Source organism: Numenius arquata, chromosome 8 (assembly GCF_964106895.1).
Source record: "Numenius arquata chromosome 8, bNumArq3.hap1.1, whole genome shotgun sequence".
NCBI lineage: Eukaryota > Metazoa > Chordata > Aves > Charadriiformes > Scolopacidae > Numenius > Numenius arquata.
Genome location: NC_133583.1, coordinates 28,726,721 through 28,870,899, shown reverse-complemented (window position 1 = coordinate 28,870,899; position 144,179 = coordinate 28,726,721). Strand labels below are relative to the sequence as shown.

Below are 144,179 nucleotides of genomic sequence, written 5' to 3'. Positions count from 1 at the left end.
AGCTCAGAGGTGTAACATGCAGTGCATGTATCTACCACAGCTGCTCCAAAGGAAACCTGGTGTTTGTGATACATGCACAGAAACATGAGTGAAATATTTATAGATACTCTATAAAACAGAATGAAAGAAACCACATTTTTTTCCCCTATGCATTGTTTGCATTTAGAGGTTTCTATTAAAACAGAAAAATCACCCAGCCAGTAGATTGTATGTGTTACATGAAAAGAACACTGGTAAAGCAAAGAATCTTATCAGCTAGTTCAAAGCAGTACATATTACTGAAATCACTGGGGTTGCTTGCACTTAAACTAGCAGTGAATTTATCTTCGAGCCTTTTCAGTGTATTTCCAATGCTTTCCCTTCCTTTGTGATTGTGGGAATCTCATTGTCATGTTTAATAGTGCAGTAATTTCCTGGAAAGTGAGCCAGTTTTATTTCTTCAGTCTGTACTTTTCTGCTCTTTTGTTGCAAAATGTGCTCAATCTGAAGTTTGCTATCACAGAAAGTTTTAATATGTTGCATCCGAAGCAAAACCACACTCCGAGGCTGATGGGTACAAAGATATGATAAAAATTCTGGATGTTCTGAAAATGTTCTTGAAAATCTAAGGACCTTAGGAGGAAGTTGATGTCTTTTTTCTGCCGTCTGCTAATGAGAAATGTGTTAACAGAAGTGTTCAGTTATTGGTTTAAACTTTCAGGTAATCACCCCCTGGTTTGTGTGGCCAGGCAACCGGGCTGTCAGTTCTCTGTCTCTTTATTCTGTGTCCTCATGGAGCGCTCCGGTCACTTGGGTCCCTGTTTCATTGGCACCCCTAGGTTCTGCTGGAAAACAGAAGTACTCTATTACCTGGATTTAAAACAAGGGAGTTTTTACTTTTCCAGGAAAATCACAGTAAAAAGGTGCCTCATTTGTGGAGTTTCTAAGACTGCAGCAATTTTGCTATTATCGTCTGGAACACAAAATAATTTTGTTCTAGTCAAAAATATGTATGAAGGTAGAGTAAGTGAGATGTGGGGACCGGACTGCCTTGCACTGGACAAAAATATCATGGACGACATGCTTGTGTACGGGCTCTGGCTGCTTGCACAGACCTGCTTCATGGAGACAAGGACCATGATGTTGAGGTGGGAGGTTAGTCAAATGGGGTAACTATGGGCACTTGCCATTGCTTAGGAAGGTGGGAGCATACCTGATTATTCAAATCAATTCGTTGTTGTTTTCTTTTTTTTTCTCCTGGAATTAACAAAAAAAAAAAGCGTACAAAAAATAGGCAGATGGCACGAAAAGCTACAGCTGATTTAGGTAGGACCTGAGCAAGTGTGGGCACCATTTTTTTTTCTTCCCCTTTTCAAAGAAGGATTTAGCACTCCAGCTAAAGACATGAAGAAGACACGTAAATCCTCTGCTTGTGTTTTATTTGGAAGCCAACAAGAGTTTTAGGGGATGCTTTCCAAGATGGAAGATTGTAATTTCTATCATTAACATCTGCTTGGACTAAACCCCGTTCAAGTAACCGTTTCCATGCTTCTGTTTTTATTAATGTCTCTGAGTTCTTGTTTTAAACCTCCAAAATTCTTGATAGATTCAGTTAAGAGTCAAAAACTGGAGTGAAACTATGGTGAAAAGAGTGACTTTATGTCAAATTTAACTAGTGAGACAAGGTGTGAGATGAGACACCTGTACACCTGAAGATTTCATCTTGGTTGTTCTGCATCATGGCCAGGTTTGTCCCAGGTAGGCCTGTCTGCTTTGCAAATATATGTGGCTCTAGGGCATCTGCACACTTCTTGGTATGGGTTAAACATCAATTTGTCACAAAACTAGAGAGAAAAAGACCACAATATTTGCTCATTAATAACAGCTAAAATGCGAATCTCTGCCTTACCCAAAGTGAGGTTGAGCTCTTTGCTTTGGGAAATGACTAGACATTGAATGCACGTTATTTTAAATGAAAGTTAATGAACGAAGCCTCAGCAGAATGGCTTCCAAAACCATGTGTTTTGTTTATCAGATGAAATGAATTAGACAATGTTATTCTTTTCCTCATTTGCAAATTTGGTAGTCACGAATTCAGTCCTGCCTGACTAGTTCCTGAAAAACAAGCCCTAAATGACTTAAACTCAGCTCGAAGCGCTCTAGGACAAACTTTTTCTGAGGAGCATGGACAAACAGAGTATGAAACAACACTTTTATCCCATATAATAATTTGAGTTTGAGGCAGATGCTGACTCTGAAAACTATCTGTCCCATTTTTTTAGGCAGCAAGACTTTTAAAGTTTCTTTTTCTGATGAATTTAAAGGAAAAGGCCATAAATATAACCTACTAGTTTTTGGCAGCCATGCTCTGGGTCAGATCTATTGTTTGTTGGTTGTTTTTTTTTTTTTTAATTTCAAATAATTTTTCATAGACCTTGTTTGGATACACTGATCTGTGGGATTTTCTTCCTATTTGAACTGTACCTATTAGGATGGAAAATATTTTTTATTGTTGTTTGAATGAAGAAAACCAATTTCTCTTTATCGGCAGTCAGCTACTGAACTTAAACTGGGAACTTCTTTGCTGTTGTGATTCAGTTCTCTGGGTTGATTTTTTTAAGCAAAGCCCCTGTTTTTTCCTCTGTGCAGCCTCAATATGCTTTGTATTTCCTATGTAGGCATTTGATCACAGTTAGCCCTGAAAAATATGTCATCAGATTTTGTAACTCCCTTACATAAAGAAGCATCAACTGACATTTTATCTGCTTTTTGTCATCTCACGAAACGGCTGTAACTCATATTAGGGTAATTACTTCTGTTATGCCATTTATAGCAAGCATCGTATATCAAAACAATCAAAAGGCTACTGTTCTGTGGAAAACCTCCACGGAAAATCCATCCATAGAGAGGAGATTTGCAAATGTATTATGTTCCTCATTGCAGATGCTGGAATTTTCTTTTAACTACTTCCTGCTTAACTTTTTAGTAAATTCTTTCATCTAGTCTCACGCTCTTTTGTTGTGCAGCTGGTCTGTTATTATGCAGTGGATAACATACTCGGTAATTTTCCATTCCTTTCCAGTGCACTGACATTAAACTGGATAAAGGAAACTAGTCGGTTTGACTGAGTAGAAAATGGTTTCAGCGTAATGCTTTTTTACATAAAACATATCTTTGGGTAATAAAGTTTATTCAGTTTTATTTGTTAGTCCCTTTTCTCCTTCACTTTACAGAAAGCAAACATTATTTCTGAAAAGAAGAGTTGTTTTTTTTTCCCTACGAGAGCATTTACTAGATCAATTTACAAGTGTAAAAACTGCTGTTCTGTCTAGTAACCTCTGCTCTGCAGGGTTTTGTAAGGTTTTTGGAGAATTCGTAGTTTCATAAGGTGAGCTGCCTTTAGTCAGTAAAAGAAGTCCACAGATCCCATAGATAGAATATTCATAGATGTATTCATCAAATGCTTAAATATAAGAGCTGAACCCAGGACGTGATACAAATGTTCCTTTGTGATGTAGCTCAAACCCAGCCTTTTGCTGTGGAGATGTATATTATAACTATCTCAGATATAATCACTTGCCAAAGGAGAAAAAAGGAAAAAAGCAGCATTTTTTTTTATGCATAAACTGCATAAAACAAACCATGATAGGGTTTACTGAATAGAAGATTGAATCTAACTCTACTTAAAATATTTATCCGCATATATAACTATAAGCACTATATGTAGTCCACATATATAACTATAGAGGTAACTATAAATCATCTGTATTCACAGAATATTATCATCAAGCACCCCCCCAAAAAATAAAGAATTCTCACTGAGTGCAGTTCACGTGCTTCTTCTAATGTAGACATTTCTCTGATGGGATGCCGATTTTTTTCCTGGAAGGCTTTGGGGTGCGAGCCTATGCAGAGCAATACAGTTCTGCGGGCACTTACAGTCTATAAAGGTACATGATGGCCAGTTACTGTGCAGAGATGGATTTATTAACACAAGACAGTTCATTGTAAACTTCTGTCCTTAAACCAATGCTTAATAGAAGTATTAGGATATTTTTACAGTCTTAGTACACGAGTGTAATATCTCATCAGGATTTTCCACTCTCTTAGCTATGGATAAATTTTCACCAAGGTCTAATACATTGAAATACATTTTCTATACGTGAAGCTCATAGGTGAATAACAGTTCTTAAAGCTTGTGTGTACAGTGCAGTAAGACTTTTTGTTAGAGCTTTTACATTTTCAAGACGTGATGGGACTTCGGTGATCAACAGCAGAATATCACGAGGTGGATACACCCAGAGTGCGTGTTCACCCACACCCACATTCAGTGGAGATTTATTTCGGTGCAAGTCTGTGGAAGCATGAACCGTCCTCAACTTGTCTTCTGGTTTTCAAGCGCTGCTTTGCAGGGATTGCAAAGGTTGTTGTGTTGGTTGCTGGGAGGCTGCTGTATTTACTGTGATCAGCAAATTAATTTTAAAGTAACTCCATTGGGTGTTGTAGTCTGATCAAACACAGCTTGTTAAGTAATGATATTCAGTGCTTTGGGAAGGGGGCAGCTCCACTCTGCAACTTCTTGTTGTGAGCCTTCACTTAGTGCCCATAGAAGAAGATGCCATCAAGGTGTATTTTTCACTGAGGACTAGTTGTGGATTAAAATGTTGGTATTACAAGGTTGAGTTCATTAAAACTGACTCTAGGTCTTCACAACTGGGAGGCGGGAGGAGTCATCTGATGTCAGACAAACAAAAATGTTCCATGACACAAATCCCTTTGGGATGGACAGTAGACCGTGCCCGCACAAATTATAGTAATAGCTTGCACTGGGGTGGGGAGGTTCCTGGAGCAGGTTGTGCCCAGTGCAGGCTACCCAAACTCCCAAGTCTCCTTTCTAGTTATCTCCATTTCCAGAGTTAAATCAGCAGTGTTCTCCAATACGCTTGTAATGGCTTGTCACTTTGCCTCACGGCCAACATACTCTTACAATTAAAAAAAAATAGGAAGAAATTAAGAAATAAAAGGGCTGAAATGATATTAAATGAGCCGGTTAGTTGTGAGGGAAGAGGACTCAGAGACCAGATAAAAACTGTTCCCCGTGATCCTTTTCCTTAAAAACACTTTTAGAAACTCAGGCAAGCCAGTAACTTGCTGTAATTATTCACAGTTGCCAGTGGGAATTGAAGGCACTTTAGGAAATATTGCAAGTTAAACTACTTAGGTCGGAACAAGAGTTTTAATCCAGGGCAATTCTGCCAAGAGAATGTACGGCTCAGGACAGAAAATCTGGAGAAACTCCTGCTTTTTTCAAAGTGAAATTAGATGATTGTGAAGGAGACATCACATCATGTTATGTCTTGCCAAGACATATGACTCTGAGCAAAGGCAAGTAATTTAGAAATTGTTCAAATGCTTTTTGAGACGGCCAATTATGTAATGGCATAAAAAACTGGCTGGCTCGCTGGGCTTAAAAGCAAGCCTCTGAGGGAAGTAATGCAATTGCGATACTCATCAGGAAATAAAGTCTTGCTGTTTTTAATTTCTTTTCCCTAGAATTTTCAATTAGAGAAAATGAATAATGATCAAAAATATAAAAATAGAAAGTAATTAAGGAGCTACAAACACCACGGTGGCTGTACGAGATTAGACCCAGGGCCTATCTAGTTTAGTATCCGCCAGGGAAAACACTGAACATTTCCTTTCGGTGCTTGAGCTGTGTTACAGGTTTCAGCTTATGTGCTCTGAAAGGAACATCACCCGCTTATCGTTTCTATTTGTGTATGTCAGTGAACCAGAACCCAGGGAACTCCACCGCAGAGGCAGAGCACCTTTTGCTTGTAGGAATGCCCCTTTACAGAAAGCAAAGAGAGGGAATACCTCCTGAAAGGATGTTTTTTATGTGTTTATTTGTTCCAGATACTAAATTGCCAGCATACAGCTTAAAGGACTAACTCGTGCCTAGCTGAACATCTCATTACTGTTTGTAAGAGTAATGCATATGACCTTGTGACCAGTTTTCATTATTGCACTCCACACAATTCATCCTATATCATGAATTTTGATGGTGTTTCTTTGTGGAGCAATTGTAAATTTGGTTTAATATTGACATGACTCTCTTCCGCTATTTTCCTTCTTATCCAGAGGTGGTCTCAGAAATATTTTTGGATTTATTTCTCATCCTAACCCTCAGTGAAGAGAAGATAAATCATACAAAACCAACTGAAAACATTTTAGCTTCTCTTGTTCAGTTGTTTCCACCAGCTGTGGAAATTCTGTGCTGGTGCTGCTCTGTGCCTTGCTGTGTGCTCCTTATAGGTAGTTCATTAAGTAAATGAGGGCTTTGCAACATGTTTTGGCAATGCATGTTATTTTGGGTTTTCATTTCAGATGGCAGCTTTCCTGGGATTGTTTTGGAGAGAGTTGCCAGCGGCCTCAGGCCAGTCAGTTCTCAGCTTTGGCTTCAGGCCAGGTTTGGATGGAAATAGCAGGGTATATTTAGAATCATAGAATCATAGAATGGTTTGGGTTGGAAGGGGCCTTAAAGATCATCGAGTTCCAACCCCCCTGCCCTGGGCAGGGACACCTCCACTAGAGCAGGTTGCTCAAAGCCCCATCCAGCCTGGCCTTGAACATTTCCAGGGAAGGGGCATTCACAACTTCCCTGGGCAACCTGTTTCACCATTATAGAGTTCTGTCTGTAATGAGGAGCTAATTTTATGCTGGTGCCCCCAAGTAGTCATTGCTTCTTTGAGCCACCACCAGTTCCTTTGAAGTGACTGGTTCCAGGCCATTGCAAAGGCTGTCACAATCTTGTGAACAGGCCTTCAGTGGTTTCTAGGTCAGCAGATGGTGGCAGGGCCGGTGGGGATTACCATTCCCTGCTGGCTTCTGGTGAGCTTTTCTTCTTTGCCTACAGCTCCGTAAGAGTTTCAGCTCTTGCTGGGAAAAAAACGCCTTGACACTCTGCGGTGTGTGTCCTTCCTCTTGACTTGTAGGGAGGGACCATAGCTCCTATGCATATAGCTTCCCCGTGGCTCGCTATAACCATGACAAACGTGACTCCCCAAAAACTCCTCCACCCTCTCTCCTGGACTCACTGAACTCAGATGATTCTGGGTCAGGCCTGTGGGCATCTCGGGCTAGCTGTTAATGGAAGCGTGGGTGTGGCGAGCAAGACCTTGTGAACTTCCTCTCGGTGAACTCATTTGAAATAGCTGGTGCCCCTGCCTGTATCAATTAAATATGGAGTGTTTCATGCAAAGTGGTTCTTAGGTGTTGTAACTTAGCTCAGGGGGATTTTGAAAGGTTTATAGACTTTCCAGAGGGTAGGAAAAAAGAGAAATATTTATGTGTAGAACATTTTGTCGTTTCACTTCACTGGTAAGAATGATTAGCCCCCACCCCTTATCCCCCGCTCTTTAACACTAATGAATGTAAATGACATAAAGGTAGTACTGTGAGAAGTCATATATTATTGTCACACTATGGGCAATACTCAATGGGGAAGAAAAAGCCCTAACAAATGCAAAGCACTTTGCAGAGCAGGAATTACTAGGCAATCTGCATAACATCCTTTTCCTATTTGCTGCACTTCACTGCGCCTACAGTCTTATGGCATCCGTTGATTTGTTACCTGGTCCCAAACAAGTCTCTGCAGCTCCATGGAGATTTACATTGCAATGTTTCAGATACTCTATGGGTCTTATCTTGGGGATGGAATATTTTAGTGTTTGCCAATTACCTCCTCAGGAGGAAGTCCTCCTCAGCACAAGGTAGTGTAAGATTAATGTGAAATAAAGAACTTGTGCACAACATCAAAATTTGGACATTTAAATTCTTTGGGGCGACCAGGAGTGAAACAAGCCTGTGTGCAGAACTCTGTCTTCAAAGGTTTCTTACACTTATCTAATCATGTAACTGGGGAACCAGTTCCTGTGTAAAACCTATGACTTTAGCCTTGCAGTCATCAAAAATAGCGTTAATTGGGATAACGTGTTTCCTTTTATACCCTAAGCCTGTTTGGATTTCATCCAGGTGAAAATCTCAAGACCTCCCCTTCCCAGGGTGTTCTGATTCTAACTTAATTAGGAGGGTTATTTTAATTTTTCCTCTTGCTAAACTGTTCCTTTTTGCTCAGATGCTTAGCTAAAATATTAATAAATCATTAACCTGTGGATTAAAAAGGCTTTTCCACCTGGCATAGCTATGTCCTTGTCTTAAGGTGAACCTTTTTCTCTCGTTTTGAATTTCACATTTCATATAACCATTTTTAACCATCTTTTTAAATTACCAGTGTCTGGGGTCAATAGCAGTATCAGTCCTGATTTTGAGATGGAGTGCTCAGCCCTGGGCTCTGATCCTGGTTGTGTCCAAGGTCAGGCATTCACAAACAGGACCACTGCCAGGAAAGCTACAGAACATGTCTTTAAATATAGTGATCCCTGCCATATCCATATTCATGTCCAGGACTGAAAGGGTATATTTGAAGCTTGCGGCAAAACAATGTATTCCACATTTGCATAATTTTTGTTAAAAATATAGCACGATGCTTTTTCCTGAGTATACAAAAAGTGCTTTGTTTTGACAAAGAGCTGAAAGTGTTTTAGTCCAGTCTGGTTTAGAGACTTGCCCCTCTGCCTCATTCCACACATCTGTCGTAGATCAAAAGTGTGGCTCCCTACAGAAGTTTTTTATGAGGTTGGCTTATGCTTTTTCATTTGTTTGGACCGATGCTGGATGACAACAGGCAGTTTGGAAAACAAGATAAACAGAAGCTGGACAGACAGTATTAGAAGAAAACTTGCTTTTATTTTATGTTCAAGAGCAGATCTAGAGCAGGAGAACTATCATGATACGGTAGTGCTGCATGGTTTTTCAGATACATGATGAACTGTGGCTGAAGAGCTTCCAAACTGACTTTCATGGATTTGTTTAAGGACCCACATAAAGCATTTTGCCTTGCACTTGAGGGAGTACGTGAATGATTCCTCTTTTCCTCTGCTCACAAAGTTATGGAACAGAAGCTGCCAGCATATTTGATGCTAATTTGTGCCGATTTATTTGATGGATTTTATTGGCCAAGAGCTGATTTATTTGCTGAATTTTGCTGAATTTATTTTGCTGAATGTATTTGCTCTTCACAAGTAACTCTCTGTTCCTGCTAATTTGGGAATGAGTCATCATTTTGTTGATTTCTGTACAAAAAGGATTAGGTGACCAAAATCTCTTGTTCTCCCAGCCTTCTAGCTTGTACCCTCATCTTTTTTCCAGCGAGAACAAAACTGAAAATGCCTATTTTGAGCTGCTGGGTATTGCAACTAAGGGGGAAGATACATATAAAAACCTCTTGGGAGAAAAATTAAAAAAGGCAACAAACTTTATTTTGCTAACTTCAAAAATAAAAGATAATAATTAAGGTAAACAACACTAACAGAAATAAATGTTTTGCCTAGTTACTGAATAAAGTACCATTAGGCAAATTAGATTACAAATTTGAATTGACGTGCAAGTTGTACAGGGAATTAATCCTAAAATAATCCATACAAATTTTGCGGTAGTGATAGCCACCCTTCTTGTTCTTTGAATTCACACCACCTCCTTTTGTCCATCTGACGTGACATGGTATGGGAGTTGTGTGAGAGAGGATTGTTTGCTTTCTCTAGTTACAAGAACTGTTCAGTTTACAGAGGTCGTCAAAAACCCCACCTCTTGAAAAGCCTGGGGATTACGGTGAGCTGAAGGCTCTGCAAGACCAGGTTATTCCTGTGTAGCTGGGATAGTGTCTTCAGTTCAGGGACTGGGCTTAATAAATAATGGGCATGGCTAGTTGATAATTTTTTGTCTTGCTGTTCTTTTGTCTGTCTGACAGCCCAGAGAATAAGGGTGAAAACTTAGCAAGACTGAAAATGATCATCCGTTTGTTATGTCTCCTCCTGCGCCTTCCCATTTCCTCTTCAAATAGGAAAAAAGTTGGTTTTCAAAATATTTGCCAACTGCAAATGCACGGCAAGTTGCTCTCAGCTGGGTGTGTACATGTGCGTGATTCAGGTCCCTTTTTGCTGAAGTTCGTGAGAATGTACAAGTCATGAATAGCAATGTGCATATGTGCCCTCTTCCATCTCCTCTCTCTGGTTCTGACCTCAACATTCTCTTTGCCAGGTTTCCAGTCTTTCATGTTTTATGAACTCTGCTGGATAAATATGCCTGAGGGATAATAAAGTATATTGAAACATAGGAAATTATAAGTAATTGTGAAAGAAAAAAAGAAAAAGTAACAAAGAGAAATAATATCAAACAAATTATCATTTTTGAGAGAGGACAAAAAGTTTATCCACACAGCTGATAGCTCCCAAAGCGATTACTGATTGGCTTGCCAGGGAATATAGTTAAAGAGGGCTAATTTGAGTAGGGTCTAACTACATGCAGGTCATCGCAATCCACTCAAATATCCCTGCATGAACTCGTGCAGTGTAATTTAAAATGAGATAGACTTTTACATTTTTTTATACTTATTTTAGATGTAAGTAAAAATATGAAGGTTTTTCTTTGGCATACTTGCTTTTTTAGTCAATGATGACATTTGATAAAGGTCATGTGTGGATAGTTGGGGATCCGCTATACAGGTATGATTTGTAAACACACTTTTTTGGGTATAGCTAGCGTATTTCTGCATACTTTTCTATAAATACGTGCTTGAGTTTAAAAATGTTAGCACCTAGTCTAACAAGGCATAAAGACCCCAACACATCTGTGTATGTGTTGGGCAACCACATGGAGAGGAAAATGTCTGAGCACATCATAAAGGCTCAGGTATTTGACAGGATAGGGACTAATTACCATCAGTTCCTGAAGGTACAGAAGACACCGCCAAAAACCAGCATGCCCTTGTCAACATCAGATGAACAGAGGAGCTACAATTAAGACCTGATAGCCATCGACTCTTTTCCTTTGTGTCTGTTGTGGTTTGGGCCGGACTGGCCACTGAGATAACGACAGAAAAATGGTTCTGTTTTACCTCAGACCAGGACAGTGTCATTGAAGGAAACCTGACCACACAACCTTGAAACACATTCTTGGTTCGTGAATGCTGATCAGACTACTCACACACACACATCCTAGTGCTTGCTGTCCTGTGGGTATGAGAGCGTGAATACGAGTAAATGAAATCAGCTTTGATTGAAAACAAAGTCACCTTCCCCTTCTATAAGCTCTTACACTGAGCTTTGATCCATTGTTACTGTGATTTTATTTCCTCCACACTTTGTTTTTTCAAAGGCACCAGCAGTTTTTCATACCTATTTGGATGACTTGGGCTTTATTAGGCTTTAACTTTGTCAGAAAAAAAAATGTTTTATGTACCAATTTTTCAGTGACAAATTTATTATTCATTTTACTTCTCCAAGCCTTTAAATGCCTTTCAAAAAGCTTCTGTGAACTAATGGTTCTCTTTGTGCTGTCTCATTACAACTTAAAAATGGGAAAGGTGGAGGTAAAATAAGGTTGGTCTTATGAAGGACTTTGATTTAAACACATCCTGTGAATATCTACATTGCAAGTGGCACAACCTTGTCCCCAAGCATTAATACATAGAATTATGATGAGGAAAAGTGGTTGGTCATGAATTTGCTATTGTGACAGCGTGTACAGTATGTAAGGTCCAGTACATGAATTTAACACTCTTGCTGAATCTGATTAATTAATGCTGACTTAAACTGACATACTTAGCTCTAAAAAGTTATGTATCTCTTTAAGGGTAACAAAAATACAAGTGGGATCCTACTGGAAAAGCTTTATAAATAGCTAAGCCTGGAGAAAATTGAATGAGAGGTTGTTTTAAGTTACTAACACAAAACCCAGAACAAAGATAATGTAGGTGTATGTATTGTTACAGATTTTTGTGTGATGCTTCTGCTCTTGTTCCAACTTGTAACCCATTCAGTTTAGAGGAGGGTGATGTTCCATCTGTGTATTTCCATACACCAATCATAGATATTTTATGTTCTGTGTTTAGGATTACAGATAATTACTTAAGGAGATGTGTATTCATAAGAGTAAAAGCATTGCTCTCTTCTATATTAATAACATGCGAACGTATGAATCATATGAATGTGCTCAAGTCTTAACCTAATCACAGTCTCAAAGCTTCTGTCGTTTGTGACCAAGTGTCTCATTCTAACAGAACATGGGAAGAAAAATAGGGTTTTATTTAAAAGAAAGCATAATACTAGGAAGTGAGTAATTATTTTGTGTGTTTCTAGTTTGTCACAAATTTGCATGCTTGCCTTTTTATGTGAGACACTGTGTTATCATGTTAAGCTTTATCAAAGATATCCCTGAAGAAATGAACCAGTTCTTCCAGAACGGGAAGAAAAAGGGTGACTTTGAGATTAAAATTAGGGTTTTGCCATTAACTTCATGTGTAACCTGGTGAGAATTGTTCAGGCTCCTGTGCCGGATTCCTAAATGCAACAGCAGAAGAACAGGACTTTGCCTTGCTTTCTGAGCAGAGGCACTCGAGTTCCTACAGAATTTAACATACCTGGATTGCAGTGTCAGTGGGAGTCTCTGGTGTTATAAATTGCAAATAGTCTCCCTAACAAGATGGACTGAAGGCTTATGATTGTAAACTCTGGGCATTAGGTGTGATTTATGCTCATTGGATTGGTCCTCTTGATACGTTTTCAATTAAGATAAATTTTCACGTCCCTCAATGCATGCTGAGAAGGGATCTGCAAACGTAAGTGTACTTGGAGAAAATTTTTTGGGAAGTGCTCAAATAGTTTAAATTTAAAATGTAGATGAATACTGTACCTGATCCATGGCTGTTGTATCTCTACCTTTGGCAGGTGTAGGTGTGATTTAGTGACTGGGCTTTCTGTCTAATTCGGGGTATTTGTTTTCTAATAGCAGCACTAGGTGGCACACAAGGTCGGGACAGAGTACCTCGCTTCAGGAGCTGGGGTTTACCTGCTACCTTGGATCACCAGTTGAAATGATTGCACTTACTCTGTGGCTCACACTCCAAGGCCTCTTGCCGTCTATTTCAGCTTACTGCAAAATCCAAGAGATGCTGAAGTGGCTCTTGACGACGGCAGCGTTTATGTGGAATAGCCATTTGCCACATGCGGGTGTACTGCACGCATAGTTCATTCTACTCGGACTTCAAAATGAAGAGTCACCTGAGAGTAAAGCACGCGTAACCGACCGAAAACAGCCCCAATGAGGAAGTTCATCCATTATTACTTGTTGTAACTTGCAAGGAAGATGGAGGCTTGGTGGCCTGTGGGCTTGCTTGGATGCTGGATGGTTCTTGCTAAGAAGAGAGAGCTTTGCGCCGAGTCTGTGGAGTGAATTCCTGCTGTAGCTAAGTCTGGTCAAGGTGAGATCCTGGTGGGGAAGAACATCGGTGGGGGAACCACAGGTTAACATCTCCACTCTGACAGACACTGTTTTCTGGTTCTGTTACCTGTCATTCATGTTGTCTTCTTGCACCTTAGCTTACTAGTGCCAATTTTGTAGCGTACTTGAAAATAAATGGATTTTGGCATTTCTATCAAGTAGCTGGTTTAGCTATAAAGACTTTTGGTTTTGCCTCACTTGCAAAGGACGTCCCACCCTCACCCTACCGCAGTGCAAAAGGGTGATCGGTGTGTATCCAACAACTGCCAGCCAAATTTACGGAGAGCTCCGCGTGCTTCAATACTCCTGAACAACAGAATGGACCTAAAGGGGTGAAGAGCCAAAGTTTGCAGTTGTCTTGGTTAGTCAGGTCAGCTGAATCTAAAGCTGAAGGTAAAGTTGCAAATGGGTTTCTGATTACTTACAGTCTTGAGAAATTCTGGTGTATGAAATTCAAAGTTAAGTGTCTAAGGAGAAACTGTCTTAACTGTACTTACTCGGTGGATACTAAAGCAGCTCCCTCTGGGGAAGACGCTGTGGAGCTCCTATACTCTGAATATTTGAAGCCACAGGAAAAATTTGAGAATGTTTTAAAAACTAATCTAAGTGCCTGTACAGGAATAGTGTGGCCAGCAGGAGTAGGAAAGTGATCGTCCCCCACTGGTGAGGCCCCACCTCGAGTGCCGTGTCCAGTTTTGGGCCCCTCACTACAGGAAAGACATTGAGGTGCTGGAGCGGGTCCAGAGAAGGGCAATGAAGCTGGTGAGGGATCTGGAGAGCAAGTCTTATGAGGAGAGGCTGAGGGAGCTGGGGTTGTTCAGCCTGAAGAAAAGGAGGCTGAGGGGAGACCTTATTGCTCTCTACAACTGCCTGAAAGGAGGCTGTAGTGAAAGGGAGGTCGATCTCTTCTCCTAAGTAACAGGCGATAGGACAAGAGAAAATGGCCTCAAGTTGTGTCAGGGGAGGTTTAGGTTGCGTATTAGGAAATATTTCTTCACTGAAGGGGTTGTGCACATCGGCACAGACTGTCCAGGAAAGTGATGGAATCATCATCCCTGGAGGTATTTAAAAGACGGGTAGACGTGGTGCTTAGTGACATGGTTTAGTGGTGGTTTTGGCAGTGTTAGGTTAATGGTTGGACTCGGTGGTCCCTTCCAACCTAGATGATTCTATGATTTCTATGATATGAAAGTATTATACTAACATTTGTTTAGATACATCTGTGCTCAGCCCCGGCTTGATGTTTTTTCAGACATAAATCCACATGACATCCCTCCTTCCAGGAGGACTCTGCTTACCAGTATGCTCTCTGCTGATTAAGAAGTTGTTGACTGAGTATGACCCCTGGTTTTTTCGGTTCTGGCTCATAGCCAGCGTATTTTCATTTGAAGTTTCATGGTCCTGATATTGATACCTAACTATCTGCATATGTATGTCTCACTTCCAGCATTTCTTTTAGCTGTATCTTGTATCTCTTAGCAAAAAACACAGTGCAGTGCCATTTATGTCTTAGGTACGTTTCTGTCACTATCCAAAAGATCAGATTTCCCCAGTCTTTCAGGCGAACAAAGACAAAGAAATGGCTGAGCAGGATCACAGCTAGGAAGCTGTAAAGGCATCAAGACAAGTCAGCAGATAAATCATCTGAGAGAAGAGAAAAAAATTAAAGCTGATAACCTAGTCAAGCCATCTTTCCACATGGTTAAGAGCTGGATGGGACTGTGTCTTGGGGAAATGCTCAAAAATTGCAGTCTTTGGTGAACCTTAGCAAGGTGAAAATTAAATCCAGAATCAACAGACACTCAGAGAATGATGAGTCAGCTGACGCGGGAACATCTTTATTACACAGAAGAGCGGCTGGCTGCCAAAGAGTGGTAAGTGTCCCTATGGAAACCATCATTCTTAATATTCCAGCTTCATCAACAACAATTTGTGAAACCTGAGCAGGTCCAGTTGTATAGAGAAAAACCTCAGCTGGTAAGTGTTTCTCTTTTGGTTTCTTTTCTCTTTCTTAGTTGTGAGTAATTGATATTATACACAACGGTCCAGATCATGTTTGCTTTGCTTTTTGTGTGTGTTACTGGCTCATACCATACTGGACAGATGTACTTAAGTAGGTAAAGAGAGAGAGTGTGTGTGTGTACATATGTGGTACACCCAGCCACATAAACATGTACTTCAGGATTTTCTGACAGTGTGAAAAAATAATTTGGTGTGTCTGAAACTCTAGAAATAATTCCAATCTGGATAACAAATCTATAGTATGTAACTTCTGAAAGGTCCGGCTGTAGATAAAGTTTTAGATAAAATGTAGATAAAATCTTTAACCAGTTTTGGAACTTGTGGTCATCTCAATGTAGATGTAGATTATTTCTAGCTAATTAAGTGATTGACACGGATGCAGAGGTTTTGTGTGGTGCTGAAGGTTTCAGAGTGTCACCATGTTCTCTGGATCCCATTTGTACCAGGGGTTTGTTGCACTCAAAGAGGGTAAAATTAGTGACGGCAGATCTATTTCCTGGCCTTCCTTTCCTTTCCTCCTGCATTTCCATTCAATAAATTCAGTCTGTGGATGAGAAAATGGAACAGATATTTCTCTAATTTGGGAAGGAAGTTCAAGACCATATGAAGGTGCACTGGGCAACATAACCTGAAACATTGCATAACGCCAATAAAGACATACAGAGCTGTTCTGGCATTGTCAAAGTTGGCATCAAAGAGAAACAGGGTACTTTGCTAGAACAAACAATTCCCTATTAAGACACAGTGAGAACACAGGGATGTCCTCCTTGAGATTCTTTTAATTCTGTAGAGGTTTTACCATAGTGCTAAATTTAAATTGGAGATATCTTTTCCACTTATTTATTAGGGAAGGAGCAGTTAGGTTTTTCTACCTAATCTTTCCTTGCTAATGACCCTCTGTGTCTTCTGGACTACTTGGTATTTTCTCTCTGAGTCATTACACTTTTCTGACAGATGAATAAAATGTACTGTATATATAAAAAACTTAAAAATCTACCTATAATGAGTATTCCTAGTGTGAAGTAAGGGTGATGTGTGGGGAGTAGGAGTTAGCAATTTCTACACAAGATTCTCCTAAGCTTCAGTAAGCATGTCAGGAAGAATGGGGTCGCTTTGGCTACCAGTTTTTCTGAGAAGAAAAGCAAGGGCTATTAACCTGGATTTATAAACTGTACTGAGTTTTAACTGTAACAGTTATGAGCTTCAAATTTTTGCTTGGTTCTTAGAAACAGTTAAACATCTTGATGGTTTTACACTGAAGAATAGAAATTGCAAAAGAAAAATGGGTAGGGCAAAAGGTTTTGGATCTGAGATATATTTTCAGGACTTAAAAAGTGAATCAAACTTTCAAAACTTCAGCTGCTGTTTGGGAGCTTGGGTTAAAAATGTCAGTTTAGACCCAAGAATAGTAATCCGTCCCTCCAAAACTCTAACATTCCTTCCTAAGGCAGTTTTATGAAACTAGTGGCTAAAAAAATAACAACATATTATAAAACAAAGTGCAAGAAAAACATTGTCAAAAGAAATAAAAAATAAATCCTGCCATCCCAAATGCAACACTGCTTGAGATTTCCAGTAGACTCATGAACAGTAAATCAAAGATAATCAGCAATAGTCATTTACTTGAAGAAGTAAATGCCCAGTCTGTTGTTATCAGTAAATTAGTTGATGAACTCTATGTGAATACTAATCAAACTTTGGACATTTGCAAGAAAAATTGTAACGCTTAAACTGCTTTGATGAAGATTATGATTATTTTCAAACTAAGAAACTGATTACTACTGGTGGCTTCGGAAGACAATATCATATTCTTTTGATTCAAAAAAAGGGCATAAACTTGAAAGGTAGAGTAATACCACATTTTGGTTTTGTTCTACTGCTGTTTTAAGCTTTAAATGGATCAAGTGGAAAAGACTGAAATGACACTAAATGACAGGAAGTTGCCAGGACAGGAAGGCAGGTAAGTGAACATGCAATAACAAATAGCTGAAGAAATCAGGACAAAAATACACCAATTGAAATTCAGGATGGAAACCGCAAGAATTTGCAACCAAAAGAAAATAATCTGAAAATTACAGGGAGTAAAAGAGAGAAATAGGGAAAGAATTATGCTATTGAAATTCTGGTATAGCAATTCACAGCAAGTTTGTCACAAATCCCCAAAACAGCCCAGTATGATTTTGAGGCTGGTCCCATCACATACCAGAGTAGGATGTAGTAATTTTTAGTGCACTTAGACCTAGTTCATGGCATTCTCTTCTGAGCAGAAGACAGCTGGAAGAAGTTCAGAGCAGCTCCAGGAATAAAAAAGGTAATTGGCTGAAAGGTTTGGGCTATGAGAGGATATGAAAGTAGGTAAATATACCACATAACTTGGCTAAATGACAACTCTCTGGAGAGCTAACTATCTATGGACATTGGAAGGGTATATACAGGAGGATGAAAGAAGAGTTTCAGGTGTCTTTAAAAATAGCAGGCAAAGTAATGGAGGAAACATTCATCTGGATAGAAGGGAGGAGGTCCTTCAAGCATGATGTCTCGCAGGCTGTCACGTTCTCTTGCTGGGAAGTGATGGAAAACGTGTGAAGGTGCTGAACAGCACAGAAAGAATGGGGAGGAGGTGGCCTGCTAGCGAGAAGCAAAGCAAGCACAAACAAGAGGCAGGAGAGGGGGAGGAAAAGAAATGTCCTGTTCTCTCCTCTTCCCAACCATGCCTGGCCGACCCTCCCATTACTGCGCTGGAACTGACTACTGGAGGACAACTGTTCTGCCGAGCAACAGTGGTTTAATCTACTAGAGCCTTTCCAGGTCCAGCTTATTTGAACATTTTATCTCAGCGACTGAGAACTCATTCAGTCCTGCTTAGAATATACATTCCGTATGAATGAGACCGGATTTTTAATTAGCAGCACGCACATTAATTGCCTTTTTTCAAGTGATTGGTAGCAAGGAGCTCTGATTTTTTAAGAGAGCCTGAATTCAAGGATGGCCTGGGACCAGACAGGATGAATGCACATCCAGAGTAGTCAGAGAAGGAAATGCCTCTTGCCTACAGTGACACCAACTAACTGGGTAGTCATTTCAGAAATGATACTGTTCTGTGGCTGTTCTTTAGTGATGTGTTATATTCCTAATGGACCAACAGAAATCAGAAGGCTTGAGAACATAACTGGGACAATGGAATATGAGTGGAAAAGGCTTATGGCAGAAGGATTTGTTTGCTGACCTTTACCCATTGGTAGTGTTATAATAAATTCTAAGGAAATACACCTAGGAAATTAGTTGTTTGAAATAAATAATGGCCTGAAAGAGCAGTTTGTGGCCTCAGGCAAAGCTTAAAACCAAAGACGTAGCAAATTAATCATTAACCACAGTAATGATTTGTTTTCTACAGTTTATTATAAGAAAAGCAGTGCTTTAATGTTATGCCTGAGAATTATTACTCAAGCATTAGAAATTTCTCCTGCTTAGGCTTAGCATGGTTTACACATAGAGAATGGAGAAAGGATTTTGTCTTGAAAAAATGAATGTGTGAACACAAGAATTAATCCCCCCGAGGGAAATGCAAGATCCCGTAGGATTTTGAATGAATGTAGAAGGTGGCCATCTATGACCCATTTCAGACCAGCCTTTAAGCATACAATTAAAATAAAGCATATGCTTAAATTTCTTTGACGTCAATGGGACTTCAACAGGCCTTAAGTGATGTCTTGATTAGAGAAGCTTCCATCACCTCATACTTCTGCTGATTTAAAACTAGACTGAAACAGAAGTCCTTAGAGCCTGTGTGCCCTTTTATGTGGTACTAAAGTCCCCCTGGCAAATATGTGCACAGTAGAATAAAAATGCAGTGACAAGTCATATTCTGAACCAGAGATAGCTGAATTATTTATTGCAAATTTTTATATAGCTTTTGCACAATTTTCTACACAGGAACCTTCATCTGGGGACATACAGAAAGGTGTTTCATTAGGGAAGAGGCAGCAGGGAAGATTTTTACATTCATTGAATTACATGCTGTCCTGCCACGTGAGAAAGGAGAGAAGAGGTAGCCAGCAAGGAAATGAGAGTTTTATTCTGATAAGCATAATGCTGGAATAAGCTCGGTGTTCTTGGCGTCAAATTAGAGGGACTGCTAATGTAAACTGTGCTGAACTTGCTGTCAAGTCCAGTTTGCTGTTTATCAAGAAGAGTTCTGCTTGCTGAGATTTGGGTATTGGTAACGCTTGCTGAAGGCTGGTCGTGATTTATATTACCTCAGAGTTTGAAAAAAAAAAGCAGCAAGCAGAACAAAAGAAGAAAGGTCTGTAAAGCCAGAGATTAAGAATGCAACTGCATTCAAGGTACCTGATCTATATTGAGTGCATTTTGCAGAAGTGTAGCTATGCAAAACTCCACCAAATAAGAAGTGGAACAAAGAAAAGATAAACTCTGAAAACACCACAAGCATAAGAACTGCTTGTTTCTCTTTTCTTTTATGCATCTTTACTATTGCTAATAACTTGCATGCTTGAGTTCCTTGTTACCATAACAATTCTTCACTGGGGTCTGTATGAAAGTACCAATATAGTCTGTACTGTTTTTCTCATGTGTTTCATTTACTTGACTGTTCCTCCAAGTATCCTAACACAAGAATATATCCTTCTGCCAGTAATGGGCAGGTTTGTCTTACTGAAACATTCCACTGTCACATATTAACACAAATACAGTTTATACTTCAATCTGTAATTATTTTTCCTTCAACTGCTTTACTTGGCAGCTTTGCAGGAGTAAGCCCTGTTATACTGATGGTAAATGTGGAGTTATGTCCCATAAGAGAATTTAATTTGGGCATATCCAGGAATATAAAGAAGCATAATCATTGAGAACTAAGCTGTTGCCCCCATTTAGTCATTAATAAAATGGATTATGCTTTATCAAATACAAATAACGTCCCCTACAGATTCATGTATAAGGTTTGTTTTATTTGGCAAATTACTGTATTATTTCCCAGTAGATAGCGAGATTTGTAAGGGGCAAGTAGATTAAGCATGAAGCTAGAGGATATTTCAAAAATTGCAACACTATCCTCTGATATGTTTAGGTCATATTTACTGAAATGGGGGTTTGCATCCTGCTCTTTTCCAGGCAAGAGAGCTTTTTTTTTTTTTTTTTGGTTTTCTGCAATCTGATTTTTGGTTCTCCGCCGAGGCAGTGGCTAAGTGAGACTTGCAGTTTAAAGGAAAGATTATGCAAGGAGGCCCTCCTAGAAGAGTGGGAGGCACTGCCTGGTTGGGAGGAGGCTGCCCCTCATACTTGATGAGATGGTCGCGCCTTCGTTCACTGCTGCCTCATTGGTGTTGGTCAGTAGTGTACATCGGAGAAAAGAAAATAAGAAAAAGTCAAATATCCTGTCCAACTTTTGGCAAGCAAGGATTTAAGAACTTACTGAGGCTGAGGTAATGCCCGTAACATTGCATTTAACGGCTACACACGGACACATCTTTCATCTATTTCTCTAATCTCTGAGTTCACTTAGTATTTGGACCTTTGCAGTATCTTCTGGTAGGGATCGCCACAATTTTCTTATGTGACAAAAAGCTACCTGATTCTAGGAGGGTACAGTTCGTTATGGTGAGATGTAAGGAATGAAAAGCCTAAGGCACAACCCGTGTTTGTTTAGGAATCCTCCATCACAGAGATTCTAATTCTTTATTAATTTAGCTACAATAGATCCCCCCAGCTCACTGTGTCCCAGTGCAGAGCCTGCATCTTCAGAGCAGCAGAACAGGGTTCGTAGGGCTGAAAGGCTTTTCTTGCCTCATACAGGCTTGGGACCTCAGGCTTAGCGGAAGCCTAACAACTCAAATAACAAAAAGATAGCTAGTAATAGAAATGACAACACTTTGGAGGAAAAAAAAAACATAAATGAACCTGACCTAACTTTCAGTCTGCTGTAGTATTGAATTGATGGAACAAAGCACATGGCGTGTTAGTCTGCCGGCAAGCTGAAATAGCCTCCGCTGCGTAGGTTCCTGATTTAGGGATTATCTCTAGAATTAAAAAAAAAGTAACTGAAAGTTTAAGAGAATGAGGGGAGGTATGGGAAAATAACCCGGAGTATATTTGTAACTTAAAGTTGTGCAAAAAGGCAAATCAAGATATTCCCAAGCCCCAGGTTCCGAGACATGAAATGCAGGGTTTTTTCTGCTGTATTGCGTTGCCCAGGTTTGTCTGTAGAATTGTAAAAAAATATTTCCAAATGCATCACATGTTTATCACCTCTTCTGTGTTGTTCTCTGTGTTGGTTGCTTTGGATATTTCCAGGTTTTACTTCTATTTCTTAACTTCTACTTGCAAAGTTGACCGTCAGTTTGTTATTTTGAGGAGAGTGACAGATTGCCACTGAGTGGGGTGATGTTTGTTTGATCTTAATGTTTTCTAGCCATTTCTGGGAGCAGATGTCTTTAGTCATTAGAATGCTCTACTTCAGAAATAAATAACGGAAGGATCAATTTGATAAGTAACGGCAACTCAAAAATTCTATTTCCAAATAGTGAGAAATCTTCAGGTTTACTCTTATTCTGGAATGCCTTTCTCCATTTATGAGATAAAGAAAGGATTTGGTAGTTTCTCCATAAGAGATGTGTAAGTCTGTATAGTCTCCGAGAAACAGCTGGCTCCTGATTTTCTTGTTTTTATTTGTGTATTAAGGCAAACATTTGAGATGTTTAACTTCCAGATGATCTATTCCTTATAGTGCAAAACAAAAACAAAGCCAGAAAAAGATACAATTTTCTCATTCTGCAAATGTAAAAAATGTTCACTTCTGTGTGTATTCTGCAGATTTGGACTCAAATCTTCCCAAGCTTTAAAAATCGCACAGAGATTGTTCTATACAAGACACTAGTTTTGATTGTTAGATGCTTAGTACCAGGTAGCATTTGTACATTGAGGTTCAACTCTTCTAGAAGTATACAGAAGATTCAAATTCAGCCTCAGTACACTAAAATGTCTTAATTTCCTTGAAACAGAAAAGGACTGCAGGTCCGTAACTCTTACTAGTAGGACAGTTTCCGATTTGGGTTTAACTTGTTTTACAGACTGTTTCTTTGTGACTAGGGAATATTTTTATGTGCTTTGCTTTTGTCATAATGATATAGTAGGTTTAGGGCATTAGGGAATAAGGTTTCCTGATGGTCAAAGACTCTTTAATGGTATCTTGGAACATTACTGAACATTAGAACATATTAAAAAATAAAGCTAACCCTCTGCCTACTGTAGTTTCTCATATTTGTCTTTGATGTAGGTTTTTTGTGTCTAACAGTTTATGGACATGAGACAAACAAAGTAACATTCCGAAGAATGAAGACAAAATAACCCGGACACATTAAAGCAGAATTTATCAGCAGAAGATGCAATACCCAGCAAACATATTTCTCAAGAGCTTTGTCATGTCGGTCTGTCACACCTGGATTCCTGGGTGGTGGTGAGCACTCCCTGGAGAATTCTCTGCTCTTTAGCAGCAGGCGGCACTCTTTGGAAATAGCACCTGAGATTTTCACTACTTGTAGGTTTCCATTGTAATTTCTGATATGGTTGTTGAGTCTGTTCTTGTGGTCATAGCAAAGCTCAGATTGATTTTAGTCAAGAGAGAAGCAGAAAAGTAATGGGCATTGTGAAAAAAAAATATTCCCTTTAGCATACAGGATAAATTGGAAATCTGGTAAATTAAGTAACAAATACAGCAGAGGAGACTGGAGTTGAAATGTTCGTTAAAGGGGATGCAGCTGAAAAAACGCTTAACCTTCTTATTGTCACACATTTTCACTGTCTTAACTGCCTGAGCAATTAGTTCCACTACAAACAGAATTGTACTAATCTGAATAAGAAAAAAAATTCTGGAGCATTTTAAATGTTTAATTGAAACAGACTACCGCAAAAGAAGAAAGAATTAAAAAACCATACTTCAAGAGAAAAGTAAAAGCCAAAATGAGACACAGGAAATTTGCTTACAGTGGTATGTAGGTTTTGTTGTAAGTAATGCAATGAGAATCTTTGCCATCACGCACATACACACAAAAAGGAACATTATGACATAAATGCACTCACTTAAGAGTGGAAATGTGCAAGTTGCCCTTTAACTGTAGTGTTGCCTTTTGTTACCTGAATGAAGTATGCAGAAAACCAGTCACCCGTGATATTAATAATAGCATGTCAAAAGAATGTTTATTATGCAATAATTCTCAAAAGGGCAAACAAGGTTGTCCAAACACTACCTTCAGCTTTTTAACAGAAATATTTTATCTCTTGAAAAGTGTCTCTCAAATATAAACTATGGGTTCCTTTCAGTTTTCTTGTGATACTTGCGTGAGCTTTTTGCAGAAAACATAATTTGCGTGATTGAAACCTTAGTCCTCTCCAGGAGTATACACTCAAGCACAACAAGTGTTCGAGCTGCTCCGTAACGTCAATGATAGAAACTTATTTCTAAAAATTCCTTTTTTTTTTTAATCATGCAGTTTTCCCTAAGTCTCTTTGCTCACAAAACACTTGCAAAAACTTAGAATAAGCAGTGAGTCCTGCAAATACTTATTTCCAAAAGTAGTAGCATTTTCTGTATTTGGACCACTTCTGTGAAGAAAGGTTTGTCAGAAAGAAGATGACTATAAAGGATGGGACATGATGAAGTCCCTGAATGCCCTATATTCATATTCTTGTTATTGCCACGATGAACAGAGTACAGTCCCAATGTGTACTTCTCTACTTTTCACTGACGTGGCCTTCCAAGCTCCTGGATATTTTGCTTTGTATATTTTGAATAACTCTACTGCTTAGTAGTGGGGTCGACTTAACTTCTTCTGATTTCTCTGTTGATGCAGTTTTTTCAGATGACAGTCTTCATTAGGTATGGATTTTTAGTTTGAATTTCAAGCTGAAATGTATTTCATATAGTTTTCTATTTACACTGTCTTTTTCTATTTATTTATCTCAAGGATGACAGCAAATTGTAGGAAATCTAAATAAATTTAATGCCTGTATCCTCCATAGAGCAGAAGTCAATGAGATTCCCAGAGGGAATGGGATGGGGTTAGAAGGAAAGTCTTAGTAAAAGAATTTTGGGACAGATTGATGACACAAATGTAAGTGTAGCTCACGTTGCAAAATTTTGAACTGCTAATTTTGATGTTGTGCACCCTATCACTTGATTCAGTTTCACTGCGCAGCCAGTATCTAGTGTACTACTGATTTTTTAATGACGGTTGAAGGGCAGAGCTGAGACTTCTAGGACAGTCAGTTCCTACTCCTTCCCAGACAATATGAAATTATATCTATAAATATGTGATAACAACATAATTTTTTCAAGGGGAAATCATGCCTCACAAATCCACTTTGAAGATGTCAAGCACCCTTTAGGTGAAGGTGATCCAATCTGATAAACTGGGATTATTGAAAAAGAAGGTAAAATATCCAGTCCTCTCATGGATTAATAACTGGTCACAAGAGGGGGAAAAGGATGGGAAGGAGTGTTCAGTTTTTGTAACTGAGAGTGATAACCAGTGGAATCCCTTGCTGGAGCCTGTGTTATTTAATATATTCATTCAGGAAAAAAAAAAGGTTTAATAGTGAAGGAACCAGCTTTGCAGCTAGCAGAATTACTCTGTGTAGCCAGAACTGCAGTACATATACGCAGATGCAGACCCAAATTCTCTATTACTGTTTAGGAAAGAGAGGTGGTCACAACTCTGGCTAGCTCAGCAGTCAGCAAAAGGCAAGTAGGAGGTTAAAAATAGTTAGGAAGGAAATAGAAAACAGGCAAAACTATTGCTACCATATGAACTCACAGTTAGTCCATGTTTTCAGTGACACGTCATTCTACTGAGCTGTCTTCCGAAGAATGTAGAAGACAGAAAATGTAAATGAAAGACCAGTGACTTATGCTCCTCAAGAAAAAACTCAATAAACATGGATTCTTCTGCTTGGAAAAGAGGTAAAAGATGAAAGTCTGTAAGTGATTGGTGATTTGAAAAGGTGTACAGGAGATTGCTTGCTGTTACTTACAAAAGTAACAAAACACCAAAACTCAGCTTCAGACAAGAAATGACCAACCTGTAGACAGGCAAATAAAGGAAACTAAGTTTTCTGTAGACTCAAATTGTGGAATTTCTAGACATAGAAAGGTACAGAGACTGAAGGTATTCTATCAAAAAGATCAGACAGATATGATAAAAGTGATATCCACAGACAGCTCTTTAAAAATCATGGTCCTGGTGGTTCCCTAAGGGGAGGAAATCCATAGTCTGCACATCACTGATGAGGAAAGGAGCACATTACAGCCTTTCTGGTTTCTACATTTTTTAAGTCCCAGTACTGGTCACTGTTGAATACAATACACTGGGCAGGAAGGAAGGTGGAAAATTACAGTGAGGACAGCAGATCTTCAGAATAATGAAGTCCATACTATTCACATTGTTAAAATTATTTTTTTTTTGTCTATTGCTTCTCTTTGTGACTAGTTTTTGTTTAGACTGAGGCAACTTTATTTACTTTTGTAATGTAAATGGTACTTCGGGGTATAATTTAATAAAATATTTGGTCCTGTACTCATCTTTAAAATGAATGCTTTTAAGTGGTCCTAGTATAAATAAGATCAGCCTTAGTGTATAATTATTCTAATTTGTTGAAAAGTCACATGATTTTCTTGTCAAGTGTGTGGCAAAGAAACTGGTAATACCATGTGTGAGTTTTAAATATTGTAAAACTCCTTTGAAAAATCAATTGCTGTGAGACTACTTAAACTGAACTGGTAGTTCACAGAGGGGCTATGCGGAGTTTTCACCTGGCCCTTCGGGTTGCGCTGATCTGGGGGGAAACCAAGTGACGTGTCACTGTTCCCCAGTTCAGGATCCATTGTGATGCAGAACAGCTCTGCTGGCAGGGAGAGCATCAAGGGAGGGAGCCAGGTCCTTCACAGTGGTGCATAGAGGGGAGACCTTAGATGATGGGCGTGAGTTGAAAGAAGAGAGGTACAGGATGGATCTAAAGAGAAGCTTTTCCTCTACAATGACAGTCCATCCATGGCACAGGCTGCCCAGAGAGGTTGTGACATCTCTATCCTCAGAGGTTTTCAAGTTTCCACTGGATCAAGCCCTGAGCAACACTGTCTGACGCCAGAGCCTCCCCTGCTTTGAGCAGGAGGTTGGACCAGAAACCTCTTGAGGTCCGTTCCAGCCTGAGTTATGCTATGATCCTATCGTTTTATGAGGTCAGACGTAATAGATAAAATAGCAGACAATTACAGAGACTAACTTCTGCCTTAATATGAAGGTTTCACCCGACGTGGTGTACTTCAGGCTCTCAGAAGATATTTCAGGATCGCAGGATTATGTCTGAAACCTGCTGTTATTTTAGCCCTTCATGTTTGTTTCCATAACTGCCATGGGTGACTTGACCACAACCCCAGAAAACCACCATGTAGGTGGAAGCAGGGACAGAAAGAAGGGGTCTGCCAAAGAATCAGACACCTGAGCAGAATTCCCTTCTAGTGCAAATTTTCCTCATTCGCAGTGGAAAGTCCTCCAGAATGATTTGACTTTTTTTAAGTGATAGGGGAAATGTTAGCGTGTGGATGTGGGGGAGTAAGTGCAGAGGAAAAATGGCTTAGAGGAAAGTTCAGTTTTCTGCTGTTCCGATATGTCTGATAAATTGTCTTAGAGGAGCGAACTGGAAATTAAGAGTGCATTTGTTCTGCCAAATGTCAATGAAAGGAGACGCCTGGATTGCTGCTGCCAGCTGAGAATCCAGCTTTAGGCAGGGACCCAGGTAGACTATTTCAGGTTATGCATTTGATAAGCAAATGGCTATTTTTCACTAGAAGCAATCTTAAAAGCAAGATTTACAATTACCCCCCCCCTCCCTCCACCCCCCACCCCCCCCCCCTCCCATGGTGTTATATGCAATGGAGTAAGTTATTTTCACCACATAAAGAGAAATATTTTATCTTGATGAGCAAACGCCTCAGGCCTCGTGGAGGCCTCAGGAATGTGGAGCAGGGGGTGGTCCTCTATGGAATAGCTTGGGGTTTGTAAGCCTGATCAGAGTGATTTTTGTTCTGGTATATCCTGAAGTGTCTGTGCTTAAAGATGACTGGAAGGAAATACTTGGGTTTGTGTTGAGCATCTGACAAAATACCCATTTTTGTTTACTTAGTTGCTTGTTTGTCCTGATATACCCGGTCTCCCTTTTCTGTGGTTGGCCTGAAGTTGTGTCTGAGCTTTGGCACTCTGGAGCAGCACACTGAAACAGCTGTCATTTATCGTAGCTTCCCTTTCAAATCTGCTTCAGAAAGGACCTTTGTCTGCTTTGTACTTCACAATGCCATTTTCCACACCCTCTAATTGCCTCACCACAGTTCATGGCTTGTCTCCAGTGTGGAGCAGCCGCTGTCGGGGAGAAAAGCTACACAGACAGCTTGTGGTCTGGGCGCTTTGGCACATCAAAAGATATATACAGTCCGTGTTGATCAGTGGAGGTCCGAAGCGACATCTTACACTGTGGGGTATTGCAGAATGAACAGCAGCAGCAGGTTGTTGTTAGTGGTTTGAAATAATCTGAAATAAAACCCAAGCCTTCACATAAAAGAGAATGGAAGGAGGTTTCTCAACCCATATAATTCGGAGAGTAGTTGATGAGGCACCCCACAAAATCTTACCCAGGTGAGGTGAGTGAGGAGCTGCAGTGTATGTGGAAGAATGACAGGTGGGAGACGGCATCTGCTGAACTTGTTTTGTCACAGGAAAAAAGTATCATGAAACCCTACTCGTCGTTTTCTTGAAGAAACAGGATTAAGACCAAAACTAACTTTCATAATATTATATGAAATAACAGGAACAGCCATAATAAAAAAGAAAGCTTTTCATTTCCTGTTAAGCCAAAAGAAAAGGAATTTTTTTGCTCTGCTAGTTAGTCAGCTCCTTATCAAGAGTCTGCGTTATTTCCTTGCACAGGGAGAAATCAGAGTTTTGCTATTCAGAGCTAAGCCAGGGAGTTTTGATGGAAATACTGGAGTTCCCCTGCTTGTTGGGCTTTGTGTTTATTTTTGTGTTTTCTATCTGTAAAACCGCAAGAAATATAACCAAAGCCATGCCCTGGGAACCATGTTTTGCATAAATTTAAAATACCAAGGAAGAGAGTTGGTGATTAAGCCTCAGTTTGCAGATAGCCCTTCCTTGGCACAGTTGAGGGATGGATAACCAAGCCTGTCAGCAACACGCGGCTCCACAGAAATTTCTGTGTGGCTGGAGCGGGACTGTGCCAGGGTGGAGACGCGTGGGAGGAAGTCGAGCAACAAGACCCCTAGGAACACATCTCATGCCGGCGCTGACGTGGTGGGTGCTTACGGCCACCTCTGAGACATATGCAGCTTCCAGAAACTCCACGTCTCCAACACTCAGCAGCATGTGGTACATGTCTTGGGCACTTCAAAATAAGAAAATTTGGGGGATTTAGAACACAGGAAAGTCGGTCACACCCTCAGCCTTGCCAATGAATCAACAGTAAGAGAAGAAAGTAACTAACTTGCTAAGAGCAGTCATATCCATGGCTGTTATCATTTCTACATGTCTCAAGACCATTACTGAGCTATTCTCACACATTTTAGAATGTCTTTTCCTACCAAAAGATGAGTTGATTGTGATCCTCAGACAGTAGTTGACGTGGAAGTCAAAAGGACCTGCATAATGGCACCATCGTGGTTTTGCTGCATTTTTCTGGTTGATGTTCCCTCAAATAGGCACGATGAGGAAGTGGGTGAAGGGGTTGTCCACATCACATAAGCGCTTTCTGAGCTGGCAGTCCTAGTCTGCTTTCTAAACATAAACTCACCCTTCTTTGTCACAGCACTTACAGGACAGCACTTTCCTACCATGCCTTTTTTCTTACACGATGAGACAGAAAACCAGGTTAAAAGTAATGGCCAGTTGCTCGGCTCTTGCAGTGCATCATAGCAGGAGACCAGTAACATGATGGAGAAAATGAGGTTTCTGGCTTGCGTTGCTTTGCGCCAAGGAGTGGCTTGCTGTCCTCTAATTGTGGCTACCAGTTTACTACACATTAAGGAACCTTGTTAACAGAATGCGAATGCCACTCATTTTCACTTGTGGAAGCGTACCCTTTGGTTTTCTGTGCTTTGAGGAGGTCCTAGTTGAGTCATTTAAGCCATTTTTTTCTTTTATCTCTGCTTTTTTATGGCCACATTTTGCGAAGAAGCGAGTTCCTATTTTAGATGTTAAGAATGTACAAAGCCCCAGCAAATTCCAACATAAAACTGGGTATTTGGAAAGAGCTTGACGTCAACATCAAAGTGAAACTCTGTCTCGTGTTTTGGTGTGTCTAGAGAAGAATTGGCTTCTTTGAGATCTGTGGAGAGCTCTAGTTATGAGCGAACAGCAGCTGAGGTTCAAACCTGTCAGGTCTTCCCACTGACTCACTGTGAAGTCCACAAACCCAGGTGGAAAATATTTTTTTGGGTGTTAATGATGCAGCAAATAATACAGTACTTCAATTTATAACTATACTTAAGTATATTTCAAAATATATCAATTTTAAATCCTTTGAAGCAAAACAGAAAAAATGTGGAAGGGAACTTTAAGGTCATCTTATACCTTCACAAAGGGCAAAAGTGATAGAATTAATAAAACAAAATTAGTAGAATTAATAAAAATAAAATTGCCATTAAAAACAACCAAAACCAGCCAGCTGCTTCCCTTAATCCTCTCCTTCCCACTTTCCCTTCCTCCAGGGAAGACCATTGCACACAGCCAAAATGTGCAACCTTTAACTTCTTGTGTGCCAGATGAGAAGTCAGCGGCATAATTTGAATAAGGTGTGATGGGGGTGTGGTCCAGACTAAAATCTTTAGATTTAAGTCTGAGAAGTGGGAGGGGAAGCAGTAGCCTGAGAGTGAAAAGACTTAGAGGGGCAAGGAGCGACTTCCGTGTGTACATAAGCTCAGCTGCTTTGCGTTTGTTAAGCCTTAGGGTGGTGAAAATACTAACTTGAAAGTCAGGTTCCGCACTGCAGAGACTTTCTTCTCACTGAGCTGGAGGATTCCTACGTGGGCCAAGAGGCAGAGACCTCGCAGGCAGCCAGGAAGCCCGAGCAGAGCCATGCCCATACGCTTGGCTGTCCCCCGGTGATGTAGCCCTGAGTGTGGGGCACTGACCCCAAACTCGTACCCTCTGTGTGTGCCTGGTTGTTAGCATGCACCGTTGCCACAGAGCTTCTGGATCCAAACTGCCTGTTTATCCATTTACTGCCCTACCAATTTGGGTATCTCTGCATCAAAGAGGACGCAATTTCATTCTGTCAGTCTCCCGCTTTTCTGCCTTCTTTTTTTTTTTTTTTTTGTTTGTTTTGTAATACAGGCCCATGGAAGGGAGAGGGGGAAGCATCACTTACCAGTTTTAAAAGGAGATTGTGGTAAATGTTGTCTTTAATGTATTACCGCAAACCGGCAGATAAAACTGTCTAAGACTCAATTTAAAGTTTAGAAAGCAGGCATGCTTTATTGCGGCGCCAGGTGCACAGGGGATAGCTCCTCCTGTTGTGCACACCGAATACTGTTGTCAAATTAAATTTATACACAACAGGTATACCTATTCAATGTAATTCCAAGAAAACATTAGCATAGTCATTACATTTCTGAGAATTCATTTACCTATTATAATAAGCTTTTGGGCATGTGTAGTTGTGCCTTCTGGTGGTCCTCATTTTGAGCGAGGGTCGTTTCTTCCTCAATCTTTATCTTCTTCACCTGTCCTTTGGCTCACTTTTCATGTTGGCAAAACATTCTATTTTTGCCAAAACATTAACAACATTCTTAAAACATTCTAAAACATTCTTAATTGCTCATTAAAACTAATCATCTCCCTGCCACGACCTGTTTGTCAGACAATGTCCATATTTATTGCATCCCTGTCTTAGGTCACCATGTTCTCAGGGCCACGTACATCCTTTCTTATCTTACTAAGTCCCTGAAACCATTTGGGATGGTTGCTAAAATAGCTACACTTCTTCTCTAAAAGAAGATTCTCTACAGTTGAACCGTTTATATAAACTACATAAAATCTGCCTTAGGTGTCAAATGGACAGAATTGCCATTCCCGACCATAGCCCTGGGGATTTTGGATGCTTTTAGAGTCCTGATGAGCCTCCTGGTGTGAGGCCCAAAGGGTGCTGCTGGGTCGTGGCCCAGAGGCTGATGTTCTTCCACCTGCCCTGGGCAGCCGTCACAGGCCGAGGTGGCCGCCTCAGGTCAGGAGGCTCACACAGTTGACAAGCAGGACTCGGGCACGCCAGCCTGCCCGGGCACCACCGAGGACGGTACCGCTGCCCTGGCACGCTGGGGACCGGCTGCTGAAGAAGGGCTCGGCCACCACCAGCGGCTTCTCCCTTATTCCCACAGCACCCCAGGCAGCGCTGCTGCGGGCAGCCCAGCAGCAAATACACGCAGTACTGAAAAACACACATTTATTCCCACGTCAATATCCACCTTATTTTGGTCACAGTCTACCTCGATGCTTCCTACGGCTTCAACTTAACGCTGCCGGGGGGAAGGCCCCAGGGAGGGCCGGTGAGCCCCTGAGGAGGGCCGGGCACAGCCCGCGATGCCCGCCCGGCCGCCGCACTTCCCCTCCCCTCACGGGAGTGCGCGCCGCAGTCCTTGGGCGGACAGGTCGCCCTTAAGGCTGCCCCCCAGTCTCCCAGACCGCCTGCCCTCCGCGGAGCCTGGCCACCACCGCTGCCGTGCCCGCCCCCCCGGAGCGGCCCAGGAGAGAAAACCACCCCCAGCACCGCCGATTCCCCCCCCTCGCCAGCCGCCGGCGCCTGACGCCTCCTTAAGAGGCGGCGGTCAGCTGACGGATGGCGCCTCCCCCGCCGCCCGGGTGAAAAGTGCCGTTTGCCTGCAATGGGGAACGGGACCCTGCCTTAGCCGAGAGGGATGGCCGAGCCTGCGGGACCCCAGGCAACCGTAAGCGCGGTGCCTCCTCCTTACGCGCTCAACAGCGGCTCCTCCGCGGGGTGGGAGGGGAGGGCCGACAGAGCGGAGGGGTGCGCGGCTGCCGCGCCCGGCCCCGCGGGCAGGCAGGGCGCGGAGGGCCCGGGCCGGGGCGGTAGAAGCAGGCGCAGGGGCGGGCCAGAGCGCGGTGGTGAGGAGAGGTGCCGGCCGCCCTCCTTCCCCTGCGGCAGGACAGGCGTCTGTTTGAGAGCCCTCCTACGAGGGGCGTCGAGAACGGCGGCCGGGGCCGGGGGAGCGGAGCGGCGCGGCGTCTTCCCGCGGGGCGCCGCGTCAGGCACCTGCTGCCCGCCCGGCCGTGTCGGCGCCCCGCTGCGGGGGTCGTGGCCGCGGCCGCTGAGGGGGCCGCGCCGTCCCCTCGCCTCTCTGTCAGAAACACACTCGCTGTGCGGCGTCCGTCCTCCCCAAGCACATAAGCGCGTAAACCGAAGCTTTCATGAGGTAAAGACAGGCAGCGAGGGGTCAAAAAGCGTTTGCAACGCTCGCCGCGTGTGCCAGAGCGGGACAAGGTGTAATGCCGGAGGTGCGGGGCCATGCCTGTGGTGAGGGTGCAGCAAAACGAGAGAGAGAGAGAGAGAGACTGCAAAAGTTCCACAAACTGCTTTACTCGTTATCAGCCCCTCAGCCTTGGAGCGATAGGCTTGTGCTTGCCTCTGTCCCGTGTCGCTGGAACCGATTTTGGCAACAACTGCTGCAAGCTCTGCCATCTATCTCATTTACTTATCCCTGCATACTGTGTGTGGTGAAGCAATCCCTTTTGAAATGTATAGGGAAGTAAAACAATATATCTGTTAAGGAGAACTTTCACAAAATGTCTGTGATGGCAGCTTTTCTTTTTGGTCTGATATGAAAAAAAAAAACGTGCGTAAGAGTTCCCATTTGCGACTTACGGCAGGAATCTATTAGCATGTATTGGAAGTATGATCACAGACCGTGATCCCTTGTTTTCATGGGGTTACGTGTTCCTTTTCGGGGACAGACTTGCATACTTTGAGGGGTAGATGTCGACTTCTCGTCCTGGTTGACCTCTGGTCAGTTCCACTGCATCCTTTGGAGAAGCTGCTGCGGCAGTGGCATGACCGTGACCAGTTCCTGTGCTGGTGGTGGTTGTGCTTCCCCCCGAGTAGCTCAGTGGCTTGGACTGGTACGCAATCAGTTGTCTTCCCTGGAGCAGCCACTGAAAGTGGCTTTGAAATACCCTGCTGGGCTGAGAATTGGAGCTGCTGAGGGTCCAGCATCTGTTGGCTGCGTGACCCCTGCAGAACTGGTCAGAGCTTGTCTGTTGGCACCTTATGTCATAGCTCTGGGGAAAATTCCTTCGACCACCTCAACTGTGGACTGTGAAACTTTCAATTTGGAGGGTCCTTGCAGATGAAGGCATGCGAACTCTGAAACCACATAAAGGTCTAATCCCAAGTGAGATGCAATTGTGTGGGTAGGGCTTTTAATTCAGTGGATATTGATAGCAGGAAGATGGTCTTCTGCACCTCAGTAGGCTCAGATACTTACTGTATGAAACAGTTGATTCATAGGATCAGCTTCTTGGTGGTTATCAAGAGTTGTTCAGTGAACTAAGACTTTCAGAGAGAAAACATGAGCCTAAAACTGATGTGCTTATTTTATTTTCTTTCTCTTAGGGAGAAGGTTTTGAATGTACAATGTAGAGTTAAGTGCTCCTCTGCCATTGTTGTCTCTCAGAATCTCCACCTGGTTCCTCTATGACCACCTTTCTGCGCTGTCTTGTTCTGCTGTGACAGGGATACATAACAAAAGAGAAATGGAAATACTTATTTAAGGTTGAATCACATAATTTAATATCCTCCTGCATGGCCAGTTAATTTGCATTGGAAAAATACCAGTTTGACTCTTGGCAGCAAGTGCTGTTTATGACTTGTTTTTCTTAAAAGAATATGACAAAAAGCAAAAAAAAACCCCACACCAGACCAGTGCTGTTGCTTCACTAAGATTGCAGACTTGATTTCATTTTAACTTGAATGTATTTTATTGAACGTGGCTATCATAAGGCGCCCTTCTTGAATTTTCATGATACTTTGAATAGATTACTTTTGTCAGCTGGCCTAAAATAGCCAGAATAGGAAATGTTTCAGCCAATCTGGTGTTGTCTTAGTGTACTTCAGTGTGTCTACTTCAGCTTTTAGTCATACATAGGGGAAAAATAAGGAGTATGGAGTGAGCCCTGACTATTTCTTTCAGAGGCATTCCTGCAAAGCCATTGAACGGGCTTCACTGACATTTTGGGTAACATCTACTCTCTTCCTTGGTGTGTTTTCCTGGCAATACCATTGCACTGCCAAATCCAGTGCAATGTAGCAGTGACTTTCCAGGTGCACGTCACTTCAGCCATAATAGAAAATGGCTGTGTTTGAGTCTGTTTTAATTGATATGCAATGTTCATGTATGTGACAACTTCTGTGACTTGCATATAGGTTGGAAGAAGACAGTATTGGCAGTAGAACTGAAGCTGTTCTAGATACTTGGGAACTGTGAATTCAAATTGCATTATGTTAATTGACTGACTTGGGCTGGAAGATATCAGGGCTAGACTTGCATAGCAGCCAGAGAAGTAGGTGTCTCCTGCTTTAACTCAGAAGTCCAAGTGTATGAAAACTGACTACAAAATACGAGAAATTACTTAGTTTCGCATGGAAACTTTCTAGCATAACATGTAGAAGCTCAGTGTATGCTACGGCCTGTGGTTAGTGTGTAGAGATGGGAGATTGAGTTCAAATTTATTTTTCACCTGGTACAAAATACTGCTGTGGATCAAAGTCTCCTTATCCTTCAGGGCAGTATCCTAAGAAGGGGAGTGACCTCGAGGGAGCAAAACTGAATTTTTGACTAATTTTTTACTTGACATTGATGGGGAAGCCCATGTTTCAGTGGCTGCCCTAAAAAAAAAAAGTACATGTCAAAAATATCTGTGCCTTATAGCCTGAAGGAGGTTTAACTAATAAAATCAAGTACTTCTCTACGGGTCTGGTCCAGCTGGTGTTTCAGCTCCCAGCTAAAGCCTGGGGGGCCAGTCAAGAGACACATTTTTAAATTGGGTTTACAACTGGTCTGTTTTTGTTTAGTTTGCCTCTTTTTAAACAGAAGCTCTGTATAATCTCTGGAAGGATTTATCTTTGACTTCACGGACAGCGGCAGCAGAATTGGCTATCATCTTCCTGAGAGGTGATGAACTCTCTTTTGTGTGCTTGCCATGCCTCAGTGAAACAACTGCTTTTCTCACTAGATTGAAAAACAAATCCCAGAACTTGTCTTAGTAGTGGAAATGATCTCATCACTGCCCTAGGTTATAATAACGTGATGTAGTAACTGAATACTTTCAAAAGAATTCTCTCTCTCTTTCTTTTAAAAAAAAAAAACAACAAAAAAAAAACCCCAAAAAAACCAAACCAAAAAAAACCCACCCAACACTCTGGTATTCAGACTTTCCTGAGGGCTTTCGTTTACTGTTTACCTCAGAGAAATGATATGAATTTCCTGACTGTACCAATTCCAGCAGCCTGTGTGTCAATGTCTGGAGTAGTATTACTCAGCTCGTGGTACAGGGACGGGAGGTGGTCTCTAGGACATGTGAAAGTGGTCCATGAAGCAGGAGAAAACAAGGCACTAAGAAGCTCCAAATATTTTTTTTTTTTAAACAGATTGTAGGAAAATGAGAAGTAACTAACAATGAATATTTAAACTTTATTTTTTTTTTTAAATGGAAAATGTTATGGCAATAGAGAGAATTGATCCCTTGGAAAAGTCAACTAGTTCTTCAGCTTAAAAGTATTGTATAGAATGAGATGATTTCTTTAAAAAAAAGACCACAGTGTTGGTGAGGGGAAAAGTATCGGACATATGTTGGTAGATGATGGGGCCATCGCTGTACAGATTTTATTCATTTTCTTTAATCTTAGTAATGAAATCCACAGGCTGTCGCCAGTGGTAACTCTGAAGCCTGTGTTGGTTCTGTATCAGTTGACAGGGACATGGACACTGCAGTTTTTCTTCCAGTATGTTTTCCTTTCCCAGGGAGATGGTTGCAGAGATGGTGCTTTCCATCTCAGCTCATGACTTTGCTGCATGCTGGGGCTTCCAAGACTGTCCCTATGTGTAGTGATGGAAGCTTTTGGGATCTGGACTGCAAGTACAGATGTTGTAGAAGTCAATGTGTGGGTTGCCCAGACTCTTCAAGTAATCTCTGGAGGAAATACAGGCGCTTCTAGGATAAAATTAGTGTGATCCTAAAGCAGATATTCAAAAGGACACATAAATGATATGCTAGGAGTGCCTCTTTCTCTCTGCTGGCTAAGTACAGATGAAGATTTTTGTATGATAGGTGTTTGATGTTAAGTGAGGTGAATCCTGCCTCTGGGCTCTGTGTCTCTGAGCACAGTAGTCTCCTGGGCAGACTGCATAGCTCTATTTTTAAGTTAAAAAGCACTCTTTTTAAGTTTTGAGATGCAGTCTCCTTTCAAATGAGTGGTAGCATTGGTAATGGTGCATCCTAAGGCGGAGCGCAAAGAATATAGTGCATCTTTTTGTCTGCTGATAACAAAATTACTTTGGCAGGCATTTATAGGCTTAATTACTAAATTAAATGTTGGTTATTGTTATACTTTGAGCATCCTAAGGTGGAATATATTTTTTGAAATATAAAGTAGGGTGTTTGCAAACAAGAATCCTTGTCTCTCCATTATTCCAGCTTTCATCCCTAAAAAGTGTATTTAGGAAGGAGACAGAAAATACAGGGTAGTAAGCTTCCACATACACAAGTTCAGAACTATACATGATTTGACTTGGTCACATTTGTGTTTTTTGTGGTTATCTGATAGTAAAGTCATTGAACTGACTCACCTTTGATGTTTATCTAAAATTTTCCTTAAGATGATCTCAGCATAAATCAGTAAAATTTTTATTTCTTTTCCTACTAGTATTGTCAGTTATAACAGTACTTATATCCTTAGCCAAGATCTGTAGGAATGTGCACTTTTAAAATAAATTGTCCTTTTATATTCACAGTGACTATAAAGTTACGTATTTATTTGCACGCACATACTCAGCGTATAATGAGATCTGTACAAATGTGTCTAATTGTGATAAGTGGCAGTCACAACCCTCAAGGGATTGCATTTTAGGAGACATGAATGATGAACCGGACTGATGCGTGGAGCACAGGGAATGCCTTTGTATGGGCTGTCTCATCTGTCTGGTCCAGTGCGTCAGCCAGACTATTATATAGAAAGATCTGGCTTTTGGAAAGCCTTGTAGGTTAAGTGTGGAGGCTTCTTTTAGTTTGTTTGTTTAATTTTTTTCTCTTTACTACCTTGTCTGTGTCTCCAGGATATAGTTTGTAAATGGGGCTTACCTACTACAATTGTATTTCTCATGCATTTAACTTGCTGTACTGTCAATTGGATGCTAAAAATAAATGCCCCCAAGTAGCATATTCATTTTGGCCTGTTCCAAAGCACATTAACGTCAGTGGGAAAACAAACAATGCTTGTGGGCAATTGTTGTACCAAACACGGAGAAGCTCTGGCTGTGGCCTGAACCATTACTTTGCATGCTCTGTCAGAAAAAAATGTGCCTTTGTTTTCAACATGCAAAAGTGGAACTCTATGCAAAATCAGCAGCTGCTATCTAACACTGCAGTCCTGTTAGAAAAAAAGCCACAGAACTACCAATCATTTTGGGGAGAACGTGACTGTGTATATACTCTTGGAATGTTACTAATTAGAAATTTTCTGGTTGATACTCTTGTGTACCATCTTTTAAAAATAAACTATAAGGGAGAACTGCAAAAGACAATGCACTTTTGAGGCGCTTCTGTTCTTAAAAGTTTCGTAAATATGGATGCCTGCTTAAATGAACTTTTGTACTTAAATTCCTTTTTCCAAGAACCCCAAATTTATTAATTTAATGAGCTCTTCAACTCTGCTGTGGCCTAGTGAATATAGATTTAATTTTTATAAGGATGTTTTTGATAAAGAGAAAATAGTTTCTTCCTAGTCATTAAGGCAAATCTGAATCAAAATTATGTATAAAAACCTGAAACCATGTCTCATAGTCTCACCTTAGACATTCTCCCCTCCCAAATCCACAGTGTTGTGGAAAAAATGGCCACTATAATTACGGTGAGTTTTATTAGGTATTGTTGTCTGAAAAAAACCGTAAGGCATGAAGTTTTGGGTTCTTTTGGGGCTTATATTCTCTGTTCTTCTGATGATTATCTCGTGTAATTAGGAACTGAAATAATGCAAGCATGAAAAAGATGTTTGATACGGAAAAAGTGGAAGGGAACCACGTTTTCTTGCTTGTAAAACTTTTTTTTTTTTCACCAGTGAATGCAAAGTAGGGAGGATCATATGAACTGAGCCTGGCTTCTCCTTCCAGTTCTTCCTTCTCTTTAAAATTACTGTTTTATACAGGTCTGGTTATGATCTGCTGTAATGCTGTATAAAAGTTTCCGAAAGAAGGTCAGAACGGATGATGGTGCCAAGTAGAGAAGTAGAGCAGAGCAGGACAGTGCTGGCTAACATGCTGCTGTGTACAGGAGGAGAGCGATGTCCAACCTGTTTTCTGCATAGTTCAGATGAAGAATTTAATCCTGAATTTTTCGTATGCTAGAGTAGAATGTTGGTTGTGGGGCAATCCTTCTTCTTAGTATCACTTGCTATGCATAAATGAAGGGCCAGAGAAAGAACAAGCATTGGGCGTGAGGGAGACCAAAATTCACATGCCTGCTCTGAAATGAAGAATGTGGGAAGGTGAGCATTAGTCTTCCCCACCTGAGAGTGACCTGGCCACCTACAGACTGGCAATTTTGAATTAACGTCAGTTTTGAGTATAAGATGTGATAAACTCTCCCCAAAAGAGTTTTATTAAAACTGATGTGCTTCTCTAGCGACAGCTTTTTTGCTTTGGCAAATTGACATTTTCTGAATAAAAACTCCTCTTGAAAAGTGCTTGAACATCTCCACTGGGTATTCATCTGTCCTGTATTATGTATCAGTCATTTCCCTTTCAGCACAGAGAGGGCGCATTAAATAGTGTTTTAATATGCTGAGGGGGAGTTTGAGTTGGCAAGGGAGGTAGTAAGCCCTCGATGTCTTAAGAAACGGTTAAATTAAAAGCTTAGACAGTTTGGTAAGAGAGTAGTCATAGTTCACCTAAGTTTTGATGAACTTTCTCTGGGTGACCAATCCTACGTGCCTCAGAGAAGAGCGTGAAAGTCCCCCTTGTGTCCCTAATTTTGCAAAGCTGTTTTAACAAGGGAATATGCAAATTTGGGGTTGCTTCCTAACTTTGACTGCTGTCCATTTGTTTCTTGAGTCATCGTTTGTGGCTCCTTAGTGAATTAGATTGTTTGTTTGTATCTCATTCCTGAAGGCCACATTTAAGATCTGAGCAGCTAGCATTTTTTTTTTTTGTTAGTTTTGTGGTTTTTGTTTGCTTTATGTAACCAGTGATGTAGCTAACCTTTTGGTACTGGTAGAATTAAGTGAAGTTTGACATATCTTCTTGCTTATGATAAATAGAAAAAATTCCAGTAATTTTCTTGACTCAAAATTTTATTTCCGGTTTTAGCGACCTCCACAACCTTAGTTGGTAACGTTGTGTATCTGTTAATAGTGGCTTGGATCCTTCCCCCCATCCTCTCAGGGGTTGGCTGTGTTGTTAACAGTAGCAATTGAGATAGTTTTCTAAAAATGAAGCAAGCATTACCCGATTCAAAACTTTCTTTCTAAATCATCAGCGTGATTGCACTAGAGCTCTTGCAGCAGCTTGGCGTTTTTGCTGTGTCACTCTGAACCCAGTGGAAACGGTGGAGCAGAAAACTCCAGCCCTTTCGAAGCAGCTGCTGTAGCCCCGGGAAAAGAGCAGATGAAGGCGCTTGTTGGTTGGAGCATGGATGGCAGAGGCGACTGGCGAACAGAGGGAGCTTCAGAGAAGTCGTGAGAGGCATGGTAAAAGAGGAAGCTCAAGAAGGGGCAGAATAACGTGCCCCTCCCTTGTGCAGCCGCTGAGCAGGAAGATAGCTTGCTGCTTACTCTCTCCAGCTGGGAGAGGAGGGCTGTGGAGGAGGAGCTGCAACGAAGTCTGTCTTAAATTTGTAGAGAAAATGAAAACCCCTGAGTAAATGACTTTGCTGATGTAAGTTTGGCCTCAAGCGCAAGCTGGTAACCCAGGAGCTTTTTTGTAATTTCTCAAAGCCTGGGCTGAAGACTTCTTTGGCTAGAGGCTTGGCTGTGTGGGTTCAGGCAGGCTGTGCCCAGACTGTTTCGCTTTGTGTGGAAGCCAGATGTTAGATAGAAGATGATGACCGCTGGTATTGAGGCACTTTCTGTTGCAAAAGTGTCCAACCACAGACTTCTCAAGAAAATGGAGAGGGCAGTTGGGCTATCTTGCTAGGTCTGATTAGAAAGTTATTTATATACAAAAAATCCAAAGAAATTTACCACTTAATGTCTCCCGTCAAGAGTATAATACATGCAGTAGGAAGGTCTACATTTGCCTTCGTGTCTAAACGTTTGTGTGTAAAACATACATTTATATTTCTTAAACTCCAGCTTGGCAAGGGCCATAAAATATTTCCATATGAATTTTACTAACATCTTTTAAAAGAGGCTGAAAAATCTCAACGTCAGTTTCTTCATGACTACTTTTACTAGAAAGCCCTGACAAATTTCTTTGAGTCACTCTACTTTGTCATACTATTAATGTTATGACCATGTAGACTGAAGGAAGTGCAGCACAGTTGTCCCTTTTATTGCAGACAGTGACCAGAGCTCATATTTTGAGTAAATAGTCCAAAACATGAAAGTTGTAATGTTGAGTCATGTTGTACAGACACTATGAGTGTAAGATGACAAAATACCTTTTTGTGTGCAGTCCTTTCTCCATCCCTGTGGTGCCAGCATGACAGTAGCCTCTGTGTCCTGGCTGGTGTTTGCACTGAAATGCCAGGAAATTCAGGAAAAAAAAAAGAGCAGTTTGGATAACTTTCTCTGGATAGAAATTGAATTGAAAAACAATTAGAAAATGTATTTAAAGGAAATGTTTGCTTAACTTTCAGCTACGTTTGTTTTATTGTTGACATGTGTTATCTAAACAGAAGCCAGCTGTTAATTTCAACAGCTGCTTGCATTTTTAGCTATTATTGTGGTTGATCTTTTTTGTTTAACCACTGCATAGCTAATGCAGAAGGATTGTCGTCTGCAGTTGAAGCCTGAGAGCGTTGGGCAGCTTTGCATGCATTGCAGCAGCTTGTTGCTTCCCCTAAAAGTCAAACACAAACACTTAGGAAAAATACTAGAATAAATTTTTATTTAAAGGTTTTATTTATTTATTTATTTATTTTTAACCATCCTAATTTTACAGCAGGGAAGCAAAAGAAGGAATGAAGGCATAGATAAGTTAAAGATCTGTAAGAATCAAACTGTCATTATTTTAGTGAATTTTTCAAAAGGCATTGGCCCAGAAATACTTAGAAGTTGGATGACATCCCTGTTTTCACCAAGAGAGAGTGAAGGATTTGGATTGAGATCTTTGGAGTCTAAATCTAGTGCCCTAAAACATTCAGCAACAGTTCTTTCCACAGTACCAATGAGGCTTCTTAAAGGAGGTTTTGACAGGCAACAGCTCTTGACCAGCACACTGCAGCACAGTAGAGGAAATGGAAAGTTTTGCCAAAGATCCTGGTAAGGATCAGATACAGGGGAGTGGATTTTTTTGGGTTTTTTTGTTTTGGTTTGGTTTAGTTTTTTTGGTTTTTTGTTTTGTTTTGTTTTCCTTCACTTAAGCTTTAAAGGTATATATTCAACAAATGACTCTGTCCAGTCAGGTGTTGCACTTCAGTTGCATATCACTTAATTTTAGAAGTTATTATTTAAGTGTTTGTTTTTTGGCAACACTTTTAAAGCTGCCACTGGTTTTGAGTTTTTCCCTTTCAGAGAGCCTGGCTCAACGTCTCAAATGTGCTAGGTACTCAGGGCAACATTATCTTGAGGTGTGAGTTTTTGCTCTCTGCTGCCTTAAGTTGGGGTTCCAAAAGTAAGAATACCCTTAAACGAATAACTGTCATACATAAAAGATTTATTTGTGGAATAACTAAATTCCAAAAATCCTAATGTAAAGAAATGCTGGGCAACTTTAATCTTGCTTTCTCTGAATTGCAGGATGCCTGTAACAAATAGCGTGCATAGACAACCTTCTTGAAATGATTTAAATAATAGGTAGACTTGACTAGTGCACTGTAATTGTTTTTACGGGGAATATATCCTAATATTTCTTGTTTTTCATGGAACTTCCATCAGATTTTTCACGTTCTTCTTTAGTTTTTGGCATTCTTGCTGGAAAAACAAGTTAGCTGCTTCCCACATAAGCCTACAGGGAATCTGACCTGTACACAGGGGTAATTACTGATTTACTGCTTGAGGTTTTTTGACAAATTTTGAGACTGCCATCTGAAGTATCTGTCTTGTGGCTTGGATTTCTGTAGAAAAAGACAGTGATCTTTGCTATTTAAAAAAAAAAAATATTCTTGGAGTCCCTCAGCTGAGATTATTATTATTTTTTTATTGCTAGTGCAATTTCAATTGAAGTAAAATATAAGACACTGGAGAAAAGTGTAACATAAAGGTATTAACTCAAGGAACTCCTTCATTCTCGGAATAAATTAACTCCTTACTTTGAATTGACTCAGTTCCACTTTTTAATATTTCTGCAAGTTCACCATGCAGTACAATCATGTATGATGAGATGGCTTTTTCTCATAACATCTTGCAAACTGTTGCAGTGAGTGTTTCTTGTTAACTGTCCTTTGCGTAAGCGCTATAATTGTAAGATAAACCATCATGCTCTGAATCAGTTGCCTCTTCCTTCAGGCCTGTAGTTAGTGTTCATCATGGTGAAAATACAGTACTTGGCTGTGTAGGAACTGTACTGGGGACTTCCTTGACCGATGTGAAATAGGTGCAGGTATTCAGGCAGAAATCCTTCCAGCCTCTTGAATGTTTCTCTTCATAGGGTCATTCCTTGCAGATTGTAAGATTGGGATTATTATTTTTTTTTTTTTTCCCCTCTTGGAATAAGTCCAGCTTAATAAGTTTATTTTATTAGGAGAGCTGAGTCTGATTTCCCCTGACTCACCAAGTCTTGCCTGCTGTGACAGATGGTTACTGTAACATGGAGTGAGTTCTCCAGGAGGTACTGGGCAGCTGTATATAGAGAACCGGCCTGATTATATTACCACTTCTGTCTTCCTTGCTTTTGGCCTTTAAAGTAGCCTCCAGCACTAGATAAGGTGTAAATTTACCTTACTCGAGATTTCTGCGATGTTTCCAGAGTTTTAGCCCTGCTAGTATACTTTATCGCTCTCTCCTTCCATTGACAGGAAATCCTAGTTACTCTGTGTCACCTGTAGTTTCGGTAATTGCTTACAGGCTGACAGGTCATCTTTTAGAAAGGGATTCACGATCTTTTCATCTGTTACGTCTTTAGCAGGAAGTCAAATGTGGTTTCCCAATCTTAAAATCTCCTGTCTAGCTATTTATGCTGTCTCAACTTCCTTGCCAAACTTCACCCCAGAGCATCCTCCAAAAATGTGGCACAAAGGTTGAGCTTTTTGCTTTTTGCAAATCCTTTCTTCCACCCATGCTCTCTTAGCAAGGCATGGAAAGAACAGCTGTTGCACATCAGCAAAGCATATACTTTTTCATTTGTGATGAAAATTGAGTGATGGGTGCTCTACACAGAGTAAGAGGTAAACCTCTTGTGTGGGAAGACCTAAATTAAGAAATAACATTACAGTGATTTTCCAGGATTGTAGAAAAGATCATGTAGAAACAGATTATTTGTTTTTTCTGTTATACAATCACAGGATCAATCTGTAACCAAATAAAATTCTGTAATCTGATTTGATAAAAATGGATGGCGACATTCATACCAAAAGCCTGAGTCAATACTTAGCTTATTCTATACCCCTTACTCTTATCATATTAGATTGAGCATTAATGACTGTACTGGTGAGTCGCACTTATTCACTTATTTTTTAATTGTCTGTGTTGTTACTTTTTGAGAAGTGTTGGCTAGCTTTATATAAACAATCTGCCGTTTTCTTACAATCTTGAGGACGTATTCTGGTGGTGATACTATACTGTGTTGTGCTTTACTCATTTTTCAGAGCTTTTCCACTCGATGAGAATAACTGTGGACTAAGTTCCTGCTCAGCATGAAATGGGAAAATCTCATTATTCTTCATATCCTGTGAAGCTGAATTATCTGTAGGAATTTACTGGATCAACACTGAGAATGAAAATGTTCCAGTAATAATCTGTGTGTGTGTGTGTGTGTGTAACCTTTTTGTGTAATTGCTCTTATTGTTGGTCTTTAGAAATAATCTCTTATCGACTTCACACTGCCACCTCAAGTGAAAAAGTGAATCATATCACAGAAGAGTCTTGATCTAAACAGTGATCCATCTATCCACTAATAGCTTGTTATTTTTGATATCTGAAACTGTGCCTAACAATTAAATGCTCTTGGGCTGACAAAAGTAGAGTTTGCTTTTGGGTGGAAGGGAGATTTGAGAGTTTAGCAGAAAGCTGTCTCTGTATTACAGGACCAAGCTAAACTGTGCCCTGTTCAAGAGGCTGTGTTTGCTATGGTGTTTTGTAAACTTGGATATTTGTCAGTAAAACATCAAGAAATATATCATTAATCGGTCTGGCTAGCTTAGTTAATTTCAGTGATACTGTATGAATTGACAGAGTTTGTGCTTGTGTTGTTGCAGAGGCGCTGCCTGCAAGGTGCTTTGCTAGTCCTTTAGGGAGGAATGCTATCAGCCCTGGGAACAGCACAGTTCACAGATGACAATATCGCCAGATATCAGGGAAACAAAAAAATACATGTTAATAATATTAAAGTACCCTTGAAGATCTGCTGAGAGGTGCTGCTTCCCCTGCAATCTGTCCAAGGTTGGCCTGCCGCCAGCTTCAGCTCGAGTTCTGTTCTTTGTATGCGCTTGTGATACGGTCCTAGTTGATGATTTTTTTGACTAGGCTTTGTGGGATGGACGGTGTATAGTGGCAGTGTTAAGTGAGATAATTTTGGGATTGCAGCTCTATTTACTGCAGATGTTTGAAGTAAACATTTGTCAAGACTTTGTTTGTGGCTCTTGATGAGTTTAATACGTAGCTTCTGTTAGTGCTGTATTTTTAGCTCCGTTGCCACACTAAGATTTTAGATACAGAAATACGTTAGTTTGCTTAATCCTGCAAAGGGTGTGGTGTAATTATATCAGGGTCAAGTAACTCTGATTTGAATTAAATCCACTGTAAAGGACGTAAGTATTCAAGTCACTTAAACATAGATGTCTGATACCGCTGCAGATGTGCTGCTGGCTTCTGGCAATGCGTGGATGTCTGTCCATCTGCGAGCCCCAGGGTGCCTCCGGTATGCTCATGTGTCTGAAATGCACTGGATGCCTTGTCTTTTGGTACCTGCTTCTGGTGATCACATCCTGAAAGACTGTCATTAAGACAGCAAACCAAGAGCTCCAATTTGGAGCAATACCAACATAACTAGGGCTGGGATCTGTTGTGCTGTTGGTTGGATCTCTATGGAAAACCTGGATATTAGGCTTTGCGTGTCACATCAGGGTCTAGTCGCTCCCTGGCCCTTTTCTCCCTGTTCAGAGACTCTGCCTGTATATCTTTTAGCTTGCAGTTTGTGCGTCTGTATTTGTGATACAGTTGTTAATTATGTGATTACATATTTGTCTGCATGATCTTTGCCTCATTCAGCATGGAGGACAGATGGTGCTTGGGGATTGATTACGGCTCTGTAGTCAGAGAGGTTGTTGTTTTCAGGGTCACAAATGTGTTCCCTGCAGATGTTGAAATAAATGAGGCAGGGGGTTATAGGAAAAGACAAGATGATCTCATGTCTAAGCCAGTCGACCAGTTGAGTGATGATCTGGAGAACTGGAACTCTGCCTCTAGGATGCTCGAAAATAATTCAAACCAGGCTTTTTTGTCCTAGGCCTGACCCATTTTCTTATTTCTGCAGATAGAGCAGTATCCTCAGCTTGGTTTCATGTATCCTATCAAAATGAGCGTGGTACCTTGTTGGTACTTTACTGTGCAGTTATGGGAAATGGTGTGTTTTCTGTTTTATGACTTGCAAATTTACTCTTCGTTACAGTGATTGAATAGCCCTCACTGGTCTCTTCTCTTGTTTGCCTTGGAAGTTTGCAACAGTTCCTCAAAAACTGACATGGCAGGGCTTGTTTATCAAGGTTGTTTAATATCCTCCTTTAAGTAGGACCCAAGGTAAAATAAGCTTGAATATAACAAAACAGCTATACAATACGCCTATAAACACAGTGGTACTTCTCTGCCATCTGCCTGTTTATGCCACTGCTGAATTTGGCTGATAGAATTTAAACAAAAAAAGTCTTTGTAATTATTATTACACTAAGAGAAATAATGGTGGATTTCCATGTCTTCCTTTAAGTCTGAAAAGCTACTTGCTTTCTGTGATAAAGATGGCTTGTTCATGTTGCCCTGGCATTGAGCTGCCTTGAATGAAAGCTATGAACTGAATGCATATTAAAGTCTTTCTTATTCGGATTTAGATTAAAAACAAATAAATAAAACCAGGGTAATTTCTACCCTCAAGCTATTGTTAGAGCTGGCAGGATCAAAAAAGGGATATTGTAATGTTTTAGTGATCATAAAAAAACAAACTTTTTCTGGAAATGCCTGCATATAATTGCTCAAGAGCAAGGATTTGGGAATGACACAAATCACCGTTCTTCAAGGTTTATTCTGCCCTTTCAAAATTGGGGATTAGGAATCATTTCCTTGAGATCAAGGCCCATATGGTGCTTTTTTTTTTTTTTTCCTTTTCAATCTGAAACATCTACTGATGGTTCAGGAATAATAAGGAACAACCTCTCCTAATATACTTCGATGGTTGGAAACAGTTCTGAAGTTTAAGGCTTCTTATGGCCCCTGATTTCAGTAAAAATCTTCATTAAGTGTTCAGAAAATGTTGGCCTATGAAGAGCCTGTGTAAGTCCTGCCAGCTGGTATGCAATTTGTCCATCAAAGCCTCTTGCAGATCTCTGTAGACAACTGAGGTGGACAAGGAGGTTATACACAGCTTCAGTTGGAATTCCCTTCCCAGGTTTACAGAGGGCACTATTGCTGTTTGTTTATAGTTAAATGAGCAGCTGCCAAATTGAACTCTCCTGTGCTGTTGCTGTGAATTACATGCTGGAATTTGTTTTCTTTTATTTTCGTAGATGCAGTTAGGTGCAACTCTGGGAATTTACAGAAAAAGCTGTAGAAGCTTTGCAGAAAAAGCTTTCAAAGTGAAGTCGGTATGAAAAGATGCATCAAAATGACTAAAAAGACCCTTACTACAAAGGGTTGCAGTTGTCTGGTGCATGTTGCTGACTGTTGTGCTTGTGCTCTTGACTGGCTTTTTGGTTCTAAAATTCATGTCCCTTGGTGTGAATGCAGGACATATCCTTGTACCTCATTTTGTACAGGGGGAGGAAGACACAAAGAGGAACTTCCATCTCTGTCGTGTCTTGACTGTGTGAGCATCTTAATACAGAAGCAAAGCATGGGAACCAAGAATTTGTCACTACAGCAAAAAGGCTATTAACTAAACATAGCTTTTAAATTTTTTTTTTTTTTAACTAGGGTTGTTAGGCATGGAAGCATGTACATTTAAATGTATGTAATGGTTTAATATGATTGCTCTGTTCTTTTGCTTATCTGTAGAGCTCCTAGAAACACTTGGATGACTGGAATTCAAGATATTTGGTTCATGCTCTTACTTTGAGGTACAAGAAGTAAGCACAAGAAATTTCTCCAATTCAGGCAAGTAAATATCTATACATCCATAGCTTATATGAGATTAAGTTCTTGGGAAACAAATAGATTGTGGGAACCTTCCTAAAATGAAGAAACTAATTTGCAGTGATACAAAATATAGTTTAAAAGGAACATAAACATTTTAATTATTTTTTTCTTTATTTAATAGTTAAAAGATCTGTCATCCTGAGCTCTGCTTTGAAAAGAAACTGAGAAGCCTCTTCTGTGTCGATTCAAATAGAAATTTGACAGTTGTCTTGAATGAAAATTAAAGCAAAAATGTCCGTCATAGATCCTTATCAACACATTGTGGTAAGTAGCTTTGAATCTTCTATGTGTACTGCCTTGTATAATATATAGTCTTGTATAATGTATCCTATCAGAAGTTACTCTAAGTAAGCACAGAGCGTTAGAGTTACCATTAATTCCTTAAAGAAATGATAAGTGTAGTTAGAGCAAATTTCTTCAGAAATTTATTTGAATGAAATTTGAAAGATTCAAGTTAGCTTTTCAAAAATCACATTATGGCTTTGAGTGTAGTTGCTCAAGTGTAAGTCAAAACAGAATACGGGCTCCAAACAACCTCATGGGTATGGTGTAGTAGGGTATCCTTTTGAGGGACTTGCCTGTTCAAAGTGTTTCATGAAAGTGCCTGTAGTTAACTACTTCATACAAGTTTTTCCACATGTTGCTTGTCAAACTGATCTGTAGTCTGCAAAAGTAACATCACACGTCTTTTTCCCTTACAATACTTGTTTTTTTCTTTTGTGCTATTCCAGTTACCAAATAAGTCTTTTCCCTTTTCATCAGTATGTATAGAGGGATAAGTTGGCAGTTCTGGGTATTTAGATCTTAAACTAGTGCGTATCAGTGGTGTTGATTCAAAGAGAATCATCAAAACATAGCCTGCAAGCTCTAGGTAAAGGTCAGTGAAATGATCTGTGCCACCAAACAAGACACTGCTGCCAAAAGCTCCTGCTCTCTTCTTGCTGCTTTATTCCAATGTTCCTGCTGCGTCCCTTGTACCAGCTCTCAAACGTATCTTATTGGAGTGAGCCAATTGGCAGAGAAACAATTCAAAGCAAAAGATAACTTGTGTCCCGTCAGAGCTGGGCCAAGGGAAGAGCACAACCATGTGAGCACAACCTCTGTCAGTAGATAAGTAGTGGCAAGGGAAGGAGGAGAAGGGAAGTAGGAGCAGAACTGCCTTTTGTACGGCAAGCCAGTGGGGTAGGTCAGCAGCTTGTTGAATGCTGACTTTTGGCTGTAATATTCACTCACGTATCTTTGCTTGAGTGACTTTCCAAAGTAAACACTGAAATTGCAATTCCTACTCATACTGAAATCTTGAAACAAGCTGGGTGTGTTCATATCAAGTGCTTTTCCTAACAGTCCCAGAGTCTCATGGCAGGAAAAGCGATACGTACTCAAAGATAGTTACCATACACTTCTTATAATGTTGAACTTTCACGTTGCTAAAAATATAGTGTATGCTTCCTTGAAATGATCTCTTATCAATTATGTGGTTTCTACCCCACGCAGTCACATCCTTTACATGAGTTTGCAGCCAGCAGATGTCAAACTAGTGTTTTACTCATTCCGTGGTTCTGTGAACGCTGCTGTAAAGGCAAGTTTCAGGTTGATGTTTGTATTCAACAGTGTTAAACCAATACACTAACTTCCTTCTTTCTGCATCAGTGCCCTCTCCTGGATGGAATGCTTGATCTAGTCTGTGTGCCTTTATGGAAGGCGTCTCTGAGGCACTCGGTTATATTTCATTGAACCATTCATATAAAAGATCTTTTTTGATACCAATATATACCATAATGAGCAAAACGTAGCCTTAGAATTATATGTAGTTACAGTCCTCTGGCAATGCTGAACTATTGCTGCAGGAATGTTGCTAATGCAGGAAGGAACATGGTTAATGCAAGAGCTGATCCTATAATGGCTTGAAAAGTGAATGTAAATCTTTGAGGTTTCTTAATTGGAAAATTGAAATTGCATGGGAAGTTTTACTGACATCTAGAACAGTCAAGGGCAGCAGGGTCATATCAATGCGAAAATCTTGAATTTTAATGACATTTGGCATTAAAAGACTCAAAACAATTCTGCATTTTCCAAAAGTCCTTCTGTTAACTATTGTGTGTTTTCCAATCTCTTTTTCTTTTTTTTTTTTTTTTTTTATGAGAGACTTGGAGGAATAAAATAAGGCATTCCCAAAGTTATTGCATGTACAGACAGAACTGACTGTACCAAAAATGCTTTTAGATTCAGAGAATAAAGAATTAAAATGCATAATACCTCTTCAGTTACATTGGTAAGGGAGATAAATATTATAACAATGGGGAAAATCACTTCAGGATAAAATTTGTGTGCGTGTGAATGCACAAATGTTTGTCTTAATTGTAATACTCTGTGAAAGAAGAGCATGGACCTTATAAAAATACGTTACTTAAGAAAACAAGCAAACGTTTTCATTTGTCCAGCCCAATAGTCAGCTCAAGTGTCCTTAATGTTAAGGAAATGAAAGTAATAAATACTTATTACAAAATCTACCTATACCAGAGCTTCCTGACTGCTGGGTCATGTGCAAGTGCGTCTCCTGATTGAGTTACGTTCTCTGACTCAGCATTCCGGAATATGAAAAATACTTTATTCAACACATGCAAATCCCTTCCTTTCTCAGTAAGTGTGGCAAGTTTGTAGGTAAAACCCAATGGCGTTACAGGAGATCTTAGCATGTTGTTCTATTTCTCAGTCCTATAGTGGGAAGGTAATGGTGTTTACGTACATACAAATGCAGTGATACATAAAATAGAGGAAATCAGATAATGAGGGAAACTTTACTGGAAGGGGGAAAAAAAAAAAAAAACCAGTCAAAGGTGGGAGAAGATCGAAGGAGGCAGGAGAAGGAGTTAGAAGAGATGGAGAGCTGTAGCATGGAACAGGAGATGCTGAACCATGGCTGTGCAGTATACTTGGGAAACCTTGTGGATTGAACCAGTAGAGAGTGGATATTGTCCACAGGAGCTTCCATGATTCAGAAAACCCATGTTCAGAGAGGGCATATAGAAATTTTTTGTTCTTTCTTCTCTAAATTTATGGAGCAAGAGGAAGTGAAATGAAACACATACGTAAAGCTAGGTCACTTTGGATGACAGGATTTAGGGCTTTGAGTTAATTAAGAGCATCTGAAATTTTTAACCTGGCTTAGATTTTTAAAGGCATGCAGGTGTTGCTCCACTCAGTGTTGCAACATTTAAGTGATTTATATACCTTCGTCTATTTTTCAGAAGTAATTGAGGAGTTGGCAATGTACAGATTTTTATCAAGACCTAAGATGAACATAAGTGACTTTAGAAAATGCAGCTTAGTCATCTAAACCAGCAAGGGCTGGATTTATAAAAGTATTCAGAGACAATACATTTCTTGTGGTATTTTCAGGGGCCATCTGTCTTTATAACTCAGTCTTTCCAAAAACTAACAAAAAAGTGCTTCTGAAAGTTTGCTAGCTGTTAATAGGGACACTTAGGCCTCTTAATACCCTTAGAAATTACAGCAATTTTCCACTTAGGATCCCATTTCTGATTGCACTTATGTTTCATGAAAAGCGTTTATTTTGGATTATGAAAAGATCTAGGCTTCTGAGCTTCCTGTGTATCCCTGTGTACTTTTTTTTTTGTTCTAAGACGGAGATTGCAACTACTAAAATAAACAGTTTCTTCCAAGCATGTGATTATAGCCAAATATTAATAACTCTATAATTATAAGCTTCAGTGTGTTATTTCGGGTAAGGTGTTGGGAAAGAAGATAATGTTTTTCTGTTTTGCCAGACCTCTGTATGCTTGCATTCATTTCAGAGGATACCAATTGGAATGATGGGGCTTGCTGCTTAAGTCAATAATAGTAAAAGTTATTGACTTGTAATAGGAAGTAGTGACAATCTTTGTACTGCTGTAATGAGAATACACTAGTAAGTGGTGGTTTGGCCTTGGTTTGATGGTAGGCATTTTATTTAGGCGTATAAGTTCCATGTGTAGGACTAGGAGATACAAGAAAACTACTTTACAGAAGTGCTTTTTGTCAGTGAGCATCTTGTAGTATCCCCATTTTACAGCCAGGACTCTGGTGCACCAGAATTGTGTATGAGTTCCACGTAGCAGCTGAGAACTAGATCCAGCACACCTATGTCCCATACTTGTAAGTTAATTATAACTCCGTCCTCCTCTTTGTTGCTAAATGTTCAGTGATCTCTGATTTGTGGTCTCTAGCAAGGACAGGCTCTTTCTTAACAGTGAAGAATAAGAAGGGTGGTGTGTTTGTAGTTTGGGCTGTTTCTCTTAATTATAAGGTTTTGTATGACAAAGGAGCTACATCAATCTCGATGAGCAAACTCTGAGGCCAGTGCCACATTGTGAAACCGACACTTCAGCAATCTGACATGCATGCAAAGGTGGCACATGCTGATAAAACAGCTTTGAACAATTTCAAGAAGCAAACTGAAAGCAAGGAACCACGAGAGCTGTTTTCTGGAGACTGTAAAAATTCTTGAAGCAGGGTAAATGGCAGAGCTGGGGTAACCTTATTTAGCTGTGTTCACAGTAGTACTGGATGTTTCCAGATACCCATTAAAACCCCCGTTTACCCTGCTGTGATGTAAAACTCTGGACTTTTTTTTTGCCATGTGGCAGAAGCAGAAGTTTGTTCAGAAGTCCCATCCTCCTTCCCATCTATCCATCTGCCCTTGCAAGCTGTGATGTTAAAGGTGATGAATGTCACAAAATCACTGGTATGTCTTCACGTGAGCACAAGGCAGGCTGTTCAATTTGAATTCCCATATCCAAAGCATTCCTGTTGAGTTTGGTACTTCTGAGGTCAGTTAACAGTCCCAGTTGGGAGAATGTTAGAGTCTGGATTCCATTTTTACTGTGGTTGGTGAACCACTTACTGTGTAATGACAATTTCAGTATACCATTTGTAAGGTAATAGTTTGCATTGCCACAGTTTTCCCCTGCCTGCTTACTTGTTCTTTGAACCAGACAATTCCTACAGCTTACAGGGGAGAAATTACAGAGTTGAAATTTACTGCTGGTCAGGCTATCATGAAATGAGCCTTCAGCAGTCATCACAACGTGTGGGTGACTACATCTTAATAAAGATGCAGCAATTCAGTGTCTGGGTCAGCCAGTGTCTGCAGTGAAGTCATAACCTCAGTATCACAGTGGGCATTTTCTTCTAGATATTTTGCCAGGGTGATGTGGCTATGCCTTTGCAGATCTCTAGATTACAGACTTGTGGAGGAGTTTGTGTTGGTATCATTTGCATTGGTTTTTTTTTTAATACGTCCTGACTCAACTGTTACTTAAGCAGTCTCAAGCCACTTTTGCTCTCTTTAGAAAACTGGCTTTTTTCTTTTTCGAGAAAATGATACATAATCTATAAAAACCCAGTTGTGTGGGGTTTTTTTTTGTTTGTTTATTTGTATTAGAGATCCAATTTGGTTCTGGTTTCTGGGTGTAAGTGTGTTGTAGATGTGAAATAATGAGGCTTGGCTGAAATAACCAGTTCTGAATAGTAACGAGAACCACCTGAAGGCCCTTTTGAAGTCTAACAGTTGAAGCAGCAGTAGCTTAAATGGAGGCATGTGCCTTTGTTGAAAATTAAGCCACATATTGTTTGCTTACTTGTTTGTTCCTTTAGAAAAAAAAAAAAGGGAAGTATCCAGATGGAAAACACTGCAAGAAAGCACCAGGCACAGCCTGAATAAGTGCCCCATGTGCCATATGATGGGTATTGTTGATTCTGGTACTTCTCCCTTTTCCTTTTGATTGGAATATGTCGTAAGACCTTTAAAATAACACATTAAAATAAAACCAAATATTAATGTATTTCACAAAGTTAATGGATGTTTAGGCAAAGATGGAAAATATTACTGTTTTAGTTTTAGAAATGGAAGCCTGAGGTAGTGGTTTATCACTATCTATAATAGGTGACGACTTGAGGTCCCATAGGAGGTATGCTTTTGTTACAGTGGCTTGAGCTGTACAAGCCAAGCAACTTGGACCCAATGCTCTTTGCAGAGTCAGAGCTCAGGTCTGAGGTGGTCCCCTCCCAGTGCCCGAGTTTCTGTTCCAGCAGTGAGCTGGCTCCCTCCAGGTTGTACCAGCGGGTGAGTCAATGTCTAGGCACCATATGCAGTCAGACAGCTGGGGTGTCTTAAGACTGGCTTTAAGATAGCAGTGTAGATGGAAGCACTGAGCGGCCGCAGCGTGAGACCTGATCCTGGCCCTAATACATAGAACTTGCCCACAAGCTCTGTACTGTGTCCCTGTAACCGCCAATGTTGCCTGCCTTGCGATATGCAATGGTGATTCCCATAACAGGATTCAATAGGTTGATCAAACTTATGGCTGTGTGGATAAAGTGAAAATAGATGTGAGTTATTGACCTCTTTTCATTAAGATTTTTACTTTTGTTTCTTAATCTCAAATCTTTTCGTACTTCCCTATTTTGTTCAGGATAGGCTTGCTCTTAGAAAAGCAGCTCCTGCTGTGTGCTTGGGCTTTGCAGGAAACAGGAAGCTCCAGAAACCGCATGAAATTTGTTTGTGAATGTTTTAACAGCTTGCTTTTCACCTTCCCTCTATTGTTTTAAGGTTACTTGCACTTTGAATATCGATGCATACTAAAAGGTATATTCCATACACTGCTAACTATATCCCTTGCATGTGTAGCATGCATATATCTGTTCCAGAACTTATACTTTGAAATAATTGCACCCGTTCTTTTTACAGGGGGAAAGTAATTACAAGGACAAGCACACTGTTAAGTAGTCCCCCCCCACCCCCCCTTTTTTTGTTTCCTAACCATACCAAGTTGTCCCTGACTGACTAAATGCCTTAAAGCAGGTTCTGTAGAGAGGAGGAGTGTTATTTATTGAGATTAGTAGGTGTGGCTGCAGGAAAATCAAGCAGCCCTAGTATAAGGTCAGACCTTTCAGTAAAGCTGCAGGGTGCAGTTCAGCTTTAAGATGCTCTATCCAGTATGAGTTTCACTTACGTTTTGATTGGGTGATTTCTCTGTCTCAGTTTTTGGACAAAACGAAACCCACTTTGATAGGTGGTTTTTGGTTCTGGAGCTTAATCACCTCTAACTCTCTGACTTCCAGGTGGAACACCAGTATTCACACATATTCACTGTGACAGTAAGGAAAGCCACAAATGTCACAAAAGGAGCGATTGGTGACATGCGTGAGTATTTCTCTTTCTGTTTTGCCTCTTTCTTTTAGGAGACTGTCGCCATAGGCAGGGGGAGATGACACATCAAGCTTGTCATGCATTAAATGATTGCTAGTGGGTTGGTGGTTTTTGGTCTTGCTTGTTAAAGCAATGTACCCATTTAATTACTCACTCACTCTAGCTCAGAAAGCAGATTTGCCGCTCCTTTCCATTGATCTACAAAAGCTGAGTGAGTTGTAAACAGTTTGCCTACAAGCAAGCGACACCTACACTTAGTTTTTTTGGCTCAGTCGGAAGTGCTGTTCTGAGTATAGTGAAACTGGCAATTGCTGTATCTTCAAAAGGCTGTGGTTTGGTGGTGGGAACACTTTAAAAAGAAAGAACCACAGAGCTCTGCTGAGTCAATGCAGAGCAAGAAGGAAAAAAAATAAATAATCCAAAACAGATAAGCAGATCTGATGGTGGATAGCTATATAAGACACCAGCATTTCTTCCCCTTTCTGTTAGGCTTCTGAGCCTCTGGACTTAGTAGCTGAGCAGGAAACTAGGAAGAATGACCAGTGAAAACTCTTGTCCACTTTTAAGGTGGGAGGAAGAGGGAGAGCATAATATATTGGCTGAATCTGCAAAAAGAATACTCCTCCTTCCTTGGTTATGACTGTTTTGCTCTCAGGTCTTCTCTCTCTTTCCATGATGCTTCATGCAGAGTGTTGCATAGCCCAAGACTTGCAGGCTGGGGCTGGGAGGATGAGTGTGGTTCCTCGCTCTTGCTCTCTCTCATCAGGCTTGTTTGACATACAGTTATTGCTCTCCCAGCACCTTCCTGGAAACTGCTTTCATGTCAAACTACAGCAGCTGCTCTGTCACACAGCTTTGCTTCAGTGGGTTAACAGTTTTGGGGTTTTTTTGTAGTGTCTACTGTTGATATTAAACTTGGTGGGCTAAGTGGGAGGGACAGTTGGAAAGGAAATGTTCAAGAGCCTCAAGTATGAGGGGAGAGAGAGGAGCCCTGGAAGAAGGATTTGGGGATCTATTTAGCATCTATTGCGGGGTGAAGGAAAGGAGCACACACAGAAGATGCAGTGGGTGTTATCCTGGTGGCCTCCAAGAGGGTCTTTATATAAGAAGACCTCAGGAAAAGTGCCGTAAAGAGTAGAACAAGAGGCCCACAGGTTTGCATGTGTAAGAAGATGGGTTAAATGGAAAGACACAGGTTCTCAGACACAGATCTTTGGCATGAGACAGTGTGGGGAACATGGGAAGAGAAGAAAGGGGGTTGAAATGGGGACCCCATGATATGATGTTAAAGGGAGTATGGAAAGGGTGAAGAAAGCTGGAAGACCATGGCATTATTTCTGCCCCACCTCCGCCTTCCCGCCTCAGGACAAGTATGGTCACGTAGTATAATTTCCAAATGTTATTCATCAATATAATTGGATTTTTTTTTTTCCAGACAAAACTCTTATCATTCCAAATCATCAAAACCAAAAAGTTACTCAGGAAGAATCTTTTATTTTGCTAAAACCTGACAGAACTACGCTCAAGGGCCGCTGAAACCTGCTTGGTTTCCTGTGAGGCGGCTACAAGTGCTCTGTAGCCTGAGGCATCTGCGGTCTGGGGCATCTCTGAGTGAGCTTCCAAGTTTCTGGGGCTTGTTCTTGGAGTCCTGGCAAATTCCCTGAAGTGAAAAAACCAATATTGTTGCTTCTCTTTTTATTTTGGGAAAATTAAAAATGTTTTTATTTCCCTTGGTGAGTTGGAGCCTGGAAGCTATTTGATCAAATCAGGAATCATATTAATTACTTAAGAAAGATGTGTGGAGCTGTGAGTGGTGGAGGATCAGTTGATTGTGCCAGCCTGTATATATATTTATTTATTTTTAATTTGATTTGCCAAAACTGTAACTTATTGAAGGAATTTCTGAACTTTTACATTGGGTTTCTCATCTTGGGGATATAGGGTTTGCTATCAGGGACGGTGGCTATGACACATAATATGAGATGCCTTGGTTGGGATGGGTACCTAAGTGTTGCTCTCCTGTGGTGGACACTACCAAGCTGTTGACTCTTCTGGTGGGTTTCTCCTAATTTATTCTGTTGGTTTTGCTCCAGTCTTTGTAGACAGTGACTGCTTTATGGGCAAGAGAGGTAATTTTACATTGTGGTAGTGATGGAGATCCTGGGGAACATGAGATATTTTGTATAATGGTTTGCTCTTTTTTCCGTATCAGTCTTTCCAGAACTCTCTGGAATAGCTATGAAAGATCTGAGTAAATCTAAGTTTATTTAATATGTGCAAGTCCTCAAAATTATGCTGTTTGTGTGATATATTTCATCTTAAGGATTTCACTGAATTTCACTGAATTTTTTAGAGTCGGAAGGGACCATAAAGATCATCTAGTCCAACTCCCCTGCCGGAGCAGGATTGCCCAGAGCGTGTCAGAGATTTGAAGTCTACCTCTGCTCAAGGAGTTTTAGATTAGAGGTCTTGTGTGTGTGATGCCCCAACTGTGGATGGACACGGAGGGCCTGACTTCTCTGGCATAGTTATGCACATTTCTGTCTCCTCAGTCCAGCCCTCCACTAGACTCTCTCCAGTACTTCCCTGTCCTCCTTGAAATGGGGAGCCCAGAACTGGACACAGTACTCCAGATGGGGCCTCACCAGGGCAGAGTAGAGGGGGAGTATGACCTCCCTTGACCTGCTGGCTATCATCTTTTTAATGCCACCTTGGCCACAAGGGCACATTGCTGGCTCATGGTCAACTTCTCAGCAATGTGGATGGAGAGAGGAGGTGATGTCTAGTGCAGTTTCAGTCACCGTTGCTCCATATGCCTTTACCTTGGGGCTGTGTTCACTTTCAGCCATGGCTCTTGGTGTTGAAGCTGGCTCCTTTAAAGCCAGTCACAGTAGTCTGGCGCAGTTTAGGCATACGTATGTGGTGTTTTAAACCTGAGCTAGCTGAAAGGGAAGGTTTTGGAGATTTGCGTGCTTGTGTTAGAGCAGGGACAGAATAGTTTGTGTTACAGCAGCTCATTCAGGACTAATCCAGCTGTTCTCTGTATCACAGATGACTGGTCTTGCATCCTGACTTAAATACAGTATACTTGACTCTTGAGGTATCATCAGATAATGCTCTTCCTGCAAGGCCATGAGGCAGAACCTGATTTTTGCAAGAGAACTTCAAGAGGAAAACAAGCCAAACTCCTCCCCTTTGCCAGCCTAACAACCTGGAAAAAGTAGGTCAGAGTTGGCCAATCTTCCAGGTCCTAGAGGCTGCATATGCAGGTCTTCACGTGGCCAGGAGCCATATCTTTAAAAATGAACAACACTAGTAAGAACTGCTCATGAAATGTCTACTGCATATCTCAGTGAAACATTGAGGCAACTGTAGACTATAGATTTCTGTTTCCTTGACACAGGCAATATTTTTGCCCTATTGTAGGGTTAGCCAGAAGCAGTGCTGGGAGGTGAAAGTTGTGTTGGAAACAGGCTTGTGTGTTCCACAGTGAAACTAATCCAGAAAATGCTGCTCTTTTCAGTTGCAAAAATACGTTTTAGATGAGAGCCAAATTCTGTCTCTGAACACTTAGCATGTAGTTATTGAGGCAGGAACTGTTTCTGCAAAATGTTAGTGAAAACTTGTTTTCATTTTAGAGTAAGGCTCTCTTGGTACTCCATTACACTGTAATGATAATGTCAAAGCAGTGATGCTGGCTTAGACCAAGGATCCATCTTGCCTGATATACTGGTTGAAGGACCTCCTTGTCTCCCTGCCCTTGCCATGCTGTGACCAGCTGCAGCCCCAGGAGAAGGGAGCTTGACGGTGACTGGGAACTCTTTCTGTTTCATGTGTTGTCTTGTCTCCAGGCAGAACTTTGGGGTGGAGCTCTCCAGGGAGTTGTGGACACTACTGTTTCTCAAGTTTGAGCCTCTCACTGCCTCCATTTAGGAGGGTTCTCCCTCCTTTTATTCCATTTTTCTCTGTAATAATTTGATTTTTTTTTTCCTGCTTTCTTTACTTTTCCCTCTCATCCCCCTTCTCAGGGAGGGCTTTGAAGTTGTGTTAGGGTTAGGGCTGATCCTAAGTTGTGTTAGGACTAATGCCTGATCCTAAGGGAGAAGCAGGAAGGACATCAGTCACGGTCAGATACAAAGGAAAAATATGAACTGGGTAAGTGTGTGATATTTTCCTCTGATCTTCTCCAAGCACTCAGCTGCCTTCAGTAAGGGACTCCCTGAGCTGAATGTATTTCAGATGTAATTAGTAGCCTTCACTGAGTTTCTCTTTTATAAACTTCACTGGTTTTCCTTCAATCCACACAAGTCTTCTCATCCACAGCTTCTTTGATAACAAGTTCTGCAAGTTGCTATGTACTGCATGAGGAAGACTTTTAATTTGTTTTGAAAATGGGTTTTTAAAGTGTTATTTGAAGCATCCTCTGGTTACTTGCATTTTGCAGGGTGCTAACTGTCCTGCGTATGGGTCTGTACCAAAGAAGAGTTCTTAAGCATAAATAAATTTGCTAATTTATATATTTGTGACTGAATGTATTCTGAAAGGGAAGAAAAAAATATCATTTAACCTTCATCATTACAGAAAGGAACACTTTTGTAAGGCCTATAACTAAAAACTATGCTCTGTCAAAGTGTCCAACCAACAACGTTATAGGACAGATGAAATACAGAGATTGTCTGCTTAATGCTAGGTTTTGCCATGCTTAGTTGGACAGATTAACTCACATGGAAAATCATCTTTCCCTTTTGTAGACCTGTTAACGTCAGTGTGCATCTGCTGTTCTAAGTGCTTTGTAATCCATTCATTCAGTAAGTGAAATGCCTGTAATAACCCGACCGAGCAGCGAGGTTGAGGCAGACTCAATTCACAGGTGTAACTTTGAGTTTCCTGTAATTGCTTGCAGTAGCAATGATGATGGTTTTACTAAGATGTGATGTTTACGTAGCCAACCTGAGCCTATACTTGGCTATGGTTCTGCCCGGTTAGGACAGCTCCAGGTTTTTAAAACATTTCTGACGCAATTGTCTGAATTAAAAAGTCAAGGGAAGAACCTCTTCTCACTCAAAGACCTGGAGGCAGCACTTCAGCCATATAGTAAATCAAGCTCTAGGGCTGCTGGTAGAGGATCAAAACCTCTAAAGCCTCATGATACCAAACACAGATCCAGTGTAAACTTGTTCTGCGGATTTGGAAAATGTTGCCAATTTAAGTTTGTGTTAGCAGACTTTATGCCAGACTAGACATAATCTATACTCCATCAGCTGACATAAATCTGGAATAAAAGTCAGATTGTGGGTTTTGAGTAATTTTCCAGGAATGTGATGATATGGCTAAACCTACTCTAGACCAAATTATCACTGCCCCGTTCTGGCATTACTGTGTAACCACAGTCATAGCTGAATTAGGCAGCCACACTGCCTGTTCCTTCTCTCCCGCTTGTGTCTTTGTTGAGAGTGGCAAGTTATGCAGGTTTAACACGGAAAAAGCTCTTAAGAACTAGGCATTTCAATTTATTAAAAAAAACCAAAACCCTAAACCCCTTAGATTCTGGCATATCACTAGAAAAGCAGATTTTTCTCTGAGCTATTGCAAGGTAATGTTTTAGTCACTTTTCACTGCTGCCTGCAAAGGCAACTGTACAGATAACCTAGAGAAGTAGTCCAAGGGCAGTCAAAAGAGACTTCAGGGCCTTGGGATGGCTGGTAAGGGAATCTGGAGAACAGGATATTTTTTTTCCCCTCTCCTCCCAGTTGCAGGAAGTGACATTGGAAGACAGGCTCAGTCTATTAATACATGGCTTTGGGGCTGGTGTTACTGACACAATTTTGGGGTTTTTGATAATGGGATGGCCCACATGGCACAAAGCTCGCTGCTGTCAGATGGGGTTCACCTTTTTGAAATGGGCAAGAGGGATTTTGCTCACGGACTCGCAGGGCTCATCGGCAGAGCTTTAAACTAGGCTGGAAGAGAGAGGGGATAATACCAGGTGGGATGACAAGCCAAGATTAGAGGGATGGGGTGCTGGTGAGGGCCTGCAGCCTGTTGCTCTGAAACATGCTAGCTATACTGCAGCACTCTTGGAAGTCTTATGGAGATGAGACAGGGGCTCCTGAGCTAATAGGAGCCAATGTGCAAACACCAGTGAAATACCTCAAAGGAATTAAGGGATATTCCTCTAAGAAGGTGACGTAGCTGACAGCCCAGCTGAAGTGCCTCTACACCAGTAAATGCAGCATGGGCAACAAACAGGAGGAGTTCAAAGCCACTGTGATGCTAGAAAGGTTTGACCTAGTTGCCATTACTGAAACCTGGTGGGACTGGCGTGCAGTTATCAATGGCTACAGGCAGTTCAGAAGAGTCAGGTGAGGATGGGGGGCATTGCCCTCTGCATCAAGGATAGAGTGTGAAGACCTGTCTCTGAAGAATAGCCAAAAGCAGGTGAGCTTATGGATGAGAATTAAGAGACAGAGGCAACAAAGGGAACCTTGTAGTTGGTGTCTACTGCAGGCCACCTGATGAAAGGGAATCTATTCATGAAGCCTTCTCACTGCAGCTACAGAAGGCATCACGCTCTCAGGCCCTGGTCCTGCTTTGGGGACTTCAACCACCCCAACATCTGCTGGAAAAGTAGCACAGCGAGCTGTAGACAATCCAGGAGACTCCTGGAATGCATTGAAGATACCTTCTTAAGCCAGGTAATAGCCCCACCAGAGGAGATCCAATACTAGGCCTGATGGCCACCAACGCAAGTGACCTAATTGATGACATCAAGAGCGGAGGCAGCCTGGGCTGCAGTGATCATGAACTGGTGGAGTTTGCAGTCCTGACGGATATGGGTCAGGTGAAGAGTAAAGTCAGGACCCTGAATTTTAGGAAAGCAAACTTCTAGCTCTTCAAGGAGTTAGTCAATAGGACCCCCTGGGAAACTGCCCTCAGGGGCAAGGGAGCAGAACAGAGCTGGCAGAAATTTGAGGACACTTTCCTTATTGCACAAGAGCTCTTGATCCCCAGGTGTAAGAAATCAGGAAAGGAAGGCAAGAGACCAGCATGGCTGAGTTGAGACCCGCTGATCAAACTAAAGGGCCAGAAGGAAATGCACAGGGATAGGTGCATTTCCCTGCACAGTGGAAGCAGGGACAGGTATCCTGGGAAGAGTATAAGGATGTTCTATAGGTTGTGTAGGGATGGGATCAGGAAGGTCAAGGCACAGCTGGAGCTGAACTTGGCAAGGGACACAAAGAATAATAAGAGGAGCTTCTACAGATATGTCAACCAGAAAAGGAAGGTCAAAGAAAGCATACCCCCGTGATGAGCAAGACTGGCAAACTGGTAACAAGAGACAAGGAGAAGGCTGAGGTGCCTCAGTCCTCACTGGCAACCTCTCTCCCCACACCTCTCAAGTGGATGGACCACAAGGCAGGGACTCGGGGGGAAAAGTCCTTCCCACTCTAAGAGAAGATCAGCTTTGTGACCGACTGAGGAACCTGAACATATAGAAGTCTATGGGACCTGATGAGATGCATACCAGAGTCCTGAGGGAATTGGCTGATATAGTTGCCAAACCACTCTCCAGGTTATTTTAAAAGTCATGGCAGTCAGGTTAAGTCCCTGGTGACTGGAAAAACGGAAACATTGCACCCCTTTTTAAAAAGGATGGAAAGGAAGACCCTGGGAACTACTGACCTGTCAGCCTCATCTCTGTGCCTGGGAAGATCATGGAACAGCTCCTGCTAGAAGCTATGCTGAGGTATGTGGAGGACAAGGAGGTGATTTGAGAGAGCCAGCATGGCTTCAGTAAGGGCAAGTCCTGCCTGACCAACATAGCGGCCTTCTATGATGGAATGACTACACCATTGGACAAGGGAAGAACTACGAATGTCATATATTTGGACTTCTGTAAGGCCTTTGACATGGTCCCCCACAACATCCTTCACTCCAAATTGGAGAGAGATGGATTTGATGGGTGGACTATTTGATGGATGAGGAATTGGTTGGATGGTTGCATCCAGGGGGTAGTAGTCAATGGTTCAATGTCCAGATGATGATCGGTGACAAGTGGTATCCCTCAGGGTTCTGTACTGGGACCAGTACTGTTTAATAGCATCATCGATATAGACGGTGGGATTGAGTGTGCCCTCAGCAAGTTTGCAGATGACACCATGCTGAGTGGTGCAGTTGACATGCCTGAGGGACGGGATGCCATCCAGAGGGACCTGGACAAGCTGAAGAAGTGGGCGTATGTGAACCTCATGAGGTTCGACAAGGCCAAATACAAGGTCTTGCATGCGGGTCAGAGCAATACAGGCTGGGGGATGAAGGGGTTGAGGGCAGCCCTGTTGAGAAGGACTTGGGAGTGTTGGTTGATGAGAAGCTCAACATGAGCCAGCATTGTATGCTCGCAGCCCAGAAAGCCAACGATATCCTGGGCTCCATCAAAAGAGGCCTGGCCAGCAGGTTGAGGGAGGTGATTCTGCCCCTCTATTCTGCTCTGGTGAGACCCCACCTGGAGTAATGTGTCTAGCTCTGGAGCCCTCAGCACAGGAAAGTCATGAACCTGTTGGAGCAAGTCCAGAGGAGGGCCAGAAATGTGGTCAGAAGTATGGAATACCTCTCCTCTGAGGGCAGACTGAGAGAGTTGGGGAGAAGGCTCTGGGGAGACCTTATAGCAGCCTTCCACTACTTAAAGGGGGCTGTTATGGTTTGAAGAATCCACAACAATTTGTCACTTAGACAATTAGTCTGTTACCCTGTCGTGGTTTTGGCTGAATTTACCAAAACCGGACCGGCAGATGGCCCTTCCCCCCCCTTCCCCCCCCTAAAAGAGGAGAGAGGAGGAGAAAGAGATAAGGAGATTCAAAAGTTTAGAATGAACTAAACTACTTTAATGAAGAATTAATATTGAAATAAAAATAACGAAGAAAAATAATGAAATAGATACAATATATACAAAACCGTATCAAGCTCCCAGGATGACAGTCACATCACCAGCAGGCACTGGGGAAGTCCCAGACTGGACTCAGTGACGAATGGGAACTGGATTCCAGCTCTGGAGTCAGGAACACACGGATCGGGATCAAAGGCAGATGAACAGACAGAGTCCTCTCTGGACGTCGGCCATTGCAGGAAGGGGCTGACCCTTTGATCCCTCAGCCTTTATACTGAGCATGGGGCAGATGGGATGGAATACCCCAGTTGGTCAGGTTTGGGTCACCTGTCCTGTCCACTCCTCCCCACCGACATGACCCCTCTACGTTTTTTTTCCATTTCCGACCCTCTAAGGGGGCAAATAACGAAATTGGCTGACCTTGGTTGTTATAGCAATAAGTATAAGCAAGGGCCTCCCTGCATACCATTCCTTGGCATGGAGCACAAACATTGGGCTTATCATTCTGAGAACGAGCAGTTTTCTCCACAATATGCCGTTAATTTCAGAGAGTTAGAGGAGGCCTAGCTAGGATGTAAAGTTACAGAACAGAAAATTGGTTCGGTTTTACTTCAAACCGGGACATACCCCATCATAGAGTCATAGAATCGTCTAGGTTGAAAGGGACCTTCAAGATCATCTAGTCCAACCATCAATCTACTCTTACAAAAAAAACATCACTAAACCATGTCCCCCAGCAACATGTCAACGCATCTTTTGAACACCTCCAGGGATGGTGCCTCAACCACTTCCCTGGACGATTCCCCAATGGCCCCTCCCCACTGAGGAAGGAGAATCAGAAAAAACAAGGAAACCCAAGAGTTGGCATGTAAACAGATTTAATAGAATAAGACTAAATAATTAACATCAATAATACAAAAGAATCAATATTGATCCCTATACCAATGTGAAACACACAAGGATTATACGCAGCCCATTCTCTCAGCAGGGAGCTGTGCATTCTCAGCAGGGGACAGAAAATGTGGGACATTGCCAGCGCTACAGCTTCAGAAAGAAGGGAAGGGCTCAGGGGTCTGGCACTGGGGCAAGATGTTATCTGGACCGCTGCCATCAAGGGAGAGAAAAAAAAACATCAGCAAATTTTCTAATTTATATTGAATGTGACATTCATGGTATGAAATAATCCTGTTGGTCAGCTTGGGTCAAGTGCCCGGGTCTCATTCCCCCTTATCCCTGCACCTGGCAAGCTCAAAAACACTGAGACCTTGAAACCACATACCATAGCTGGCTATAAAGTAAATATTTTCACAAATTCAGATACCAGAGTCTTCTAAAAACACAGTTTTCCTGAGCATTAGAGGAGATCTTACTGAAAAATAAAATTACTGAAAGAGAAATTAATGTCATGTCGCTCAAACCTGGACAGGGGCTTTTAAGAAAGATGGGGACGAACTTTTTAGCAGGGCCTGTTGCGATAGGACAAGGGGTGATGATTTTAAACTAGAAGAGGGTAGATTTAGACTAGATATAAGGAAGACATTTTTTACAGTGGGGGTGGTGAAACACTGGAATCGGTTGCCCAGAAAGGTGATAGGTGCCCCATCCCTGGAAACATTCAAGGCCAGGTTGAATGGGGCTCTGAGCAACCTGATCTAGTTGAAGATATCCCTGCTTATTGCAGGGGGGTTTGGACTAGATGGTCTTTATAGGTCCCTTCCAATCCAAACTGTTCTCTCATTCTAAGAGAGTATTTTTTTGGTCTTGGCACTTCCACAAATTAGGTTTGAACCGTCAACTGAATTGTTTGGATTTTTTTTAATTTCAAGGCTGGATCAGTGAAACCGCTAGTGGTGTCCCACGCCAGTAAACTGGGTGGTAGTGCACAGCCTGTGCTGGGAGTTCAGTTCCTTCACTGAAGTAACACTGGCCCTGTGGCCTTCTGGCATTCAGTCCAGCATCTGTGTTATTGTTAGACTATGAATTTGTTTGAAGACTCTCAGAAGTATCCCCTCCAAATGAGTGGGAGACCTGAATTTATAGTGAGCTCAGCTACAGTCCTCTTTGAAAATGGAAATTCAGAACACATCTAAAAAGACAGGTCAAAAGTTTGGCCTTGTTGCTGTTACCTGCTGCAGTGGTTTAGGGTAATTTGAATGGAGGGCTTGTGATTGTGCAGCTGCAGTAGTTTTTAATGCCAAGGTTACCCAATAGAGTGATGAGAGAGATGCATTTGTATGTGGCAGCCCAAGACTAGAGCTAGTTCTGCTCCTGGCATTCCTGGGCTTCACCTCTTCAGGCGGGAGAAAAACCTCTTGATTTCCAAAATCACAGTGCCAGCCTCTGCAGCAAAGACTCTACGTATTTATTTGTTGCCTGTGAATTGGCAGGGGGGAAAAACCAAGCTGATGTCTTCCCCTGAGCATCCAGCACCTAATCGAGCTGTGTACCATCCCCTCCATCCTGTCACCCAGCCAGGTAGCAATGCTGGCTGCTGTATAGGGGAACTTGTGGCTCTGCCTTGTTTCCATTTCTCCTTGCCTATCTGATACTGAATTAATTAATCAATTACTGATGCCTATGTTCTCCTGAACACAGGTGACATCTTTTTTAGGCCCTTGTGTTCATCTGTCCTTTCACTAGCGTGCAACAGAGCCAAACTTAATTATTCATATATTCAATCTGTATTTATTATTAATTAAGCCGACTAGATGATCTTTATGGTCCCTTCCAACTCTAAAATTCAGTGAAATAATTAATATATTTGTTAATATGTTGTTTGGGGAAATTACTTATTTGAGAATTATTGATATTTGACAATTATTAAGTACTGTTTTTAAGAATTCCCTTTTTAAAAACTGGAAAATCACATTAAACTGGGAAAAATGTGATTTTAAAATTCATTACACTTTCACCTGACTGTGGCAGACAGATCAAATCGTATTTCCCTGCCACTGTGAAACATATTGTCTGGTGAGCCGCATAAAATTCACTATTTGAATAAAACCTCAGTCATTATTTTAAAAGCACATCAAAATTTTTTTTCTGGAAGAAATTAACGTAGCTGGTACCATGCTGGTTTACAGCGATCAATACTAATTAATGTTAAACCTGTTGAGAACGGCTTCATGCTTCCTACTTCAGGTTTCTCTACAGAAATGGTAGGTTTGATAACTTCCATAAAATTCAGAGGACACTGCTGCCAGCCAGCAGCGAGTATGAGCTGCATAGCCTGCTCATGCTCCCTTCCCCAGCCAGCTCGATCCAGATTTACTTTCTATAGTGGTAATGCATCTATTAACTGAAATGAAAGTTAATATAGCTTTATTTAATATTGATTATGATCACAAGTGTTTATGACATCCTCATGTGGAAAAAAAAGGCAAATTCTTATAGTGCAGATTTTTTTTTGTAGCAAGCCGAATTTTGGAATACTTCAAGAACTTTGCATTTCTTTCAACTTTTGATGGACAAATGAGATTAATTTTAATGTATGATGGTGGTGACTTCGTAGAATGGTTTGGGTTGGAAGGGACCTTAAAGATCATCGAGTTCCAACCCCCCTGCTGTGGACACCTCCCGCTAGACCAGGTTGCTCAAAGTCCTGTCCAACTTGGCCTTGAACACTTCCAGGGATGGGGCATCCACAGCTTCTCTGGGCAACCTGTTCCAGTGTCTCACCACCCTCAGAGTGAAAATTTCTTTCTAGTATCTAATCTAAATCTCCCCTCTTCCAGTTTAAAACCTTTGGCCCCTTGTCCTATCACTACACTCCCTGATAAAGAGTCCCTCCCCATCTCTCCTGTAGGCCCCCTTTAGGTACTGGGAGGCTGCTATGAGGTCTCCCTGGAGCCTTCTCTTCTTCAGGCTGAACAACCCCAACTCTCTCAGCCTGTCTTCATAGGAGAGGTGCTCCAGTCCTCTGATCATCTTCGTGGCACCTCTGCTGGACCCATTCCAACAGGTCCATGTCCTTCCTGTGTTGAGGACTCCAAAGCTGGACACTTTACTCCAGGTGGGGTCTCATGAGAGCAGTGTAGAGGGGTAGAATCACCTCCCTGGACCTGCTGGCTGCGGTTCTTTTGATGCAACCCAGGATGCGGTTGGCTTTCTGGGCTGCCAGCGTGCACTGCCGGCTCATGTTGAGCTTCTTATCCACCAGCACCCCCAAGTCCTTCTCCTTAGGGCTGCTCTCAATCCATTCTCCACCCAACCTGTATTTGTGCCTGGGATTGCCATGTCCCAGGTGCAGGACTTTGCACTTGGCTTGGTTGAACTTCATGAGGTTTGCACGGGCCCACCTCTCAAGCCTGTTCAGGTCCCTATGGATGGCATCCCTTCCCTCCAGCATGTCGACTGCACCACAGTCATCAGCAAACTTGCTGAGGGTGCACTCACTCCCACTGTCCATGCCTCCCACAAAGATGTTAAACAGCACTGGTCCCAGTACCAACCCCAGAGGAGCACAACTTGTCACTGGCTTCCAGTTGGACATTGAGCCATTGAGTGTGGCCATCTAGCTAGTTCCTTATCCACTGGTCCGTCTGTCAAATCCATGACTTTCCAGTTTTGAGACCAGGATGTCACGTGGGACAGTGTCAAACGCTTTGCATAAGTCCGGGTAAATGACATCTGTTGCTCTGCCCTTGTCTCCCAGTGCTGTGGCAATATCGTAAAAGGCCACCAAATTTGTCAGGCATGATTTGCCCTTGGTGAAGCCATGTTGGCTGTCACCGATCATCTCATTTTCCACATGCTTTAGCAGTGTTTCCAGGAGGATCTGCTCCACGATCTTGCCAGGCACAGAGGTGAGACTGACCATCCTGTAGTTCCCTGGGTCTTCCTTTTTTCCCTTTTTGAAAATGGGGGTTATGTTTCCCCTTTTCCAGTCAGTGGGAACTTCACCAGACTGCCACGACTTCTCAAATATAATGGGAAGTGGCTTAGCAACTTCATCCACAAGCTCCCTCAGGACTTGTGGATGGATTTCATCAGGTCCCGTGGACTTAAGTACCTTCAGGTTCTTTAGGTGGTCTCAAACCTGATCTTCTCCTACAGTGGGCAGTTCTTAATTCTCATAGACCCTGTTTTTGCCTTTTGCGACTTGGGTGGTGTAGTGAGAGCCCTTGCTGGTGAAGACTGAGGTGAAGAAGTCATTCAGTGTCTCAGCCTTCTCCATATCCTGTGTGACCAGGTCTCCTGTTTCCTTCCGAGAGGGCCTACATCTTCCCTAGACTTGCCTTTATCACTGACATATCTGTAGAAGTTTTTCTTGTTATCCTTGATGTCCCTGGGCAGATTTAATTCTGTCTGGGCTTTAGCTTGCCTAATCTGGTTCCTGGCCACTCAGACAGTTTCTCTATATTCCACCCAGTCTACCCATCCTTGCTTCCACCCTCTGTAGGCCTCCTTTTTATTTTTGAGCTTATCCAGGAGCTCCTTGTTTATCCATGCAGACCTCCTGGCTTTTTTGCCTGACGACTTCTATTTTGGGATGCACCTCTCCTGAGCTTGGAGGAGGTGATCCTTGAATGCTAATCAGCTTCCTTGGGCCCCTCTCCCTTCCAGTACTTTTTCCCATGGAACCCTACCAAGCAGATCCCTCAAGAGACCAAAGTCTGCTCTCCTGAAGTCCAGGGTAGTGAGTTTGCTGCGTACCTTCCTTGCTGCCCTAAGGATCTTGAATGCTACCATTTTGTGGTCACATCCTTGGTATTTTATATTTGAACAGGCTTTCTATAGTTTCTTCATGCCTATTACGCTATTGAAATCATTGAAGTGACTGAAATATAAATTATGTTGAAATATTACTTATATTAATACGTGAGCCTGATGACAGTCATCTCACCAAATTAGTAACATAAGATAAAATGGTTTCCAGTCATTGTAGAAAATTTTACAGGTTTCTTTAATAGACAGATTTCTTAAAGCATTACTCATTTTTAATGTGAAAATGATTGATCCTAATTACTGTCCATTGTGTGTTTCACTTCATGATTCATAATGTAATTTAGAGATAGGATTCTATAGCAATTACTTAACCAGGAGATACATCAAACAAGGAAAAGCCACTGAATCCTTACTTCCTACCTCTCAGCCATTTCTTAAGCTAGTGTGTTTAAAAATAACAGTCATTCTTCAACCCCTGAAGATTCAGTGGATGCTGTAAATCTTACAAAATTATTATTATGAACATTTTGTTAATTACCTTTACATCTAGCTATAAAGTGCTAATTGCAGAACCCCCTGTTAGTTCCATTAACATCAATGCTGAATCTCTTAATTTTATTTTTCAGTGTAAAGGTGGGGTTTTAGGTACACTTGTACTTAATTGTCAGTTCGTACTCATTTTTTCCTGAGAAATACTAAAGGAGTCTGGTCCCTCTATTTCAGAGTGTTTTCTGTGCCATTATGTATGAAGCTCTTCAACAATGCGGAGAAGTATGGTGCTTTAGTGAAAATCCTGAGAGTACCATGAGGAGAGGAAAATAGAATCATACCATGCAGTCACTGTCTTATGGTAGCGCATGTGTCTATTTGCAAACCTTCCAGGTTTTCCATTTGCGAACCTTCCGAACTTTACCTACATTAAAAAGTTGAGATGCGTTGCAGGTAGCTAGCCCACAAATGATGGAGGAGTCGTGCGAGAATGCTTGCACAAAGAACAGCCCAGAGCACTTGCTCTGGGCCTGCAAGGCTCTGAGGAAGACTTTGTGTGTCCTGAGGAAGAAGTACAAATTCTTACATGTTACTTCTTTTGAAAAGTCTGTAGTTGGTATTTCAAGTAGGCTGCTAAAATAGAAGCAAGTCTACGACGGTGTTGTCTGTACACAGCTAATTCTTTTGGATTGATTACACTCATAAAACATCAGCTTTTGACCCATAAACCATTTCATAAAGATGCTTCCATTTAAAATCAAACTATAAACAAAATATAAAACTCAAGTTATGTTTCATTTACATTTTCAAATTAGTTTTTTTTGTTAAAAACATACCTGGCAAATCAACTAGCAAAACCACAAACAGCAATAAATATATCCAAGCAAAAGAATACAGACTCTGTCTGTTTTATCTGCATTTGATAACTTTAATGTTTTGAAATACATTAAGAGAATACTTTTGTATTACTTGCCAGATCGCTGGTAGCTAGTTTTTGCTCCCGAACCAATAACAGGGAGTAAGATTTTCATTAATATAGTATAGGTTACAGTAATATCTTAATCAGAGCACACAGTCTTCCAGTATTTTTCCTCTTCATCTGAAAAAGCAAGTTATAAAAGAATAGATTTTCATTTCGTAATTGAAAGTACCACAAAATAAACTTTCAAACATGAAAGGGCAGAGGATTAACTCTTTGCCTCGGGTTAAAAAGGGTAATAAAGGCAGGGATGAGGGGGTGGCTTGGCAATACTGAGTAATGAAGACTGATTTTTCTAAGTTTAGATGTTCTTTGCCTTGGGTTTAGTTTCTGTTTCAACACTTACTTGGAGTCTGCCTGATTGGAAGTTAGTAATGGCATCTGTATGCCAGCTGTGCAGTGCTATGGGCTTTCCACATGCTTTGGGATTTTGATTTCAGATAGGGAACCGTTTGCTGTTTGTGTTTAAAATTAAAAATTAGAATTTGTTTACTTATAGTTAGGGCTGATCACATAATTACTTAAAAAAATGAACGGAAAGGGAAGCATTGACTTTTTGCCCATGACACTGTTCAGCACCAGGATTTTGGTTAAAACCCAAGCTTCCGTAGGCAAACTCAGTCTCTGGGCAGCGCACGTCTGTAGTGTTTACTACCAAAGTAGCGCTTGATATCTGGACTTACCAGATGAGATGTTGTCACTTCTGATTTTGGGAGATATTTTGCTGTTTAGTTTCAAGGGGCCTTGACTCACTTCCTTCTGGCAAAATTTTGTGTAATAATTCAAGGGGGCTCGTGTATTCAATAAAAGTTGGCAATTAGTTACATCTGCCAGTGAGAAAACATTTAAAAAACACTTGGGGTTTAATCCCCCTGTTCTCCTGACTTTAAATAAGAGACAAGATCAGACATAAAGTCTTAAAAGCTAATAAAGATTGCTATATAAAGGCTTTCCACACTGATCCCCAACTTTAAAGAGCTGCTTGTTAATTATGCAGGTAGCAGTGTAACCTGCCAAATCGTAGCAATTAGCTAAGCCCCACAGATATAGACCATAGTGTAAAACTCTCTAAGTAGAGTTCTGAGGAGCCTTGTAGCAGTCCAAGTAAATTCTCACACAGTGAAATCTTTGAATCGCAAAGTCTATTTACATACAAAATTTTAATTGGGGGAGCCTGAGTCCAGGATAAGGTTTGTTTACTGTCCCTAAAAGTTTCCCTAGCTAGAAGAATACTTAATTCAAAGCATGACCCTTGTGTGCTATTCTGCATCTCCTGAGACATTTGAAGTACCTTGAGGGTGAGTTCAGTATCTTTTATGTATGACAATGGCATCAGAAGGTGTGTTGGGTCTGCTTGATGTTCCCCACTAGAATTGCCAGGAGGCCAAACGTTACGAGTTTTTTTTCTGTTCACATTCCTGGTACACATGCAGGACCTCCTGTGGTTTCAAGTGGTTTCAAAAAGCCTCTTTTTTTGCTGTTTGGTTGTTTTTTATCCAAAAGACAATCGATTTCCATTTGAAAGTATCAAACTTTTTGTTTTGCTCTTTTCCTCCTTCTCCCAGCTGAAATGACCATGTGGTTCTGGGCCTCAGCATCTCACTGGTAATGTTAAATTGAAATCCAAGAGTCTCTAAAAAAATTTGGCTTTCTTGAAAAAAGTATCTTTAGACTCAAAGTGTGTACAAGGAGGAATGTTCGGACCTGTTTTACCTAGTAATGGGTTTTAATCTCTCTCGATAAGAGACCTTTAAGGAAAGGATTCTTGTTTGTGGTGGGCATTGTATTTGCTTGAAAAATTTTTGCTAAAGCAGAGGACAAACTTTGAAGAAAGGATGCTGGAAAGATGTGCGCACTTTATCACAGTAGAGCAACTAGCTTTTCATGATCACCGAAACCACAGAAATAACTTCCCATACTCTCCTGTGAAGCATCTGAGCAATATTTTCAAGAAATCTATAAAGGACTACATCAGCCTTGGCGTAATTTGGCAGAAAAAAATATCTTATTGGACAGAAAAAACCTCACTGGACAGAAAAAAATTACATTCTTTAGCCGGTTGGAAAGGTAGGATTTTTAGGGCTGCAGACAATGCATTTTTTGCTCTCTGGAACAGCTATTATTAGACACATCAGATGATTTTTGTCAACGTGTATTTTTTTCCCACTGCTGATTCTGATTAGCTATAGTTGGCATATGCTTCTATGTTTTCAGTTAGTGTGCTGCACTGTTGTTATTCAAATATGCTGTGTAAATAAGATCATGATTCTGTGGTGACCTCCCCAAAGCTCTGGTGACTAGAGTGGCTTCAGATCTGAACAGCTCTCCTTATGCTGTGTTTAGCAGTACGTAAGTGGCCTGACTGATTTCCTTGATGATTGCCAAACCAGCAAAGGTGAAAGAGGATCCAAAACCGTATACCAGATTGCTTGTTTTCATTAATTGAAGACTGCTTTTGTGGAATATGTACTTCTGTGACACAAGCCAAAGTAATTAAAGGCTAGAAAGAGAGGAAGGGGTAAAAGCTCTTAAAAATAGTTACCACTGCCCGGTAGAAGTATACATATTTCCAATAAGCTTCAATCAATCCCAGTGCCATTCTGTTTGTTCAAGGCTTTTCTCCTCCCCTCATAAAAGCATAATGTCTGTTCCTTTTTGGGAGATTGTTGATATCATTGTATCATTCATGTCACTACATTTATGTAATTTATATAGATGGATATTTTTCTGTCATAGACCATGAAGTGCTCTGTGGTTTCACGTAATTGTTTTGATTCTTAAAACCTAAACTTGAGTTTTATGTAACTTAAACATGTGTTTTGCTCTGTAGTTGATACTCCAGATCCCTACGTGGAGCTGTTCATCCCATCTGCCCCTGATTGCAGGAAGAGAACGAAACATTTCAATAATGATGTGAATCCCGTGTGGAATGAGACCTTTGAGTTCATTTTGGACCCCAACCAAGAGAATGTTCTTGAGGTAAATCAGAGAATCAGAATGGTTAGAGTTGGAAGGGACCTTAAAGATCATTTAGTTCCAACCCCCTGCCATGGACACCTCCCACTAGACCAGGTTGCTCAAAGCCCCACCCAGCCTGGCTTTGAACACCTCCAGGGACGGGGCATCCACAGCTTCCCTGGGCAACCTGTTCCAGTGCCTCCCCACCCTCACAGGAAGGAGGTTTTTTCCTAATACCTAATCTAAATCTCCCCTCTTTCAGTTTAAACCCTTTGCCCCCTTGTCCTATCACTACGCTCCCTGATAAAGAGTCCCTCCCCATCTCTCCTGTAGGCCCCCTTTAGGTACTGGGAGGCTGCTATAGGTTCTCCCCAGAGCCTTCTCTTCTGCAGAGGATTACATGGCTGAGCTGCATCTGTGAAAATGGAAGTTGTACAATGTCTGGAAGGTTAAAATAACAGTAGCTTGTACGTATATGACATGTCGTCTCCTCAAGATTACAACTTTTTTTCAAACATTAAAGACTGGTTTTTGCCTTTAGGTGTGGTGCTAAGCAAGAGGTGTTGTATAAATTGTATTATCCAAGGAGTAGCCTTGAAAGTCATTATAAGATATGTCTCTGAGTCATCTCTTGGGCTACTCCTGAGGGCTTGTCGCTTACTATTCTTCACATCAGCCATAAATTATTTTCTTCTTGCTTCCTACGCTGATTCAACCATTATGGGCAGTGAATAGGTGGGGATAAAGTCAAGTCTCTGCCCATTCCTTGCTTCTCCCTGAGGAGACGGAAAGCAGAAGCATAGTTCTGTCTCCTGTGTGCCAGGAGCCAAGAGCTGAGTAGCCCACCCAGTGATATTTTGGGTACTCTTATTCCATGTGCAGGCCTGTTAAGTAAGTCACCATTAAGTCTCAGTGTGTTAAGCCTTTCTGGGTTGTGTACAAAAGGTGAGTGTTAAGTGTAACTATTTTATAAGTGGGCATGGCAAGCATTAAAGGTTATCTGTAGTCCTTTGTTAGCTTGATTCTTTGTAGGGGATGGCCCTAATATGAGCTTACAGAGTTTCTGTCTAAATTGGGCAATTGGGATATAGGCTAAAGCTTATGAAGGTTTTCATTGAGCTGGTAACCATAATCTCTTGGGGTTATACTGTTCAAGATCTGAAAACTGAATTGTGCTTCCTACAAGGCTCCCTGTGTTCCTGAGGAGAGGGATATGCTCTACAGTTCAGGGAGGAAGAATCCTATGATGAGCTCAATGGAGCATGAAGAACTATCTCATGCATCCTGCATAAGACACCAATACTAGGGAATTCGCAATAACTTCACTACAGCTTTGCAGAAAGCACATTACCCAAAATAGCTTCCACCTTCTCGTCAGGTGCAACAGTCACCTGAGCTGATTGTTACTAAATGTTTTGGTCGTAGACTCGCAAACTGGCCACATGAAACTTGAGAAAAGTTTGTAATCTCTAACTTAGTTGTTGCTTTCTAATGGCAAGTCAGGCAAATAGGTGTCAGGAATTAGAAAGGGGAGAGAAGTCATTCTGGCTTCTTTGCAGGAGGGCATTTGTGGAAATAGGAAGAAGTAAAGAAGAATGTGGGTTCAACCTGCCTTTGTTGCAGTATGTGAAATAAAAAAGGTGTTTTAAGGTGTTTCTCAGTTTTTAGCGTGGTTCTATGCAGTTATAAAGCACAAGATTTTATGAGCTCGCATACTGTTCATTTCCAGCACAGTATGGCCATAGCATACTGCCAGGTTCTGCAAGTCTCTGTCTCCTGTAACAGAACACAAGAAGATTGATTATAAGTAGGATTTGTAAATGCATCTTTCCATTAAGTAAAGGCTGCTGGTGGTTTCTGAGACACATGCTATAAATTTCCATGAAAAATGCCTGCTAAGAACCTGTGGTACCATGTAATGATGGTTAATTGTGGACCTGGTTGATACATATATTTGCATACACATATATGTGTTGTTCACGGTAAACATTCTTTTCACCATGAAAGGTATAGTCTTCAGGTTAAAACTGATGTTTTCGTTCTGCCATTGTTGTACACACACACACCGCCCGGCAGAGCCTTTGGATTCTGCATGGGGCAGTGTCAGAATTCAAATCTGTGAAACTACCTCCCCACCCAAAACCTCATTGTGAATTCCTAAAATTACACAGACTCCACAATCCTCTTGGCTCCTCAGATTATTTGAATCTAAATCTTTAACTCTATCCCAAGTGCAGTTTTCAAGTTTTCACTCCGAAGCTCTCCAAAGTCCCGTTAAGAAGTTTTTGCTATTGCTATTGATTTAAAAAAACAGCCCTCAGATATTACAGCAACGGGCATAAAGTTCGTCAAGGAAACAGAAGAACGTAGATGCCATTAAAATTATGAGTTCTCTCCTAAAATAGAATTCATCATTTGAAAGGGTTGCTTGTGGCACAGAATGAAGAAGATTCTTTATAGCTGAGAAGAGGCTGAACCCAGATGTAGCAACTATTTATTCAACTGATTGTATCTTGATTCCATTTGTTTCATGCAACAGATATAGTCCAAGCCGCAAACATATGATATTTTAGAAGATACAATTCCCCAAAGTGGAAAAAAATGGTAAGCCAAACGAGTTTGGAGTACCATGCAAATAGAAACCATGCAAATGGTAATTTGAAATTTTTTCTGACTATCTTACTTGAGAACTTGGAAGGCTGCCACTGAGAAAAAAAAGCCTGCTTGATGCAGACACACATGGATTAGAGCAAAAGCACTGAACAATGTTCTGCGGTATCAACATACATCTTTGGATAGTATTACATTTTGAAAAAGTATGTGCTCTAACATGGAGAATATGAGAAGAGACTTGAAGATCTGGCTGGATATGGAGAAAAGCTTTGTGTAATTTGGAATGCTGTACATTTTGCCAAATCACTGCTATAAAAATCTTGGTCTGCAGATACAAGACTAGGATGTATGGATTCTACCTTCACTAAAAGTTGCTGTATGTTTTTTTGGAATATCACATTTAAAACTGTTTAAGTGTGGTGGGTTGACCCTGGCTAGACACCAGGTGCCCGCTAAGCTGCTCTATCACTGCCCCTCCTCAGCTGGACCTGGGGAGAGAAAATCAAACAAAAGGCTTATGGGTCAAGATAAGGACAGGGAGATCACTCAGCAATTACCATCACGGGCAAAACAGACTCGAATCAGGGAAATTAATTTAATTTATTGCCTATTAGAAGTCAGAGTAGGGTAATGAGAAATAAAACCCAAATCTCACAACACCTTCCACCTACCCCTCCCTTCTTCCCAGGCTCCACTTCACTCCCAGTTTCTTTACCTCCTCCCCAGCAGCAGTGCAGGGGGATGGGGAATGGGAGTTCTGATCTGTTTGTCGCATGTTGTTTCTGCTGCTCCTCCCTCCTCAGGGAGAGGACTCCTCACGCTCTTCTCCAGCTCCAGCATGGGGTCCCTCCCACAGGAGACAGTTCCCCACAAACTTCTCCAATGTGAGTTGTTCCCACAGGCTACAGTTCTTCATAAACTGCTCCAGTGTGGGTCCCTTCCACAGGGTGCAGACTGCTCCAGCATAGGTCCCCCACAGGGTCACAGGTCCTGCCAGGAGCCTGCTCCAGCACGGGCTTCCTATGGGGTCACACCCTCCTTCAGGGCACCCACCTGGTCCTGTATGGGGTCCTCCATGGGCTGCAGGTGGATCTCTGCTCCACCGTTAACCTCCACAGGCTGCAGGGGGACAGCCTGCCTCACTATGGTCTTCACCATTGGCTGCAGGGGAAACTCTGCTCCAGTGCCTGGACCACCTCCTCCCCCTCTTTCTTCACTGACCTTGGTTTCTACATAGTTGTTTCCCTCACTCCTCTCTCCTGATTGCTGTTGTGCAGGTTTGTATTTTATTTTTTTCCCCTTCTTAAATCTGCTATCCCACCATTGCTGATGGGCTTGACCTTGGCCAGCAGTGGGTCCGTTCTGGTGTCGGCTGGCATTGGCTCTGTCGGACATAGGGGAAGTTTCTAGCAGCTTCTCAAAGAAGCCACCCCTGTAAGCCCCCCTGCTACCAAAATCTTGCCATGCAAACCCAACACAATAAGTTTCTCCACAGAGAAATTTTACTAACTAGAAATTTGTATAACTGTATATTTTATATGTATAATTTGAAGTTATTATATCTGCTTAGAAAGACAGTGAAATTTAACTGACAGAAAGGTGCTAGGATAAAAAACCCTTTGCAAATGATACTGTTGTACTCATATGCAATTGAATGCCTTGAAGGTGCCACCTACAGTATGCATGGGCTTATCCTGTTTTAAAAGAACATGTCTGTTGGCATTGGGTGTTGCCTGGGTTGGGTTAGGCCTATTCCTTTTCCATATAATTCTTTTTTTTACTTTAGGCATAGGCTGTGTGGAATTAAAAAGGGTTTTATCGAAGTGGAATACCTGTGTATCTTTTCTAGGTTACTTTGATGGATGCCAACTACGTTATGGATGAGACTCTTGGCACATCCACATTTCCTGTATCTTCTCTGAAACTGGGAGAGAAGAAGGAGGTCCAGTTAACTTTCAATGATGTAAGTTGCAACATTCATAGTTTTGCCTTTGTTGGTGCAGCTTTGAACGTGATGGGAAGCTCTTAAAAGAGTACCTGAACTGAGAGACCTAAACTATTGTGTGAACCAGGACATAGCACCTTTTAGTCCTTTGTCAGGTGTCTGAATTTTATCTGTGCCACATCCTGCTTAGATAAAGCTTCTTCACAAGTCAATAGAGGATGGTGCTTATAAAGGCTAAGTGATGTGTCCTCTCAGAGTCTGAAGTTACTCAAGTATTCCCTCAGTCATTTTGTTGAAGAACAGGAAAAGCATTTGGCCTTCTCCTGATACTCCTCAGAAGTACATTTCCTAGATAAAAGGAAATCCAAGACTATTTCTGGTCTCATCAGTCCACCTCAGTACTATGTAGGTATGTGTTTTCTTAATTTAGAGCTAAGTTTTGAATTCAAGAAGGGGTTAGAATATATTGTGGAGGGAATATGGGTGGCAGCCTTTCAGTCAGGAAGGAGGTGAGTATCTGGGGGCATGGGCTGGGCTATCTCAGGTGGGGATTGTTCTCTGTTCATTCCCTTTTCTGAAGTTCATTTTCTTGGTATTCGCTGTCGCCCATGGTTAAACACAGAGTACTGGCCTAAAGGCACTGTATTTATCTTCTTATGGTCCTGCTGAGAGAAGAATTAAGAAAAAGAGTGGCACTGAATGCTTTCCTGTCCTTTCTGAGAGAATCCTCTTTAAAAATCTAGTTTTAAACTTCCTCTTGCTAAACCAGTTTCTGCACCACTTGTTTCAATTTAATTTAATGGTCTTTGTTAGCATGAGAGGTTATGCAGCTTGCTGCTCAGTATATTACCCTACTATTGATGCCTGTGGCTTCCAAAAAGCTAACAAAAATTCTTTTATTATTATATGTTTCACTTTCAGTAAACGGCTTCTTATAACACAGCCCTAGTTATCATGCAGTAATGCATTAACTGGATTATTCTCTTTAGATGTGTATACAAAACAGATGGAGTCAGTTTAACAGGGATTGTCTGCCTGCATGGAAACTCTTGGAAATTGTTGTTAAATCTGTGTTTAACTGAGCTCATTCTGCACATATTAAAATATTGTCATTTATTAGAGTAACATATTATGGGCCATTCTGAACATAATTCAGTACTTGTGGTTATATCCATCACATCTGGTTATCTTTATGTGTATATATACTATATGTATAAATACTGTCTGCATTTCTGTTTTGGGCTATGATTTATTATATGGTGAGAGGTCTTGCTTTGTGACTGCTCTGCTGTTCTCCATGTGTTACAGCTTTAAAAGTGTGGTTACAGCAAATAACTGGTTAAGGCCTATTGATTGGAAATCAGAGAGTTTCATATGTAAGATTTAGTGTTCAATTAGGCGTAGCCTATGGCAGTTGGACTTTTGACACGTTTTGTTTTGTTTTGTTTTTTTTAAAGTTACTGCATTTTTTGAAGTTTCTGCATATTTATTTCACTAAGTACTTCAGTAACTCTTGGACTTCCACAGTGTGGGCTGACTTCAGATAACCTGGATTTGCCAGGCACGAGGTGAGGTAGTGAGAAAGAGCTGATGAATAAATTTTGAAAACATAGTTTACAAAGCTTATGCCAATAATATAAGGCCTTGCCGCATTACAGATGTGCTTTAACTTCTCCTCAGCACTCAGCAAAGCTTGGTAGAGAACATAGGGGGGAAAAAAAATCAGTGAATAAAGCTGATATACTCTGAAACTTATAATCAAATGGCAAGGGAACATCAAGTCAGGTTGAGCCCAGTGTAGACAATTTGTAAACATAATAAGCATTCCTGAGATTTCTGTGGCAATCTGTATAAGGTATAGAAACTGGCTTACTATTTCCCTATTGGAACATTTCACTTCAAGGGTTTATTTAATACTATGTGCCTACATTTTTTCCAACCATTGGATCACTGCATGGTTTCTGAAGTGCTTTCTAAATTAGTAATATATCAGGTGCTGGAATAATGTAATTACTACCCTGTCTTTGAAGTATTTCTGTAAATGACTCTTCACTCTGTTTCATGTTTTCCCTTTGTTATTTCTTTGCCTTTTCTTTCTCCTGCAACCCTGTTAATAAGCTACCTAATTTACAGTTCCCATTTCAGAGGGCAGGAGTGGAGTGCCAGGTTTTACCTGGCCCGGCGGCAGGTACGTGAGATGTGGGAGGCCAGAGGCAGCTTTGCACTTCCATATCCTTAACTACTCTGTATAAGTGTCAAGAAAACATTCAGTCTGAGGTGTTCCAGCTCCGTTCCTAGTGATCACATACCACAATCAAGGACAATTGATAATCCATTTGTAGTTAGGGACAGAGTGAAACAAGATGCTGTGTGTGAGGCTGTTACTCTTCTACAAGGCTGTAGCAATTTGTCAGTGGCCACTGCGTATGAGAGAGCTTGGAGAGATGAAAATGCCTTACGGTCCTGTCTTAGTTCTAGCAACCTTGTACACTTGAATTTTGCCTTACATGCAATTGGCGCTTTAACCATCACTTTTTAACCTTTTGCCTGCAGGCAAGTCCTTTCAGTGTTCTATGAAAGGCAGAGGAGACCAACCCATAGCTTACGGGTCAGGTAGTTCTATGTGGTCTGTGAGTGAAGTCAATGTAGTGACATTTATTAGTTTACTTGCATCTTTCAGAAACTCTTAAGCAATCCCTTTTCCCGATTGATAATTTGACTATATTTAACTGTGGAAAGACACTTGGGGTGGCTAATGTGGAACATGGGGTAGTCATTCCCCTACAGGTGTTTGTTTCAGATGCGAGTTGAGTATGATGTTTACCCAGCGAACTGGGAAGCAAGTAGCAGATAGACTATGGCTGGCAGTAGAAACAAAAGACCATAAATGTGTGAAGACAATTAGATCCCTTCAGGCCAAAGATGAATAACGCTGTCAAAAAGTGATTGTCAGTGGAAGAAAGCCAAGGCAATGGGATCTGAGGAACAAAAGTCAGGACCTAGCAGCATTTTCTAGTGTATTCAGTGCTTGTGGCGTATTTTAGAATCTCATTGTGTGCTTTTGTAAACAAAGTTCCGTAGAAAGGAAACTCATTCATGTACTTCAGAAATGTCCTTCTTTTAAAAAAAAAAAAAAAAAAGGTAATTTAAAGAAAAATTCTGACAGTAATAGTTAGTTTGTGTCCCAGGTGTGTTTGTGGGTTCTTTTCCCTCTATAAGTGGTGTAACCATATTTAAATATTTCTTGTTTAGGTCACAGAAATGACTTTGGAATTGTCTCTTGAAGTATGGTAAGTATCTCATATTTAAAAAAAAAAAGAAGGTGGAAAATATATTAGCAGCAAAGTTATTTTTTTATATTACTCTGCTTGTTAGAATTTTCTTAAAAACATGTCAGGTAGAGTGCAAAAAACCTGTTGTTTTAACATAGAAATACCAAGTACTGTAAAGCCAGGGAACTTTAAAATTGAGGATTATTTTCAAATTGTAATTCTAGCATTGACTTAAACACCATTACTTGTACTAATAGGTGTTCATTTTCCAAATGTTTACAGGAACAAGCCCATCATACATGCATTTCTTATCCTGGTTTATGCTATGTGCTTTCCTTTTCAAGGGCTTTTTCTCTAATAAACTCATAGACGTCAGGTTCGGCTGTTATCCTCATTATTTTCCCTTCTCTGGTAACTTTCCATCTCACGGTAACTTTCAGCATATATGGATACTCATTACAAAGCTGCCCTTGAAATGTATGGATACTCATTACAAAATGCCCTTGAATATTAATACTATGCAGTATTGAAGTCAGAGATGATGATCTTAGTAGGGCCAGGATTTCACCAAGCATAAAGCTAAGCATGTGCCTACATTTTTTTTTTCTATTTTTTTTTCCTTCTTTCTAGATTTCTTTCTCCCTCTTTCTTCGCCTATCTAGGTGAAAGACCAAAAATCACCTTGAGGCATAATCAGAAAAATATCTTTTAAGTCTAAAAATGAATTATGAAATTGAGAACAAGTTATTCAGAGTCTTATTTTTTTGTGTCTGTAACTATAAATAGCAGTGCCGAGCACTGTAACTGTAAATTTAGAACTCTTTCATAATGACTCGACTGACAAACATCCCCCAGGGATAATTTCTGCTCATGTAGGGTTGCATATGTGGGTGGTCCTTGAGAGCACCCCTAAACGTTCCAGGGCTTGTACATTGCAAGTATTCCTTATCTCTGACACTAAATGAACAGAAGATGCTTGGCTCTGTCTCGTTGCTCTTAGGCAGTAGTCATTGAAATATGTTAAACAAAAGGATCTGCTCCAGTTCTGCTCTGTTATTCTCGGGTGGCCACACAGATTTTGAATTCTGCGTGGACCTGTTGCTCATGGTATGATATATATATATATATTCATGGAACATTGCTTCTAGGCAGTCCTTTTCCCCCTTTTTCTTAATCCTATTATTTTATTACATAATAGGTTTTTAAAAAATCTGAAGAATTATTATCTGAGCATAAATAGAATCATAGAACGTTTCGGGTTGGAAGGGACCTTAAAGATCATCTAGTTCCAACCCCCCTGCCATGGGCAGGGACACCTCCCACTAGAGCAGGTTGCTCAAAGCCCCATCCAGCCTGGCCTTGAACACCTCCAGGGATGGGGCATCCATAGCTTCTCTGGGCAACCTGTTCCAGTGTCTCACCACCCTCACAGTAAAGAAGTTCTTCATAATATCTAATCTAAATCTCCTCTCCCCTCTTTCAGTTTAAACCTTTGCTGCCTTGTCCTATCACTCCACTCCCTGATAAAGAGTCCCTCCCCATCTCTCCTATAGGTCCCCTTTAGGTACTGGAAGGCCACGATAAGGTCTCCCTGGAGCCTTCTCTTCTTCAGGCTGAAGTACCCCAACTCTCTCAGCCTGTCTTCATAGGAGAGGTGCTCCATCCCTCTATCATCTTCATGGCCTCCTCTGAACTTGTTCCAACAGTTCCGTGTCTTTCCTGCACTGAGGACTCTAGAGCTGGACACAGTACTCCACCTGGATTCTCACCAGAGTGGAGTAGAGGGGTAGAATCACCTCCCTGGACCTGCTGGCTGCGGTTCCTTTGATGCAACCCAGGATGCGGTTGGCTTTCTGGGATGCAAGCACACATTGCTGGCTCATGAATAGATCCATTTCATTTATAATTGTATGTGAGTGGTGAACTCACTTGCTGTATTTTAATTTACTTTTTTTTTAGGACCACATAATACACCACTAGAAGGTGCATATTTTGTTTGGTTTTCACTAGTATGTGAACAATGAGGTTTCTATATCAAATGCATGTCTTAAAAGATGCAGCATGCCATTGTTCTTTGCATCCATCACTCCATGAAATCAGCTGATGCAATTGTGTTGTGTGACTAATTGTAATTTCATTTTATTTTTTTTCATCCTATGTAAGTTAATGAAGAATTTACTCTTATTTCCATTCATTTCCTTAGGTGATATTTTGCATTCTGTTTTGAATTATGCCTTTTGTTAAAGCCTGTTTGTTTTGCAAAATAGCTCTTCAACCGACCTCCGGTTCAGCATGGCTCTGTGTGATGAGGAGAAGAAATTTCGGCAACAGCGAAAGGATAATATCATGCACAGTATGAAAACATTTCTAGGAGAGGAAAACAGCAAGAACTTGACGACTTCCCGTGATGTAAGTTTGGAGAGTTCACATCAAGATTAGTATCGCCTTTGGAGTCCTGCATTTGTCTCTCAAAGGAGTGAATGAGACATATGAGGTAGAAGGGTTTCATGTGAAGACAGATGGCAGAAGTAAAAATGCTTTTTTTCCTCTATGCACATACTTTATTTAGGCTGGAGAATAATTTATAGATTAAGGATTAAAAATCCTGTGCCACAATGAAGCTGCACTTAAATAAGATATGCCCATTATGTGCAAAAGGACAATACTGTGTGAATGCCACATATAGAAATCACAGCCTTTCATTTCCACTGGCACCTTAAACAAACTGCTGTAACTTTTATCTGCTTCTTTATTGTTTTAAACCTTAGCAGGGTGTGCCTAGGTTAAAATTGAGCAAAGGAGATAAATCCATGCTTTTCATTTTGCTCTGAGTTCTGTGCTTTGTTAAGGTGTTGGTTCTGAGCTGATTCTGAGCTGAGATCGTCATCTAAAAAATGTCTAAAGGGCATGTGAAATATCTGGTACACAGGAAGCATGTGGTGGGGCACATGCCCCACTGCAGAGTCTGCCCTTGCATGCTTGATATCCAGCTTGTGCTCTTCAGAAAGCTGTATGGCCTCCACGTCTAAAAGATTAGGCAGGAAATGAGCTGTTTTAATGTTAGAGCCATCTTAGAAATTATTTTCTTTCTTTCCTTTCTTCTTTTCCTTTAGCCCATTTTATAGGATTAGGTTTGTGAGGTTTATTTCTTAGAGAATGTGAGGAGCTGCAGCTTTCATTGACTCGCTAGTGCCCTGTACCAAGCCAACAGAAAGTTAAGCCAACAAATCTAGATGGACTGATGGTGGTTTGGGTCACATCAAAGTGAGGAAGGGTGCTGAACCATGTTGATCTTTTCAGTGATTTCATAAAACACTTCATTATTTTGAGTTAATTAAGGATACACTCAGTACAGATCCACTTGTTTTCTAGTAGTTTTTCCATCCTCCTCTTTCCTCCTCGCTTGTTCCCTCTCTTGTTCTGGTCCTAGAATCGTGACAGGAAGACAGTCATATATGTGGGGCGTCAAACAATGAACATAGTCAATGAATTGGTTTGGGTTGACTAATTCATTGACACTGATTCCTTTTGTGTATTTTTAGTGGAAGCAGAATGTGACAATCTTTTGCAGAAACTGAAGATTTCCTTTTAAATTCTGTGAAGTTTTGAGCAGGTGGTAAATATGTTATTGTATACTTTTGAACTCTGTCTTGCATAATAAAATGTGGTTGTGTAGTTTCCTGAGGAAGATGAAAGAATTTGACAAGTATTATACATATTTTATTTGTAGTGATAGAAATTGTGCATATTGTGAAGGAACATTTTCAAGGTTTTTAATTTTCAGTTCAGTTATTTTAATCTTAACCCATGCAAATCTGAGCAGAGTAGATATTTGTGAATGTGGCATTGGTCTGATCTTCTACAGCAGAATAAGATCTTTCTCAGAAAGGATGCAGATTTTCTGCCAAGATCCAGTTAGAACTGGAGTGATACTCAGTGCCTGAAGTATCAGTTCTATGCAGGTGGTATGTGCGCATGAATTATTGTAAACACAAGGCAAGATTTCATATTCTTTTCATCATCATCTTCCTTTGGTATCCTTCACTGTCTCAAATACTGAAATTTTATCAGTTAAATTGCATCTTCCAAGACTAGGCAATAATCTCTATTTTTAGGCTTATCAACCCTAGTAAGAACTGAGGTAATGTGATCCTCCCATTTTTCATATGCCACGTGTATATTTCTAAGCTGACTTGTCAGAATTTTTAGCTGCTTCTAGCGATGAAAAAACCCTTTTTGTTTAAATTAAAAGATAGTTTTGTCCTTCTAGCCTGTCATTTTTACTTTTATTGCTACAGATGGAAGCTAGCAGGAGGATTAATAGGATGTTTGTAGTCTTAACATGGCATCGGAAGCTAGGAAACATAATGAGTATTCTTAGCTGCCTATGAATCATTTTTTAATCTTAACCAAGTCACTTACTCAAAGTTCACCTAAGTTTCTTCATCTGTGAGTAACCACACATGTGCCTTGCAGCAATGCTGTGAATTTTTTAATACCTGTGAAATAATTATACATCCCTGGATAGGGAAGCGACTACTTCCAAATTTCCTTACTTAATCTTGAGGCACATTTTGAAAACACAGAGGATGAGATTTCTCCTATCGGTGTTATTGCTCAATTTATTTTTATAATTTTCATTGCTTTAAGCAAATTTCTAAAAATACCTTAATCAATTAAAGAAAGCATATAGTTCTCTCAGACTAGATTTGCAGAACAATTTTTTGATAATCATGTGTGTAGCCCATGGCAATTTTTTTTCCACAACAGGTATTCTTGTCCAAATTTTGTGCACCATGTTCCCAGGTGTGCCATCTGCACTGCTCATTCCCACAAGATTTAATATATTTTCACTTTTTTTTTTTGCCAGATTACTGGAAAATATGATTGAGATGCCTTTTTCAGAGCTCACTTTTTTTAAAACGTATCTTGTTTCCAAAGTCCTTTTCATTTTTGTTCCCAGTTTGGTGATAAATGAGTCAGCACTTGTTGATTGAAGTGGAACTGTGTGGTGCTGAACTTGTCTATGCACAGTACAGCACCCCATGGATCCTAGGAACAGTACAGATGTATTGACAAAACACTTCACCAGCATTGTTAAATCCAGTTCAGTGCAGTTTGCTTGGATGATATCTCAGCTGGTTTGTTCAGAAGTAGCTTGGATCCCTCAGCATTGTGCCGTGCAGACCGACATAGGAAAAAGAAAGCCATGGTGGAATAGCCTTTTGGTTGTTCAGAAGTAGGCACAACCGTGTAGAACTGAGCGTGGCCAGGGATAAGAGCAATGGGCTTTTGTCTCCAAAACTTTTCAATTCAATTCACATTTTTGCTGTTGACTCACCACATCACTTTCTTGTGAGTCACTTACCCTTTTGGTCTAAGTTTACCAAGCTGCTCAAATGGCTTTAGTACCTCTGCCCCGGTTTTACTGGTTGTGTACAAAGGACTTTGGGCTCAGAGTACCTCGAAGAGTGGTGTGCGTCAGCCCCAGCCCATTGTACATGAAGAAGCGTGCACACCTGGATATCCTGTCTTTTCTCCAGTCTTTCTCAGTCCTGAGATGGCCTCTTGGTTCGTTTCCCTTTGTGCTTTGTCTGCAGCTACTTCCTTCCTGCCTCTGCCCTATATATATATCCTAGAGGGCAACTTGTAAGATGGGTGTATGCAATTTGAAATGTTACCATGTCTTGCCCTTAAACATGTTGGAAATTGAATTGCAGCTAAAAAGCTGCTTTAACAAATGCTGCTTTAACTTGCCTGGAAATGTGCTTTACTTTCCTCTGCAAAGCAGGAAAGGACTCTTAAGCTTCATCATCTAACTTGCATCTACAAGTTAACTTTATTCAGTTGGCTGAAAAAAACTAATGTAAACGTGTAGTAGATGCTTTTCAGCTCTTTCTTCATCATTTCTTCAGCTATTTCTTCATCATTTAAAAGCTTTTTTTACTCTGGGAAGCTTACTTAAACTGCTGCCCTCTGCTCTAGAGCTCCTTAGTTGAATTTCATTTCTGGAAGTAAGGAAGTGATTGCAGTTCTTCATACTTTGCTTTGGTATCGAGTGGAAATGAAGATATGCTATACATCCACCTACCTCTTGGTGCACCCACCCTCCCCCAGTATAGGAATCTATGGTTCCCAGAATGCCTGTGGATTAAGTATACAGGAAGCGTTTGCAGTCAAGATGCCGGTGACTCTTCTTGACATTCTTTGTTGATTGTCCTTATGGATTTCTCTGCATCCTGAAAAAAACCCAGATTTTCCCTTGAGCTCATACCACTTCACTGATGAATAGATTTGTTGAATAGTGGTGCTTTGGAAGTGTTCTCACATACTTTTTCCAGGCTTGCACCTGCAAACCACCATCTTCATCCTGTTGGGATTTGCCTGTGTAGGTTAATTAGGTAGTGTTTGTAAAAAGCTTTCAAAGCCTAACGTACATTACTAAATTTGTGATTAGTAATATGGCTCTTCTCTTCAAAGCAACTGCTCTGTTATTGGGGTGTTGGCTTAACAAAACAGGCATGTGCTAAATCTTTACCTTTGTTTTGTCATTTTTTGATAGATAGCTATCTCTGGAGGTGCATGACGAATGCTGATGCCAGTAAATACCTGTGGTTTCTATTACTAAAGCCTAACACTTATGAGGAAGATGATCAAATAGTCTTACTGCATCAAGAATAAGCAGGTTTTGTGGAACGGAAGCCTCAAGAAATGTCTGGACTTCCTTGGTCATTGTGCGTGGTCATTTCTGTGTGACTGCGTTTTCAGTCCTCAGGGGAGTTTCACGGCATGGAGTGTGGAGTCTGCAGAAAGCAACTGAACTCAGTAGTCACGTGGTTCCTTTTCTTACAACTAATCCCATCTATTGACACCTTAAATTATGTTTCAGTGAAATTTTTGACTGATTACCAGTTTGATCAGATAGGAGCTTTCTGCAGAACCGTGTAATTCTTTTTATGGTTATCACCATTGAACACTGGAAAATTCTTCCAAGGTTTGGAAACTGGGAAGCAGATGGGACCTTTGCTTAGGCTAAAACACTTGATAGTAGCAAGTGAATTTTTATTTTATTTTTATTTATTTATTTTTATTTTGTCTTCTTTGTAGCTATTTGGGGAAACTATGCAGTGGAAGGAAACAGCTTTGAAGTCAGGGCTGGGAAGGCTGGGAAGTAAGAAGCAAAGAAGTATAAAACAAACTCCCTGTAGACACATTTCAACATAGTGTCACTTGTAACTGGGTCCTCTTTTGCTTGCTTTGCTATCTCTTGGTAGCTCAGTTGGTGTACAGATACACATAAATTTTCCTTACCTCTCCTGTAGTTTTTGCAAGGTAGCTGTAGATTTGAGACTGTCTTCACGCTATGTAGTAATATCAGATGTTTTTATTATAAAATGTGTTTTTAAACTCCTAGCCAAAATATTATTTGTCTCCCTTCTGTTTCTGATTAGTAACTTTTACTGCTTTTGGCTCTATCACAAAGATACAATTTGGGTTAAAGCTGGTGTTTGGCTTGCTTTAAAAATTTCTGTGGTCTTGTAACTAAATAGTTTATTTTACAAGTAAATTTAATATCGTCTCTAGTTTGGATTATGGGTAAGAAGGTCAGACATTCTAAAGAAATTCTGAGTATATTTTTATTTAGAAAACTTAATAAAAGTGGAGGCTTCTTCAAATAAATTCTAATTCTTCAGATACCAGGCAATTAGATTTCTAAGTATCAGGGCATTGTGGTGGCAACAACTTACCAATCCTGAGACTTGACATGGTTTATTCACTCAATTTGTAGACTTATTGGTTGTATTTTAAGGTCTGAAGCAGTGCCACAAATCTGTGTGAGTGAACTGAACTTGAAATTCTATACATTATTTCAATAGACAGGAAGCTAAGGAGGGTCAAAATGATAGTATTTGACTTTCGCTACAGATACGTATTTTACTACTTGACCTGAAGGATCAGAAAAATTGGGCATTACCTTTCTGTGCCTGTAAGGAACCTAAAATGGAGGATTCTGCGCAGTGATAATATTGTGCCCTGTTAGCACAGTGGTAGTGAATAAAAAGTATAACAGAGTCTTAGAAATACTGTTCAGAATGGACCTCTGGAGGTCAGCTAGTTCCATTTGTCTCTGGAAGGAGCGCTGTTGCTAACACTCAGTTTACTGCCAACAGAGAAAATCGGGGTGATTTTGCCTAGCAAGTCCCAGAATAATCCAGAGTTTAACGAATTCTAGAGTCCTAACTCTGATGCTCACTTCCTAACCTTGGTCTGATCCTGAACTCAATCACTTTGTGAGGACTTCAACCCCAACAGCACCTGGTGGCTGCGTTTGCCCATGGTTCTTTACTATTTGTGAGCAGCAGGTAAGGTATAGCATTAGTCAGCCCCTCCAGCGTTTGCATTAGGAGGTTGTCACCAAGGGCATCTACAAACTTCCTGGATGGCTTGCACAATGCTGACCTTTCAGCAGGGGATTACAATCCCTGTGAAGACCACAGTCAGATCAGGAGACTTCTGGCTTTTAGAGAAAGCCCTACACACTTCATCCTATGGTCAGCAGTCTGAATCAGACTGCCGCAACATCCCTAGTCTTACTTTCTTTCTGATCATGACCCAGGTTGCATCCTGATGTTTTGTGCAATCAAGGAGCACATCCGCTTTGCACCCTTTGTCCTTGCCTGTCTTCCCAGCCTCCAACCATCCATGGCAGTGTGCCAGGCAGGCCTGCTGTCCCACCAAGTCTGTGGCATTCAGATTGTGTCATAGAACTGTGACTACACTTGAACTTCCTATTTTTCTTGTTTAATGTCCACTCTCTGTACATCAATATAGAGACACTTGAGGTAAGCCTCTGAACGCTCTTCCTTCTGAGCAAGAACATGCAGGTCTCACTACTAGCTTTCTTCCATGCATTCCTCCTGCATTTGCACCCTTTGCTCACTTAGGTCCCTGTCATTGAAGTTAGTCTAAAGTCTTCATCGTTAAATTAGCAATTGTGTTCATGAAGGCTTACTTCACTCTGTTGGTCAGGTGGATTCTTTGTTTTCCTATGGACCATCTTCATAAGCAAGCAAGGCTTCATGGTCAGGAAGCCAAGAGTCTCACTAGTGACACCACCTGAGCCTGATAGCATCTGCTTGAGCCATTCTTCTTCCAGACTGGAAAGATCAGGTCAACAGGCCACAGCCCCAGGTGCCTCTGCCCCTCATTCTTGCTCCAGGAGGGAGCAAAGCATCTCTCATCTGCTCAGGGTCTCCCCTGCTTCTATCACTGTTGCCCACATAGATGAGCAGAGAGGAGTAGCGTTTAGAAGGCCAGGTGAGACTGCCATTTCTCCATGCCATCATGGGTCTGGAGTCCAGGCAAGCCGCCAACCTCCCTAAACAATTAGTCTGGCTGGCAGGTTGGCCTGTGTCCCATAGAAGAGGGAGTCGTCAGCTACTGTCACTTGTCACTTTCTTATCCAGTAACCTTTGATGTCTGATCCAAAATCTCTCACTGCTAGAAGCAGCAAGCTTGCAGCTCCCCCTCTCCTCGGAATTCCTGCTTTCTTCCTGGCCTTTTATTGCCTCAGTCATACCTTCCTTCTTGCCTGCATGGGAGCTAGGCACGTTTAGCTTCCCTTTATATCCCTGCATGCCAGTGCTTTGTTACCTCCTGGTTGCTAATGGTCCCTAGGTACAAGATAAATAGGAAGCTGGAAGGAAGCCTGCCCTGCCACTCTATGAAATTTCCACCTTGGCAGACAGAACCTCTCGTGCTGCTGGCTGGTTCCTGGCTTCCCTTGTTCTTGATGGGCGGTGCTCTCCTCCCGTGATGCATGCCAAAAGTACTTCTGCCATCTAGAAGGGACTGAGTAAATGACATAAAGATATTGTACATCACTCTTGGGCCCAGAGAACGTAAGATGGACAGGTGACTTCACGGATGGGATTATGGTACTGCCCCATTCTACACACAGTGTTTAAAAGTCATATCTCAAAGTATTTTCACAGAATCATGGGATTTTCAGAGTTGGAAGGGACCTCTAGAGATCATCTAGTCCAGCTCCCCTGCTAAAGCAGGATTGCCCAGAGCACATCACTCAGGACTGCATCCAGGCAGGTCTTGAAAATCTCCAGAGAAGGGGACTCCACGACCTCCCTGGGCAGCCTGTTCCAGGGCTCTGCCACCCTCACCGTAAAGAAGTTTTGCCTCGTATTTAAATTGAACTTCCTATGTTCCAGCTTGTGCCCGTTGCCCCTTGTCCTGTCACTGGGAACCACTGAAAAGAGTCCAGCTCCATCATCCTTCAGCCAACCCTTTAGGTACTTGTAAACATAGATAAGGTCTCCCCCCAGCCTTCTCTTCTCCTAATGGAGATGCTCCAATCCCTTAATCTTCTTAGTTGCCCTACATTGGACTCTCTCCAGTAGTTCCCGGTCTCCCTTGAACTGGGGAGCCCAGAACAGAACGCAGTATTCCAGTTGAGGCCTCACCAATGCAGAGTAGAAGGGGAGAATGACCTCCCTTGATCTACTGGCCACACTCTGTTTTATTACAGACCTACTGTTTTATTACAGTATTTTGCCATTCTCTTACACATCTATCACTAAGAGACTGCAGAATACCTTCTTTTTAGCTTGTTAGAACTTTTGTGCACAGTTTTAGAAAAGCACTGGTTTCTTCTATGCTCTGAGGATCTCTGGATGGTGACTATTAATTGCACAAGGCCGGTATGTTTGGTGAATGATTGATGAGTAACATTTATTTAGTACTTTTAAGTCTTTATCAGAATTAATGTGACGATATGCTATTCTTCTTATCTATGCAGGTACCAGTGATAGCGATATTGGGTTCAGGAGGTGGATTTCGTGCCATGGTAGGCTTTGCTGGAGTCATGAAAGCACTTTATGAATCGGGAATTTTAGACTGTGCAACTTACATTGCTGGTCTCTCAGGATCCACGTGGTAAGGGCTTCTTTCTTTTTCTTTTGTTTTTCTTCAGTTTTTCTTTAGGGAGCTCAAGAATTTTCTTGAGAGTTGACTTATTTCTAATGTTGTAGTTCACAGCAACTTTATGCATACACTATCAGCACAGAAAAGACATACAGAGCCTGCAGTCTTGCAGCAGAGCAGGTCAGTGGAGCAGATCTGCTGTAGGAGGTGTTTCAGAATGCCTCGAAGGGTGAGGACAGCTCGGTCTCCAGGTGATCTGCCTGGGAGCTTTAATAGCGGGCATGAATGAAAAGAGGTGCTAAAGAGGTATTTTTTGTGGTGTTTTATTTTTCTGATGAAATGGAAAAAAAAAAATTCCTTGCGATTTCAAGATGACGACTCATTCAATCCAAAATGGATTGTGTACTTTTGGGGCACTTTTTAGAGATTCTCAAAATCACTGAAAGATCTTTTGCTCCATTTTAGACTCAGTAGTCCTCTTCTTAATGGGTTTGCTGGGGTTGTCTAGGACCTGTTCACTGATGCTTTCTTAGCATAAGCTGATTTGAGCAGATGTGTTTCAGCTTGTAGGAAAGAATACTGACTGACTGCCATGCTGCAGGGCATCCTGCTAGGGGTTGCCACTATTTAATTTAGAATCATGGAATCGTTAGAGTTGGTAGTGACCTTATAGATCATCTAGTTCCAACCCACCTGCCATGGGCAGGAACACCTCCCATTAGACCAGGTTGCTCAAAGCCCCATCTAGCCTGGCCTGAACACTTCCAGGGTTCCACAACTTCTCTGGAAATTACATTGTTTTTTAAAATAGTTTGTTAGTCAGATGGGAGAAAAGATCTTCCAAAATGTCTCAAATAGCACGCCCTCATCAGGTAGTTACGATGTCCTCATGTCTGACTCAACGAATTCTTCAGCCCGTGAACAGGAACAACATCACCAGGAGAAAATCAGAGTGATGTCATTGTGTGAAAGGCACTCTCTGGGCATTATGAGCTCAGGTCTTTGTAGGCAGCAAAATGCTTTGAACCCCAGTATCACATCTGCCTCAACCACTCTTCTGAATGAGAGGGTTTCTCTTCTCCCTGCCTAGTACTATGAACCTGCAGCCTTTTGTCTTCTTGGCTTTTATAAAAACTGTCCCAAATTACACTTATTACAAATGTTTAAAATATTTGTTTTAATGTTTCTTAAATGAAATGATGTAACATATTTAAAAGCTGTGTAATTTTCATCAGCCAAAGACATCTAAAAAATTCCATCAAAATTTCCTAACTGTTTGGACCCATTGACACTGCATTTTTTCATTAAGTGAAAAATTTCAGACTTTTTTTTGTCTAACTTTAAAATTTGGTTTTAGTGGTCAGTGGATCAGGATGCAACAGAAGATGTTACATCTTAAGAAATTTTCTAACTCTTCAAGGAAGTATCCCAAATGTCACAAAATATGATTTTATCGTAACCAGTACCAGTTTGAATACTGGAGCTATATCTGAATCCAGGTTAGGGCCACCTAGTACAAGAAAGGTGTTGAGAAACTGGATTAATTCCATCAGGGTACCACCAGGTATGTGGGGGACTGGAACACACAAGAAATTGAGGCAGCTGTATTTGTTTAGCCTTGAGGAGCAGGCAAAGGTAGTGAGATCTTACTGTTATCTTCAGCTACCCAATGGGTAGCTGTAAAGAAAACATTCTTTTCGGAGACACACAGAGAAAAGACAAGGGAAAATGGCCATAAGTTACAGCAAGAGAAATTTGATAAGCTATTAGGAAAATTATTTTGCAGTGAGAGTGGTCAAGCACTGGAATGTATTGCCACATCCTTACTTGGTTTGACTGGGTAGAATCATAGAATCATTTAGGTTGGAAAAGACCTTTAAGATCATCGAGTTCAGCTGTTAACCCAGCACTGTCATGTCCACCCCTAAACCATGTCCCTAAGCACCACATCTACACGTCTTTTAAATACCTCCAGGAATGGTGACTCAACCACTTCCCTGGGCACACTGTTCCAGTGCTTGTGTGTACAATATGCACAACCCCTTCAGTGAAGATATTTTTCCTAGTACACAATCTGAACCTCCCTGGTGCAACTTGAGGCCATTTTCTCTTGTCCTGTTGCTTGTTACTTGGGAGAAGAGACTGACATCCATCTTGCTACAACCTCCTTTCGGGTAGCTGTGGAGAGCAATAAGGTTTCCCCTCAGCCTCCCTTTATTCAGGCTGAACAACCCCAGCTCCCTCAGCTGCTCCTCATAAGACTTGTGCTCCAGACACCTCACCGGCTTCTTTGCCCATCTCCGGACTTGCTCCAGAATCCTAATGTCTTTTTTGTAGTGAGGGGCCCCAAAACTGGACACCCCACTCGAGGTGGGTCCTTACGAGTGCCAGGGGAACAATCATTTACCTAGTCCTGCTGGCCACACTATTTCTGATACAGGCCAGGATGCTGCTGGGTATGGTGTCATCCTCTCTGACTCAGTAAATATTTTGTGTGAAAGTAGAACTTGACTGAACAAAGCCCTGAGCAACCTGATCTGACTTTTAAGTTGGCTCTGCATTGAGCAGGCGGTGGGAATAGAGACCTCAAGGTGCCTTCCAGTCTAAATTACAAGTTTATATTAATGTCTCACTTCTTCAAGAGTAAGGGAAAAAGACTTTTATTGGAATATCTAAATATAAATGAGTATGGAATCTGTATGGGATGAGTTTTATCCCCTGGTTTAACTCTAAGGAAGCACATGAATCTATTTTGAAATAGATAATGATCTGTTCTATTCCTTGTGTGTTTTTTTTCAATTATTTTTCACTTGTGTGAACCTTGCTTCCCCTCTCCCAGACTAGATAGAAAGCTTTCAGAATGCCGGAAGTGTCTATGAACTAGAGTAATTTTCTCATTCAGATAGAACTATAAAAGGCTAGCATTCCTGGAACCTGGGTTTTCTGTCACTAGTGTTTGCGGGGGCAGATTTATCACTGTCTATTGGGAGACCTGGGTCTACTTTTATCAAATTTGCAAAAAGTGGAAGATATCACTTGGCTGGCTGAAGAGCAATTGAATAGTGCAATGCAGTGTGAAAAAATTTCACTGTGTTTCTAGGGAATGGTGTGTAGTTCACATTCTGAACAGAACTCAGTCAGCTGGTCATGGGGTCCTTTTTTGGGAAAACCCAGGTGTGAATACATAGTTGATCTAATGTAAACCTATACAATCTGTTTTAAATAGCAAAATGATCTGAACTGATTCAGCCAAAAACTTACATTGGAAACAGTTGTATTTAAACAAATTTGCTTTTGCTGTCTTGGTGATATCATCTATTCAGACTTTCCTTGCTTGATGAATAAATAAGTTGACACTTTGGCACTCCCTTTCTTTTCTTTTTTTCCATGCAGTCTATTACTAGGGAATAATGCTCTTTTTTTTTTTCCTTCTTTTTTTTTCTTCTTTTTTTTTTTTCTTTTCTGAAGGGTGGAGAATTCCTTTCCTGGAGGGAGAGGCAGGTTTCTGCTTGTTCACTCAGATGCATGCCTAACCTTGGAGCAATGCATTTACCTCCCTGATTGTTTCTGTCATCTTGCTTCAACCTTGTACTGAATTCTTCATCCTGCATTTCCCTTTCTCTGCTCACCTGGAAGCTTGCTGCTGTGGTTGTTCCACCCACGACCTGACGTGCACGCTAAGCTTTAAAGACTGCGCAAGGACTAATGAATCAAGTTCTTACATCACGAATGTGACAGAGTTCATCATGCTGCCAAGTTAAATTGCTGGGCAGTGATCTCAGGGCCACGCTTACACAGTGTAGATGTGCAGAATTATGCCTGCAGTATGGTATGTATACCCGAGCCAGCTAATTGAATAAATAACAGTGAAATGAGCTTCTGGGAGATTAGGACGGGCTATCTCGAGTCTTCACCCATAGCGTTACTTAAACCAACCAAGTGCAAACCACAATTGTCTGCGTGTGTGTTTAAACTTTGTTTTGAGTAAACAAAACATCAGTTTCCAGAGTTACTCAGTGACAAAATCAAAATATGCCTGATAGGCCTCTTCTGAATCCTCGAAGTCAATTAAACCTCTGCACAGGTTGCAGTTACTGTGCTTCATCTTACTGTGAAAACACCCAGATCCTGGAAGGCATACTGTACACTCATATATTTTAGGAATTTTTGAATAGTAATAATGAAATGGAGAGTGACAGAGAGCAGTACATCCTAGAGTGAAAGAACTGAGTGTGTATAGTTATAGGACCTCCAGTCTGCCAAATTTATGTATGCTATGAGAACTTGAGAAGCTGCGTTTTCAACTTACGATGATTCTGTCCATTGCCCCTTAAACAGATAAATGAGGAATGCTTTAATGTTTTACATCGTACACATTATGGAAATGTATGTTGATTATTAGATTGTATGCTTACATTTAGAACAAACTGTTTAGCTTTCTATGCCTTGAGAAAAAAGAATTGACAATTTACTGTATAAATGGTGAGTAAATTAATCCGATTTAATCAGTAATTGTATCACATTATTTATGAGCTTATTGTACGTTTCAGGCAGCTGACATTGAACCAGGCTTTTATGCTTACAGACCCTGTTTTCTGTTGCAGGTACATGTCAACTTTGTATTCACACCCCGATTTTCCAGAAAAAGGACCAAAGGAGATCAATCAAGAATTGATGAACTCTGTGAGTCACAACCCACTTCTGTTGCTCACTCCTCAGAAAGTCAAACGCTACATTGAAGCACTGTGGAATAAGAAAAGCTCAGGGCAGCCTGTCACCTTCACAGATATCTTTGGAATGCTAATAGGCGAAACACTTATCCATAATGTGAGTTCATTTTTTTATGATTATTAGAGTTGTGAAACTATTGTGTAATAACCACCGTCACTGTTTTTTTTGAGATGACCTTGGTAACATTTAACAAATCATGCTTAGCAATATGAATATTTAAAATTATAGCTGAACAGATACTGGATAAGAAACTTGTAAAATGCTTTCCTTTCTCTGGGACGTGTTTCTGAATGGTACTCATTTCTTTAAGATCTAGGAAAACATCATGCATTCATGTGCAATGGAAATGAACTGAACCGCTGGGTACTTGTAGCAAGCTCTTAGCATTGTGTATCATCTATTAAAATTACTGCTCAAGCAATTTCAACAAAAAATTACAAAATGGTGTAACCTCTTTATGCATGTTTTGCTATAAGAAAAGCATCGTTTACTTAATGAAATACTGAATTCAATGCAAAAGATCCACATCTTTACTTGTTACTATTTGTTTTTCTGAGAAATGAGACAATAGGAGGGCTTCATAACTGTTGTATTTTATTATTGAGAAATCCTACTTGATTGAATCAGGCACACAGACTTCAAGGTCAAATGAGTCAGGTGAGCAGAATTTGGCTTTGATCTTATCGTAAGATTGAAATGTGTTAATAGATTCACAGATGTGTTTTATACACTTCTTTCTTTCATGAATATACATTGCCATTAGGTTTTAAACGCTCTAAATACTCAAAAACTCTAAAATACTGAAAAACAGACAACCCAGCTTTTAGTAACTGTGATATGTAGGGTGAGTTTCTGACAATGAAGGGATATCAATGATCCTGTGACGTTGGTTAGAAGTCCCTGTTTACTAAGGAGCTAAACAAATGCAGATGTTTAGTTTAAATCTGAACCTGAAACAATTAGTGAAAAATGGCAATAAGGCTCTTGGTTATTCACAGATAATAGATCTTAGTACTAGTATGTCATAATGACTTTCAGTCTGTCTTGATTGCAGGCTCCAGAATATTTTCTGGGGGAGATATAGATCCTTGGTTAGTAAATGTGAGCCTCTTAATAGTCCATTTGCTCTTCTTGGTTATCTTTGCTGACTTTTCAGAAATGGCACGAATTGAAAAACATTACATGATCATTAATGGTGGTTCTGCCTAAGAGGTTTTGCCTTGTTTTCTTCTTTTACAGAAGCACAGGGAAAGAACTTGCTTTGTCCAGCAATACTGTTTTCATTTTGGGGTGTGTTATTTTGGATTCTATAACACATGCTTATTTCATCTCCGTATCATGTCTTCTCCCACTCCTTCCTTCCTGAATTGTGCAGTTAAAAGGCATTCAAGCAGATTTCTTCCTTTTACAAAGTCTTTTGTTTTGTTTTTCTTGGAAGTAACTGAGTTTGTTCATTTTCCTTCTCTTTGAGGATTTCAGAGAAATGAGTAGTCTCCCAAATATCAGCAGGCTTTTCTAGGATCCGTTTGGACATAACCTCTTTCTTTTCATGCAGAGAATGGACACCACTTTGAGCAACATGAAGGAGAAAATCAATAATGCACAGTGTGCTCTCCCACTCTTTACCTGCCTTCACGTCAAACCAGATGTCTCGGAGCTTATGTTTGCGGGTATGTTTTCAATCTGTGTATTGAGTCACTTCTGGAAAGAAGACAGAAGTGCGTGGCTGACAAAAAAGCTTGTTTTTTAAATACTTCTGAGAATAATTTTATCCTGCAGCTTGGTACACTTTGAAATTATTAGTCTTATGGCAAGGATTAGGAAGGAATTTACCATGATGTGAAGCGTTCTTTGGGGGTTAACAAAATTTGCATTGTTATGAACTTAGTACGGGGAAATTTTAATTTAAAAAAAGAATAGGAAGTTGTGATGTTGAAGGATTTACCAAACAGGAGCATCATAAGGATGGTGTATTTTAAAAGCTGATTGGGAAATAGACACATTTGTATTCAGTGGCTTCTGGGAAACTGACAGTAGAGTCTGATAACAGGAAATTACTTGGGGATAATTGATCACATAATTAGATAGGTGGTGCACGATTGGTGCAGCACCAAGGTTACAGGCGAACAGGATGTATTCCTCATGGTGTGCAATGGAACTGAGCCTTTGCTTGGCTTTTCAGATGCATCTTTTTGTGTCCATGGAGATGCAAACAGACTGTATTTTAGTTCAAAAGTCTTTTATTTCTCTCATTCTTGGGTCTGGAAGCTTATTCTTAGGTCATTTTGTAGCAATTAATTTTTTTTTTTTTTTAAACCTCTTTTTACTTCTTGCACAGTGTAAAGTACTGTTGGTAACAGAAGGGGGGCTTTTGCTTTTATTTATTACATAGATTTCAATCTCGTCTAGTAGCCTCAATTGAGAGTGGGTCCAATTGTGTTAGATGCTGTACAAAGAAAAGGATACCTATTTATCTATATAGTTACATATAAGACTGAGGGGGGAAACACGAAATGACTTGCCCAAGGTTTATCAATCGGACACTGTATCCACATTTCCTAAAAAGATTTATTTGGAAAAGTTGCTGTCAAAACTTTGTTCGTAATGGAAAATGAGGGTGTAAATTAGGTTAAATTTGTCATGGAAGAATTGTCTACTTTCCTCCTTAGGAAACTGAAACCTTTTTGTTTGAAAATAGAAGTATTTTGGTTTTTGATGACCTCCTGTTTTCTGAGAAATTTTATTTGGGTTACTTATTTACCGTTTTAAAAACAAAATTATCTTTAGTTAATAATGGCCAGCTCTAAGCAAGACCTGAAGCACCTGAAGGCTGATCTAATTTCTCTAGCTTTATCCATTGGTCTAGAAAAGGTATTGCCTCTGCCAATGGATCTTGGTTTTATTTTTTTGAAGCTATGATCTGTATCATTACATAGGATGCTAGTTCTTGATCGTTTCTGTTGTAAGCTTTTTTTTTCTCTTTTTGGAACCAAACAGCTGTTTTTGATTTGAAATACACAGTAAGTTTTGAACAGAAATATTTACACTTTCTTATTTATTGGATTATAGATGTAGGTGAGATCTTTCATGTTGTTTCAAGTTGAAATGCAGTAATTATATCAGATAAAATTCCTTCCAGGAGTGATGGTGCAAGATTTCATGCAGCTGCTATTAGCTTTCGTGCCCCAGGCTCTGCATGTTTTCCCTACCACTAGCGTTTCTGACCCAGGTGGCGCCAGCCATACCCAAAACTGCAGTAATCATTTTAACTGAACATAATTACAGGGATTTAGTTAAAGACAACTTCTCTTTTTTTTTTTATTTTATTTTTTCTTTATTAAGATAAGCTTCTTTAATGCTAAGAAATTACCTGAAGATACCTGAAGATCTAACCTACATCAGGGCCACGTCCAAAGTGCAATGAATGCAGCTGAGAGGTTTGACTTTAGTACATTTTGGGTTAAGCCAAAGCCGAGGAACTAACCCAGTTTATTGGGTTATAAACACTAAGTACTTCTCTTGGTATAGAGTTCTTGTCTCTTGGAACATCGGAGTTCTACTCATTTAAATGGCCAGTGTCTCAAGGAGCTTCTGGAATGGCAGAAGCTAATGTTGAAGCCCTTTAATTTTAAGGTAGAAATCTTATTTCCCTGAGCAGGGTATGTGATTTGAGAAATGATCTTCTTCAGTGCAAATACAAAAATGAAAGTGGATTGTCACAGATCAAATTAATTCTAATTCTAAATTTAGTTTTGCTGTCAACATGGTTCTGAAATACATATCTGCCAATTCCTGTTTATATATCTAAAGGGAAATACCATTAAATTCCTCGATTGGATCTTCAAAGGAATTTCCTTCTGCTCCAATCAATGTGAAGATTTGCGGGTGGTTTATTTGGAAAATAGGATGTTGTATTTGACTTAACATAGATAAGCATTGCCCCACGAAACAAAACTATCAGCAGTTGTGATTAAATCTTTCCTTTTCAGGACAAGTTGTTAGTGTTATGCTTAATATTTCAACAGAAACACTGAATATCTTCAGGAGTGTGTGGCATCCTATCACATGTGGGGATTTTTCAAAGCTATTTCTTTTGCCTTTCTATTTCAGAACCATTTCTAATTTGTTTACAGAATCAGTCAAATCAATCACTACTGAAATCAAATCAATCACTACTGAAAATACAGAAGATAAAATAGATGTATGGATGAAATACTAAAAATATAGGGTATTTTTTGTTCGTTATTGCTCCCTTCTTGAAGTTAATTCTCTGATGTAAGCAACTCCACTGGTATCAAAGAAAATACTTCAAAACCAGCTAAAATCCGTTTTCAAAAAAGGCGTACATCATAGAATGTAAATCCCTTCTGAAATTTTCTGCTAAGATCAGAAAATGCATTTGAACATTTTAGTCTATATCTTTATTGAGCTCTCTATTCAATAAAATGGCCTGCGCTTTTAAAAATGTGTTGCATCGTTTGGTGTTAATAGGTTTCTCAGCTGCCTCTCAGCTTTGCCTTTTCATATTGGATTTCACTAGAAACTTTAGTTTTTTGTGGAATCCAAATGTGTCTCCTAGAATCTTCCACAACTTTTGTGATACTAAATAATTTTTTTGCCACCTTTGTCACTTCCCTCCACGTTTTTGGTAGGATCGCAGTGAAAGAAAATAAAATTGGAACTTAGGCCCACGTTGTATTTCATGTGACAGGGAGTTGTATTGAGGCATGAGATAAAAACCAGATGTCATTTTGTTTTTCTCATTCATGATTGCTATTTTTATACTTCTATTTTTATAACCTCATATATTTTCACCAAAGTTTGTTGTGATAAGAGAGAATGAGAATGTGAATTCCTTCTTTGGTGTGACATTAGACTGACCTTCATTTGAAATCAAAACTTTGACTTCTGCACAACCTAAAAGATATTCCTGTTGGTTATTTAACTTCCCATTTAACTCAAATTTCTTTACTTGGACAGAGTTTGCATTCGTTTATGTATATTCATCCTCTGTTTCTATTCAGACTAGATTGCTAACTAAGCACGGTTTTGTTTCTTAATTTGCAGACTGGGTGGAATTCAGTCCGTATGAGATTGGTATGGCAAAGTATGGCACTTTTATGTCTCCTGATTTGTTTGGAAGCAAATTTTTTATGGGGACAGTGGTGAAGAAGTATAGTGAAAATCCCTTGCATTTCTTGATGGGTGAGTATGTGACAGAAAGAGACTTTAAAATAAAACTAATTTCAATAGTTCATGGACAAGGGCTTTTTAATGCAATCACACAAAGTGTAAAACAAGAAGCAGAGTTCTCAATTTGTTGAGAAACATCTATTTGAAAGATTTCACAGACATGGATTGGCATTCTCTGTTTTTTTTGTTTCTGATACATACATCTGAGCTTATTACTTAACATGTTCCAAAATCAGAGGTGTGCTCAGAGAGCAAGCAACTGCTTAAATAGTGCAGTATATGTTTTTTTGCTTCTACCAGTCTCCATTCATTGTTTACTTTTTCCCTTTCAGGTGTCTGGGGCAGTGCATTTTCTATATTATTTAACAGAGTGCTTGGCGTCTCCAATTCTCAAAATAAAGGTCCCACCATGGAAGAAGAATTAGGTAATAGCAAATAATTCTTCTACTATGCAAAACAATTACTAGGAAGATTCAGTGCACTTTCACTCTGTGGAAGGATGGCACTCTGCTGGTAGTCATTTTAAGAATATGGAATTCATGTAACTTTAATTGCTGACATTCCTAGATGCTGATGAGGTCAGGGAAAGAGGGTTAGTAATTTTCCTTTCCTTCATTTTTTGTTTCTGATCAGTATCACAGGTACTGAAAATCACGTGTATATATCCAACTATTTTTATGAAGTTAAAAGAACGCAAGTCCCTTTTTTATGTTCTGACTCCAGTTTTTGGAGATCAGAAGCTGACAAATACTTGATAGTTACTTGTGTAGTCTCTTGACACCGGACTGTATTATTTAAGGGGTTAGTAAAGTAAAAGGGAAAAAACAGCAGAAAAAGCCCAAGCCCCTTAGCTCTCTCTGTCTCCTAATAGACGCTATTCAGCTGTTCGATAATGTACTTCTTTATGGATGAAAATGAGACCTGTGTCTCCAGGTTTATAATCCTGATACACCTCTTGAGTGTTAACACGTACTAACAGAAAATCTTTGTCAATAAATTTGATAATGGAAAAGTCTGTGTTACTGCTTTTTAAGATATTGAGAGACAGAATGTTATCTCTCATCCATGGCTCATTTCACATATAACTTAAAAAATATGCTTTGAAGTCCAGTGAGATGGGAAAATACTAATGTGACTTGAACCACAATCCATTAACCAGAGCTGAAGATGTGCCAGTGAAACCGTTGTACCACCAAAGTGAATGGCAAAATGCCAGCGGACATCAGAATAGCCAGCGTTGCGCACAGAATGTATGCATAACACCTAGAAGCAGTAAATAATAAATTTGGCATGGGGGTTGCTTTAAAGAGCTGATTTGATGTCCAAAATTTGCATTTGTTGTTTTTGTTAGCTTCCTTTTTTGCTCATTAATTTTAATTTTGACCTGTCTTCTATATAATCTCTCAAGAATTTATACATGTTTGTCTTTGGTGTATGTTTTTCCATTGACATTTCCATTTGAGTCGTGACTGAGGACCCACTGAGTATTAAAAAGAAAAAGTATTTAAGGAAAAATACATGATGACTAAGCTCTTATGTGTCTGTGGGGATTTTTACAGTGTTGTATGTAAGTCTAAGAGGGCATTATCCTCTTCAGAAAAAAGCAACAGTAGCGGTCATCTGTATCCAGTATTCATTAGCAAGGGCAATAGATCTGTGGTTTTTTCACATTTGACGTTACAGTGACTCTTCCTTCAGTCTTCTCTTCAGCCAGGCGTGCTTATAGGAATTAGATTTAGACTTAAGCAAAAACTGCGAAGTGGGATTGCCATTGTTTTGATACTGCATTTGGTAGAAATTACAGCATTTGTTGGAAATTACAGCTCATTGCAGGAGTATGTCACCAGAGACCAACATCATTATGCTTATGTGAGAAAACGTAGATGTTACTTTATTTTCATTTTTTTTTAGTGGAAAAAAAATAGTTGTTAATATGTTCAAGTTCACTAGGAAACAACCCTCTTTCAGTTTATTTTAACAGGCTTCAAATTTTGATTGGAGGTGATTCCTAGCATACGTTATACTATGGAATAAAGGCTTTCAGTTTTCAAAAGTCTTCCCTTGGATACAGGTACATCACTGGACTTCATCTTCTGTGTCCAGTCTCTGCAGGGTTGTAAGCTTCTGAGATAAGACTGCTCATAAAACATTGCAAATCTATTTTATTTCAAGAAAGGCTTCCCTCCATAATTAGCAAAAAAAATGTTGTCAGCCTATAATATATTTTCACATGAATGCACCTCTACTACAAACCTTACCTGAGGAGTGGAATGTGTTGCTTTTTCAGTACTCATTTTGACTTTGAAATAATGCCTTGAAATAGTAATGAACAGTGAACTGTGACTTTGTTGTTGTTTTGGAAACAAAGCTGTTAACCCTAACAAAATGCGGATTTTTGCCAGAGAATTTCATTAATTTCTGTTTTTATTTCTCTCACTTAATGTTAGAAGATGAAAACCATTGTCTTTTCTACCCATGTAACTGCATTGGCCTTTATTTTTCACACATACTCCAGTGAAACGTAACCATCTTGGCTTTTGTTTTTCCCCCACTATTTTTAAGGGTACCCATTCATATATGCATGAATGAAATTAAGCATTTCTCTTTTTAAAAATTAGCTGGTAATTAACAGAAATGGGCATTGTCTTCCTAGTTTATTCGAAGTTATTAAGAGGACAGAAGCTATACATCTACATTTTAATGAATGAAATGTGTGGGATATGTGCTGCAGAGGTGAGCAGTAGGTACTGCTTTAGGATTACATTTTGTTTTCCCAGTCCTTTTGCTGGGAAATCTGCCTAGTGCAGTAGCTTTTCAAAAATTGCAGGCTAAAGCCAATATATTGCAATCAGATTCAGAACATAGAGATGTCCACAGCAGATCAAATCTCTTCAGCTGTATTTTCTGTTATGAAGACTCAAATTGTTTTGAAATTCCTAGCTGTTCTGATAATTAAACCTTAGCAGTTTAAAGTAATTGTATATTTCTTTCAACAGAAAATATTAGGCTAAAGCACCTTGTAAGCAATGACAGTTCAGACAGTGAAGATGAATCACACCATCCAAAAGGTAAGGAAATCCTCACATTTGATTTTGTTTTTCACCAGCTTTCGTGTAGCATGGTCAAGTTTGTGGATGTTGGTAATCAGCCATAGCTGGTTTTCCTTAGGCTTACCAATAGTCTCATATCTGAGGGCTCTGCTGTTATTTATACAAATTATAAAACTTAATTGCCTAGCCCAAGGATTTTAAAGGAGCCTGTGGCTCAGCAAAATAGAGAAAAGTGGAAGAAGAGACCTCAGGAGGGCCTTTGGCTTGACTCCATGCCTCTTGCTCAAGCTGATGATCAAACGATTCTCTCGCAGATCTTCAGTCTTGGCATCAGCCCAACAGAGCTTCCCAGAGGCCTGCAATTTCACACACATCCCAAAATTAGGCTTGCTGAGCCTAATCTCCAGAAGTCTGTTGCCAGCAGGCTGCTGAGCTCAGAGGCATGTTCGAGTTGTTATCAGCCCGGCAAACTAACAGTATCCATTGTTTATAAGAGTTCCTTGATTAACTGTTGGTTTGTGTTTCCAGCATTCATAGATGTCTTCTAGCACCTTTACCAATGACATCTGATACAGGAAATTCCTAGTGCTTGGCACAGTGTTTTAAACAATGCCCAAATCCGGTTTCCCAGAGGAGGCACAACTACAAGGGGAACACTGGGCATGGGGAAGAAAAGATCCTGTTGAAAATTATCCTTAGGTACCTAAACCACCTGGGGATTTCTGTGATTTTAGTCAGGGTCGCTGCCTCATCCTAATAATGCTTTCTGTATTTGATGATATTTTTGGGAACAACAGCGATTTTCACCTGAAGAAAGCGATGATGTTTTTAACAACTGAAGCAAAGATGGGAATGCAGCTTTTTGTAATTTTAGCATCTACAGGAAGAAAAGAAAATCTTGTGCGATGACACAGTGACTGATGTCATTAGCTCAGATAAATGATTACTTCCTCAGTTCCCCCTATGTATAAAATAATAGGGAGAGGGTGATATTGCATTTTGTGTTTCTTTGTGGATTTCCTGTTAAACACTACATTTTTCTCATAGTTTGTAGACATAGTAGACAACCTACAAATCTGTGATCTGTAAACACTTGGTAATCCCTCACTTCTGTAGAATACTATTGTACAGATGTTGCACATCTAAACTTTGTGGTGTGTGATGCTTGTTTTTCTCTCTGCTTATATAAAAATCAGCTCCTTTAAAGCTTGAACTGAAGATGTGCATTTCAGTGCTGGATTTAAAGGATCGAGCCTCAGCCTGAATTATGGCCTTATACAGAACACCTCAAAAAATTTTGACAGTACGAATGCAAGGTGGCGCCAACTCAAGTCATTTTTTTCTGCGACGTCTAGCTGTAGACATCTAAGCCTAGATGTTTCATTCTACTGTTAACTTAATTAAAACCAGACATTGATTGTAGTCTACAGTTCACTGAAAGGCTATTTTCAGGTATTTTAGAATTCCCACGCCATAGCATTCTCTTGTATGCAGACTAACTTTGCCTTCTAAAGGAAAGCTGGGTTTCTAGCAGTCAGCAAAGGATGGAGAAGGGTACACATCCAGATGAACTCGGGTCTACATAGAGTATGGATCTTGGCAACTCCAGTCTGACCCCTGAGCCCAGGAGAATTTGCATTTTGGGTGCTAGCACAGATAAAGCCATATCGTCATTTCCCTTGCCATCCAAACTAATTAAGTCCGGATCAGGTCATCTAACACATTCTCAATCTGTTTTCCTAAATGGACACATCCACCCTACCGCACTGCAGATGAAAAGTTTCACTGGCCTGTGAAGTTACAAGGATAGTTCTCTCTCTATTCCTCTGAAATTCTTGCAGCAAAGCACCTTCATTCAGTCTGTGGTTCCTTGAAAGAAGCCTGTGACCCAGTTCCTTTTATTTTAATAGGGCCTTTATTTTAATAGACCCAGAAATCTTGGTTTTATGCTTCATACGTTAACTGTCTCACCATTGGTTATTTTCATTTTCCTGTACAGGCACTGAAAATGCTGAGGCAAATCAAGAATATCAGAACAGCAGCCAAGAAAGCTGGGTGCAGAGGATGCTGATGGCTTTGGTGGGTGATAGTGCCCTTTTCAACACGAGGGAAGGGCGTGCTGGGAAAGTGCACAACTTCATGCTGGGATTGAACCTCAACAGCTGTTACCCGCTCTCTCCTCTGGCAGACCTTCTCACTCAGGAGTCTGTGGAGGAAGATGAACTAGATGCAGCCGTTGCAGGTTAGTTTGCAGAAAGCCTATGTTGCTGCATATTCATTAGTAAAACCAGAAACAGAGTGTCTCAGTGTGGTAACATCAAACTATGAGGCTTACACCGGCACGTACCTGAAGGCAGGAGAATGTTTCTGGAGTGGTAGTAGTGAGTATTGGTCAGCAGCAGAGGTTATGAGGTGACTGGGTGTCACAGAGGGTCCTGCACAGTGACTTCTGCCTGCTGTCTACCTCCCATATCCCCTGGCAGAGCGTGCAGAATGGTTGGTACCTTTTGGAGGCGAAGTGGCTCTTTGTTTTGAAGGAATTGCTGGCAGAGGTGACCAGGCTGCTTTTGTGTATGGTGCCCTTCATTAAGGCCACTTTCTTGCTCTCTTGGACTTCTCCAAAGGGTGTCCTGTGTTGTTCCTTTTCTCTTATTGGTGCTAAGCCTTCTGGTGGAAGTAAAAAGACTTCCCTGTTTCAAAAAATTTGTAGCTTGTCTGCTGCCTTTGTCTTCCTCTGAAAAACCTGTGGAGGCAACACACTTCACTTGTAGATCCTTGCTCTGTTGACACCGTGTTCTTCCCAGTGTGACTGATCTGTCAGGTGCATTCACATATCAGGTGTGACTGACGTGTAGGTGCATCCACAGGTCGTGTTGGCATAAGTAGGAAACAGGAATGCAGATGGAAAAATTCAAATTTCAGAAAAATGTTAATTTGCAAAAGAAGTTCAGTGTTTTCCCCCACTCCATGAAGGATATGGTGTCTGGCACAGCAGCTGCAGAGAATTAATGAATCGCATTCGATTAGTATTTTGAAGATTTGTTATAGCAGTGTTCATTACAATCTTCTTAATGAGAGCCAATGAATTTCTTAGTATTATTCTGGCACTGGTGCTTTTTTTTTTCCCTTCCTCGATAGGCAACAGAGCACCGAGTTAAGGATGTGAGTTTCCCTATAGAAAAGTTACGTCACAGTGAAGATGCTTACTTGGTGGAGCCTCCACATGCAGTTTCTGTGATACAAACTGTAATGCTTTTGGATTATTATGGATTATTACTGACATCCATCAAGCGGAGGAAGTACAAATCTCTGAAAGTGGCGTTCCTTCCATGTTCTTGTGTAGTGGCACAGCACTGCCAACCATCCCTCCTAATAATAGTAGTCACTTCAGCCCTTATTTTCTGTTCAGAGGACAGAGACTGTCCTAGCTGGTTGTTATGCAATAGTAAATACCAGATGGCATTTAAAAGCTTAAGTAGCAGACGCGCTCTAATGTGTATTTGTTAATGTAACAAATCCCTTTCAGTGGTTGTATAGTAATTTCCATCTGTACTCCACTTTCTAAATATTTTTATCATCTCAGAGGTGTTTACAACTGGATAATCTTAATATTTATAGTTGTTGTAGAAGAGGCAGGAAAGCGGGTAGTAAATGTATGGTTGGAAAAAATGACAGTTGAGAATTTTTGCATAATTAAGATGTGGATAATCTTCAGAATCAACTGTTTACTTCATGGGTTTTAATTTCAATTGAAATAAAATGCTGGTTTGACAGAACGAGCCTGCGCCTCTAAGACAATTACTTTTGAGTGCCTGAAATCTCTTTGGCTAAAGTGTTTGGCAAAAGTTTGACATAAATGTGATTTTTTTTTTTAGCGTTAGCTGAAGCCCACACTTATAATCCTGAACTAACAACTCAAATCTAACAGCTATGAGTTGCAATATTATGGTGAAGAATAGTGAAAAAACACCATTGAAATTTCTGTAATTAATATAAAATTTAATCATTCAGTAGTGTGATTAAGTATATCCAGATTTTAATGCTGTGAATTTTGCTAATATATGTAAGAGTCTAGAAGCCCAGAGGAGTTGACAGGAAACTTTGGTGTAAATTTCTAATATTGTTTATTACCAAAGCACTGGATGCGTTTAAGCTTTGCATATTTATTCCTACCACTAGCAGTTTACCTATCAGCTCGAGTACAGAGAGAGGTCTGAACTGCTTTAGGACTTACTTTCTCTTTATTAACAGGCACTCTGAAGGAGAAATAGATGAATCGAAAAGGGTATAAATAATACTTTACATCTCCAGTTGTCTCAGACCTGTGGACCCACTGAGTTGTACCACACGGGATGAACTGTGGCAGACCTAAGCTGATGTTACAGTCATTACTGAGGACTGAATTTAGGGTCTGCAGTATGTACAGCAGAGATCCCAGCTGCTCATCTGAAAGTAAAACGCTCGGCTTCGCTTTGCTACGGATTCTATTTATGCTGAGCAGTTTCTTACTTGATCTCTAATATGCTTTAAAACTTTACCCCCCCCCCGAATGATTTCATTGGGAACTAGAGTTGTTTTGTTTCTGTGCCTTGATATTACAACACACCAAAATCACTTGAGAAAATGCCAAGTGAATAACAATAGGGAAAAAATAACTCATAATCTCTGCTTCCTTATTTAAGTATTTATGGAAACTCTGTTATAGTAGACGCACGTCAGTGGCAAATGCCCTTTTCATCTCTCATGCTTCCATTGAAGCTGCCATCTGTGACAAAGTTTGGTCTCTAGAACATGATCTCTTTCTTTATTTCCAAACAATTCTTAATATCCATTTGTGTATCCGATTACTGCAAATCGGATAGGCATGCTGTGCTGGTTTCACACAGAGCTCTACTCGTAAACATCTTGGGCTTCTCCCAGTTTGCTGTTTGATGGACTGAAAGTTTCTCGTGATATGGATGCATCTTTCATAAAAGCAGTCTGCATGGGCTGAAAGTTAATGTCCCAGGCTCTCGGAGCATTCAGGCTTCATACTGTTTGATGAATAATGATGGATTGACTTAGCAGGGCTGCTAGAGTATAAGGAATGATTGTCCTGGATTCAGGTGTTGTAAAGTATAAAAAAACAACAAAGGTTTCTTATCCAGTGTAGGCTATAGAGTAGGTGATGGTTCTTTTAGCATCAGGGATGCTTATTGTACATTCAGCCTCTCCCAGGAGCAATTGTAGGGTCACCTACGGTGTCCCGACCCACAGTTCAGTCTGCCTGTTGCATGGTCTCACTGGTGCATTGGGTGCTGCTTCTGGCCTCTGGCTCCACATCCTCTGTAAATCAAATCAAATCACAGTCTGAGTCTGTTTTTAAAGTCTTGTTAAAATAACACTGGATTATTTTTATTGCTTTTTGAATTCTGACCAAACATAGACACAAGTTACACTTTAGAACTTTTCTTCTCAGTTCAAAGATTAGAAAAACTCCTCGCTTGGAGTACTGTGTCCACCTTTGGAGTCCCCAACATAAGAAGGACATGGACCTGTTGGAACGGGTCCAGCGGAGGGCCACTAAAATGATCAGAGGGATGGAGCACCTCTCCCATGAAGACAGGCTGAGAGAGTTGGGGTTGTTCAGCCTGGAGAAGAGAAGGCTTCAGGGAGACCTTATAGCAGCCTTCCAGTACCTGAAGAGGACCTACAGGAAAGCTGGGGAGGGACTCTTTATGAGGGAGTGTAGTGATAAGACGAGGGGTAGTGGTTTTAAACTGAAAGAGGGGAGATTTAGGTTAGATATTAGGAAGAAATTCTTTACTGTGAGGGTGGTGAGGCACTGGAACAGGTTGCCCAGGGAAGTTGTGGCTGCCCCATCCCTGGAGGTGTTCGAGGCCAGGCTGGATGGGGCTTTGAGCAACCTGCTGTAGTGGAGGTGTCCCTGCCCATGGCAGGGGGGTTGGAACTCGATGATCTTTAAGGTCCCTTCCAACCCAAACCATTCTATGATTCTCTGAAATGAATTATAATAAAAAGAAAAACCTTTAAGTTGAATTTTTGCTGTAATCACAGAAGACCACAACTAATAAATACAATCTGTGTGGTCATTATAAATTTATTGATGGCATTATGATGTTTTATCATTTAAAATATCATAAAAATATTATGATAAATTTGAAGATAGAGTCATAAAGGCTGTAAGGAATAGGAAACACCTTGTTCTTCAATGCCTTTTTGATAGGAAATTTGTCTATGCAGTAACACTCCCATCACAAATACCTTGTGTACAAGTGTACAAGGTGTACAAGTCTTGTTTAAAGAATCACTGTTGACTTTCAAATTAAAATTTTGTAAAATAAGATAATACAAAACTTGAACAAAAATATTTCTGCAATTTTTAGAAATTCTGTTGAGAACAAGGGTTAAATAATGTTTGAAATGTTTTCTTTAAAAAGGAAGGGAAAAACAGGGCTGGCTTCCTTGCGCTAGAAGGATGTGTAGTAATTATTTTTTTACCAGTGTTTTTTTAGTTATGATGAATTTGATAAACACTAATATATTTTCATTGATTTATGCTAATTCATTGTTATGAAATATATCTGGTTCTAAACACTTAGTCCTTTAGCAATAGGCAATGATTTGAAAATGTTTTCTCCCTTAGAAAACAAGGTGAATATTAGGAAGCTGGTTCCTTATTACTTAGCAAGGTGCCTTCTAATAAATAATAATAATAAGAGAAATAAAAAGTCAAAATATCTGTTCTGAGATATTTTTTTTGCTGCTCGTAACAATAAATTTTTTTCATGGATCCTGAAATGATAGGCACTAGAGTTTTAATTAAGTTGATGGATTATCTTCACATTAAAATATCTTTTTTCAGATTACTGCCATCCCCAATACATAGGTCTAGGAAATTTAATTATACAAGAAATAATTATATTACTCTATTCAACATTCCTTAGATTACACTGCCCTCTACAGATATGAGTTTTCAGTCAAAAGGCAAAAACATGCATTTTTAAGATGTAGAGCAAGAAAAGACTGTCAGGAGAAAAGTAAGTACTAGAGGGATCATTTAATAGTATCCAGAGACTCGGATAGGTGCAAAGACACTTATGAAAAATTGCTTGTTTTTTCCTGAGCTGAACCCAGGGAATATTGGATTTAAAGGGGAAACATCATTATCTTCAGCCTTCAGTTTGAGCATTAGATATAGGAGACTATTTTATACTGTACCGTGATGGTTATAGCAATAAGTGGCTGATGTAATTCTGCCCAATGCTTAAATTCCAGATATGGAAATAGGTTACTGTTTCTTTTGTTCCTAGTATAGTAGTGAGTATGAGATGATGAGATTTGGTGTAGGTTGAAAACAAGTGATTTGGCTCAGTGCACTAATTCTACTGAACAGAAACAGAAAAGCATCACACAAGAGCGGAGCCACGTTGAGGCTTTTTAGGCGAATTTCAGTTATTTGGGGAAGAGGGGCTGGGAAGGATAGGGGCTTTGGGAGAGCAACTGGGTGAAGATGTTTGGGCAGGGTTTTTAGGACACTGAGGGGAGGTACATTAGGAATCTGTCTCTTAACATCCCATAAAACGTTCCTTTCTTTATGAATTGTTAGGGCTGAAGGGGTAAAGCTGGGAAGGCTGGGGTCAAACCTGGGCGTTTGTCCCCTTCCATTTTGCCTTGAGCCACCTCTGCTTCTGCCTTGGGACAGGGTGTTTGTGTACTTGACCTACTGAGGTCCCTTACCAGGTCTGTTTTTTTCCCTACATTCTCCAGTTGTTAAGACGAGTTAAGATTACACGTGAGTTCACGGTAGCTGGGATACTGCAAATTTTTTATTGTGTGGAATCTTCAGTGCTTGGGGAAACACTTAAAAGCCCATTGCAATTTCAGTTCATAACTGGTGTGTTCCTGTTTTGATTTGTTTTCGTTTGTTCTGTGCAGATCCTGATGAGTTTGAGAGGATATATGAGCCACTAGATGTGAAGAGCAAAAAGATTCATATAGTGGACAGTGGGCTTACATTTAACCTGCCGTACCCACTTATCTTAAGACCTCAAAGAGGTGTTGATCTCATCATCTCTTTTGATTTTTCAGCGAGGCCAAGTGATTCCAGTCCTCCTTTCAAAGTAAGTAAGACAGGCCGTTCCTTTCTTTATGGTAATAAATTTGACTCAATTGTGTTCTTCCAGTTGGGTTGGTTGCAGATTTCATGGTTCCAGAAGGCCTTAATGCTATTGTATTGACCGCATTGGAGCAGTTTGTTTCCACGTCAAGGCACAATATTGCCTCAGTTCCTGTTTACGTGACTCAGATGAAGAAGGCTAATTAATATAATCCATTTAAAGTAGTAACTCTGTTGTTTTTAAGGAAGTCTTGTCTTCACACTGAATTGCAGAATTTTATTTTATGTCAGTATTAAACAATTTAGTCATTTACCATTGTGCTAGTGCTCTAGCTCTGTACAGCTATTCTCCTCTGTGATGCTATGATGTAAATGAATAGCTTTCTGTCATCATCTTGGCAAAAATGTGTCTCAGTCACTCTGGTATTGCTAAATGCGTAACATTTTGGAATTTAAGGCTAACTGTTCATTTACATCTCACTAGGATAATCCCAGTGCCGGTTTAAGTAGGATTCCTAAATCCATTCAGGCCAGAGCAAAGCAACAACAACAAAAAAATGGATTAAATGACATGGCTGTTTTCTGTAGCAGGCGTGGAAAGCACAGCTTTCAGTTAGTATGACCTACACATCCAGACAGCTCCAACTGATCAGAAAGGCTTAACGTTGGATCATTTTGGTAGCTGACACAGAAAAAGCAGCACTTACGGGACTACTGTGAGGTACTTAAAAAAGAGGCAATAAATATTTGAAACCCAAGTGGACTTTTAAAAATTATTTTTAAGGAAATCAAGAGAACAGGCCTGTTTGAGAAACAACTGTCATTCTTTGCTGCTTTACAGAGAAATTTCAATTAGAGCAAAAGGAGTATTTTTTTCTTTCCCTTTGCTATCAAGGGGCAAAACCCCCAAACAACAATAGAAAAATAACAGCCGTAACAAAATGAACTCTAAATCAGTGTTGTCTAATGCAAAGAAAAGCAAGCTTCAGGAGAATAAAGAGGAGGAACTTCTGTAATCTCTAGTTCTCTTGGGGACTACTTGGAAGAGTCGAGCACTGAGAAGACTCTTACTAGGGCTGAAATCATTGATTTTTTCTTAATTGACTGAATCCCACAGTCTGTTTCTTCCTTTAATTTTCTATTTGTTTAAGATTGTCTCCTTTTTTGTCACGACTATTTTCCACATCAGCTAAGTTTACTGACACAGCACTGTCATCTCCTCTGAAATATCTTCTTTTTCCACCTTTGTAAACGTTCTGCACGTGGAGCCTGTGCAAAAGGCTGTGTGTAGTCATTTCTCTTGCTCTTTGCCTATGCATTGAGCCTTCTGTCTCCATCAGCTGCAATTTTCGGTTCCATTTTGGGGAACATAACACGGAGAGATTGATTGGAAGTCAAGTAGCATCCTAAAGGTCTTTCTGTAAACTCTCCATTTCAAAAAGGCAAAATCCTTTTACGCAAGAAAAACCGGTGGGAAAATTAAATGGTGCCTTAGATTTTCATTAAGCCACCGTTGAAGGGAATGGTTCATTATTTCTGACACGCAAATACGTATATAATGCAAAAAGTGACGTACCTGCAGCTAATGCCCAGGTATAGTCCACAGCAGAAGCTGCGTGCTAATGGCCTAAAGGATAGAAACCAGTTTGGTTTACTGGCTGTGCAGTCCCATTGGTTCTGCCTGCATTAGAAAGAGTAAATGCCAGTTCCAGAGTTGGCCTGTATGTGTGGTAGCACTCTGATATGTTTTTATTACTCCCAACACATAGGGAGATCAGCCAGCTGAAGTCAATGACTCTACTCTTGTTTTATCCTTTTACACCCACTGTCTTTTAATCTCTTACGTATCCAAAACAGTTGCCCCAAGAAGGGTCCTATTTCATTCAAAACTAAGATTAAAGATGTTGACCTTCCCTCTCCTCCCTCTCACACACCTTCATTACACGCTTTTGAGTCATTATTTACAAATTATTTTGTTTACTGAGTAGTCACAAGGAAAAAAAAGCCTGTTTTCCAGACTGACTTCTTCACTTAGCCTGCTTTCAAATGCTGTTCTGTGCTGTGATGTGACTCTGAACATAACAACGCGTGGATTGGTGTTTATTAACTCTCATTGGTTTCCATAGCACCAATACTCAGTTTGCAAGTAGAATTACGAATGGTTTTTTCTAGCTGTCAGCTCTGTGAATTCACCCAAAGATTTATGTGACAGACCAGCTCTTTCCGTCCCGTGAATCACCACAGGTGGTGAAGGTCGGCAGGCTGAATTAGGTGCTCAGTTTGCCGTACTGGGTCATCTTTGCACAGACTGACTTGATCAGTAGCGCCATAAAGAACCACAAGTTCATGCAACTGCTTCTAGTAACCAATTAGGCCTCTGTCTCTCTACATAAAATCTCACTTTGCAGTGGATGCTTATACACCTGAGTCTTTGTTACCTTTTCAGGAAATTTTACTTGCTGAAAAATGGGCCAAAATGAACAAGCTTCCTTTCCCGAAAATAGACCCAAATGTATTTGATCGAGAGGGCATGAAGGAGTGCTATGTTTTCAAACCAAAGGATACCTCTTCGGAGAAAGACTGTCCGACTATAATCCATTTTGTTTTGGCCAACATCAACTTCCGGAAGTACAGAGCTCCAGGTGAGCACACAGTTTCCAGTGCTAAATCTAGCTGTTCCTTTGAAGCTTTATAATGACATGTGATTATATATACTGGAAATGTTTTGTCTCTGAAATAACTCTTCTTAAGTCTGTCTATAGTAGTTAGGGATTTCAAAAGAGCCATTAAAAAATAAAATGGTAAATCCTCAGACCTAACATATAGATTGCATTTTCCTATGTGTTGTGTATGCAGGCATTCCAAGAGAAACACAGGAAGAGAAGGATTTTGCAGACTTTGACATTTTTGATGATCCGAATACACCATTCTCTACCTTCAACTTCCAGTATCCCAATGAGGCTTTCAAAAGGCTTCATGATCTCATGGAGTTCAACACCCTCAATAACATAGACGTATGTATGCCAGTGTGGAAGGGCCTTTAAGGGTCTAGGTTGTTAAATGGGAAAGTAGGTGATGGGAGTAAAGCTGTAAATCTGCCATACAGAACGTACAGGGCTTTATTTCAGTCTTTGCCTGATTGTTATGACATACAAAGTGCTTCCTGCACTTAGTTGTGCCTCTTACTATTCTCCAAATTGAGGCTGGATCAAAGCCCAGTATAGTCAGTGGGAAAAACCTGCTTGATTTTAACGAGGGCTGGAGCATATCCTAGGTACGTTCTTCATGAGCTTGTGTAGAAGCATCCACAAGCTGTGGCATGGTCAACTTTGCATCCTTCCAGCATGGGAAGGAAAGAAGAGTCCAGTCACTGTAGGTAACACAGTGGCTGGAGTAACCCGAAGAGAATCGGATGAGATACACGGTGAGAATTAAGTGAAGAGAATTTGGTTTTTTCACTTGACTTCTATTTCTGAAGTACTGGAATACCAGTGTTGTAGGAAGTATTACCATATATGATCCTCTGTCAATGGTAAACCACCAAGCAATTTTGCTTCTGAAAGAGCCAGAGGTTCTTTCCAGTGGGGGGAAAAAAGTGTAAACAGTATTTCTAGGGCTTAGAAGATTGATGTGATACTGTGGCCATCTTCCAAATGGAGGAACTATTGAGTATAGGCTGTGTGTTTTTCATAACGTTTGAGCCTCTGCTTGTTAGGATCCATTCCAATTCTTATTCTTTTCTAATTTGGTTCCTGCGTTGTTTTTGCCATTTTACCACCAAAAGCAAAGATGACTGTGTAGGGTGTAGACATTATGTTCAGGATTTTATACTCAGTTCTTTATGCATGATGATTTTCTAAATGGAAGAAAAGGAAATTGGAAATTTTCTGTAAAGATCACTGGAAATTTCTTTGTCAACTTGCTCAGTAACAATTATTTTTAATTGATACTAGCTGTACCGTGATCCCAGCACCCATGGAGTGACTTGCCACATTCACAAGTGTAAATGGTCATCCCAGATAAAGAAGTGACTTTTTTTCTCAATATAGTAAAGAAATCTTGTTACTTCAGGACAAAGGAAGCAAAAGTGAATATTTAATCTTTCTCAAGATAATAATAGTTTTCTATGACCTTTAAGTATGGGTTTTCTCCATGTTTTGATTTACCATTCAGAATTTCATTGGGACTTGGTTAAATGGCATATATTCTTGTGTGACTTCCTTGGTGTTGGTAGTATTCTGTCATATCTTTATTAACTACATTAACATCGGTGTTTTATACAATCAAGAAATAGTATTCATACTCAGCAATCATGTTGCTCAAAGATGGAGCAGTGTTAAAAGTAGGAACAACAATTATTAGTATCTGAAGGAGTCTTTTCTATCAGTTAATAAATCATTAAAACGTTAGTTATTTCCCTGAATGACACCTTGTTCACTATTTTCCAGGTGATCAAGCAAGCTATGATGGAAAGCATTGAATACAGAAAAGAGAATCCGTCTCGCTGCTCCGTGTCTCTTAGCAGTGTTGAGGCAAGGAGATTCTTCAATAAGAACAATCTTAACAACAACCATACGTAAGGAATGCGTTGCAGGTCCCACTCCTTCAAGAAGCTGGTTCTGTCTTTATAACTGGAGTCAAAGAGACGTTATCAGAGCATTGCTGCTCCTCAACAGGACTGTGCAAAACTCTTGAAAACATTTTCTGGTGAATTTTCAAGTTTCAATATAATTTTTTACCACTTTTTTAAAAACTAAAAGCATTGAAAACATTTCAGTATGCTGGTATCCTTATTCTGAAAACTATGGAATTAGTTTATTTTGACTGGGTCATTGGGTTCGGTGTCTTTTTTTTTTTTTTTTTTCCTCACAAAACTGTAAACACTGGTTTCTTGTACAGGGGCAACTGTCTGATTTTTGTTGATGCGAACTGGGAATATCTCAAAACGTAAGATGGAATTAGAAACCCAATAGAATGAAACTTTAGTAACAGAGACAATATGTATACCTGGGCTCGGGCCCAAATGCCACTCTGCTTTGTATCAACGAGAAGGTGTCTTCTGGCTTTGGTTTGAGAAGTCACTAATTGCTAACTCCCGCTAGGCAGCAGCAGCAGCTCCCTGGTGTATTAAGTGGATGAGCTGCTTACTAGCTCTGTTAAGAGTCATGTCTTATACTGGATGAGGTTTTGCTCGCTAATAACCATGGGCTACTTTGGCCTTACCAAAACTCCCTCATCAAGCTGCATTTCGTGTTTTTCTTTTCTTGCATGAGTGGAATCTTTTAAACCAAACAACAAACGGATATCAAAGGAATGGGGTTCATATGTCTTTGATATTGTAAGTAGACTCCTCAGCTGGTTATTCATGCTAGTAGAGCTTTTGTAACCGATGCCAAGAAGGATCTGTTCTTCAATCTTTTAATCTCAAATGTTTTCACAAAAATTGAAATCATCTTGCTACTGTTTAAGAATCACAGTGTGATATGGGGTTGGAAGGGACCTCTGGAGATCATCTAGTCTAACCCCTCCATGAATGTATGTATCCACTCAGCGAAAAACCCAACCTCGTACATTTTCTTTTTCTCTTTTCTTCCACAAAATTATATTGCTTGAATTACTGAGCTAGTAGCACCTGTGCATTAAATTTATTATCAGTTCATGTATTGCTGACCAAAACGCCTATAGATAAAAATGATTTTGCATTTGATCGTGATTAAAGGCATCACGTTTTTGCAAAGGGATGGGGGCAATGTTTACTGGGAATGTTCCTAGGTAAGAATATGAGGTAATTTTTTAAATGGGCTATTTTTAAAAATATTTTTTTAGTACATTGAAAGACCGTGCATAGACCTAGATTATTTTAGTGCCATCTCAACAAGTGTTAACTCTGCAAACACATAGAAAAACCCAGTTGGACCTCTGAAAACTTCCAGCCGCCTTTGAAATCATGTAATCGGCAAGTGTGTGGCATGGGAAAGAGCAAAAGGAACTGGTGAGATCACTGGTGGCCTTGCTCTGTGTGCAAGATCCAGGAGTCAGACATTTTCTGGGGGCGCTTGGCTGGTTTGTTCCATTTCTTTAAAGTCCGTGGGATTAACTCTCAGCAAATGCAGGTGGCAGTCCCGGCAATTGTTCCTAAGCTGCTTTCTGCTGGAGTTTGAAGAATATGACAGGGGCTGAGTAGTTTAGTTCAAGGCGAGCTTGCTTTCTCCAAGAGTTAACACAAAAGAACATCAAAAAGATGTTTGGGGAGGTCAGATGGGAAAACCACATCCCCATCTGCCCTGCAGGTGGCTTGTCCAGGGCTCCAGCACTCCTTGCACTGGGAGTATCATTGTGGTGAAAATAAAGCACTTTTAAGGTCGGATGATTTGGACTATGGTGCTCAGAAGGCATGTATGTTTCTCTGCACGAGCTGCAAGTGGAATCTCGGGCTCAAGATTCCTGTGGATGCTATAACAGGGTCCAGGTCTCACTGTCTGTCTTTCTGCTAGGGCTGTCAGGATCCCAGCGAATGCGAAGGTCATGGTCACCATGAAGGCCATCAGTGTGTGCTCAGACTATTCCCATGCACAGCTGCCTTTTGTTCTGATAGTTTTCCGACAAACAATTTTTCCAATAACTGCTCGTTTATCAGAGTTTATTGCTAATTCAGCGGCTGTTCCTTTTATTGTGAATTATTGAGCTGCTTTTGACTGCTGAAATCTGTAAGCCTGTGGGAAGTAATTACAATGCATTTCTTTAAACAGCCACTGCATCATCCCTCCTTAAATCTACACGCAAAGTTATGTGATTAGTAATATTTTCTGTATTGATTAATAGGTTTTATTTCTGTTTGAGTTAGTGCATGTTTAAAATCAAGGGAGAAAATAAAAGTAACTTATCTTAGTGCTGCATAATTTAAACATTTTCAATAAATTTGCAATACAGGAAGAAACTGGTACAGTTATTGTAATATTTTCTTTTTAATTTTTTTCCCTTTGTTAACATAATATTTTTATTTTTTATTTTATAATATGTACCTACTCTGTTCTATGGAAGTGTTTTATCATGCTTTATACAGTTTATATTATCACAGTGTTATTGGACAATAAAAAAAAAAAACTTAACTGTATTTGGCACCGACGGTTTATTTTGCTCATTTTTGTGACGTTTTCACTTTTATTGTGAAGACTCCTCGGTGGCGTGTGGAACCTCGCAGGTGGGACAGCTCGCAGGCAGGAAATCCCAAGGTTACTTCAAAACGCAAGGGCATCCTTCCCGTGGAAAACGCGTAAGTATTTTTCTGCCGCTACGGTACGGCGAATGAGGCTGGGAGCGGGCTGCGGCCAACAGGTCAGAGAGCAAAGCCATTAGAGGCGTGAAAAGCTTGTGGCCTGAAATATCTCCGGAAGGAGTAACGAGTGTCTCGATATGCACGAAACCCTCTCGAGCCAACGCCGCTGGGACCTTGCAGTGCTGCGGGTACGGGCGTGGGCTTTCTCATTTCGGAGCAGTGTCCGTCCCCCAGGGCAGGAGTCCCTCTTGCTCCGCTAAAATCAAATTTGTTGTAAGACCCCCCCTTAGTTCTAACTTTTCCAAACACTTGAAGCATCTTGGATTCCCCGGAAGCTCACTGGTAAGTTCGTAACTGTCACTTCGCTACAGTCTCCGACAAGAAAACCTCTCTGAATCGGTGTCCGTAAGCTTCTAGTGGAAAAATTCCATCTTGGTGTGATCAGAAACTTAGAAATTGAAACCTTATTTCAGTTCAGCTGCAGAGCAGAAGACTACGACTATAAACGTCTTAGTCACACACTATATTAACAATTACACCAAAGGAGAATAATGATGCAAACATCCCCTCCTTCCACTTCTGGCAACTGATGAGAAACCAAGAACATTTTTTCCTTAGCCTAAAATGTTAGTCCTTTGTTTCTCATTTTCCCTTCCTTCAACCCCTGGTTCATTTGGTTCATGCCTGCAGTATTTTTGTTCTAATCGAACGCAGATAGATCTTGAGGCCAGTAAAAGGTGGGTTTAGAGAATGAATTGTTTCGGATGTCAGGAATTGTTTTAGGTGATGCCTGCAGGCTGTGGAAGTGCCATCGTGCCAGCCCAGGGTGACTGCCAAGAGCTCAGCCTCACAGGCGAGCGCTGCTCCTGAAGAGCAGATGTGGACTCCGTGTCTGTCCCGGTCCCGAACCTGGCCCTGAGATGGCACTTCTTTCCTGTGGGACCCTCGGGCAGTCTCCAGCTGCCAGAACAGGAGTCTGAAATCTCCGCTTACTTTCTTTTCTCCTTCAGCCGTGGAAGCAAAGGCTCAGAATAAAATCCTACTGACCCGGAAAGCACGAGAGCGCGAGAGCGTCGACCTCGAGAGTGTTTGCATCGGTGGGAAGAGAATGCATTTTGGCAGGGAAACGGGGCTGTGACGAACGCTCTTTCTGGCTCGACCCAGCGTATTTTTTTCTGTGGGATGAAACTAGAGAAGTCTGTGTAAACGGGGGACGGACGGTCTTCTCTTTTAACACAGCCCAGATCAGCCACAGATCTCTGCTTTTAGAGCAGCCGTAGGCTTGTATTTTTGAGGCGAGCCGTTCAGCGTCTCTGTACGCGCGCAGAGGGACGTGAGCTGGGTAACGCCGAGTTGTGCAACCGCGGGCAGTTACACAGCACACGCTCGCCCTGATGCTCACTCAAAGCAAAAACATGTAGATGTCTCCTGAAGCCGTAAATTCACCCATCACTCTTACTGCTTTGGCACTTCACGTCGGGGCTGGACTCGTGTATCGCTGTGACTCATCCAATTAAGTTACATACACTGGCCCTTCTCACGCTAGGTACGGAGTGAAGACCGTCAGAGTTCACAGGCGAGGAATTCCCCATGACAACAAAACCATGAGGCTGTTTTGCACGCGAAGAACAGGCGGCGCGGCAATGAAGTTGGCAGAGCAATTTGTTAACCTTTAGACTAAGCAAAAAAATACGATATTCGGTACAACGGGAACAGGAATTCCTTATGTGACTGTTTAAGCTCTTAGTGCCAAGCCATGCAAACTTGGCTAGAGCAGAAATTCAGGACCAGAGCCCAAGCCAAAAGATTTCTGTTCTCTTTAGGTTTTGTCAGGAGATGCATGGGAATAGAAGAATAGAAGACCCCAAGCAGGCAGCCGTGAGTTCGGGGAGACCTCAGCATGGGAGGGGAGACCTGGACCCCAGGGGTGCCACAAATACAGCTGGGGCTGAGAAATAAGTGGGGGCAAATGGGGCGCTGCAAGGGAAACCCCAGCCATGACAGGACCACCAGGCGCTTGTGCGAGGGTTGGGGTGGGAGAGATGTCTGATTCCTGCAGAGGGGACCATCCTGCCGGCACTTTGGGCTTCTCCGTGGCTCTGTCTCTGTCTGGAGTCATCTGCCCCCTTCATCAGGTCTTGCCAGACCTTCAAGAAAGACCTCGGGGAACTGAATGTTGACCCAACTTTATGCTCAAAAAATATTTTGCCTTTAATCAGAGCAATGCTCTTCCAGTGCTTCCTCCTTGAACCTGGTGGCCAAGCTAGAAGCAGGAAGGTGAGTATTTGGGATGGTTTTGGTCTTTGTGTTCCCCTCTAATTTTCAGCCAGGGAAAAACAGGTGGCCCATTCTTATTCAGGTGTGAAACGATAAATTCTGCGATTGCAGAGCAAGTTACGTAGGTAAAGTTATACAAGTTCTCTGTTACCATTTCCTAATTTATCCTCCTATCTGCTGCTCGCCCAACTTTCTGCATGGGGTCGCAGGGACGAAGGGCTGGGGCGAGTGCTTGCTCTGCACGGGAGCTGGAAACTCACCTCTTCTGTAAGGCAGGTCATTAAGCGCCTAAAATGAGGAGATCGGTGAAGGAGACACGTTCCGCATCCAGCTTGTGCTAAACACACGTTATAGACAACTTTTAGCCAACATGTTGTTCAGGGCGTGTTCTGGAAAATATGAAACGGGATAAACATGATGACATTAAAAGAAATTGAGGCAAGTACTTTGCCAGCGTGTTTAGGAACTGGGAATACTGATACTTTGCAGCTGCGGATTTGACACAAATCCTTCCTTCTGGTCCCATTTTGCTGAACCCTGGGGATTTGCTACAGGGTGTTTTTGTTTTATGGTCAAGCACTGTTCATGACACGAGCTGATCCATGCTAGCTGTCAGCAGAAACAGACACAGCCTGAGCAGCTGAGATACAGTATCTGTGTGCTGGCAGATGCGGATGTGAAAGTCCGTCCGTCTGTCCGTAGCCCCAGGGCTCTTGCTTTCGGCCAGGAGGCTGCAGGCGATGGCTGCGAAGGAGCCACGACCTTGTTTGCCCGCGGAGCCCAGGAGAGATGTGGACCAACGACACGGCTGATACACGGAGGAGAAAACAAGTCAGCTGATGTCGGTGGAGCTGATGGAAATAAAAGAAGCCCAGGAACACGATGCTTAGTTCTGCAGCCTGAAATGTAACATATTTGGGATATTGGGATATTAGGAAAAAGTTTTTACACTGAAAGGGTTATTAAGCATTGGAACGGGCTGCCCAGGGAAGGGATGGCGTCACCATCCCTGGAGGTATTTAAAAGACGGGTAGACACAGTGCTTAGTGACATGGTTTAGTGATGGTTGTTATCAGTGTTAGGTTGATGGCTGGACTAGATGATCTAAAGGTCCCTTCCCACCTAGGCAGTTCTGTGGTTCTACGATTCTCTGTGGACGGGGGTATGTGAAGGTTTCCAGAGATCTTGTGACAGGTGGTGGGTTGTCTTCATTGGCTAACCACCATAATCTGGTCAACAGGGAACATATGTGTCATCTAAACAACATCCACTGGACATATTGTTTTATTTTTTAAACAGAAGTTAACAGGAAGGAGAGAATGCCAAAAAAAGGCAAGCTGTAAACCCAGTGGCTCTTTCTGTGCATGTGGCTGGAAGGGTGAGGCCAAAGTTCTTCTCGCAAAAATATATCGTGGTGGCTAAGCTGGAAAAACACACACAAACAACTATGCACAGAGAAGTTGCTAAGTTGAACCTTGCATATAGTCCTGAAGAGAATTTGCTATTTTGAATCTGGGTTCCTTTCAAATCAGCATGAGCAGTCGGAGTCCTGTAGCCGAACCGCTTCTGAAAAGCTCACTTTGGTAAAGTTTTAACATTACACTCCAATGTAAAATTTCAACATTTATGTTCTACGGTGTGACGAAAGCCAACTTTTCTGCTGTGTTGTGTAATGTAATAAATGTCAGATTGAAAAATTCAACTGCATTGAAATGAAGTTTCAATGAAATTGAACTGCGCGCGATGTTGTAAGATACACTTAGCAATAATGTGTTGTCTTAATGGATGCAACTGAATCACGGTTTTCTGATGGCAAACCATCATAGTGGAAAACAGCTTTTACTAATATTTTCCTAGTTCCTGTGTGGCAGGACACTAAGGAAAGCTCTTGCAAAACACAAAACTTTGTCTTATGAATCTACAGGTAATACCCAAGTGACGGTCTTTTGCCTTCTAAGTAAACACAGGTTGTTTAGGAAAAGTAAAAATAATTAAAAAATCAGGCCTTCAGCTGCTGGTAGGAGGAAACAGCGCTCAGGTGCCTCCCTAACTCCAGCTTTGGCTCCTCCAGTGTTTGCATCACTCCTTCCCCCCCAGGCCCCTCTCTGCTGTAGGCTGGTGGTTTTTAGCAGAGCAATGTAAGGACAGTCCAGGGAGCGATGCGATCCCTGCTCCCCAGAAAGCCTGGGCAAGCTCAAGTCTTGCTCCTCCTGCAGAGGTGATAAAGCCCTTCCCCGAGATGGAACAAGGTTGTGATGTATTAGCTCAGTAAATGGGGGCTTAATGATTCTCGAGATTTCTCCCCAATGCATAAACATGCTTTTTGCCGGACGTTAACACTAAGTGCCTGTGAGCAATCTGGTCGCCCCTCAGGTGAGGAAGATGTAACCTGCTGTACCCGAATGAGTCCTGCCCCTGGCTACGGACCAGGCCACCACAGAATCAGTCCATCAAACTGCAAAAAAAGCTAATTAACCTCGGAATAGAAATTATTTCAGCATAAACCTGAAGAGATTTCATTCTGCCTTTATGGCAGGACGTATTTGACACTATGTCATGAGATTTTTTCAGCAATCTTATCCCGAAATGTTTTTTACTTCGCAGCGGTATTGTAATAAAAATAGTTGTAATCTAGTCTTTTTTTTTTTTTGCAGTAGAGCCACTGTCAGTGCCTCCATGTGCTGAGCCTCTGAGCTTAACCTGGTTCACTCCACCTGTAAATGCTTTCCAAGACTGTTAGTTTAGTTTGCTAGCTAGCTAGTTAGTTAGTTAGTTAAAATATGGTTATTTGCCAAGCAAGTTACTTATTACTCCACCCACTTCATAGCGGTTTGTGGCTATAAAAAACCCCTTGCCATCCTGTAACTCATGTTACGAACAAAGACAACTGCATATAAAAATAAAAAAAAAGAAATCTCTGCTTCTGAAAGTTGGAAAGTTCAAATTTCCAGCGGTTTTGTGGCAGTGCCAAATCAGCAGAGCTGCCAGCCCTTTCTCTTACCTAGCAGGAATTGCAATGAGTCCGTGTCCGCACAGGAGAGCGGCCTTGGCTGCGTTGTTGATAATCACAACGTGTGATCCTCAACCCATCTCCTCTGCCGGGGTCATCAGCGTTCACGTGTCTTAGGTTTCTGCCATATCTGCATGTTGGGTCACTGAAGGATAGTTGTGTCCTTAGGGATTTCTGCTTATGTTTTACATCTAATAAGTTCCTATGCCACTGTCTTGTTTTACAAATGGATTGATAGTAGTTTAGGGTGATCTTCAGCCATAAGCGAAAAAAGAAAAGAAATGCAGCGAGTCAACTACCGTGATCAATCCCTGCTGAGGATTTGGTCATAGAGGTACATCACAGAGGTACCCCAAGGCAAATCCATGGGGAACGGGGTTTCCTTCACAAGCTCACCAGTATTTTGCTCTGCGCCTTATTGTTTTTCTTGCCTTTGGGTATTTTCAGCTGTAACAGACCTAACAGATAGATTGCTATTGTGTATCACTCTGGTCTGAGTAGGCAAGAAAGAAAATGAGACGTGAGTTGGACTTAATTTTTACACATAAGAATTTTATATGTACATACATACATACACACACACACATTACGTACAGTAGATGTTCTTTAGATGCGACAGATCCGACATAACATTCAAAATATGTTGTATTTAATAATCACATGGTGGAGGAACCCCCAGCTTTTTGTGGACTTTGGGTTGTGACTTCTGCAGTGCCTCCTGGGTGTGCTCCACTGCAGGTCGCTGCAACTTCAGCTGCTGTCATTGACATATCAGACTTTCACACATAAAATCTGCTGATTAGCTGCTTGAAAAAAAAAAAAGTGAGGTTGATTCAGATGTAGTGTAGATTATTTGCATGTGCTGACAATTTGATGGGAGGTTTGAACTCAAACTCTTTTTTTTTTTTTTACCAGTAGCAAAAATTCCTGCTGCTATTTCCTAAATTTGCTTGGTCTTCTCTCCCATCTTTATTTTCCTCTGCTTCTGATCCTATTTAGGCTATAACTGTCGAATATACCCCCTACTGGCCTCTGGGAGGTTTTGCATTTTGTAAGCAGTAGGTGAAAATCTCTGATTAAACACATACTTTATCAGAATTTCAGCAAAGTCACACAGATGCAGGGATGGGGGAAGAGGAAGAGGGACAGGAGTCTACCAAGCAAAAGAGAATAAATTTCATCATAGAATCATAGAATCATAGAATGGTTAGAGTCGGAAGGGACCTTAAAGATCATCAAGTTCCAACCCCCCTGCCATGGGCAGGGACACCTCCACTAGACCAGGTTGTTCAAAGCCGCGTCCAGCCTAGCCTTGAACACCTCCAGGGAAGGAGCTTCCACAACTTCCCTGGGCAACATGTTTCAGTGCCTCACCACCCTCACAGGAAAGAATTTCTTCCTAATATCTAATCTAAATCTCCCCTCTTCCAATTTAAAACCATTACCCCTTGTCCTGTCACTACAACTCCTGACAAAGAGTCCCTCTCCAGCTCTCCTGTAGGCTCCCTTCAGATATTGGAAGGTTGCTATGAGGTCTCCCTGAAGCCTTCTCTTCTCCAGGCTGAACAACCCCAACTCTCCCAGCCTGTCTTCATAGGGGAGGTGCTCCATCCCTCTGATCATCTTTGTGGCCCTCCGCTGGACCCGTTCCAACAGGTCCATGTCCTTCCTGTGTTGAGGACTCCAAAGCTGGACACAGTATATCATGTCTTCCCCACGCATAGCCATAGGTATGTCTAACAACTGGACCTCCATCAAAAGACTAATGAAAAGCTTCCTGCACTTGTTTTCCTAGTTGCTAGCTAGTAACACTTCCAAACTCCCCGATTCTTCAGCCGCACAGGAACACTAATTAGCTGCCATGTTTTTCCCAGCTGTGTAGAGCATTGTTTTAAGTCTCCAACCCAGAACTAAACAAACTTTAACTTCCTTCTTAGTTAATATTTACCTGTTCAAATAAGGCCGTCATTATTTTACAGGTTGTCTTGTAATAGTCACCTGTTGTATTTTCTCTTGCTGACTATGAATTGCAAAATCCTGAGACTGGAAGACAAGTAAAATATTGTATCTAACTGTAGCTCATATTCATCTAGGTTTCTGCTTAAGGACAGTTGCACTAGGATCTGTACTTTCATCCAAAGCAATCTCTGTCCAGTTAATAGCTAAATTTGTTTTGGAATTCACGAAATAAGTCCATAATGAGAGTTGTTTCAGAATTTAAAGAAACTTTCAGAATTGTGTGAAAGCTACATCTCCAAAGGTCACAAATCTTTTTAATTTTAACAGTTCCTTGCTTTAGAATTAATAAAGGATAATTTTACTTGACGTACAAAGAAAGAAAGAGTCCTGAGAAAGTTTTGTCAGTGCAAAAAGGTTAATTTTTAATTCTATTTCTGGAAAGTCTTCATTCCATATAATGTTCCTTGGTAAGAGTTTGAACTGGTTAGGCAGCTGAGGGTAAGACTTGGTGCTAAAATCCCATGTGATTAAGGTTCTGCAAACAATCACAGCGATGACCATAGAAGGAATAACAGCATATTAAAATTTTTCTTGAGTTACTTTTACAGACCCTGGACTTGAAGATGGAGCTAGTTCACCCACATGGACTCCAGTTGTTATTGCAGTGAAGGTGGTGTTAAAGTCAGTTTTTGCTCTAAAATGGATGTGAATGCAAATTTGCAACTTAAGTCTCGATAGAGGAGAAACCAAGTAGCACTTCTGCAGGTGTTGGTTGCTTGCAGGGGCCTGTCTGGGTATGTGACTCTCTGGAGAAGACCACTTCCCACCTGAGAACAGGTCCTCTCATCACTAAGCCAGCATTGGTTGTTGGCTGTTTAGCATCTGGCTGCCAAAATGGGGTTGCTTCAAGGGGAGCTGGAAATGATCCTGATTGACAAAGAAGTCACTGTACTCCTTTGGGTGGTGGTGCATTGTTTGCTATCGCTGTTGAGGATGGAGCAAGATGGGCCAGACCCATGTCAGGGTTGGGGCTCTGCTCGGTGTCTCATGAGCTGAGAGCTGCTGCTTTAGTGCTGAGCTGAGCCCCAAAACATTCCCTCTTTTGGGCTGTGTGGGGTCCCTGGTACTAATGTGAAGGCTACCCGTGCCATATATGAAACCCTTGCTAGTCCATCCATGAGGATGCAAAATCTATCCAGTGGCCCAGAAGTCCATTCTTTTGCTGTTTCTCCTTTATAAGTTCCATTAGATCCTGTGTTTGCAGCAATGCCGAAATTTTGCTATTTGTCCTCTAAACCAAAATGTTTCAGCCACACTATGTTACTTGCTTGAAGGTCTGCCCAGTTGACCCTTCCAAAAAGTGTTCAACTGTCCTCTGTGTGTTGCCGTCTAAATCAGAATGACAGGAAAGATAAGGCAGACCCAGTAATACAGGGGGAGTGGGAAATATGTCATTCCAGGCCCTGTAAAGACTTTTCATTCTGGTAGGTGAAGTGTTTAAATTCAAATGTAATTTTTGTGAGTACTTTGAAGAAATTTGTTTATCTGTTACACTGCTTGGCACTCATGATAAATGGTGTAAATAAATACAGAGCACGCACTATGTTGGATAAGAGTTTAATTTTCTTGTGCTTGAAAAATCTCACAGTGAAGATGGAGAGTACTCTTCTAAAGTAATTTATGCTTAGGAGAAAAATGTAGCAGGCACAAAAAGTGGTAGAATTTTCCACTGATTGCTCGCTAGTAAGAAAATCAAGCAAATTACAAAGGCAGCTGGAGGTGACATAGATGTAAGTCAAAAAACCCATGCTATAAGGAACGCAGCAATATAATAGGCTTTCGCCACATTAATAGATGCGTGAAAGACTCCCTTTTTAAGTGAAATAATTCAACCGTGTTGTTAAGCTCCACGGACAGAATAAATATATTCTCCAGTTTGCAGAATTTTCAGTTAAATCAGCACCTTGCTGGCAAACTAGCTACTTATATCTCTGTTGGTTTTTGCTGTTGTCCCATGAAGATTGCCCGTGGCGCTAGTGGCGTTGGAGTCTGTTGTCATCCCGCTGTTAGGTGGAGAGCCATCGAAGGGGAAAAAGAAGAAAAAAAACTGTACACCATACCAGCAGAGAAAAAGCCTGAACCCCAGGATGAAAAGCAACCCATCGACTTTGCAGGAATTATGTGTAAAGGAAAGAAGGCCATGTGGCTGTTTACTGCGTTGTTGTGTTGCTATTATGCCATCAAAATAGTTTAATTAAAACACTTACAGCACTCCAGATGGAACATGGTTTTGAAGCAGGTGTATACAGCGTGAGGCATACAGCGTGAAACCTCCAGAGCTGCTTTTCCCTCTTCAAGAGACAGCAGAGGGTCCATTGGGTTCAGTGCGGAATGAAATCTCTGAGTTTTCTCAAAAGCACGTCTAAATATTGGCAGCCTTCCCCCCTCCATTTTTTTTTTCTTTTTTTGGCAAGCAACGGCTATGAAGAAGAATGCTATGAATCTAGACAAATACTGTTTAATAAAGCTGTTAAAAGATTGCTTCAGCTTCAGCTCCCGTCCCTTGATAAAATCATAGGGTGGATTTATAGGATGTTTTCCTTGCTGCTAATTGGGGTTAAGCTTGGTACGTCCTTCATTCATGTTCAGAAAAGCTTTAATACAAGCAGCTATAGAAAAATCAGCTCATAATAGTTATAGCTCTTAGTCAGTGACCAAGCACTCTGAAGTACTGTATTATCAATCTCTCAAAATCCTGCAAACATTTTGCTTATTTCTATAAAAATCTATTTTTTAAATGCTTATAACGTCCCGGCCTCAGGGAATTTCATAGAAAAATTTCATCCAGACCCTCCCCCCATTCTCTTCTCTTTCAATGTGTTGCCGAGGAGCTTGTGCTCATAGCATGAAGGAGCAAGAAGTGATAGACTTGCACTTTGATGTGTTTAGATTTATTAATTTCTACGCCAAAAGGTTTCCTTTTCTCCATATGGAATATACTGAAGCTGCAAGTCAGGTCAGTTCGCTGTCTCTTCACCTCCCCTGTTGAGGAAAACTGAGGCATGTGGTGATGGAGATTTCCCAATGGCTGGCTGGCAGCAGAGACCACAAGGATACACTAAACTATATTTAGTGTTTTCGACCCTGTTACTAACAAATTCTGAATGTTGAACTTTATTTCTGACATTACCTTTGAAAGATCTTTCTTTTTGACAATGAATTTTCTGCATCTACTTTTCTTTTATCCTTGAATGCTCCTCTTGGTTATTTGTTTCCAAACTGAACTATATGTAAATGTATTTCACCAAACTACATTCATATTGCAATGCTGTGGTGTGGAAATGCAAGACTTTTGATCAAGACATCAAGAGTATCCAAAACTTGAAGACACTATAGTCAAACTCTTTGAATTGAATCTTTGAACTCTAGAGAGTTGAGTGAAGAGGAACATAATGAAGTTCAACAAAGGGAAGTGTGGGGTCCTGCACCTCAGGACGAATAACGCGATGCACCAATTCGGTTTAGGGGCTGACCCGCTGGAAAGGAGCTCTGCAGAGAAGGGCCTGGGAGTCCTGGTGGACGACAAGTTAACCACGAACCAGCAATATGCCCTTGAGGCCAAGAAAGCCAATGGCATCAAGAAGAAGGTGGACAGCAGGTTGAGGAAGGTCATCCTCCCCCTCTTACTCTGCCCTGGGGAGGCCCCATCTGGAGCACTGTGTCCAGTTCTGGGCTCCCCAGTTCAAGAAGGGCGGGGAACTACTGGAGAGAGTCCAGCGGAGGGCTACGAAGATGATCAGGGGACTGGACCATCTCTCTTATGAGGAAAAGCTAAGAGACCTGGGCCTGTTTAGCCTGGAGAAGAGAAGACTAAGAGGGAAATCTCATCAATGCTTTTAAATATCTAAAGGGCGGGTGTCAAGAGGGTGAGGCAAGATTCTTTTCAGTGGTGCCCAGTGACAGGACAAGGGGCAATGGGCACAAACTGGAACACAGGATGTTCCAGCTGAACATGAGGAAAAGCTTCCTTACTTTGAGGGTGTCAGAGCACTGGAACAGGCTGCCCAGAGAGGTGGTGGAGTCTCCTTCTCTGGATATATTCAAAACCTGCCTGGATGTGATCCTGTGCAATCTATTCTAGGTGAACCTGCTTTGGCATGGGGTTGGACTAGATGATCTCTAGAGGTCCCTTCCAACCACAACCATTCTGTGACTCTGTGATTCTGTGAATCTCCAGTATTTTGTGCTTAAGATGTGAATATTAGATATTCACTTCTAACTTTAAACCTGAGAAATTTCAGCTGAACAAAATTGGAAAAGGGACTGAAAAAGCCTGTAGGGATTTTTACTACAAAATTTTGCATTTACTGTGTTCAAATGTTCTTCTAAGGTCTGTATAAAACTGAAATTGGAGCCAGTAGAAGAAGCCAAAGACCTGTCTTGAATAAATCAATCAGCAAAGATGTGGGAAAGGAGCAATTTGCTTATTTGGGCTATGCAAGGCTGCAGTAACTGGAGATGTAGGTTCTTAGAGGCTGAAGAGTCAGGAAAGCTGCCGAATCGAGGCTGGAAAGGGCTGTTCTTCTTTTATACAGATTACCGAAAATCTGAAAGTTTCTTTTTCACCTACCCCGATAACCCCGATCCCAGGAGCATTCTGCCGGGCAGTTCGATCACCTCAAACCAGTCCCCCAGGCAACATCTACTGGTTTCTGGGCGCCACCTCTTGGTCGCTTTGGATGGATCATTGCTTCTGCTGGGCTTGTGGAGCTCTTGTTCTCCATGTGGTCCGTTCATTTTACCCTGGGCTTTAAAGAAAATAATATTAAAATTAATGTAATGCAAATGAGAACCTTACTTTATTTAAAATTCGATTAAAAGCAGAGCAATATTACAACAGTGCTCTACAACATGGTCTTAAAGTAGGTCATCTCCTGTGAAGATTGGCAGCAAAACTTGCTGGTGCTAGTGAAAGCTGGATCATGGCTCTATGATTTCAATGCATTTTCCATATCCTTCTCTTGAGCTTCTCTATATGATGCTGAGATCTGGGGCATGTGGTCAGGTCTCTTCCACATGGTATTGGACGTGGGGCTGATGGACGGGCTCTGCTGTGTAGTTCTTGCTCCAGGTGAGGAGAGCATGGACATGAGAGGCAGCAGCTCATTTGAAACATCCCTGCAGTACCAGTTGGAAGTTAATTATCATCATATCAAGGAAATAAGAAAAATCTGCATCTCTCAAACCAATTCCAAAACTGCCTCTGTAAGTCACACATTTGTGAGCTGAAATGGAATCTAACATTTTGGATAAGATCAGGTTTATCTAGTTGTGAGGGGTTTTTGTTTTGTTTTATTTTTGTTATTTTTGTGGGGTTTTTTTAGTCCCTAAGACTAGCCCATGCCAGATCTTTCAAAGAAACCCACTATACCCTATGGGGAGAAAGTAGTCTGATGTGAAAACATCAAAGGATGAGATTCAGCATTCTTTTTATTAACTCACAGAAGCACAGGTGCAGTTCTCCATTTCCTTTCTTTTAATTCATCCAAACTCCTACATAACTGATTAAAGTTTCAACAATTGATTACGACAATGCGTTTCAGTTCCCCTGCTATTGTTCTCATGAAAGCAGACTTCCCCAGCATGATATGTGTTGGAGGGTTTCATGTGACGGTCTGTGAGCCCCTGGTGGCATGCAGAGAGAAGACTGAGCAGATGGTGTTGGCTTTCCCTTGGGATCCCGTGTTAACATTTGGATGAACATCTCATTTGTTAGTTCCTTCATGTCGAGGGTGTTATCTGAGGAATTGCAAATGAAGGAGGTCTGCATAGCCACGGGTGGGATGGAAGGTGAGCATTTCAGCTTAAAATTAAGCTTTCTGAGGTATCTAAGCCATTGCAGTACCCAAGCCCGCCAATGTCACTATCCTTTGAGCTTTCTCATCAAACAGGTTCACCTCCCTGCTCTAAAACTAAATGTACTTTACTGACTAATTAAGGGACTTGTGCCTTCGGGCCACTTTTTACCTTTAAAGGGCAGGAATTGCAGCACTATTAGTGGTGCTAATTAGATAAACAACAGTTTTGTAGCCTGTCTCAAGTCCTTGAAGGAAGAGCAGAAATGGAAGGAGTTAACTGCTGCTGCTTTTTACAACAGGGATTTGTGCTGCAAAGCTCTAGGAATGACTTGCTGACTTATGGTCTGCCTCTGTTTGCAAGTTTTATGGTGCCAACCAGGATTAATTGATTTTGCCATTAAAGGGAGATAAAATGATAAAACTAAAAGGCAGTCTGTAAATTCCAGCAACAAGGGGTGCCAAACTCTGCATTTTGTAACGGATGGGACTTTGACATTTTTATGTTCCTCTTTATTTGCAGTTTGGCTCTAGCTGGGGTAGACAACATTAATTGCCAGGAGGCAGAGAGACAACAGTGCAACTAATAATAATATGAGTTTATAAGACTGTGGGATCATTTGGAAAAGCACAAGGATATGCCTTCATATTAGTCTATCTTAATCAGATGTTGAGGAATCACTAAAATAAAACTTTTTAAAGTAAAGGAGGAAAGCCTACAAATAGCTAAAGAGTAGGCTGGAAAGTCCAGGCAGTGAAGGTAAAGCAAAAAGCAACAGGATTAAGCTGCACCAGTGAAAATCTAGTGTAAATGTTCCCCAGCCATGCAGTCTTCATTCCTTTCACAGGTATGACTTGAGCATCCATCATGTCTGAGAACAGCCCCAGATTTTACAACCAGAAGTGGAATTGCTTTCAGCTCCAGAAAACCTATGGTTGTCTTTCACTGCAGGGTACCTACACCCTGCAAACGGAGAGGTCAAGCACCACTACCTGCTGGTTTTGTTTGCTGAGGGGCTCAGATGAGCTGTGTTTGTCGGGGCAGTATTATTCGGGCACAGCAGACCACCGTTTGCATGCTCTGAAGAAGACCCAGTAAACTGATACTTTCCTCTTCGCACAGCTTGCAGTGACAGCATTGGTTTTTGTGGGCTTTTTTCCCCTTTCAGAAGACATTTAGCAGAACTCTGCTCAGTTATGCCCGGAGTCACAAAATCACAAAATTATATAGGGTTGGAAGGGACCTCTGGAGATCATCTAGTCCAACCCCCCTGCCAGAGCAGGGTCACCCAGAGCAGGTTGCACAGGAATGTGTCCAGGTGGGTTTTGAATGTCTCCAGAGAAGGAGACTCCACCACCTCCCTGGGCAGCCTGTTCCAGTGCTCTGCCACCCTCAAAGTAAAGAAGTTCCTCCTCATGTTTGGATGGAACTTTCTGTGTTCCAGTTTGTGCCTGTTTCCTCTTGTCCTGTCACTGGGCACCGCTGAAAAAAGACTGGCCCCATCCTCTTGACACCCAGCCTTTAAGTACCTATAGGTGTTGATCAGATCCCCCCTCCCTAGTCTTCTCTACTCCAGGCTAAACAGGCCCAGGTCTCTCTTTCCTCATAAGAGAGATGGTCCAGTCCCCTGATCATCTTCGTAGCCCTCCGCTGGACTCTCTCCAGCAGTTGCCTGTCCTTCTTGAACTGGGGAGCCCAGAACTGGACACAGTGCTCCAGATGGGGCCTCCCCAGGGCAGAGTAGAGGGGGAGGATGACCTCCCTCGACCTGCTGGCCACCTTCTTCTTGATGCACCCCAGGATGCCATTGGCTTTCTTGGCCACAAGGGCACATTGCTGGCTCATAGTCATCCTATTGTCCACCAGGACACTCCCAGGTCTTTTTCCACAGAACTGTTCTCCAGCAGGTCAGCCCCAACCTGTACTGGTGCATGGGGTTATTTCTCCCCAGGTGCAGCACCCTACACTTGCCCTTGTTGAATTTCATCAGGTTCCTCGCTGCCCGACTCTCCAGCCTGTCTCGCTGTACGGCAGCATAGCCTTCTGGTGTGTCAGACACTCCTCCCAGTTTTGTGTCATCTTAATGATGGTCAGTACTATCATTAAGGAGGAAAGGAATTGGAAATCAGTACATCTATGACTGATCAATCATTTACTCTCATTATAGCTTGAATTAACTAGGACAGCAACACCAGTGTGGCAGGAGCAAAACACTGGGGAATAAAGTGCCAGGGTTTGATTATTTTTTAATTTTTTTTTTCCTAAAATGAAAATGGGATCATTTCTGTCCCCCCTCCGTGCCCTCCCCAACCAAATAAAGGGCTTTATTTCAAGTGCATAATGATGACTGTTCGCTCTACAAAATATTCTTACTCACTATTTTCTGCTGCCCCAGTCATAATCAAGGGACAAGAGAGTTTATGTAACTGCAAAACATTCATGATGAACCAGCCTGTTCTGCCAGGTTGTCCTATGGGTCACCCCTCAGGATGGCCTTAGACATGTGGCATTGCCCATTTTCCATATGATATCTCAGGGACCTGTATTCTCTTTGTCTGGCTGGTAAAAGTTGGGAGACTCAGAGGGATCCTTCTGTCTGTGCTCCCAGATACTCACAAGGCTTCTAAGACTCCAGTATTTTGTTTCTGAGTATTTGATTTTATCCTCCTGAAGCTCCGATGTGGCTGTCACACCCCACTCTCAGGAAAGAGGGGGAGTAAGTGACTCAGGTTTGTAAATCCCCAAGGACGCGGACTAAGGTGAGATATATCTCAAGGTCCGTATACAAACATTTATTAGTTTCCCCAAATGATTAATGTAGGTCTTAATAAGTCTATGGTAATTGGTTAGGTATATAACAAATTATGGCAAGCAGTGAGGTATGCATTGTGTTACTGGGCATGTTACTTACACAACAACTTATGGCAAGAGGTACTTAGAGTTGTTACTTAACAACTCTAAAAGAATAAGAGAAACCGAGGAATAGAGAAAGGAAAAGATAGAGAAAATGACAGAGAAAAAGAGATTGTCAGTCCTGGTTCCAGCGTATTTTTCAGGGAATCTTCACAGGCATAATCTTCTTCTTTCTTGGAAAAATCTTCCCAGGAGTGATCTCCTTCTTTGTTCTCACCTCCCTAGGGGCACTTGTTTCCCCCTTTTATGTTTGCTGAACTAGCACGGTCCACCCCCCTCCTTGCCAAGGACAGCCTCATCTCAGGTTTCTCCCTTCTCCCAGGTGACATGTAGCATGATTTGGGTGGAAAGACGAGTGCCATAGTCATACATGTTTAGCATGATCTCTATAATCCTCACTAGTATATGCAGGGTCTGCGCTTCCATAGGCATTTCGTGGATAATGAGGCAAAGGACACTTATCAGACACGATGGCCTTGAATAGAGAACTAACAGACTCATCACACAAGTGGCGGAACTATCTTGTCTTCACAAAATAGTCCTCCCTCTGTTTTTTTTTAGGCGCCTGTGAGTCTTATCAGTCCTTTGAATGTCAGGCCTACATTATTTATTTCCTTGGGAGTGTTTGAGGCATTCCATTGAAGGCTTGGAGGTCCTTCTCCCCCTCGCCAGGGAATTGCCGTTTCTTACAGTGGCAAGCACTAAAACTGGAATTATTCCATCAAATCTCCTTGTTTTTTTCATTACCCAGAAAACTAAAGGTTTTCCTTAGTGGGGTTGGGGTGGAGGGTAGGGGAAGAAGAAAAAGACAAGGGCAAGAAAAGAAAAACAGGTAGAAATTGAGTTTGCTAAAAATAATAAAGAATGTGTTTTCTATTTCCCCTCCTATTTGGTAGGAGCCTAGAAACAAGCTGAAATAAAATCACTAATTTGAATTGTTTAATCTGGAGATTAAAAAGTTATGTAAATGCAAAACTTTCATTTTAAATAGAAATTCCAGGTAAATTTAGCAAATACGTAATATCCATGTTGAGCAAACAAGAGTCAAGGCACAGGCTGCAGAAATTAGTTAGTGAATATGGGATTTTGAAAGTCTGGGTGTATATCCTGGGCCTAATAGAGACTGAAATTTTGTTTCCTTCATTTATTCCCACAAGGGGTAAGTCAGAGAAAACTGAAAGTGGCTCAAAGGATGGTTTAACTGATTAGTTCTGATCTTGTGAAGTTGAATTTTGAAGGAATATTATTATGAGTATCCCAAGAAGTCAGTATGGATGTATCTGTATGTACAAAACACTCTGCAAATGCTATGAATTTCCCTTTCTAATTTTAACCTCAGTTTTGGCAATGGGCCATTACTTTACTACAAACAGTAAATGAGAAAAGATAGATTATCGTTGTGATAGGCAATCTGTAGTCAAAGTAAGCAGTAAGTAACAAACTGAATTAGTCTTATGAAATTTTTCTTTTATTGATAATGTCAGCTCATAATGTCTTGTTCAAAATTACATTTTTATTTCTTTGAGGGGAGGGAGTCAGAGGTACCGAGATAAGAAGGATGGTAATGTGTCACTTTGGGGTCTAGCAAGCCTGCACTGGGATATAGATGCTGTCAGATAAATTCTCATTTGCACATTTATGTTGCTAAATTGGTCTTATAGTAAAAGATAATCTAGTCTCTTCTAGATACCGTATCTGTCTTTAAAGCTAGAGGAGTAAAATGTGACACATTGTTGTCCCTCAAGGCTGTAAAGCATTTCAGCTGAAGAATCCTGAATATTAAGTCAGATGGTCCTAAAACAGAACATTTGGGAATTTTGCTTTCAAGGCTGTATTATTCGTCAGGGCCTGGTTTGCATGAAGTACTTGGGGCTGCCTCCAAGGTGATATAAAGCTTTATTGCTTTCCCAGTGGACGGAGCGCCGGAGAAATCTCCACAGGAATATATTTACTTGCAATTTGCTTGGTTAGTGTACTGTAGCACGCTTTTTTATTATTTTTTTTTTTTAATGGAAACTAAGAAGAGCATTCAGACTCTCCCTCATGTCTCTCACCCCAGGTAGTCCATAGCTTCAGCACGGCTATTGACCTCTTTCTGTTGGTAGCTCTGTCCCCAGAAATGCCCCAGACCCAGCGCATTTGTGCAGTGTCTCCCCGGGTACACCCGCTCGAGCAGGTGTATTACACCTGGGTGGTAGCTGGCCCGTCTCACAGGACCCTGCTGGCTGACATAGCTGATTTCTATTTCTGAATGCCACTTCCAGTTTATTCCCAGCAGTAAAATTTTTGTGGCAAACTTAATGAGGTTTTTTTTTACCTCCAGGAAACTTAAAAAAAAAAAAAAAAAAAAAAGTGATCACTTATTCAGAGCTAGTGTAATATTCAGGGGTGACAGGAAGAGACTAGAGGGAGGGGGCAGACATCTAATGTGTTACGAGCTGGTAGGGGAAACCAGACTGCTGTGGTCTTAACTTTTCCAACAATGAGAAATTACCCAGAAACAACAAACCCCGCCATCAAATTGACTCCTGGCAAAATCAGCTGACAATTGTAGCTGTATTTAAGAGTTAGCATAAGACCACTATAGGTGGGATCCAGTTTTCCTGAGAAGCTTCTAGAACCTGGTAATCATGTTAAAACACACATGGAGCGGGTACCACTCATTCTGGACACTGCCTTTATCACAGCTGGAAACTTTGAAAAAGGAGCTAGAGCAAAATCTAAGGTGGGCAATAATGAGTGTTGATGAATAAATTAATCTAAATCTGATGGTCCTGCAAAATTTGCCACAGAGAGGATGAGTTATTTAGATTTGGTTCCTCAGATCCTTAAATAAAATGTCAAGTAACTGATAATTACAGTTGATTAGGAGGTTCAGAAAGTGGTGTGGAGTGAGTAGAAAGGAAGTCAAAAAAAGACTGCCAAAAGATTAAAGGAAGCTAAATATCAAGATCTGCTGTTAGTAGCGTAATTTAGAAATCCTTGGTTTCCTGTGTAAATAAGAGAAATGTATTATTTCCTCTAGAGCTTGTGGTTTTCCTCCTAGTTCTTCACCAGGTGGTACCAGCAGGAAGGAAGCTTCCTGCTATGAGCTTTCTAAGTCACGTGGGAGTCCAATCTGTTGTGGAGCCGTCTTGAGAGTATACCAGTGAAACTGATGTAGGTATCACTATATCGTTAGTAAATAGTTACCAGAGCAGTGTGTCTGCGTGTCTCTACCTGCACATGTATCTTTTGATGGATCACTATTTTTACAGCATGCACCATTCAGTGACCCTGGAACAAGGACGCATACGCAAGTAGCTTGTGCTGATAACTTACTAGCACACAAAAAAATAGATTATCATAGAATCATAGAATGGTTAGAGTCGGAAGGGACCTTAAAGATCATCAAGTTCCAACCCCCCTGCCATGGGCAGGGACACCTCCCACTAGACCAGGTTGCTCAAAGCCCCATCCAGCCTGGCCTCGAACACCTCCAGGGATGGGGCATCCACAACTTCCCTGGGCAACATGTTTCAGTGCCTCACCACCCTCACAGGAAAGAATTCCTTCCTAATATCTAATCTAAATCTTCCCTCTTCCAGTTTAAAACCGTTACCCCTTGTCCTGTCACTATACTCCCTGACAAAAAGTCCCTCGCCAGCTCTCCTGTATCTTCCTTCAGATATTGGAAGACTGCTATGATGTCTCCCCAGAGCCTTCTTTTCTCCAGGCTGAACAACCCCAGCTCTCTCAGCCTGTCTTCATAGGAGAGGTGCTCCATCCCTCTGATCATCTTTGTGGCCCTCCGCTGGACCCGTTCCAACAGGTCCATGTCCTTCCTGTGTTGAGGACTCCGAAGCTGGACACATTACTCCAGGTGGGGTCTCACGAGCGCAGAGTAGAGGGGCAGAATCACCTCCCTGGACCTGCTGGCTGCGGTTCTTTTGATGCAGCCCAGGATGCAGTTGGCTTTCTGGGCTGCCAGTGCACATTACCGGCTCATGTTGAGCTTCTCATCCACCAACACCCCCAAGTCCTTCTCCTCAGGGCTGCTCTCCAGCCATTCTCCACCCAACCTGTATTTGTGCCTGGGATTGCCAAGTCCCAGGTGCAGGACCCTGCACTTGGCCTGGTTGAACTTCATGAGGTTTGCACGGGCCCACCTCTCAAGCCTGTCCAGGTCCCTCGGGATGGCATCCATGCCCTCCAGCATGTCGACCGCGCCACTGAGCTTGGTGTCATCGGCAAACTTGCTGATGGTGCACTCACTCCCACTGTCCATGCCTCCCACAAAGACGTTAAACAGCACCGGTGCCAGTACCGACCCCTGAGGAACACCACTCATCGAGGGCCCCAAAAATACAAGCGTATGAGATGTTACAGAGGCCTTGAGAGTGCAAGGCACAGAATGGTAACGACTTGTAAATGTGTGCCATGAGTGGTCCTTGAAGGATGTAACCATGGACACCGGATAATGCTGAATGTGGGTATAACAACGAGCACAAAGAACAAATACACGGTAAATCTGCCATATACATCAAAACTCGATATAGCACGCAATTTATGCACCACCGAGGAGAAATCAAATAAGCAAACTGTTAGGAAAGTCATCAAAATAACCCCCACACACTCAGGAGTGAAGAGGAAGCAATCCCATTATCCGCATTATAAACTTTCTAGTGAAGAGCGTGGGACGCCGGTGAGGATGTCACGGCCTTTGGCGAAGGATGGGTGTAACACCACAGAAAGGGGTGGCTGTGCGGAAGATTTGTGTTGATGGATTTTAATTATATCATCAGTGCAAAAGAGCTGTTATATTTGAATGCTCTGGACTATAAATATTCATATAATTGTAACTGGGCTAATAGTATTTATTGGGTTAGACTGACTGCTGCGAGCTCAGGGACGCCCCACTCACAGCCCCAGCCCCGGCCGGAAGCAGGAAGCCCGCGGCAACCAATCAGGCGCGGGTGGGGCGTGGCCAGGAGCCGCGCGGAGATTTAAAGGCGGCCAGAGCAGACACTCGGTCGGTGCGTGAGGAGGTGGCAAGGCCTGAGGTGAGGCTGGGATGGTGCTGTACAGAGGGGTTTGCGAGCTTAGGGACCCCTCACTCACAGCCCGAGCCCCAGTGGGTCGGCGGGGCCGTGGCAGAGGGCGGTGTGTGACTGTGAGGGGAGGGCAGGCAGGCTGGGCTGACTAGAAAGAGAACACCCAGAGATGGTCTCCCCTTGGCCTGTAGCCACAGCCAAAAGGAATAAAGCGACCCAACCTGACCTACCACAGAAACATGCAGCTGTCCAGGTGATGAGGGGCTGCATGGAATGTCTGAGCCTGTCGCTCTGGCCTGGCAGGAGGACAGCAAAGACAGCGCCTGTGTGTGCTGTGAGCAGGTGAATGATCTGCTCAGCCTGGTGGCTGAGCTGAGGAGGGAGTGGAAAGGCTGAGGGCCATTTGTGAATGTGAAAGGGGAATAGATTGGTGGAGCCACACCCTGCCATCCTTAGGGAAAAACCAGCAGGTGGAGGCTCCAGGAGAGGCAGAGGATCCCCTGCCCTCTTGTCCCCAGGCAGAAGGAGGGGAACTAGGAGAGGATGGGGAGAATGGAAGCAGGTAACTGTGCGGGGCAGCAGGAGAGTCCCCTCCAGACCTCCCCTGCCTTCCCAGGTGCCCGTACAGAACAGATACGGGCCTCTGGAGACAGACAATGAGGGAATTGAGGATGCCGATAAAGCCCCATCCAGGGAGTTGCCGAAGCAGCCAGCTCCAGGTATTAAGACTGCTTCTGTGAAGAGCAAGAGGAGGGTGATAGTTACAGGTGGTTCCATTCTGAGGGGAACTGAGGGTCCCATATGCTGGCCAGACCCTTCCCACAGGGAGGTCTGCTGCCTCCCTGGGGCCTGTGTTGCGGATATAACCAGGAGGCTTCCGGACCTGACACGGCCCTCAGATTATTGCCCACTTTTGATCTTGCAGATAAACAGTGATGAGTTAGAAGAAGTCTGAGGGCAATGAAGAAAGATTTCAGGGCCTAGGGACAACTTGTCAAGGGTTTGGGAGCACAAATTGTGTTCTCCCCTGTCCCTCCAGTTTTGGGTTGACTGATGAAGGGGTTAACAAGAAGACCAGACAGATCAATGCCTGGCTCCAAAACTGGCGCTACCAGCGGGGCTTTGGGTTCTCTGACCACAGTTTGATTTACAGGACACCGGGCCCGCTCACAATGGATGGGAAAACCCTATCCCGAAAGGGGAAAAGGGCACTAGGCCAAGAGTTAGCAAGGCTCATGGACAGGGCTTTAAACTAGAATTGAAGGGGGAAAGGGATAAAACCAGGCCCACTAGTAATGAGCCTGGGGGTAAAGGGCCAAGGATGGCAACTACCAAAGTGTCCAATGTTGGGGAATCCACCACTTCCCTGGGGAGATTATTCCAACGGCTGATTTTTCAG

At 41.2% G+C, this 144,179-nt stretch overlaps 1 protein-coding gene across 2 annotated transcripts; it reads left to right on the top strand.

Moving 5' to 3' along the window:
• The first annotated feature begins 48,621 nt into the window (after positions 1-48,621).
• Positions 48,622-121,545, top strand: PLA2G4A (phospholipase A2 group IVA). 2 transcript variants are annotated; one of them, XM_074152241.1, is made up of 17 exons: positions 48,622-48,672; positions 55,531-55,612; positions 74,468-74,616; positions 79,058-79,171; positions 82,406-82,443; positions 84,693-84,834; positions 93,239-93,375; positions 97,968-98,190; positions 99,650-99,764; positions 103,162-103,299; positions 103,620-103,712; positions 106,284-106,355; positions 108,337-108,579; positions 114,276-114,460; positions 116,903-117,098; positions 117,313-117,470; positions 118,905-121,545. In XM_074152241.1, the coding sequence occupies exons 1-17, from the start codon at positions 48,622-48,624 to the stop codon at positions 119,034-119,036; spliced, it is 2,268 nt and encodes a 755-aa protein (XP_074008342.1). In that variant the 3' UTR covers positions 119,037-121,545. The 2 variants fall into 2 exon arrangements, with proteins under 2 accessions (XP_074008342.1, XP_074008343.1); XM_074152242.1 differs by lacking the exons at positions 82,406-82,443; positions 84,693-84,834 and having other exon boundaries at positions 48,640-48,672.
• The last annotated feature ends 22,634 nt before the right edge of the window (positions 121,546-144,179 follow it).

Coding starts and splice junctions, on each gene's coding strand:
- PLA2G4A (XM_074152241.1), top strand. CDS start 48,622: ATGAAAATTAAAGCAAAAATGTCCGTCATAGATCCTTATCAACACATT. Junction 48,673..55,530: donor ATCCTTATCAACACATTGTG/GTAAGTAGCTTT, acceptor TCTGACTTCCAG/GTGGAACACCAGTATTCACA. Junction 117,471..118,904: donor ACACCCTCAATAACATAGAC/GTATGTATGCCA, acceptor ACTATTTTCCAG/GTGATCAAGCAAGCTATGAT.